At 42.5% G+C, this 144179-nt stretch overlaps 1 protein-coding gene across 2 annotated transcripts; it reads right to left on the reverse strand.

The window, feature by feature from the left end:
• Positions 1-62055: 62055 nt before the first annotated feature.
• Positions 62056-110575, reverse strand: epha4l (eph receptor A4, like). Of its 2 annotated transcripts, none has more exons than XM_028418872.1 (18): positions 110297-110575; positions 108526-108593; positions 105530-106193; positions 89397-89552; positions 82783-83118; positions 77639-77763; positions 77384-77543; positions 75817-75928; positions 73678-73733; positions 73087-73200; positions 72401-72586; positions 69046-69107; positions 68560-68769; positions 68331-68480; positions 67784-67980; positions 66211-66369; positions 64297-65496; positions 62056-62731 (listed from the first exon to the last, which is right to left on the reverse strand). In XM_028418872.1, exons 1-17 carry the CDS (start codon positions 110391-110393, stop codon positions 65382-65384), a joined length of 2967 nt encoding a protein of 988 aa, XP_028274673.1. In that variant the 5' UTR covers positions 110394-110575; the 3' UTR covers positions 62056-62731; positions 64297-65381. The 2 variants fall into 2 exon arrangements, with proteins under 2 accessions (XP_028274673.1, XP_028274672.1); XM_028418871.1 differs by having other exon boundaries at positions 73678-73736; positions 110297-110574.
• Between the last annotated feature and the right edge of the window lie 33604 nt (positions 110576-144179).

The following is a 144179-nucleotide window of genomic DNA, read 5'->3' on the forward strand; positions in this document are numbered from 1 at the left end:
CGCCTGATTGTTACTGTAAACCCAAATGAGTGGTGTTATTAATGCTATTGTGACTCAATATGAGAAATACTGGAACATCTAATCTCAAGTCATCCTATAAATGAGGGACAGAGAAAATAAGTTCCGTATTTTATTTTTTGCTTTGTTGCAATCGCTAAACAAATCCAGATTGCCTGTTAATACTCTGTGTGTGGTTTGTGTGAGAGGAGCGGCAGATAATGATTTTTTGTGAGTTTTTTTATTAGCATTTTTCTCCCTGTAATGTTCTATTTTCATTTATTTATTTCATTTTAAATTTAAATAAATGTAGCTGTCTTCCAAGTTTTTCTCAAAGGGACAATAAATACAGAATAACTGGAAGATGATGTGACTTTGGTAAAATGCAAACTCAACACAAAAAGGGGACAAACAGAGCCATAAACTGTTGATCATTTACTCCAAATACTTGGAGCTGCTCTCAATTCATAATCGAATCAACACAGAGCCATGCACATATGTAAACACACACATCTTGTCCAGATTAAGACAAAAACCCTTCATCACCAGTCACAGGAAGTGAGGTCAACAGACCGACAGTGTGTGTGTGTGTGTTTTGATGTGCCCCCCCTCCCTCGGTGTTCCCTTTCTCTGGGAGATTAGGTTTCAGCCATCACTGAGGCCTGCTAATTAATGTCACAACCTGCTACCCGTGTCAGCACCAATTTACTATACATACACACATTCTCCTATACCTTTGACTCACAATAACTGCACACGCACTTCCTCTCCTCACCTGTCACAATTAATGTCATACCTTTGCTTCGGTCTTTTTCTTCTCCTCCTCTCTGCGTGTCACTCTATCCTCACAGCTTCTCCAACATCTCACCGTCTCTCTCTCTCTCTCTCTCTTTCTTGCCAGACTTTTCCTCTGTCCTTTTTCACCTCGCTGTCACTACTAATTCTCCACCTCTTTCTTTCCCACCCTATAGCCCCGGTTCCTTCTCCCCTTATCTCACCTTGTCAGCGCCCCTTTCTTCCTTTACTCAGCACCGGTTCTCCTTTTTTTCCCCCCTTCTTCTTCACACGTCTGTCTTCATATCCAGCTGGAAGTAATAAACTCCGTCTCTCCCTTCTGTTCCTCTTTTCTTCATCGTCACATCTGTTTACTTACGTCGTGTCATCGCCAGCTCTCGTCAATCCACTCTTGAAAGGGACACGGTAGTGAAAAACTATATCTGGAACTTTAAAGTGTAACTCTACAGATTGTATTCATCAAGATTAACTTGTCAAATAGAGTACAGTTCAACTCCAACTCAGCCGAAAGAGAGATGAGAGAAGAACGATGAAGATGAGAGATGTTTGACTAATGGCAGCTGCTCTTTGTGTTATTGGCTTTATAATTATACCTCATTGAACCTAAAAATCACATCATCACATACGGTCAGGTTCAAAAGTTAGTACTGTCTCTTTCAAGTCTGTTTTATCTGTGAAAACACAACACAAAATCAGCAAATACAAGTTCAGATGAACAACATATAACTTATTTATAAGACAATAAGACATAAACAAACAAACAAACAAACATATGGGGAACACTAAGTACCCCCGTGATTCAAACTTGTAGATCAATCGGTAACATCTTAAAGTAATGGTTTTCTGCATTGTGCAGCCATTCTGATTTGCTGCTGTGCTTTGGATCACTGTCCTGTCGTGTGACCCACTTTAAACTAAGCCCCGAATCATCCGTCAGTCCTCCACCGCCATGCTTGACAGTGGGTATGATGTGTTTCTGCTGAAAAGCTGTGGTTGGTGGTGGGCATTAATTCACCTGTCCAGAGGACTTGTCCAGAAGTGCAGCATGTGTTAAAGTGGCAGAATGTGTGAAGGTCAGTCACTCAGACAGCACTTGGACTTTTTTCTTCCCAAGGATTAGCAACAAAATGTGTTTAGGTTTAAAAAAAAAATCCTCACTGTCACCTATAACATGATTTACCACCTGAACAGACAGAGTAACCTTCGACCACCTATAGTGGTGCATTTGTGTTGCTTCATTTTTGTTGGAGCTGGTGCTGAGAATTTTTAGAGCAGGTTTAATAATTGCGTCTGCGGACTGTCTGCTCCGAGGCTGGTATTTATTTTCTAACTTTCAGTTGAAATTTGATGGAAGTAACTAAAGCTCCAGGAGCCCTGGAGTTTGTTTGTTTGTTTTTCATATCTCACTCTGTGCCTTGGTTTGGTTGTTTTTCCTTTTATATGATTATTCTTTTTTTCATATGAAAACTTAATGGGTTAAAAGACCTCTAAATAAAAACAGCCTTCTGTCACATCACAAATGCATATTATAAATAATATGCATGTCTGATTATAAATCAGAAGTCAGTCATGATGAACTTTTCTCACTCAACCATATGACAACTTAATATTATAACAAGAAGAACAAAAATGTGTAAATACAATAGAAATAAATAATATTAATCATAACTTTTACTGTCAAAAATTAAAAAAATTAATTAATTTAAAATCACAAATATATGCAAACATACACAAAATATATATTTAATAAGAGTGATGCAATGCATTGTGATTTCTGACCTGACAAAGAAAAAGACTGGGAACCTTCGTGTAGGTGGTGTCAGCAACAGGATGCCTTCTATGTAGCGTTCCAGTGTGGTCATGTTCTGATGTGACCTCATGTTTAACCACATCATTCCCTCCTGTGAGCGATCAATAAGTCCTCATTTGTCCAGCCATATAGGACAGCCTGGCATATATATGTGTGTGAGTGTGCTAATGTGAGCCTTCGTCTGTGCGTGCAGTGTTTGCCCCCCATCATTAGCCCTAATGATTGACAATGTCCTCTTATTTCCACCCCCCCCCCCTCCCTTCACTCCTCCCCTTCCTTCCCTTATTGACCCTGCTGTCAGCAGCCTGTCACTGGGACTTCCTCATGTCATCAATAGCAAGGCTTTATCTAGATGGACAGTCACCTCCTTCTCATGTACCTTATGGCTTATCTGGGATACAGTATCTGGCAGAGAGGTTAGCTGAGTGTGTGTGTGTGTGTGTGTGTGTGTTCTTATATTTCGCTCTTTAAAAAGGTCAAAATGTCCTCACAAGTTACAATGGTGAGAAAAGACGCCTCAAAGGGTTAGAAAAAGCTTTTTCACAACTGGGAAGTAAATAATCTGCTTACCACGGTAGAATGTGTGCCAATATACAATTTAATTATTTATTTGATTTATCATATACTAAGCAGGTTTCCATTCATGACTCTCAAACCTTTTACCTTCATATTAAATGAATTTAGTTTAGAAGATTATGTACTAAATCAAGCCAAAAGTCCCGTTTTCCTTTACAGTACACTACACTACACTTAACCCTAAGTTGCTCCGAGTGGTCGCACCACTGGTGTGTGTGAATGTGTGTGTGAAAGGGGTAAATGTGAAGTAGTGTGAAGCATTTTTGGGTAGGTAGAAAAACGCTATGTAAGTGCAGACCATTTACACATACAATTTTTTACTATGGTGTTTTGGCCACCTTAATAATGATTTCATAAAAAAAAGGACAAGTTAGTCTTTATTACTGCGACCTTCATAAGACTCATTGGTCATTTCCTCGGGCAGACATTATTTAGCCCTTTTCTTCACATCCTGTTGGAGGTGTACGTACTGGGCCTGTAAGCATGCAGCTCTCACACTGTCAGACACACAATGAATGCAAAAGCACGTCTGATTGTGGAACAATGGCATGTCCTTTGAAATTGCAGTTGTCTGTGAGCAAGCATAAAGGCAGCAACGTGTGTGAAAGGGGCTCCTTTTTTCTGTTTGTTGTAATGTCTTCCTGCTACATGCCAGGAGACCATTTATCGAAATGAACGTCCTCCATGACACGTCTTGTTCACAAACTGTGCATAGTGGGCTGATCAAAACTCTCTCCTCTGTTGAATACTGTTGAACTTTATTTGTCACATACACAGTTGCAAGAAGTACAATGCTAAGTGAAATTTGCTTGTGTTGTATGTTCATCACAATGAGGTTGTATAACTAGTGGCATATCTGCATAACCATACAAAAGACTCACGTGTGCGCAGGTCAATGGTCATTTACTGTGTAGACCACTTTCTATCCATCTGTTTCTATTAAACCCAATGATCAGTGACCAAATGTCACTTAAATGTTATCTACTGATGGCACCATCATTATAAAGGCTAATTTAAATACATTAAGTATGGTGGAGTGGTAAGTGGATAGCTTCTATTCTCCCATAAAAAAACAAGGTACAGCATGTATGGCTAGCACTCATAAAGACCAAGGTAACTGAATGGAAAGGAAGTGAAATGGTTATAAATGAATAATATTTACAATATATAATAAAATGATTCTATCGAACCATAATATTCCTTATTGATAATAAGAGATAAAAGAAGCAAATGCACAAGATTTGCCACTTTCTGTTTTTAACTGTACAAAACCATATTCAGTCTACTATAATGGTTGCACTTGCTATTTAAAGTGAAGTGACAGTTTAATAGGGTGATTTTAGTTCATTTGGAATAAATTCGGAGGGAACTGTGTTGCTAGTCTGAGCAGCATGTCGAGAAACACCTACAGAAAAGTCAGGTTACATCATCAAAACATCTGAGCCTGTCTGTGCTGTCCACACTTTAATGACAACTTGTGACATGCAGCACAAAACACCACAGTCTGAATCAAAGGGAGGATTACAGAGCTATAGGGCACATTGCAGTAAATTCTCATTTAGTCCTCAAACACACAGTATTCCCAGTGTGTGTGTGTGTGGATGAGAGCGTCTGATGTCAGGAATGTCAGATTTTGAGGTTCTTTCCGACAGTTGTTCTAAATCTGGGTGTTTGACACCAGCTCTGAGACTCTGTACCGCTCCCCTCTTCCCTCCTTCTCTCCTCTCACATCTCTTTCATCCTGATTCTTACTTCAGTGGAAAAAAAGACAAAGAAACAAAGAAAGAATGCGAGATAGGTTAAGATGTATTACAGAGAGTGAAGGAGGAGGAAAGGAGAGATAGGGGAGAGTGACAGATGGGCCCAAAGAAGAGAAGGCTGTTGGGTTCAGCACTGCGGCAGAGCTGAGCATATGACAGCTTTACAGTGGGCTCTGTGTGTGTGTGTGTGTGTGTATATCCTGTTTCTCCTATGCAAGGGTACTGTGTGTACATGTGTGTCCTGGCTAAAACCTTTTTGTGTGTGTGTGTATGTGTGTGTCCATGCACGTGCTCATGTTCGTGCCTTGGCGTGGTGCCACTGTTTACCTAGGGCCTTTTTCTGTGTGCTCAGTGTAGCTGGAGGGACAGTTGCTCCACCTGTTATCCTTCCATTCTCCTCTCTTTTCTCCCCAGCGCCTGTCATCCATCTCTATATTGACTTAACCAGCGATAAATCAGGTCTGCTGTGTGTGTCTGTGTGTGTTGCATGTTTGCTTTAGCTGCAGCACATGTTGGCTTAGCTCTCAGGGATGATTTTTTTTTTTAAGCGATCTTATAAATGCACTGAAATTTGTTTACATGTGTCACTGCGTTCATTTGCTCATTGTCTCCACTCCTGCTGTGTAAAGGCTTCCAGAAATAGGCCAGACATTACACAGTGAAATACAACTGGGTGTGTGGATGCGGTTGACAGAGTTTGCGCTATTTTTCTTCTTTATGCTTCTTGCACTTTTTTTTTTTTTGCTCCAGATGAAACCTCACACTCTTCCCAGCGTGCGGTCATTCCAGCTCCGTCTGATCATCCTCCTCCTCCTCCTCCTCCCCCCCTGCCTTGCCAGTCGTAACTCCTGCACTTCCTGTTTCTCTGCTTTTTGGCTGTGATGTCTGGAGCTGAGGTTGAGAGGTCGCGAGGACCAGGTGTGCTGGAGTTGGCGTGGACTGGTCCGGCTGCTCTGCTACCTTTGTCTTTCTCTTGCTGTTAATCTGGCTCGGTGCGAGCACATTTTGTTCTATTGTTCTCTCCAATGAATCAGGTGTTATGCTAAGCTGCTTTGTCCCGCTGCCACGCTTTTTTGAAATGCTTTGCAGCAGGCTTTGTTGGCAATTAGCAGTGCTTTGTGAAATATAGACAACAGTAACTGTGCAGAAGTAGTTTCAGATATAAAGTGGATATCACTGTCTAGTAAGGTGCCCCCCCCTTTTTTAGCTCTGAAACATTTGATTAATACAGTAGTAGATATAATCCTCTAATGAGAACTGCTTCTTATTGCCAGGTTGTTAAAAAGAAATAGAATGTTGATGTAGAACTGATGTGATTTTGCGGGATTCAGTCTCTATACATAAGGTTAAAGGTCAAATGGTCCATCAGTACTAAATAAAACTAAGAAGAAGGTAATTCAAGCAAAAAAATATGTAGCACAGGCCCAGAAAACTGGGCTAAGGCAATGCAAACATTAATATTGTGAATAAATGAATGAATTAGCAACCAAGCTAACAGGCAAATCTACTGACTGTTTCTAATTAAAACACACATTAATGCAGGACAGAGATAGTAGGAAAAAAATACAGGAGCAAGTATCACTGTCTAGTAGGCTACTGATATGTTAGCAGTTAGCTTTTAGGAAAGGGAAACAGCACACCATAAACCTTCTTGATTTACATATTTAGTCGATGCATAGATTACACATATTACTAGAACAATTGTTTTTTTTTGTGTGTTTTTGTGTCATCATATTTGTGATAAAATGCCCAATGTATGCACAATGACAGAGCTAATGCAGCAGATCATCATAATGGTTGTTTGTTGGATGATTTTCTTTCATTGGTCTGAGGCTAGACCAGATGCTGCATTGGCTCAGTAGATCATCTATTAAGACATAAGTGGTACTACACAGGCTTAGCCGGTAGCTTTACTAGAGCTGCCATAGCTGTACTTTCTCTCATTTTTGTTTCATTTCAACTTTTTAATAAGAGAGCAAAGTTGGGTTCAGGATAGAAGTCCATCATCTGTGATCATTTACTCCATAAAAGAACAGTGATCACTTTAAGACTCCATTGTGGGATATATTATCCACTCCCATATGCATTCATTTCAGACTACAGACTACAGTCTTTTGTACCTGAACCATGCCATGTAAAGTTCCCTGACAGAGCCATGGGCTTGCTGTAACAGATGTCAGAAATGGTTTTTATTGCTGTAAAGTCAGAGCTGTGTATCTGCTTTGAGAGACGGAGGCCAGTGAAAAACGGTTGATGTGAGATCGTGACTGTCACACGTGATTGACTGGGAGTGAAGGGTGACGTTTACCTGGAAAAGCAGGTGCTCACACAGTAGGAGTTAGCTCAGATGCATGCAGGACACACACATGCATAAACACACACATCCTTCGCTTACAGCCTTGTTTCCAGGGCAATAATCTAAATGTCGACTATGAAAAAAAACAAAAGGCAGCCAGAGGGTCTCTGTGCTGTCTTTAAATTGCTGAGGTGGATCACAACAGGGCACAGGGTGTAATGAGAGGCCAGGCAGAAAGACCCAGTGCAGCTTGCTGGGAGTTTAACAAGGGATGTGGGAACAGCGGGGAAACATCGGATCAGTGTCAGATGGAAGTTGATTTAACATTGCATGTGGGCTGGAGACGTGTTGTTGATGTATGAAAGGTTTTACAGGGTTGAAGGAAGGTCAGGGACTCTGGTAGAGCAGGAGGAGGCGCGAGGAGGGGAGAAGAGGAGACGTAAACAAAAACAGAGCCAGAGATGGATGACATAAAGATGAGAGAGAACACAAAGACAGAAGAACAGGGGAGCTCTGTGAGACGTTCGGGAATGGAACGGGAACTCTGCATGTGTTAACTTGTGGCCTGTGACATACCATTTGTCATAAGTCAAGAATGACACAGTGGAAACCACAATGTGATCTCTGGGCTGTCATCCTGTCTCACTAAGCTCTGGTTTCAGTTTGTCTGGTTAGACTATGTGTGTGTGTGTATATGTATCTATGATAACATGTTTGAATGTCAGTGCAAACTGCTATGATAATTACAGTACAACATACAGTCTCTGTGTGTGTGTGTGTGTGTGAACCTAGCAGAGTTGTCCCAGAGCACGTGCTGAACAGTATGTAAATGCCAGGCCATGCTGAGCCTAAGGGCAAACCGGCCACAGAGGGAAAGGAGAGTTCAAAAATGACTTTCCCGCACGCTATTTCAGAACACACTCCCCTCTGCTGCTGCTGTCTAACTCTTTTAGGCACACACACACACACACACACACACACACTCACACACACACACACACACACACACACACACAGATACTTATCTGACATGTTTATGTGACAGAACTCTAATTAGGCCCAGTAGACCTCATTTTGAAGAGATGACCACACTGGACACCCAGTGATTAATTATTAAATACTAGTAATCCATCCATATTTAAGTAGCTTTTGTCCAATTACACAGCTGTAACATCTATCAGTGGCATCATTAGTTGCTGAATTCTGTTACATTTCTACTCCATCTACCACTGCTGTCTTGACTGACTCTCACAGTACACACACACACACACACACACACACAACATTCTTATGTGACAGATGTGCAATTATGCTGAAGATATAGATTTGAGCACAGTGGACACCTATTGATTGTCTTTGATTTACTATTTGAATGCCTGTAGCTTGATGTCTTTTGTGTTATTTTTGTCATTACAAAACACACAATCTCCAACAAATGCTCCACAGTGCAAGAGAGACTGTCTTCTTCTTCATGAAATTTGCTGACAGCAACAAACATTATCTACCCTTGCATATGTCCCAGGATTACAATAGGAATCATGACAATAGTAACCTATTCCTTGTCCTGGCACCCTTTGAAGGACCCTCTTTGAGAAGTGCTGAAACATGACATCTCATTCCTTCCTCGTCCCAGTATCAGCACCATCCTCTAACTCTGCAGTCTTCAGCTCCCCGCTCTCCTGTTCCACTTAACCTGTCTCAATTAATCCAGGAAGTCCCGCTGAGATAAAAGATCTGCCCCGTCTCGACAGCCAATTGTCACTCTCCTGACGAATCTACTCACCTGGTTGGCTAGATTGCAATCAGAGGGGGCTGATTGAAAGGCAAGGACACAAAAGGACAAAGACAAAATCACTTAGGCAGCCTATTAGGCCTGAAATGGGTTGCCATTTGCAACAATACAGTAGGCACTGATAATCTGCTGCTGATAAGGAAGAGGAGGAAAGTTTGCTGGCCTCAGGGGGGCATTCAAGAGGTGTGTGTCTGTCGCTTCATGGACAATATGCATCCAAATGGAAGCTATGGAGATTTAAATCTTTGTAACTACATACATTTTTGAATCACAGCTCAGTTTTTAGTAATATACCGGCAAGTTTATTATATATCATTTACTATAGGAGGAGAATAGTTTAGGTTAAAGTTAACAAAATTCCTATATTGTATGAATAATTAAATGTATTCTTTTAAATTCAGTAAAATATCATCTGTCTATAGTGTTATGGAATTATAGTTCAATTCCATTGTCTTTACATCTCTAACCCCCTGTTTCAGTATGGCACTTGGATTACTATAATACACTTCCCACCACCAGATTCCCATACAGCACAATACAGTAGCCCAAACCTCAGTAAGCTTAAAGCTTAAAAAAGCCTGAGTAGAAGCCCTATAGAGGATTATGGACCAGTCCAGAGATCCCCTATTTTAGAAGACGGGGCCGGGAATGTTCTACATCGCTAACACCCCAGTAATCCTGCACTGCACTGATGTACTGTATGTGAGCATATGTGTTTAAAGGGGAGGAGAGAGGGCATCAGAAGTCAGCTGGGGGTCAGCTGGAAACAGATGGATTGACTCCGGGATCATCGGGTCATTGTGAATATGTGTGTGTGTGTGTAAGAAGACACATCCGCATTATGATTTATTTTCCTAGCTGTGACAGTGAATTAAATTTTTAACACATGTGAGTTTTTTTCTCTGTGTGGATGTTGGATGGTGACAGGAGGAGGCAGCATGTGAAAAGAAGGCGTCCCTTTCATTACCAAATGTACAATAGCACAAGGCATTCGCATCTGCCGGCATTGATTTGTGTTTGTGGATATGGCTTTTGTGAGAGGTTAAATCCACTGCTGTCTAATGATGCTTTCATGTCTGTCTGTCTCCTCAGCACCCTCCCAGTCTCTGCCTTCATCCCTCTCTCCTCTAATAAAGAGAACGGGGCAATATGCATCAGACATCAAACGACATCAAAGCCCACATACTGTTTACCTCTGATGCTTTCTCTCCTTGCTTTTCTCTCTCTCGCTCTTCTTTTTAGTGTTTTTTTTTTTTTTTTTGCACACACATTACCTGTCTGCAGACAGCTTTTTGATGTGGAGCATCAGCAAACAGTGTGTGTTTGCGGCCATACACTAAGGCATTGTCCCTGTCTAATAGGCAAATCAGCCTGAGAGTCACCACTGCAAGTGGATTCTCTACACTTGTGTTGCACCTATGTAAGTGTGTCCTCGGTAATGTGATTATAGGAGTCTCAGCAGAGGCTCTGAAGAAGAGCACACAGCTGATCATATGTATATATTTTACAACATATGCCCATATTGAAGGACAGAATAGCTAAACTGCAACAAAGAGTGTGATTGGTTGAGCAGATCGTTGCCATGGCATTTCGGCCATGACACCAAATGTAGCATTTTGGTGTGAAGTGCGAAGCGTCATCAGTGACAGTGACTCATATTGCATGTGGAGTCTTATAGTTTGGGTAAAATGATGACAAGTAAAGTAAATAAAAAAGTAACACAGGACCTTTCAGGGAGCTCACGTCCGTGCTGTGTCATGCTGTGATGCATCCATGCGTCACAAAATAAAGACATCCAGCCTGACACTGACCAGAGAGAAATCTTTAAATTAGCCTTTGTGTTAAGACCTTAGGAAGAAACCTAGATATTGGAACTAGTTTTCCTATCCAGATAGGATTATCATGTCATCAGCTTTCATGACTCCACCACGCAGTGGCCATGCAGCGAGCACAGGACAAGCCACGTCCTTTTAAAAAGAATCCTTTAACATACCTTACAATCTGACCTAAGCGATCTGCAACAAGCTGTGCCACCATTACTGTGGCTACCATGGTGGTCAGTCCCATCTTAACCGGTAGCACCCACAGCTAAATAAACACTGCTCATTCTGCTGCTGCTGCTTTTAGCGTGCTAATATAAATGCTGCCAGTCTGCAGTGTTACCTCCAACAGTGACAGGGAACAGCTTTCTTACCCACATGTGTGTATCTGACATTAAAAGACAAAGACGTCTGATGGTGTTTGATCTGGTCTATCCTGCTCTCTCTCTCTCTCTCTCTTTCTGTGTGTGTATGTATGTGTATTTGACAGGCAGGATTATAACTTTATCACCTGTGACAAATCCACATTTCCACCCTCTGCCAATTTTGCTGCAGGACATTCTGAATATTTAATACGGCACACAGCCACACACTCACTGCATCAAGCTCAAACCGTGTCAGTCAAGCAAACAATTAAATGCTGCCTTCAGGTGCCCTTTGGAAACACCTGAATTAGAAGGTAAACACAGTTGAATAACACAAACACACCATCAGACTGTATTTTCTGCTCGTCAGCGAGTGTATTACTGTATGTGACCCATTCAGGAGATAGACTGGCATGAGAAACACTGGCAGAACTATTGTTGGTGATGTCGGAGATGAATGAAAGGGATTTTGTCACAGTAGGAAAAAGGGAAGTGGCACATCAGATGAAAGAGATGCAGGACAATAGCAGGAATTCCCAACAGAAGAAGTGAGAGGGAAACAATGGAATCTGCCAAAGATTCATTTGTTGACATATCTCCATCTGGGCCAACTAGCCTACCAGTGTCCGCCCACCGAGTTTTAATAGCAGAGGTGTGTGTGTGTGTGTTTGTGTGTGTGTGTGTGTGCTAGTATGGCTATCATTGTGAGAACTTTTGTAGTTTTAGACTCATATAGACTCTTTTACATGACTATTTGATGTTTAAGACATGGTTTTGGAGTAAAGCTTTGAATTAGGTTTGGGCTAGTGTTAGGGGGAGGGTTAAGATGAGGCACTTGGTGTGATGGGCTAGTCTAGTGTTATGGCAATCAATGTCCTCACAAACTTCACTATGAAAACATTAAACTGAACTTTGGGGTTTGTGCTTCACTTATTTAGTCACTATTTGGTTTAAACTTAACAAAAAATATCATGGTTTGAGTTTTTTATGTTTAACTTCCTATTGCTTTTTCAACAAGCTTCCCTTGGTTGCCATGTTGATGAGTCTCATCACAGAGATTTAGTTATGTAACATCATCATTATTTAACATTTTCCTGTTGTAATCAGGCCATCAGCTTGTTAGCCAAACAACGCATTGTTGTTTTGTGGTAAGCTAAGGAGCTACGATGCTGCTTCAATATTGAAGAAAAACAATGCTTCATTGTCCTGTTGTGGAGGTTAGTCTGGGGTCAACCAGTGAATAGAAAATTGTATGATGTCTGGTGGCTGGCTGATGAGTGATTTCTGAGGTGTGTGTGGGATCAAAGAGTGTCAAGGATGTTCGCAGGAGTTGAGCTTTGACAAAGGCGTGTGTGTGTGTGTGTGTATGATTTTGATGAAGTGAGTTGTCCTGCCCTCCTCCAAGGGCCTGTAACTCAGGGTTTCCATCAATCACTGCCTCCCCTTCTCCCTCTCGCTCCTTGAATTCTCTCTCACCACATTCCTCAGTCTGTGTTTGTGTGTGGAGTTGTCTCCTCCTCTCCATAAACTTCTTCTTGTCCATCCTCCCCTGTCTTCACCTTCCTTTTTATCTTTATTTTTTGTCTCTCCCATCACACTATACTTTGGCTCCAGGTGAGTCCCACAGTGGCTGTATAGTATGTTTAGTGTGCTGCCATAGCCATGATTTATGAGGGCTTTTACAGCCGGTATGTTTGCCTGAATCAAGAAGAAATCCCTCCTCCCAGCTCTTCATATCCTTTTTCTACAGACCCTGACTGTCATCTCCAATGATGATCTCCAATCTTTTTAAAGCACAGTCCTTGTAATACACATGCTCCTCCACCTGTGAGCCAAATATCTTACAAATTCATTTATGCAACTTATTTGGGACATTTGGGGGTTTGATAACTTTCACTTTCAATGTTATTATTTTTCTTCACCAGGGTGTCCACCTATGCACATATACAGTATGATACCTGAGTAATAGCCAGACACAGACCTGTTTTCTTATATGCAGCTGAGAGGATGGCTGCCTGTTCTTTGTTATGGCTCTATTGAAGCTGATACAGGGGGCCAATCAGGCATATATTTATACTTTTCTCAGATACTTTTTTGAAGTCAGTCATCCTCTTGTTTATCTTTGCATTTCAACCTCTGCTCGAACTGCGTACAAGCGCAAATTTTTGTCCGCCACACGTGGGAAAAAAACAAAAAATAAATTAGTTTTCCCTATAAACACACAGCATGAGCTAACTACTGAGCATTAAAAAAAAGTTGGCCTGCTGAGGTTCCCTTGCTAGCCTGGAAACAAAACGCCGGCAGGGGGAGTTTGAAAGAACCACAGTGTAACGTTAGAACCGGCGTCAGGCCTATAACTGTTTTTCATTTGCATCCCTGAGTGAAGTGGTGAGGCAAGGGAGCGGACGGAAGAAGGAAGGGGAAGGATGAGGAGTTGTTTTGAAGGATGTTGTTTGGAGGGAAAGAGATGTAAGGATAGGGAGATATCCTCCAGAGGGTTGTTTGTTAGCTTTGAGGCATCCTCAGCTCTTGAAGCGCTGACAGACATGTGCTTCATAGCACATTTAGCAATATGTTGATATATAAGTCCAGCAGTGCACACAGACTGCCAAACAGGTGGTGGAGCTGCTCGTGTGAAAAAAAACCTCTTATAAATATAAAGTTTCGAAACGGTGTCTGATTTGCATGTGCAAATGCGTGTTATGTCTGTGTGCATTCTGTCGATGAGTCCCCCCCCCCATGTGTTGTGAAATAGACCGTGAGGCTGCGGGCCTTCGTGTCCACATCCACATGCTGCTCATATCACGTTCTGATAGTTGTTTATATCCATTTGCTTGTAAGTCCTCTCCTGTTTCAGACTGGCAGCGCAGAAAAGACATGCTCGGGCAACAGAAACAAAAGACGTCACATCTGTTCTTAAACTGTTACTTAAACACATTTCGAATGCAGGACGGCTCTTTGAAACTGAGCCATTCTTTATGGCTTTCTTCCATAGTTGAAACAAACCGAAGTCCAACGACTTTTATTGTTGTTCACACTGATTATAAAACATCATTCCTGTGACTGAGGCAAATTTAGCGAAGCTGCAACTATTAATTATTTTCTAAACACTTCTTTCCCCCTGCTGATTATTTTTCAATACTTAACTAGACACAATTATGTCTATAAAAATGGCAATCACTTTCTCCCAGCATGTGGGTGATGGCTTTGTGTTGTTCTGTCTGACCAATATTCTAAACCCTGTCCAACGGTCAGGTTGCATGTCTATATGGTGCTAACACAAAGACTTCACACTCACATTATGTATATGTGAGTGTGAAGTCTTTGGGTCTCATTGGATATAAGTGTATACACTTATATCCAATGAGGAGTCACCTATTCACTTAACATACACTTGTCTTTGGTCTGTGTGAGGAAGCCAGCGCACACAAAAATTAATCAAGGTTATTTCATTTAATTTTTCATATAAACAGAAAGGAACCTAATTTATTTAATCCTTCTGCATTATAACGAGGGAGTCAAATCCTGTTCATTTTAAAGGGTGGATATAAATTTAAAATATTTTTTAAGCCTCAAAACATGCCGGCCTGTTTGAAATGCATGCTTACAAAAAATTAAAAACAAAAATGTAATTATATCCAGAAATTGTGCAAACAGGAAAATCATCACGTTTTCTGAACATATTCTTGAACATATCATGTCATATTCTTGTGCAGTGATGTACCTTCAAGCAGCAGTCATGTGATAAAACTTTAGTAGGCTGGTCTGCAGGATGTCTGTATGGAGAGGGGAGAAATGGTTAAATGGTTAAAATGTTTGGTAACACTTGAAAACACTTGGGAAATTACACATTCCAATTCATTTTTAAGGCTGTGATATCAAACAATGTCATAAACAAACAACTTTCTTTTATCTTGTATGAATCATCTCTTTCATTCTGTCTCTCTCTGCTTCTCATCATGATCATGCTGTTTCTATACCCCCCCCCCCCAAAAAAAAAAAAACAAAACAAAACAAAACAAAACAAAAAAGACAAAAGTTAAAATAAAAAAATAATATGACAAACCCTGATTTGACCTTTTAAGAATAAAAGCAGGGCAATCATAGTTATGGTGAATCGGTTCAGTTCAGATACTTGTGTTTCCACGTGAGGTCATGAACCTAAGGACTTTAAAAAGACTTTAAACACTGTGTGATTGTTAGCATGTGCTGTGTGTGTTTGTGGGATAGCAGGAGGGGGGTATGTGTACATGCATGAGTAGACTGGAGTGTGTGAACATTTGTGACCCCTCATGTGTGGTCAGTATCTGATTGACTTATATCACGGTTGGAATCTTTCTCTCCCACTTCACAGTGTCACCTGAGACGCCCAGTGCCCGCCCACTCGCCCCGAGGCATCAGGTGTATGAGGCCATTCATTACCTGCCAATCACTCGGTCAATAGCCGTCAATCACCTTTTTACTCCACCTACCATTTTCTACCTTCCTTTGCCTGTAAACAGCCCACCTTTGTTTCAGTTTTTTTTTCATGTCCTCTGATTACTGTTGTTTTTCAATTTCATGGCCATTTCTTCCCCATAATCAATTTGCACAACATGCCCATTACTTATTACTGTTTGCCTCAGTTGCAATCGTCCTGGAATTCAATAATCATTTTCTTCTTTTCTGCTTGGTAATTGAGGCAGTGGAGTGTGTGAGTGTGTTTTTCTTTTCAGTCTAGTCAACTCTATCTGTCTATGTCTGTGTCTCTATGCATTGTGTGGTGAAAACTGTTCAGAGCTGCAGCACTGGGAGCTGACAGAGCCACGCATTAATTCCACTTAAAAATACCACAAAGAGACACGCTGATAGGTGGAACAGAAGAAGGCCCCAACACAAGGGTACACAGTCTCCCTCTGCAGCATTTTAATTAAAAGCCAGAACTCCCAAATGTCGTGAAAATGACACACACGGGCAGCGCCGGTATTTATAATCCAATGAATTACATTTTCATGCTGAAAACACAACACTAATAAATCACACTTTTCACATTTAATGCAGGATCCGGTGACAAAATATGACAAAGTTTTATGCTGGGTTTTCATTTCCTAATGGTTCGGGCCTTGCCTCTCTCTCATTCATTCCTTTTTTTTTCCTTTCTTGTCAGCTTCCATCACTGTCCTCATCTATCCTGTTCTCCTTTCTCCTGTCTGCTCCCCCTGAATTTCCTGCCAGCATTACTTCTTCTTCTACCTTTCCCCCCACCTCTTCTTCTTTGTCCTCTGTTTTCTTCTTTCTTCCTCCTGCACTACCACACACTTCTCTTTCTCCCCCCTCATTGGGAATAGGAGGTAATTTGGTGCGATGTAGGTTAATGACAGTGGAGACTTGAGTCGGCCACAGTGGCCTGGTGTCTGGGAACAAGCCCGGAATCCAAGACTAGGACATCTGACATCCTCTTCCTCCTTTAGCGTATGCACTGATGAGCTCTGAGCAACCTGATGCTATCCTGTTTTAAGTTGGATGAACCTGAAACAAATGTGTGTCCTATTTTTTTTTTCAAATTGGAAAGACTGCAGATAATAAGGCTGCTTGAAGGTTGTGTGAGTTCACACCGCTCTCACTGCTGCTTGCTGCACACCTTATACTAAAACAGCACGCTCCGGATTCTGAAATATTCATGCGTTTTCTATAGGTGACTGCCTGCCCAGATCCCTCTCAGCAGGCTTGTCAAGACTGCCCGCCCCATCTGTCGGTACAGTATACAAGAGGACATTAATCAGACAGCTCTTGACCACAACGCACCCCAAACATCCCTCGGTTCTCACACAGTTGTTTGTCAATGTCCAGCCCCGCTCTGCAGAGGCCACACAAAACCCTCCTTTGTCTAATTGCCTCTTTAAGACGCCCCGGCGGTTAAAACTCGGTGGAGGAGGCAGCGGCTATGTCGTCTCCTGCTGAGCTGTGACAGGCTACTGTTTACCAAAACTCTCCCTCTGTTCTTCTCTTCTCCATCATCTTTGCTTTCTTTGCTTGTGATTCTCCCACACAAAGGAGAGGGGAGCCCAAAGGCAAACAGACGGCCAGGCGGGAGGACAGAGGGCCATTGATAAATTGTGGTATTGACAGGGAGGCTGAAATGGACGGGAAGAAAACAGGATGGAGAGAAAAGATAAGGATGAGGTGCATCAGTTCACTAAGTTGGGACTGTTGATGCAAAACTTTCAGACACATTTACATACAGAATAAGTTTCTGGGAAGTCAGGATCACTTTAGTAGCAACATTAGCCTTCAAAAAGCCAACCTAAATCTCCCAAGCTCCCTTTCTTCTGCAAGACATTAGCCTTGAAAAAGAACAAACATTCACTGAGGGTGGTTTTAGCGTGGAGGCTGGAAGCATGAGTTTGCATGAGAGACGGCTGAGTCGGTGCGGATGATAGTAAAAAACTGTATTTATACAGTCTTGATAAATGTGAGGTTAGCACCAATGTCCTGTCTGTTTGTCTGAATGCAGCCTCAGCAGGTGCTCAGACTGATAACAGCCCTGTTTTTAAAAGGGGCTGAATACAGATGTAGTCAGGTCGCACTGGGGATGCTGGGATAAAACAGGAAGGCTTAAAACAGACAGCACAATAGATGGGAGAGCAGTGCTTTATAATGAGACGTTTGATGAAGCAACGTGAATATGGGACTATATAATAGTAGGGGATTGTGGGTAAATTTGTGAGTGACAGCCATGTGTGACTTGTGCTTTGGTGAAGTTAAGCCCTGGAAAGTGGCTCATCACTTTATCCTTCAATGCAAAACTTGAGAGGTAAACAGTAGAAATACAGTGCTTAATTTGCAAAAAATGATGAATGCTTGATTAGCAACTGCAGCACTTTGTCAAGATGGGACAATGCACTGCAGCAGTATTTGAGACGAAGTGCCGTGCATTTGTCCGTCATCGCCTTTGTTGTCTGTGGGGGACTGTTTTCAGGCGGACACTAATGCTGGTGCATGTTTATGAAAGCCTGAATGGGGTGCAAACTTGTTTATCCATTTATCCAGTCAGGGGTCCTATGTTGACATGTCAGACTTGCCTGCTCTGATCCAGTACATATTAAAACTTCCAGTGTAATTCTGAAATATGGAATGTTTTTACTACAGTTTTTACAGTGAACAACACATGGTTACGTTTATGCTGAACAGAACATATGGACTTAAAGCACCACATATGACCGATTGTTATGTTTATGCAAATGTGCTGATCCTTTAAGATTAGGATTAATTACTTTATTAATCCCCGTAAGGGAAATTAAGTTGTAGTAGCATATCAAAGAACAGAAATAACAATATATACAAGAAAATCTTTACACATACACGCACCTAGCACAGCTCTGACAGTCACAGAGGAGTTATAGAGTCTGATGGCGGACGGCAGGAATGACTTCCTGTACCGTTCCTGAGAGCAGCGGGGCAGCAGGAGTCTGTTGCTGAAGCTGCTTCTCAGTCTGTCCACAGTGTTGTGGAGAGGGTGGGATGGATTGTTCATGATTGAAAGCAGTTTAGCCAGCACTCTTTCCTTTGCCACCTCCTCCAGGTTGGCGAGCTTAAAGCCAACAACAGACTTTTAAATGAATCTGAATATGTGGAGCATCCTGCTGCAGACATTGAAGGACCTGAGTCTCCTCAGGAAGTACAGTCTGCTCATGCCCTTCTTGTAGTCGGCATCAGTGTTTGTTGACCACTCGAATTTATTGTCTTTCCCACTGATAGACTTGTGAGGGTGGGGGCTAAGTAGAAATACCCCTGCACTGTACAGAAGTCTGCTCCTAAAACTAAAATATTATTGGCATATCTATCATATCATATATATCACATTCTGAATATTTGGAGAAAATGTGAATCTTGTAAACGTTGACTGAAACTGAAGCTGCAGCCAGACGTTCTCGCTGATCTAGCGGTGGTAATCTGCAGCCCATATCTGACTACCGTTTATTGCAGTTTGATCATTTTTCATTGAGAGCATATCTGCTACAGTATTTCCATGTTTTCGCCTGAGGCACATTTGAGGCTTATTATCTGTTCAGCAATTAGCAGGCAATCTGCTCATTATCAAGTCAATTATCCTGCACTAATAGCATGCTTAATCAATCTCATTTTATCAATTATTACCGTTTAAGGAGGTGAGTGCCGGATAATGACGCAGTAATTTGAAGTCAGAAAGAGTTGGAGAGATAAGAACTAAGTTGTTTAGACTTTGAAGACGGTGTGTGCGCGTGCTTCTCGTAAATGTGCACATTTGTGTGTGAAGTTGAGCGTGCGGAGATGAATGGGAGGCTGTGAAGCGGGGAAGCAGTGTGTGAGCTGTTCTGTGTGTTGTGTGCTTGTGGTGCCGGCAGCTGCTCTGAGTGCAACATTGTCCTCTGGAGATAAGAGGACGGGGCCACGGTCACAACTGTAAGACTTATCAAAAGGGACCACGCACCATTACACAGCTATCCTGACAGCCTAAAACCCCCCACAACACACACACACACACAAGCATATAGGCTCATGCACAACCCATATGGATGCATGCTTGAATAGATGTGAATACACAAAGACAAATTCTATATGGATGCTCGACCCACACACACACACACTCGGTAATGTTCCTTTCCACAGTCATTTCTAATCCTAAAAGTAATCTTGTGTGTTTCTGTCACACAAACACAACACTCACACATTGTTTCCTTGCCATTGCCCATGGATGCCCAGGCGGGATGCCCTGAAGGGGGCACAGAGGACAGGGTATCATTTTCAGAGAGGGGGGAACTCACTGGCCCGTGTAGCCCTCGCCCCACAGGGCAGAGTGTCTGTGTGTGTGTGTGTGTAATGATGAGGAGGAAAGGGTGGGGCTGGGGGGCATTAATTACCTGTGTGCTTCTCCTGCTGTGGGAGGCACAAAGGTTACCCCTGCCGAGGGGCTAATTATTAGGAAAAGAGCTTTTTAATTTACCGCTGTCTGCTGCCATTCCAGGGAGGAAGAGAAGCATGTCATTCAGCGCCGCTGCATGTGCACGTGTGTGTGCCGGAGCAGAGCGCTAACAGTACCACACAGGTGGCCCTCTGTGTGACCTTGTGACCTCTGAGGACATATGCGGTTTATCTGAAGCCTTATTGTTTCCCACAATGCCTGCACCTGTCATTCAGCTGAGGTATAGAGCGGACATGGATTGAGTCACAGTGGTCGGCTGTCAGGTCAAATGATGTAATATTTTGGAGGAAGGAAATGGTCGGAAAGGCATACAATGACCTCCTGTCATATTGAAAAAGGAGTGAAAGGCTAATTGCTGATTAGAAAACCCTTGTGCTATTATGTTAGCACAGCTGATCAGAGAAGCTATCAAACTGACCTGGGTGACCCTAAACTTTTGGACGGTAGTGTGTGTAAAACATGTTCTGACCATAGACTGTATATAAAGCTGGATGAACTTACTGTGATACATATGAATCATGAGCTGACATGAGTCAATCCCTCTAGAACTCCATGTCCAACTATACAACAAGAATGAACATATTTACAGCCTGGTACAAACAAAATGAATATGTCTCTTATTGTGACAGCATAACTACCTTCTATTAACTTCTATTATAAGCTATAGATGTGTAATAATGTATGTATACAAGTAAAAAGTGATGTAAATTAAAGTGATGAACACCAGTAGTGACTTAAAAGTCAAATATATAATTTGGTTCATCAAATTCCAAGACCTTTAAAAAATTATGTCTACATAGGTTGGACTAAACCCTCTGTAATTTGGTTTCCCTTAATTAAAATGAAATGAAACTTGGCAGGGGTAATGTACACAAGCTTAGCTACAGCTTGATATAACTGTGTGTCAATATGCACTCCACCTATTTGCCTCGTCTAGGAGTTTAGATGGACTTTGACGCTGTCAATATGGCGACGGTTGGAGCTACCCACTGGAACTAGCATGGTGATGAGTCCTGGAGCAGCAGCACTTTACATGCAACCACAGACTTGTAGAGTACTGTTGATGTCAACAGCTGATTGATCTTGACTAGCAGTGAAAACTGAGAAGTTCAGTATGACATTTTAGTTCAATAATGAATTAAATATACTATACTTAAATATACTGTCCTGAGTCATCCAAATAAGCATTGCTGTGGAGCTGAAGAAGGTAGACACACACACTCATACGCACTCACATTTCCTCTGACACCTAAACTCACCCTATCCCTCCCCAATCCTTCGCCGGTCTTTTAACATTCGCCACCGCAGCTGCACCGGCACAGCAGGAGGGAAGGAGGGGGGGTGGGCATCTGTGGATTTTCCAATCAAGCACCGGCTCTATGAGCTTCTCCTCTGTTCGAGATACTCTGTCAGGCTCTGCCTTCCTGCAGTCTAACAGATCCTGCTCCGTCTGCAAATGAGTCAATCCAACCGTTCGCCCTACACCCCCCCCCAACCCCTCAATGCACCACCCGGCCCGAAAACCAGCATGGGGTCCCAGTTTCCTGACACACAATGATCTCTCAATTTGAGGGGAAGTAATCCATTTAGCTTGTGCACGCGGCCTGCATTTTGTTGCTTTTTATCACGACGCCCTAGCCCAACCCCCTCCGTCGCCCCCCACTTCCCCCCTGCCTGCCCTCGTTCAGAGTGTCTCATGATGCTGCAGCCACGGGGTTTAAGAGGCGTCAGGGCTGAACTGATCAGCGCACGCCTGGTTTAGTCTTTTCAGGCTGGCTTGTGAATAAGCTAGGTCGATTTCTGTTACATGCTCCGACATCTGCTGGATTTGACTGTTATTCTTGGAACGTGTATAATCTGCTTCAAATATGATATTTAAATTAGGCATTGCATCTCCGCAGTACTCTCTCATAGCTCTTTGCATTCTACTTTAGTTGCTTCTGTTCTATGTCTGAAAGCCGAAGCACAAATAAACACTACAAAAATGATTCATATCACTCAGGTTCAGGTACAGAAAGTACTTGGTTAAAGTCAAGAAACGTTTCTTATGAGTATCAAGCAGAGTTTGACACTTGCATGGCTCTATTTGCACAACTGCATCCCCAATTGATTACCCATTGGGGACCATTTCCTTCTTATTTTACCCTGTGTTCACAGGGCCTGAGGCACATTCACTCTGTCTCTGACTTTGTCAAACACACATTGACATAACACCGTCTGTTAATAGTCCTTCCCTCTGTACCCATCACAGAATGTGTCAATTTAATGTGGTGTTGGATCAAGAGAGTCAGGCAGTGAGGAATGAGATGATTTGTGAAAGGGGAAAAATGTACTGTTGGATACATAGAGTGTATATAACTATGTACAGATGCTTCCTGTCATCATCCATAGCATTCTGAAAAGCTGTTTTGAGTGGAAGCCTTTGACCGTCGCCATGTTGGTGAAACTCCTGGTTAATCCAAACACATGCAAGGAGGTGTAGTGGGCAGTTGTAGAAGCAGGAAGCTTGCACGTAGTCACATCCCAAGTTATGTATGTATGTAAACTGTTTTTTGAACCAGGCTTTAAACATGTTTATTTCTGCTGTAAGCATAGCCAAGGGGATTGACTCACTTTTGGAGCCAGCCCCTAGAGGCTGCAGAGTGAACTGCAGGTTCTGATACCACCATTTCTCAGCCCTGGAGGTTGCCGCTTGGTTGGAATACCAGGGTGTCATTCTATGAACATGAACTGCATACACACAATTGTTGCTTGAAAATTCTGTGCTTGTCATAATCCTGTTGTGAACTGTACCTCCTATCTTTATACAGTATTTTCACTTTCTTCACCTTTGCATGAAAAAAAGCAGTAAGTACTTGCTCTGACTGCAGTGTAGTAAGTATTTCAGACGGGACCTCAGTGCCCAGCAGAACAGAAGTAATGTTTAATGTCGGGGAAGATAGCAACAGGAAAATCTGCTCTGAAATGAGAGTGACTGGCTGGCCCTGGCGAAACTAACCGGCTAAAGGTGTCAAGCTACGAGGTCACGACTCTCACACACACACACCCGTACAATAAAGCATACGCACACACACAATCCGAAGATGGGCCTCTGTTGCCATGGGAACAACCTGCCAAATCCTGTGAGTGAGACGTATTTAAATGGAAATCTATCTGCACCCCCCCCCTCCTCCTCCCCCTGCTCTCGCACAAATCCAGATTCATTTCAGCCACCCCCGTCAGCCTCTCCTCGCCCGCTTCTCCCTTGTCTCGCTTCGTTTGGCCACGGCTGGTCGCTCTGCATAGACAGCATAGCCCAGAGGTTTTTAAGCAGATTATCGAACTCACAGAGAAGCTAGTGGGGGGCTGGGGTGTGTGTGTGCGGAAAACTCGTAAACACAGAGGAAAGAAAAATCACAAAGACTTTTGGGGGAAAGGGAGTGTGAATGGGAGGTGGCAGAGCGATGATTTAATTCAAATTGTCATGTTCCTGCTTGAAAACGAAGACAAATTCTTTGGATTTAAAAAAAAAAGATACTGAGCATTTTGGGGAGGATGCAGGGGAAAAGTTAAGGCTCCTGGATTTGGCTAAGAATATGTGACAGAGGCTAAGTGAAAAATTAAAGCTGAGGTTTTTCTCTTTTCTTCAAAGGCAATGTGCCATGGAGATGCTGGGGCGGAGGAAACACAAATAAAGAAAGGTGGACAGGACAGCTCAGAGTAGGGCTTCAGAGGAGGATTCCCTCCATCAGAGTGAAGTCAAAACTTTGGGCTAGAAATAGTAATAACTTTATTAATGTTTTATTAATGTGTTCAATTCAATAAAAAAATAAAGTCCTGTTAACCATGACTTGACTGCAGGAGGAAAAGAACAGGTATTCAGCCACTGTTCATCAGAGGGGACTGTGTGGAGTAGAGACTTTTACTTTCAGAAAACTCACAGGAAGAAAACACCTTTCAAGAACTGCTAGTTACTGGTACGTTTTACTGCTGTGACATAGAGAGCATCCTAACACTCTGTATATGTGTGTGTGAATGCCACCTGCATAGTGGCAAAAACAAGGAAATTGCTCCAGAGTGTAATCAATTTTTGCCCAGAAGATCGTCCACTGCTATCTTCCGTCACTGAAAGAAGCGTGCTGCCTCTAAAAGGGCTGTGGCATTGTGAAGGACTCCTCTCACCCAGGTCACAGACCAGTTGGAGCTGTTGCCTTCAGGCAGACAATACAGGTCTTAATAATCCAATAATAATCCAAAGTGAGAAGCTGAGGTTTAACATTTAAGGCACATGCTGCATTTATGATGTTATGCTCTAATATCCTGTCTTTTAGGGTGTAGTTTTTAAGATCGCTGTTTCAGATATTATGTTGCAGTACGTTTCCACCTGGGGGCATGTAACTACTTACTTTTGCCTGACTAAACATCTGTGTTCATTTGTGTGTAAGTAGGTTTGCAGGCTAATGCCTCTGCTAGATATATGTCACTGAGAAGAAGAAGAATCCTACTGAGACTCTTTCTGGACTTTCTTGCTGATTCTTTTTCATCCCTCTCCTCCATGCTGACCATTCACCACATGAGCTCCCCGTCAGTGTGCTGAAGCCCTGACGTGCACTTCCATTTCTGAGGCGTCAGCTGCTGGCTCTCTGCATAGTGTAACCTCTAAACGCAGAGGTATAAATCCAGCTTTAGGAGTTAGGGTCAGAGAGTGGGAGACGTGGGTTAGTGGGTAGAGGTCAACGGAGCCCACTTCTCAAATTTGCCCTGAGGCCCCCCACCAGTGGGCTAATCCATCCCTGCACCTGGTCCAGGGATTTGAACCAATTATGTTCCAGTCCCCTGTCAAAACTCTCTACATATGTGCATGCTGCATGCGTGCTTATTCCTCCAGCATTAGCTCTGAGTAGACACTGATAACTTGGCCCATTAACGTTAGCCTCGACCTGCTCCTCAGGGAGTACACAGTATGTTGGATGATTCTTCTTGTTCTAGCAGCTCTGCCGCCCACAGCCTGGCTCTTTAATGTTTACCTATATATTTTACTCCGACGGAAGGAACAAATTAATCAGCAAGTGCTCTCTGTAGTGAAGTGCAAATGTGCTGTTTGTGACTAATGATAGTTTGAGGTTAATTTGTACACCTCCAAACGCGTCTCCTGTGGAATGTGAATGTGGGTGTGTATGTGTTGATGCGGGGGTGCATACACACACACTTGCTTATGTTACATTTACTGCACTCCCTTGGGCTAAGAAAGTGCTGTTACTATGGAGGCATTAATGAATCACTTAGCTAGCAGTTACAGCTGCTTTAGTCCATATAAATAGATACTCCAGCTTGTTTTACATTTTAATACACATCATTTACCCCCCATTTTTTTACCCTTGTGTAAAGCATTTAAGGGCCCTTATCCCCCAGTAGGCTATTAGGTAAAGTACTGACAATCAAGCATGATTTAGCTCTATGACTCAGCGTGTGTGTGTGTATAGTGTGTTTTAATGTAAGGAGAAACTAGATGAAAAGAGTAAATGCTTACATTATGTCTGTATAAAGCAACATGCGGTCATGCTTAAGTCAGTACCCACTGTTTTATTTGTGTGTGTGTGTGTGTGTGTAAAATCATAATGCAAATTATGATTTTATTAATTTTCTTATTTATTCAGCAAAAAGGAACTAAAAAGAAAACAAAACATGTTCAATAGTGAGTCCTCCTTTACAGCTTCCATAGTATTTAGTTTAGTGAGCTGCAGCAGGTGCTGCTGATCATCAGCAGGTGTTCAGACCTTTATTACCGCACCGCAGGGGAAATTCACAGTGTTACAGCAGCAACAGCACACGTAAGAAGAAGAAAAAAAATATAGAAAATAGATAAATAGAATGAACACAAGGTGAATGAATGCTTGATTAAATACCAGAATAATGTGACTTGAGTACTAAACTAGTAGCATAGGGACACAGTGAGTCTGACTAACTAACAGTTGTAAATGGGAAGTTATGGCCTACGTGCTTATTATTATTGGCTGAGCTAAGCTAAGTTACTGCTGGCTCTGGTCACTGGTATAAACTCTCAGATAACTGTTGGCAAAAAAATGAACAATTTACAGTAACTACTCCTCCAAAAACCACATTCTTATGCACAGTTTGTATTTTATTATGTGGGGCGGCATTGAGCATTAGATCACCTCTACTTTAAAGCGATGCGGTTTTTCATTAGAGACCAACACTAGATTTATGATAGCAGTTACCGGCACCCAGAGTGACACACCGCTGAGCTCATTATTTAGGCAAAACACCATTTAATAAGCATAAATCTGCATATTAATTAAACTTGCACGACCTCATTGTATGTCACTTTTTTCATTTGACTGGATGCAGTCAGCTGAATGACATTATGTGTGCCTCTCTAACCGGCATTGTAAACTGGTCATCATTATGTCATTCGATCTTGACAGTGTCAAAAGTCTGTAGGCGTTTTTATTGCAGCCTGGTGACGTATAGCACTACTGTAGCAAAAAGTCACGCTGAGTGCATCTGTTGCAGGGTTTAAGTGGATGAAGGGGCCCGCCAGTAAACATCTGAGCCGCTTATTTCCAAAAGGAATGACATTCAAGAAACGATACTTTACGAATGATTTGATTTTCTCCATGAACAATTCCAACAACTGCACAAACTAACCAGAAGAAAATAAAGCGGTCTCGCGGTTGTCTCGGTAACGTTTCCCACAGCTTTGTTGTCTTTCCAGACGTTTTCCCCCCCTAAAAATGATTTTCCCTTATTATAACGCACCCCTGGGTTCTGCTGCGGACTCAGTGTGCAAGATGTGTCCCATGCCAAACTCACTCACTCTCTACTGAGCATGTTAACGACCACCCCAGATGGACTGCAACACTTCCTCTGAGAGCAGCCTGCGACGACTCAAAGTGGGAGAGGAAGACAGGGAGACAAACAGAAAACAGGGAAAGTGGTACTTGCCAAAGGGGAGGAGGACAGATAGGGAAGAGTAGATGACTGGATAGTTTCCCATTTTACATCACAACTCTGCCACGGCTGTGTCCAAAAAAGTGCATTTTCTACCATTATTAGCTCAAAGTTGCTACAACCAGCAGAGGAAGCTATGTTAAAGTAGAAGCTGCTATATAGCAACTAGACTGTACTAGACTGATACTATAAAATTGTAATTTCTCTAAAATATGTATTTTTATCATTAGTTTCATTGTCTATTTTATTGAATTATCATCTGTTCTGATCTATGATTATAGTGTTAATGTTAAAAAATAAAATAAAAAAAACATGAGCTGTCACAATAAAACTTGATGACAAGGGTTCTGAACAGACAGAGCTTCTTGATCTTTTCACAAGACAATACAGCATGCGTATGTTGTGACTGATGGACAATACCTTCTGCAGTACCAGTTCACAACAACACAACTGGCACCTGCAAACAAGCAGTAGTTTAAACACTGACAAAAGTGTACAGCATTACCGGTGTTAATATTAAAATCAGCCATCTTGGACAATTGTCAGGATGTTAAAGGTAGGGTAGGAGATTTCATTCTGATGCACTTTTTGTTAAATTAGTGTAACTTCTCTTTACAATCCGATAGCAACCAATTTGTTCGGCAGTTTCGCATTAAAACGAAGAATATGAATCATCTGTGGAAGTTATAAAACGCTAAAAACATCAGCCAATCCTGCGAGGCGCCCCTGCATGTATAGTTGGCTGGTTGTCACTCTCTTCCTGCTCTGTGCGCACCAGAGAGGTACGTGCATGATGGCCGAAGTCACAGACTGGTTGGGAGGCGTGGCTTCGGGGTGAGCTCCGGGAGAAAGGAGCGTTTGTTTACTTTCAAAATCTGGCTGACTCTCACTGAGTTTTCAAAATCTCCTACCCCACCTTTAACAAGCTGCGTTCGCTTGACTCTTTAAGCATCTTTCCTGATAGCACAAGATCTGCATGCTTGGTGCAACATGTAGTGAAGATACAGTGTTGCTTAGTGCAAAAAATGCAATGCTACACTGGAACAAATTAGCCCCCTTATTCAATGGCAAATGTTACAAAGGCCTGCACAGATAAAATACATATAAGTTAGTATTTTTAAATGAATGAATTCTTCTTCTACTTTCAACCTGCAAACTTCAAAGCTTCAACATCAGTTTCAAATAGTCATGTCCGGGCACTAGATTTCTGCTGTATTCCTTCTGCTGAGGGGAAAAATCTAGCTGTAACCATCACACAATGAATCACGGAGGATCTACCTGTTGGATCCAGTAAAAGGAAGGTAGCATTTGTAGCATGTCTACATTGCTGAGATGCAGAGAGTCAAATGCAGGCACCAAATCAAGCAGTAAGCTGTATGATCTTGAGCATTAGCATTAAGTTTCCTTTGCAGAAATCTGAGTATAGTGCCAAAGTAAGTACAACCATTTTATAATTCATCTTCAGTACATAAAAATGTACTCGCACACTAAAAGTGTTCACACACCTTGTGCGTACATGTGTCCACACTCTTCCCTCCCTTGTAGATAGTAAAAGTCAGCAGTGCGGTACATGGACGTCACTGAACTATCATCACCTCACCTCCACTTCTGCACAGCTCCCCTGTTTGCAGCTGTCAGACCCAGAGGGAGACGCCAAACGTTGGCCATACTCACTCAGGAAACTCCCAGGTCTGAATCTTTCTGCCTGTGGGCCCTGCAGCCTTGTTCTCCTCTCTGATCTCTATGCCAGGATGCAGCTGGATGGATGTCAAAGTGGAGGAAGGCCAGTCTCCAACTCCCTGCTCTGCTCTCCTGTCTCAGGAACTTTCTGGATGGATATCATACCCCCCAAACAACTTCCTCCTCCTCATCTTCCCTTTCTCTACCTCCCTCACTCATATTTCACGTCACACGTGGGAAATCCCTCCACCTCTCCGAGCCCTCATCTGTATTGGACCTGCTCTCTCCTGTTAGCGTTGCGGTGTTTGTGGTCTGTTTTGTCTAAATCAATATGTGCAAAAATGGGCGCTAGATTGGATCATTTTGACATTTAGATCTGTGTACATTCATCTGCCCCCCCCCCCCCCTGGATGGCTCTCCAGAAGTTTAGACAGAGATGTGGTTTCATGTTTAGTTTGGATCCAGTCTGACAGAGATTTGCTGGGCTTCTGCTACATCTCACATTGTTGTAATGCAATGGGAGGTGAACCGCAAGGTCACTTTGTCAGCATATGTGTGTTGGTCTGTTTGTGTGTGTGTGTGTGTGTATTTCCAGTCTGCCTTTATTTTTATACATTCATGAGCGTGTTCACTTTGCTTTCTTACTTGGCTTACTCCACTTCGTCGCTGTGTGTTTGTTTGTGTGTTTGTGCGCTGCAGTGTTGGTGTGTGTGGTTAGTTGAGGTTGATGAGAAAACCAGTGTTTGGCAGGGTAGTCACTGTGGCTGCTGCTTTGTTTATACAAGTTTCAGGCTCAGTGTTTGTGTAAAACATACCGCCTTCCACTAGCCTTCCAATCGGCAACACACACACACACACACACGCATGCACACACACATTCTTCTCTCTCTCCTCATGATTCACTATTGTAAGAACATGCACTAGATGAGTCCGACTGGAGGAAGTAAAATAAATCAATCTTGAAAAACTGTTTTCGAGTTGCAGACCTTAGTCAGCATGAGTCACTCTGCTGATCAACACAAGCTTTACTGAAAGACTGAAAACAATTTCACATCTACTACAGCATACATTACATTTTGATGTAATGATCTTATTTAATAAGTAATGCTCAAGCTCAAGAAATCTGAGGCAACAGCAACAAAGACTCAACATTTCTGCCGAGTGGAACCAACCTGCCATGTGTCAACACTCGAGATGATGGAGGGGTAATCATGTGTGTTTCCTGGCATCCTTAATGCCCCTTGTAATACCAAGCATTCAGGGGTTTGAATATGCCACATCCTGCTGTCAGTGTGTATCCTGTGTCAATCCATCATAAATCCATCATGTCATAAAGTCACCAGATCTGAATCCAAATTGAGACACATTTACGATCTGACATGATAGATGATTGGCAGCATGAATGTGCAGAGAAATCTGATTTTGTGGAATCCATGACACCAGACAGCAAAGGGAGACCCTACCCACTACATTCTGCCTTTCTACCTAATCAGGGCCTGAGCACCGAGTGGTGTGAAGGACCTTCTGAACATGCATGAAAAGTTGCAAGCATTTGTGAGCGCACTCTTAAACCACAAGTATTAATGGTTATCAAAAGCACAGAGCTGTATTACATGCTCCACCTGTGAAGCCGCCACAAATTTGACCCTTCGGCAACGCCAAGGAACTTGATGTATTGTTGCCTGTATCTCCCTCATACTTCATCCTATGTGGATGAAACTTTACAGTCATGCTGAACAGCTGACTCTGCACAGATTGATATGCTAATATGATACAATCACTGTGCCACCTACTGGAAGGAGGACCTTTTGGTCTACTCCTCTGCCCTGCAGACCACAGCTCAAGACAGTAACAGGGGAGAGATGACATGAGACGCTAGGGGAGGCGACAGCTGCGACTCTCAGGGACGCGAGTAGGGCGAGGGCCCGCTCATCGCTTTTTGCAGCTTTAATTACTATTAAATCCATTATTGAATGGTAATGAATTTGATAGCTAAGAAATATTCACCCTGACCATCTCTTTATATTGTGTCTTTTATGTCCCTAACAATAAAAAAACTGGAGTTAAGGACACATTCTGTGAACATCTTATCTCAAGTTATCAACATGGCAACCCATCTTGCCAAATAGTGGTACTCTCTGTGAGAAAGTAAGGTCAGGTATAAGTTTTGATGACAGCTTGTAGAAAATGCTGACTGACAGATGTTTCATCCAATCATTAATAATTTCAGGCTTTCCAGTTCCACCAATCATAAGCTGCTCTCCTGCATTACAGATGTTGTGAGTTGCAGTTGGACTGCAGCATAGTTGCTGTCATATTTCTGATGACTGAACTTTTGCTCCTAACTGAAAACACTTGAGGTTCATTCCTGACAAATTTGGCATGAGCGCAGATTTTGTCCTGTGCCTGGATAATGTCAAGTTAAGCTGAATTATATTTTCACTTTTTGACTCCAACATAGTTAAAACTGGATTTTTTTCTTCGCTTTGCCAAAACACAGATCGCCCTCTGCGTCTTAATATTTACATGCTGAAGAGGTGCCAGTAAACACCGCGTCTTGATTGCTGCATGATCCTAACAATCCTCACACTGTCCGTCACCTGGCCAGATTCATATGACAAAGCTCATTCCCATTTACACGAAACCAAAAATGCATCACTGACCGCTTCAGCACTTTGGCGAATGTTGATGCATATCCGGCGTGTTTACATCTGGATTTAGTGTCATGTTTGTCTTTCAGTCCAGACGCTGTCCAAAACACAAAATAAACAGCTTTCCATTACATAGCAGTCAAAGTCTTATTCCACGCTGAAAGTGCTAAAAAGGAACATCTTTCCTTGGCAGCAGCCCCACTGATTTTTTCTGTTTTCCTTTTTGGCCATCCTAACTAATTTTGCAACACAGAGATACATGGTGTTAGTTTGGAATTCTTGCTGTGGACATTTGGAAGCACTGTTTGTGTTAGAAATAAATACATTTCACGTCTTTGTGTGTTTTTTGGAAAGCCAAAATATTTAGCTGCGGTCCTTAGTGTTATTCTGTCAAATAAGTGCTTATTTTGTTATTTATTGTTGCTATTTTGTGGTTGCTATGTGTGGTTTCTTCTGACATACTTTAACTTCAGTTGAATTTTAACCGCAGATGGGTATTTTTTTGTTTTACAGTAGTTTTACTGAAGTAAAGGATCTAAAAGTTTTCCTCCATCAATGTATAATTCACCCGGAAGCCAGAGAGGAACCTGCTGATGGGAGCTCAGCCTTCCACAGTTTAATGTCGTATGACAAAAAAACTGCCAAAAGCACACATTGTGTCTCTAATGAATGCAGAACAAATGAACTGATAATGCAGTTTCATAAATATTCCAAGACTGATAATGGGCAAAAGCATTATGTCTTCTTCAGCAGAGCCCCGGGTGCAGCCTGACAGTTAGCTGTTGAGTATACTTACTGTATGGAATCTATTAGGAATGCAACAGCAGCTCCGCATTGCAATCAGTGCATCACTGTTTGTATTTGTGCCGTTTTAGTGGTGCTTCTTTGTGTTCCACTAAGCATTTGATGCACTAATGTGAGTGCACAGTCAGTTCTAATATGCTGAAATTAACACTGGAGTCTGTCGTGTAACTAATGACATTAGCTGCTGTTTTGTTTTGCATTAGTCACTGGCACGGTGGCCGTTCTTAAATAATATTAGTCCAACCTGTGCGTTCCATGCTGTAGCAGTGTAATATCTGCTGTGACAAAGGCCTGTTGCGTTAATCTCCTCTCGCTGTCACTGTGAATTTGGCATAAATCAGAATAGTACGCTGTGGGATTAACATAAGGCTGCAGCAGGACACAGCCGTCTAAGATTACTGTAATAATGTTGCTATCTCAGAACTCATCTTTTATACACAAAGACACAAGAGTTTTATCAACAATGAAGGATCCTTGTTGGCTGAATGGATCATGATATGATAGGCTAAACAAATATCTATCTAAACATTTTACAGTCAGCAAAGGGTATTAAACATGAGTCCCAGTTTAACAGCAGGTCAGGCAGTGTACGTGCACTGCTTGATACTATAACAAAGCTGAAATATGAAACTGATGTGATTCATATCAGACATAGAGCTGCAAAAAACTGCCAATTGATTAATTTTGATAGAAATAACTGGCAAATAAGAATAACAAATTACTCATTAGAGCAATGTGTTTTCTCATATCTCTTTGTTGTATTGATTATGAGGCAACTGAGGTTTAAATGCAATGACAGGTTTGTTTACATTATAACAGCTGGATAATGGATTTCCTGTTTTTTTTCATTTACTGTGATTTAGTTGATTTAGATAGAGATATTTTCTTCTCAATAATCACACATATGCTACATGCTACAGTCAACATGGAAAAGGTGCAAGGTACTTGACTTAACGTTCCACCACTTGCCATGTGTTATAACTATGGGCTGCTGTAGCCCATCTGCTTCAAGGTTCAGAGATGAGCTCTTCTCTAGACCTGCAGTTTGTTTTTTTGAGTTCCTGTCTTTGTTCTATCAGCTCCAGTCTGACCATTCTCCGACCCTTTGGCATCAACAGAAAACTGCCACTCACTTGATATTTTCTCTTTTTCAGACTTCTTCTCTGTAAACCCTGCAGCTAGATAGAAAATCCATGAGCATCAGCAGTTTCTGAAACACTATGAACAACAATGCATCACCTTTTCTTTGCTTCTCTTATGCACAATTCACCCCCTCGTCTTATTGTTTACATAGTTTGGTGTTGTACTGCTGACCGAATGTTTAGTGAGAATTATTAAAACCGCACCTTCAAAAAAGGAGTGTACAACAAATGGTCACCACATTAGCAATGTGTAGCACCATGCAGTGCATTCAATATTTATTTAGTGGCACATTTTGATGTGCAACAGCATTGATGTAATATTGACTGGATGGGTGATTTTGCACTGAATTGCTGCAGTGTGATTGGTGGATTAGAACTTGCCAAAGACTGTATATATACAGACAAACTGTGACTTTCTGAAGAAATGTTTGGAGGCTCTAACTGTAGCCATGTTTTTTAGTGTCTTATTCCACCTAGCCTCCCAATACAAGTAAAAAGGAGTGGGGCTGAGGTTGGCTGGCAGTTACAGAAGCAGGAACTCATGGTCATGGAGTCAACACCTGCCTGTCACTCAAAGCTACCATGCCCATAATTATGTAAAGTCTTAATATGGCTGGAATTTGTCCTGTAAAACTTGACATTTTAACATGGATGTCTATGGGGATTGACACACGTTTGAATCCAGTGCTTCGAAAACTGCAGTTTCTGACACTTCAGTTGAATAGATAGACCTAATTAAAGTGACAGTGATTGTTTATATGTTGCACATGATGTGACACAAGCTCTACATCATAATGGTTAAATCTATGTATGATAAGTAACAACCCATAGTGGCTCCCTGTTTCAAAGGACAGGTAAAGTGAAGAACACAGACTGAATAGTCAGTGTAGGAGTTGTTATTACAGCTGGATATTGACAGAATGCACAGATTATCAGTCCGCCTCTGAATATAAAGCTTCTCTGACATAACTAATCCAATGGCATCCATCATGTTGGAAAATCCTTCTTCTGCTACCATAACTTTCTTAACTCACCTCTCCGAGTGCCAAAAACCTGCCTGAATGTCAAAATGGATGAAGGCAGCCATGAAACATGCTCCGAGTCTGAACAGGAGCTTTACACAAGTAAAGTTAAATGATTTTACCTCTTCATGATACTCAAATGCAGTAACAGCAGTGAGCTGCCTTAAATCTGGCCTGGCTACAGTCGCAGCAGCACGCCTTATTAAAACAAGCGGCTTCGCTTCACGAAGCAGCCGCGTGCTCAGCCGTGTAACGACTCTCAGCCTGGACACGGCGCTTCCTCCTCACCTACCCTGCCTGCACTGCTATCACACCTGTTTGTAATTGGCTCTGATTAGGGGAGTAATGTTTTGCACCTGTGCCCACCCCCCCCCGGACGCACTCAGTCATCCGGCCAATCAGGAGCAGAAGCTGTAAAAGTCAGCCTATGAGGGACGGGGGCTTGTAAAAGTCGATTAGACATGAAAGAGGAGTCGGGAGCGATGGCGGTCCTTCAGGGGAGGATTTTGGAGAACAGCGTGGATTTATTCCAGCGGTGAAAAAAAGATACACAAGATGGGGCAGATAAGTGTTTTGTCAGATGGATGTAGACGAGAACACGATACTGGGCTGATATAATATTTCATGTCTGAACGTTTATGTTTATTTCTATCTTCTCTCTGCACATAACTTATGGATTTGATAGATTCTTTATTTGGCGCATGTGTGTGTGTTTGCATGGAATTTGCACTTCAACACAACCATCACCCACACACACACACTGTCCGTCTCATCATTTGATAGAGATTAAATGATCCGAGTATGCAGAGTGTTCTGGCTCTCCTCTTTTCTCCCCTCCCCCCTCTCAGGACAGGTTCAGGGTGAGGGCAGCGCAAAAGAGGGAGAGGATGGAGAGATGGAGGATGTGAAGTATGGAAGGAGGTGCAGCAGCTGTCCGCTAATGAGGTGCTTGGCTCCCACTATAAACCACTACCGACAGATATAGCCAGAGGACGGCCATGCTCCGTGTGTGTGTATGTGTGTGTGCAAGATCTTTGCATCTGTGTGTGTGTAAGGAAATATGACAAATGGTACAGTAACAGTTTGGTCAGGTTTTATGATTTAAAGGCATGCTCATGTTGTCATCACAGCGTTTGCCAAATTCTGATCTACAGTACAGTTGCAAGGGAAAGTTTGCATGTTGACCTTGGAGACAGCAGTGTGACCACTCACCCCCCCCCCCCCCCTAACCCTAACCCTAACCCCCCCCCAGAACTTTCTACCATAGTTTACAGTATTCAGCAGAATTTTATATTTTTCAACTCAACTTCAAAACTTCAAAAGCATCTGCACAAAACAGATGAAAATCAAGAGCATATTTGGAGAATAAAAACAAATTCTTTATTTTATCTACAATTTAGTGCAAATTATGGGAAATCATAATTATGTGCGGTATACAGAAGAGTCAACACGTTAAAAGCCACAAACCAAACCAGCAGTATGTGCTGTAATTTGGGTCTCATGTTATAATATTCACATTAATGCAATCCTATTACTCTTCTATTGTTACCTTTAAAATTACAAGACATATTTCATCTTAAATTGACCATAGTAATCTGAACCAAGTCAATCAGATAGCTTTGGCTAATTTAAACCCCTAATCCAGTGCTGTGTCCCATTTCACTTGGATGACTTCCATTAGCTGTCTGACATGCATTACCACTACAGCACAGCACAACAGCAGTTTGCTGCTCATTGGTATTAAATTATAACAGACAGTGAAAAAATAGTCCCATCTACTTTCACTATGTAGCAAGCAAAGGACGAGTATCTAAAGTTTACATGTACAGCTATTATGAGCCACCCTGAAGGCTCATAGTGCAGCTACTGTCTGCTTGTGAATGCACTGATTTACTAATAATAGCATCCTGCTATCATCATACTCTATGATTGCTATGTTATTAGCCATGCCCCTTTCAGACCTCTCCTTTCAGTTTATATGCACTATAATCTCATTGCATTACTAATATTATTAGCCTTTTATTTTGTCACCTGTTTAAATATTCAAAGTAACCACTTATTCCGCAAATTAGTTTTGCTTGTTGAAAAATGAAAAAAAAAATTGTATTAAAAGCAACCATTACTTTACAACATGAAAAACCATGTAGTGACTTAATTGAAAACACAAGTTATGACACATAATAAACAAAGTCTGACATGAAACCAACACAATAAATGACTTCTAGTTATTATCGTGACCGTGTCCTTGTTTGTGGCCATGTCTCTTGAGATGGAAAAAAAGAAACATTTAATTTCAGTGCTAACTGATAGTTTTATGCGAACATAAACATGTTGTATTTATTTTCATGAACGTTGCCAGCTCAGCCACACATGCAATGAAATCTCTATTCAAAATTTCCTGGACAGTTGGATAGGAACAACATTGGCTAAGAGCTTGAGTATAAAGCAGAGGAGGGGTTTTTGATATCTTTATCTTACTAACAGTGAACAGATGCAGAGGCAGAGGGATAGAGGGCAGAGAGCAGAGGTTCTGATCTTACATTTGTAATTTCGCTTCTTATCAAATCTGGCAAAAGTGCAGCCCTATAATAGAATATGACTTGGAACAGAAACATTTGGACCACTTGAAGCGCGTTTGATGTGACTAGCCAGACGGCGGAATGACTTTCAAAGTGCACCCATAATTTGGAAGAAATGATAAGATTTGTTCTCCTTGTGTGTTCAACAATCAAATAGATTCATTTTCCCAGGCCTGCTCCTGATCAGAGGAGAAGGAGAGAAAAAAAAGAGACGTTAATAAGGAAGCACAAAATTTAATTTTGACTCTTTGCACAACCGATGCCTGTGAAAGAGAAAAGGTCATGTTTTCCAGACTTCTTTGCTATGAAGAAATACTTATTTTTGTAGATAAAATAAATAATAAGAAGATCATCTACTCCTGTGTAAATAAAGAGAAACATGGGAGCTGATTCTGCGTATTTCTCCTTCAGGGGGGATGGTGAAATAAAGAGAGAGAGAGAGGTAAAAGGAAAAAAGGGAGTCAGAAGGGTGTATCTTGCTGCATTGGAAATTTACGACGTGTGGTCCTGCGCTCTAAACGCAGATATTAAAATCATTACCGCTGCGTGTTAGCATAAGCTTTACTCGGCTAGAGGCAAAGGGCTGTGTTTTATGGCTCCTTTATTTACTAATCCGCAGCGGTTTCGATGAGGAACAGTTTCCCCTCCCAGCCTCCTGTTCTCACTGTGTTGCCTTTATCAAAGAAGGCCATTGTGTGCTTAATATTGAGTCTATAATCCAGTTATCAATCCTGGCACCAGGGGAAAAAAAACTACATAGTTAGCTCTGAAGGTCAACTCGCAGACCAATAGATTTAGAGACAATAAAGATAAAGACTGAGAGAAAGTCACAGACAGACAGTTTGTACAGTGCAGAAACACACCCCACACACACACTTATGTGTACGCACTCACACCCAGACACCTTGTCCTCAGTTTAACTGCCTTGTAAAAATTATAACCAAAATGAGTTTGGTGTGTGTGTTAGTGTGAGATGGCGGTCATTCCATATAAACTGCGGAACAGCCTCAGGGAGAGAGAGCGGCTCGGTGTATCTGGCATTCCACTGCAGGGTAAACACTAAGTCAATGCTATGTTTTATGTCAGGCCAGAGAAATTCATTATGTCTTATCACACATTCAGGTTTCAGGGTCAGTAGCAGAGTAAACCCACATGTGTACTCAGTGTTTATTATTGTGCACTTACATATTATTACACTCCTACGGTTTCATAACTCGCATACGGGGGCAAAGGGCCCGGGCTGAAATCCACTGTTTATGAAATGGGTTACTATGCAGGAGTATGCATGGAAAAGTCATTCTCAGCAAATAAACAGAAGGACAGGGAGAAGAGAAGAGAAGTAGGGGTTCAAATCTAAAGGATCTCTTTAACCAAAGTAGAAAGAAAAGCACATTTTGTCTTTCAACAAGTGGTATCATAACAATTTAGTATTTTTTTCCAGAAATACTGGACTCTGGCACAGTATTGTACAGGGACTAGCCGAGGCTTCTTAGAAAGCCTTGCTGAGTCTGCTCAACTAGCCCTCCAATTTTAACATTTGAAGACATCTGTGCCGTGCATGAAAAAAAAAATCACAGTGGTCAAGTATTTCCATGTAAAAACTACTTGGTAAGGTTTAGGCAAAGATTTAAAAAACTGCTTTTAATTTCTCAATACCGTACTCGACACTGTGAATGGTCTCCATCAGAGCTAAGGCCTAGAGGTAAGAGAGAAATAACACACTGCTTATGCCTGTATGTGTTTTTGTTGTGCTGATTAAACTATAGTAACAAAATCAACATTAAGTAAGAATTAATAAATAAATAAACATGGAAGGGAACAATGTGTCTCCAGTGAGGGATTCTGCTGTTTCATCCAACAACCCCATGCTCCCAGATCTGCTGACACTGTTCCCTCACAAGCAGGATGATTTTTTAAAAGGACTTTTACAACAACAAAAAAGTCTTCTTCTTACACTTGCCTTAGCTTGGCATTAATACCACCACCATAGCTGTGCCTCTCTTCAGATATGACAACATGGAAACCCAGAGTTTAAAAAGAAAGATAGACCTTATTGGGAGAGAAAGGGTCTGATCACACATGACTCTTTCCCATCTTAACACTCTTTAATTATTTATGCTAGGAATGTTTGCTGCCAGTGTTGTTCTGTAAAGGCACTTATGCCTGCTTAAGTCTAAATGGTGCACTAGTCATACCCTTAAGTTGGTTCACGTCAAATATAATGCTACACCCAGCTGATGCCATGCTCTGTCCTGATTTATTTCTTCACACTGGGCACTGCAGATGAACTTTAACGCAGAATATCTCACTAAACCCAAAAGCTTTACAATGAAATTTTCAGCACTTTGAGCACAGCGTGTGAAATTCTATCTATTGACTCTGGCTGCATTGTGTTGTGTGAGAAAAAAACACTAAACTAACTCATACACAGATTGGAAAGCAAGAAAGATTGTTTTGTAATTCGTCTACACACACTCTTCAGAGGATGGTGTTATAGATCTGATTTCAATTCGTTCCAGTACAGCTGCTTTTGTCTTTTTTCTGACCACAATTGTTAGATTTCGAAGTACCCAAGGCCATGCAAGCGTTACGTAAGGATTATACTGCATATTTAATGATCAAAGGATGCTGCAAGGTCCTTGACCGTTTGGCTTGGCTGAGATTTTCTCCATTGATGTAATGATTCATTTGAAGGCTAACGACGAGTGCTGCACGTTCTACACTGCCATATTTGTTTTGACCGACTGTTGCGTGCGCTAATTACTTCTCAAACAAAGACCTTCCCACTGTCACACAAACACGCTGCATTGATTCAAACCCCTGCATTACCTCACGTCTCCCTGCTCGCACGCCGCAGCTCTCTCTGTCTCAGATTCACACAGACACACAGCAGCAACTTTCTTGGCCTAGAAATGAGTTGGCTCCTCTGTGGATAAGAGGCTCCCTTGTGTACAGGATGGCTTTTCATCTGACTGTATAGCGGATACCCTTGGCCCAGTTCATCTGCAGCTCATCACATGCACGTCAAATGGCAGCCGTGTGTAGGGCTGTTTCACGTGCTGTTGAACATTAGTGGCTGCATCATTCACTTAGGGAGCAGGAAAACAACCCTGTGCATCAGACTGTGAAGTCACACCGTATTAGCACTGAATAAAAATGGTATGTGTAATCCACCAGGTGACTTCTTTGATGTAGTTGTTTGCTCCTAATTAGATATCATGTGTTTTAGTCTGCAGTGCATCGCTTACTGGAAGAGATGAGTGTTAGGGGAGGGGGAGTAAAGTTGGCAGAGATCTGAAGCTGTGAAGGAAGAAAGAGGAAAAAAAAAAAACGAAGGGAGTATTTGTGTCCAAGGCCGTATACGTGTGTACCAGCTCCTTGATGTGTGTAACTGTGTGTTCGGTTGTGCTGCATTCTGCGGTTTGCAGCTCCGGTGACTGATGTCCCGTCTTTCCTGTCTGCCTGGGCGGATTGATGTGCCCGACTGCACTGCACTCCAAGGCCAACCCTGCCGTCCTCCCACCACCACCACCACCACCCCATCCCTGGCTCAGCTCACATCAGTTCAGAACGACCCTCCCTGCCTGGTTCGGCTCTCCTCGTTCGAACCCAAACATGGTACGGATCGCCCCAACCCCTGCGGCTGAACGGGGGAGAGGCTGAACCTTGGGGGGGGGGCGTTGAGGCAGATATACAAGCTTTCACTGCCTTTCCATTAATCTGACTGTCCTCATGAAAAAGGTCTTTCTTTTACTGTGTTTTCCTTCTCTGTCATTCACTCTCCTCCTCCTCCACCTCCTCCTCCTCGTCTGTCTCCCTAATATTTTTTCGCATTCAAGGACGGAGCAGCAGTTTGTTGCTTTACGGTGGAGTGGAGCCAGGTTGAAATGAGGGTTTGTTCTACTTTGTGATGTGTGTGGAAAAAAAAGTGCACTTCAGGAGGTTGGGAGGTTGGGGCAGGGGTGTCACGGTGCTCGATGAGATAGATGATGAGAGAAGGATTGCCGTTGTGAGGTGATGACCTCAGTAGCGTGGAGATTTAGTGTATAAGGGTGATCCTTTGAGAAAAGGAGTGGTGTGTATTTCATGTGATTGGACAGCTCTCCAAACAGAGTGTATGTTGTGTATTAAAACGTGCACGGGCAGCCTCGTTTCAGCTCTACTGTTAAGTTGTTGATGTTTGTCAGCTCAGATATTTCATTCAAAATTGCGTTGGATATGATATAATTGTGATAACAAACACACATGCTACAGCAGCGGCAGCAAACACACACGTACCAGCACCACCACCCCTTCTAAATTCACCACACAGACAATCCTCCCTGACATCTCTGACATAGCACGGCTGTATAGCATTTTTATTTTTAATAACTAACTCAGGCCCCCTTTGCACTCCAGATCGTAAAAGGCGGGGTGGAAGGAATGAAAGGCGGGTGGCTGGTTTTACGGCGATGGGCGGGATGTAAATTCTGGGACGGCTGGGTTGTATAAGACCCCTGTGACTCTGTGGTACAACCCCTAACAAAAGATGTCTGCCTCGTTCAAAAGTCATGAAGGACCCCCTGTAGGGTACACCTTTGTTAAAGGGCAGATCCCACTTGTGGCACACAGGCATCTGCACTGGGTGTAAATATATATCCCAACCAATAAGAACAAAGGCAGAACTGTAAATCATCCTTATTCCTGCTTCAAGTACACCCTGTTTCTTTTCATCCCCACATTTCTCCCACTTCCTCTGCTAACTACCCGTGTTGGGTGACCATAAGTGCTGAGACTGTGCGGAGCGGAGCGGACTGACTGTATTTATGGCTCTTTCATAGGTTCGGCATGAATTATACATGAAGCTTCATTGTGGAGGAGCGCTGGATGTAAATCGATAGGTGTTCACTCGGACTGACACAAATGATATCTCCTCTCAGCAGCTCCCTCTCTCTCTCTCTCTCCCTGTCTGTGTCCTCGCTGTCATTTTACACCTCGTCCCAGGATAATAATGTTTACTGATGCGACATCACTCGCTTTTACAAAAACACATGTGAGCAAAACACAGGATTAGGGTAGCTTTGATGAATGTATTCATGTGTCGCTCGGAACGGATAAACAGATGAATAACTAAATTCTATTCATTGCCTGAAAGCAGAGGAAGCATTGAGTGGAGCTGTGGTTTCTTTCTCTCTTTCTTCCTATCTCTATGAAAGTATCTCCTTTGAAAGAGGAGAAAGTGATGTAATGGTATGTAATGACAGTATGATCTCTGGATTACAACAAAGGCTAAAAGGTGTTATTTAGACACTAATTACCATTATCACTTACATGATATCATTTCTAAATGTATTTTTTTTCCTCAAAGCAAATTATTTTTGATGGACCTTCTATCTGATCCACTGTCTTTTTTAATCACACACACACACACACCTTTACTGGTTCCTGTTGCCAATTCATGGCCTCTCTACACTGTGCGATTTTTATCAATCTCAAGTCCATTGCATGACATACTATGCAACGTGAATCTAATAAACTTTGGTACCACGTCAAGTTTGATGTGTGCAGATTGTACGATGACCATACACTGAATCGCAGGCAATCGCAGATTACGACGTGCGTCACAAATTCATAACATGAAACACATTTTACACTGTTGATGCTGCAAGGTACGTAGAATTCTGGCTGGAGAAGTACACACACGTGTTATTCATGGACTGAAATCAATCAATCAACCTCGTTTTAAGGCAGGCTGGTTAGGATAGTGTACAGCTGATGATAAGAACTATGTACAAACTGTGTTTAAGTACAGCACTCCTTGTACTTGGCTTGTTAGTTAGATGATGATTTCGTAATTTGCAGGTTTTGCAGGTATTTTGTCCATTTGCATGGTGCCATAAAAAGACTTTTTTTAGCTGTGTGGAACTCATCTGCTTCAAAATAGTGGCCACAGATGTAGTTGTCTGAGGTGAACAGGGCAGTCGGTGAACGAGTTCCCATCTGCATTCCTAATGGTAGCCATCGCCACTTTGTGGACTCTCAGGCTGTTCTGGAATTTTTAATCACCGCCTGAATTAATATAAAAGTTATGGACTCCAAACTTTCTGCATAATCTCTCAGAGAGATACACGTGCACGTAACATGGAGTGTATAAGACAGATCGATCAAAGCTCAAATGAATGAAAGTATCATTAATGTGAGAGCAGTGTTGCTTTGATCCTTCACCTCCTTCTTTGCCGAATAACCAAAAAACTTTATCATTACACTAATGCACCACTTAATGTGTTCATATTCTGAAAAAAGAGCATGTTTTAATCAGGACTTTTAAAAAAATAAAATAAATTTAAATGAATTTATTTAAATGTGTTTGCAGCAAAACGTTTTGATTCAGTTTTATACAGAGTAAGCAAATATTCTCTTGGCCCAATATTCAAAGTTTAACCCTCAGGCGTCACTTTAATTTACTACCCTTTTGTGTCATGGATAGGTCAAAGATTAGCCAAAATATTGAGTTTAATGCATTATTAGTTTTTGTGTAGCAGCAGTTTTAAAATTTACTACCCTTTTGTGTCATTAGGGGACAAAAAAGTCCCCTTCCAAAAAACTGCTATAAAAAATTAACAGATTAATGTTTTTTCTTACTTTTTTCTGCATAAATATGTTAAACAACTTCAGCCCTGCTCAAAACTACCAAACATTAAATCATTTTGAGGAATTTAACCCTTTAAATGCCAGTTTGATTACTTGATGTCACAGTAATTTTTTTATGAAGAAAACACAAAAAATGAGTTATTTTCCACAAAACAAAAGTTAGGTGGCTGAGGCATTATTTTTATATCTGTCATGGATAGGTCAAAGATTAGCCAAAATATTGAGTTTAATGCATTATTAGTTTTTGTGTAGCAGCAGTTTTAAAATTTACTACCCTTTTGTGTCATTAGGGGACAAAAAAGTCCACTTCCAAAAAACTGCTATAAAAAATTAACAGATTCATATTTTTTCTTACTTTTTTCTGCATAAATATGTTAAGCAACTTCAGCCCTGCTCAAAACTACCAAACATTAAATCATTTTGAGGAATTTAACCCTTTAAATGCCAGTTTGATTACTTGATGTCACAGTAATTCTTTTATGAAGAAAACTCAAAAAATGAGTTATTTTCCACAAAACAAAAGTTAGGTGGCTGAGGCATTATTTTTATATCTGTCATGGATAGGTCAAAGATTAGCCAAAATATTGAGTTTGATGCATTATTAGTTTTTGTGTAGCAGCAGTTTTAAAATTTACTACCCTTTTGTGTCATTAGGGGACAAAAAAGTCCACTTCCAAAAAACTGCTATAAAAAATTAACAGATTAATATTTTTTCTTACTTTTTTCTGCATAAATATGTTAAACAACTTCAGCCCTGCTCAAAACTACCAAACATTAAATCATTTTGAGGAATTTAACCCTTTAAATGCCAGTTTGATTACTTGATGTCACAGTATTTTTTTTATGAAGAAAACACAAAAAATGAGTTATTTTCCACAAAACAAAAGTTAGGTGGCTGAGGCATTATTTTTATATCTGTCATGGATAGGTCAAAGATTAGCCAAAATATTGAGTTTGATGCATTATTAGTTTTTGTGTAGCAGCAGTTTAAAATGGTATTTTCCACTTAGGGCCCATTAACTCCTATTATAATACTACATTTTTTAATATAACTATAACAACATATAACCATGCATTTCTTGATGTAAGGGTTTCATTTTTGAAAAAAATAGTTAAATTTGACATTTTCTACTGTTCACCACTAAAATCAGCCATTAACCCATTATATTCCTATGCATAAAATCCTTGTGTTTTGCGGATGTGTTTTGGATTGTGTTCAGTAGGCTGTTTTAAGTGTGTGTGCATGTGTTTGTACATGTGTGTATGTGTCCATGTGTGTGCATACGTGTGTGTGTGTGTGGTGTGTGTGTGTGTGTGTGTATGCATGCATCTGTGTGCTGTTTCATGTGTCTTTGCAGTAGTCATTGTTGGTGTTAAAACTTATGTATGTAATGTCTGATTAAGTTACTTCAGTATATACCATCCACAGACACCCTTAAAGTAAACAAAAACATGCCCCCTTCCATTTTTGAAAAAAATAGTTAAATTTGACATTTTCTACTGTTCAGCACTAAAATCAGCCATGAACCCATTATATTGCTATGCATGAAATCCTTGTGATTTCATCATTTTTTGTGGTTGTGTTATTGCGCTTAGTAGGCTGTTTTAAGTGTGTGTGCGTGCATGTGTGCATGCATGTGCATGTGTGTGTGTGTGCATGTGTGTGTGTTTGCCGTTTCATGTGTTTTTGTAGTATGTATGTTGACCTTGTAAAGCTTGTAATGTCTGATGAAGTTTCTGCAGTACACTGTCACAAACAGCCACAAATGCACTCTTTGAAGTACACAAAAACATGCCCCCCCACCTCTTCCTACTGCACTTCAAGGAGGTCAATGTGAAGAAAACACAAACAGCAGTTAGCCAGCAGCACCTGGCTGCAGTCCTGGCGTCCAGACTCCTCTTTTTCTGGATGTTTCACTTCCCTGAATCTCTCTAGCAGTTACAGGCAGCATCATTTCATCCTGAGCCTCTTCCACATAGAAACACCATCTTCATCTTGCTCCTTGGTTGTCACAGAAACAAAATTATGTTTTCTTCACCTTGACACATTGAAGGGGGCATGTTTTTGTTTACTTGAAAGAGTGTTTGTATGTCTGTAGATGGTAAATACTGAAGTAACTTCATCAGACATTACATACATAAGTTTTAACACCAACAATGACTACTGCAAAGATACATGAAACAGCACACAGATGCATGCACACACACACACACACACACACACACACACGTATGCACACACATGGACACATACACACGTGTACAAACACATGCACACACACTTAAAACAGCCTACTGAACACAATCCAAAACACATCCACAAAACACAAGGATTTTATGCATAGGAATATAATGGGTTAATGGCTGATTTTAGTGGTGAACAGTAGAAAATGTCAAATTTAACTATTTTTTTCAAAAATGAAACCCTTACATCAAGAAATGCATGGTTATATGTTGTTATAGTTATGATATTAAAAAATGTAGTATTATAATAGGAGTTAATGGGCCCTAAGTGGAAAATACCATTTTAAACTGCTGCTACACAAAAGCTAATAATGCATCAAACTCAATATTTTGGCTAATCTTTGACCTATCCATGACAGATATAAAAATAATGCCTCAGCCACCTAACTTTTGTTTTGTAGAAAATAACTCATTTTTTGTGTTTTCTTCATAAAAAAAATACTGTGACATCAAGTAATCAAACTGGCATTTAAAGGGTTAAATTCCTCAAAATGATTTAATGTTTGGTAGTTTTGAGCAGGGCTGAAGTTGTTTAACATATTTATGCAGAAAAAAGTAAGAAAAAATATGAATCTGTTAATTTTTTATAGCAGTTTTTTGGAAGGGGACTTTTTTGTCCCCTAATGACACAAAAGGGTAGTAAATTTTAAAACTGCTGCTACACAAAAACTAATAATGCATCAAACTCAATATTTTGGCTAATCTTTGACCTATCCATGACAGATATAAAAATAATGCCTCAGCCACCTAACTTTTGTTTTGTGGAAAATAACTCATTTTTTGTGTTTTCTTCATAAAAGAATTACTGTGACATCAAGTAATCAAACTGGCATTTAAAGGGTTAAATTCCTCAAAATGATTTAATATTTGGTAGTTTTGAGCAGGGCTGAAGTTGTTTAACATATTTATGCAGAAAAAAGTAAGAAAAAATATTAATCTGTTAATTTTTTATAGCAGTTTTTTGGAAGTGGACTTTTTTGTCCCCTAATGACACAAAAGGGTAGTAAATTTGTTTCACCATGTTCTGGTGATGTATTTGAAAAATTTAAATTGGAATTCTAAAATGTGTCTAGAGAGAGTCTTTGTTACAAAAAATTGTGCCATATGCACCAACACAGATAAAATGGTGGCCAGGTAAAGAGGCAAAAATTACCCAAATGGACAAAAAAGTCCCCAATGACGCACAAGGGTTAAAACTAAACTAAAAATCCTCCTTATTTGTGTTTTCCTCCTGGAATGTTATGAGCTCAGCCTCAGTAAGAGGAAACTTCATTTCCACTTCACTGCCATTAGCCTGCCGTCCCTGTTTTTGAGATCCAATCAGTGTTTATAAGTATTTGTTTCCAGCACACAAAGAGACTCTGTAAGAGCCCGCTGACACACCTGTTTTGGAGGTCAGAAAGGTCGTGACCTGCCAGCGAAGGGGCAGCGGAAGCGTGCATCCGTGAGTTTAGTTCCTCAAACCAACGCACAGCCCATGCAACCGCTGTTTACTTTTCAAGGGTTCGTTTTCTCCAGTATGACCGAGTCACATCTTATTTTTTACAAGTTTTATTTTCTGTGTAGTGCCGGTGGTTTGCTTTCTTTATTTTGCTTTCTTTTGGCGGCATTTTTTTTATGCCTCAGCTTCTGTCGTATTTCTGTTCTCTCTCTCTCTCACACACACACACACAGACACACACACACACTTTCAAACCCTCTTTGAGCGTTCTCACAGAGGCGAGTTGTCTTAATCCACCTGGCTTTGGCTCTCAACTTCCCAAATGCCGACATGAGAGCTGGTCATAACTCATCACACACACACTTTCACACACACACAGCAGCCGATACTCTGTAGCCTTTCTTTGGTGAGCCATCGGCGCCGTATTACATTAAAGGTCAGTTACTGAGTTTCCATTTTAGCTTCGGCTTCCGCCGGTAGCACGCTGTGAGCCAAATAAATTGGAGGATTGTCTGTCAGGCCGACTATTTGATTTTGTTAGATGGCTGGGAGGGTTTGGTTCTGAGGTAACCACCTCTCCTCTGCCCCCTCCATCCCACTGAGGTTACACTATAGTTCTTTTTGAGATATTTTACTTTCACATGACTTACCACTGCTACAGCTGTACTGTAGCACTTTCTACTGCAACAGATTTATTTGACAGCTTAAGTATTCAAGCAGAGCTGAAACAATGCATCGATTGGTTCTTTGACAAATAAAAATTACATTATATACACTTTGGTTTTTAACCAATGGATAAAGGATAAATGCAGTGTATTCCACCTCACAACTGTTATTTGAGGACTCCATTGTGTGTCTGATAAGTGGGTTGTGTGAAATGCTGGGTCGGTGTTAATTAGTTCCGCTTGTAGAACAAATATTCACAGGTAGGGTGCCACAAAATGAGAGGATGAAACAAGAAACTGGCTGACAACTTAAGACAGTTATGCATTTATTAGGGGGCTCTTTTTTCATTTTATTCCATCAGCAGACTGATCCATAATGACATTAACTTTCAGCTTCAGTCTCTTACAGTTTAAAATAAGCTCCACTAATGCAGCCAGTGCTGCTTGCACAAAGGATTTACATAGCCAGAAGGTCAATATTTCTGCAATTGATGTTTTTTAGTTAAGATACTTAACTTAACTTAAGTTTGTGAACAGCCCTTAAAATGATGCTCTGATTGGCTAAACCTAATATTGCAGTTGATAGAAGACCAAGCAATGGAATTTCCAAAAATGCAAAAATCTAACATGAGTGAAAAAATAATTGATGCCGACATAAATTGACCATTGGAGTCAATGGATATTGATTGAATTTTTGTGGCGATCTATAAATCACAACAGAAGACAGGGTTAGAGGGTGTCCTGTAAACACTCACTTCCTGTCAAAAATGACATAATAACCATTTATTTTAAAGATTTATTTTAAGTCTTTAAAGTAAAAGAAATGAATACTGGAAGAATGAGGAAAACAATGTGCAGTAGCTGCTCAGATTATGTGTGTATGTCTCTGGATTACAATAATATCCCAAAGCAGCTAAAACAAAGCGATCCTAACTGAGGCCTCACTGTAATTCATTTCATTGCACTGTATTTACTCAGAGATTTCAGCCATATAATTTGGTCTTGAGTTTTCTCTGTTGCCATGGAGAGCAATCAGCTGACATCCAAGCTAATGCAGATTTCAGAGGCTTTTTTGTCCACATTGACTTGAGGTGAAGAGGTTAAGCTATAGAAATAATGTAATGCTAAACATCACGCTTCCTATGATGAATATAAGGATGCCATATTGACCTCTTAGAAATTCTTTTCTCCAAACATTTATCTGATAAATAAATAACAGAATATCCGTCCACATGGTTCACCGTTAAGATACAGTATCAGCTCCTAAACCAAAAGGCTGTTTTGCCCCTCAGCTAAAACTGCTGAGAAAAAAAAACAGAGGTCTATTTTTAAGTGAACTGAATTCCACACAGTGAGCACACTTTTCTGCTTTTCTTTCTCCCTCTACTCAGTGTCGTTCCCAATGGATCCGTTAATCTCCTCTGTTTCAGGGACTGAGTTACCCCTGCAGACACTTTATTTAGACTACAGAGGGGGAGAGAGAATAAGCAGAGGCGTAGGTGAGGGAGGATGATCATCTGTGAGGGGAAACCACAAAGTATAAAATTCACCACACACACACACACATGAATCTGTGTATTACTGCATGAAAAATGTTACAAATTTCATCACTGTTAACTGAATGATTGTTTCAGGCTCATGAGACATAGATAGGTCTTGACCCACAGGGGAACCATGTAGTTCTTCAAATGTAGTGAAAACATGTACTTATAAACTGCAGAACAGTTTAACGAAACATCAGGTAGTTTTAGTGAGGCAGCAAAAATATCAAAACAGAGTATGTAAATTAGGCAGATGTGGTGTTAACCCAGCTCCAATTTTTTACTTGAGGGGGTTTGCCGCATGTTGGACCATTCTTATTTTGCATTACAGGTGACAGAACTACTTTGTTTTGAAAAAAATATTCAGAGGGTGCCACATAAATACTTGTACATTCATGCTGTTATCTGGTTGTATAACAGCTGTAGAAACAACCACAACCATTGATGTTGTACAGAATATTTAGGTGTGTGTGTGACCAAAATATTAATATGCACACACATGTAGTTTTATTTAACAGTTACACAGTGCCCTGTGATGGACTGGTGACCTGTCCAGGGTGTACCCCGCCTCTCACCCATAGATAGCTGGGATAGGATCCAGCCCCATGACGCTGCACTGCAGGACAAAGCAGCTTCAGATGATGGATGGATGGATGGATGGATGGATGTTACACAGCTCACACTTGTCAATTTAGCATTGCTACATTAGTCTGGAAAAGCAGCTTCATCAGTCCCGAGTCAGTTCAGTTCAGAACTGATGACGCTGCTTGGAGGAGCAGTGGAACGGCTTCAAGAAAATGCTACAATTCCAGACATTTTGGCTTTAAGCACGTTTTTAATACTGAGTTCTTAGCATCAAATCTTATGATTCATCCTTGAATGGAAGTTGACAGTTGTCCTAAATGCCTCTGGGCACAGCTGTGACGGCAGCATAACAATTTTTGATGAAACCATAAAGTATGAACTGTGTCTGAAAATTAAAATCTTTCAACGTGATCCCGTCTGCCAACTATCAGCACCAGTTGACCCAGACTGGAAGAGATCCCGTCTTACTCGGTTCAAACTTTCATCACACCCACATCATATATCATACACAGTATTCATAAGCAGTCATAAAGTGCAGTGGGCTGTATCACACCTATTGCAATAAATAGTAAAAACATCATCTAAAGTCTAGGGAAAACTTCCATCTTGGCGAAAATCATACTGCTGAAGTCGACAGTTCAAAGTTTCTGTTACACGAAACCAGAGTGGTGCCAGAAGAAAATCCTATCTCCAGTGAACGCAGCATAAATCCTGGTGTAAATAAGAATAGTTTCCCTGGCTCTGCTGTGATTAGTCTCTCTCATATTTCACCATTCTGCCCCAACCACAGTTCAAAAGGAGCCACTTAAATCACTTAAGTCATACCTCTCTGCCACAGATAATGTAGCATGTGGGTACATGTGCACGTTAGGACAGCACCTAAGTAAAGATCTTCCAGCCTGGAATGATGCTGTTTGTGCTCATTGCACCATCCTCAAGCTTTTCTCCTCCTCGTTTCACTGCCAGTCTTGCTTAATTGTGTTGTTTTAATAATTTTAGAAATACTCGAGAGACCAGGCACGGCTGCTGGACGAGGAGAAGAAAATTTAAGTTATTGGACCTCAGTGATTTGTTAAGAAAGGTTTCTTGACCCAGTTTAATTGCCAGTTAATAAGAGGAAAGACTTTGGTTTCCATGGTGATAATCTAGCTATAAATTCCCTAGATAGGCCCATTGACCTGCAGTAATGATGGTAAAGATACAGCAATTATAGTTATTAATAGGTACAGGACACAGAGTGGAGCTCATAATAAAGGTGAGCATCCTGGAATTGAAAGGTTAGTTCCTATTAGCGTCACTTGTGTCCTCATGTCTCCAGGTAAAGCTCTGTTGTTTTAGGACTTATCTCAGTGTCCATGCCATGTTGGCCCTTTATTGCTACTTAATAGACTGTGCAATCAGTGTCATGGGTTCAAATAGCGTTAGCAGGCTTACCGGTGAACCAAAGCATGAAGCGCTTCATTCAATTAGCCTGCCTGTAATCTTATTATGACAAAACCATCTCCATCAGGACAGGCTGTGTGGTCTCAACTCAAGTTTGTAGTCAAAGATATTCCCACACCATGATGAAATGTACTGCCACACTATGATGAGAAAGCTACACTGTACACATGTGCTGTGGAAATATACAAACACACACTCCTCCAATGTACACATCTTAACTACTCAAAAAGCTTGCCGTTTTAAACTTTCATACCCACAAGCACATTTTCTCACAAACACACTCCCGCATATATATTTTTACTGAGTCTCCTGGGCTGATTATATATGCATACACACACACACACACATGATGCAGCCGGCCAGCCCATCAGCCTCAGTTGTTTTTGGACTAAGGAGTCTAGTTAGCAAAGGCTAGTATTAATCATTTAGCCGGTGGAGAGCAGCTCGGTCGATGGGGTCGTATATGGGTGAAGAACCCAGGCCGGCCCCAGAATCCTTCACTCCGAGGGAGGGCTTTAGAAGCTGGACACAGAGGGGAGGGGGAGATATGGAGCTTGGAGGGTGAATAATGCCTTAAATAAAGATGTAAGGTGCGAGGCAGAATGAAGTAACTGTAAATACATATACAGGCATACCATCACTCTACTAGACTCACTTATTACACAGCTTTATTGAATACTCCATTTTCACTGTCCAAACAAAGCATGAGGAGCTGAAATACATCCTCCTGCTACACACATCACATGATATTACACTGTGTGATCTCGTTAGCTAGTTGTTGATTTTAAATCAGAACTTTTTTTGTATTATTTTTAATAATTTCTTAAACTCACTGAGGATCATTGTGGGGGCTGCAGCCAATCCCGGCATGCACCATTCAGCTTTGATTGGACCGTAATGTACCTTTAGGGTACTTAGAGAGAGTAGTTAATCTGACCTGCTTGTTTTGGGGTTGGGAAACCCAGGGAGAATCCACACAGCAGCAGGAACATGAAGAGGTACCCACGCGGTGAGTGCTCCATTAAAAGATTTGTTGTTAATGATTCAGCAAAGACATCTCCCTCCCTCAGGTAAACATTTTTGCTGAAAGGTCCATAAGCTGAACCTGACCGCCGTTTCACATAAGGCACCGAAAAAAAATCAATGGAATTGATTTAACATGGCCGCTAATTAATATGTGGAAAAGGAAAGTCAGGTTTAAGTAGTATACACACACACACACACACACATTGAGCACACAACGGCAATTTAAGCAGGCAGTCTAGGGGAATGGGATCACACTTCAATACAGCTGGATACTACACTTCCCATAATGCATTAGAATTGCATATTACATTTGAACGCTGATAAAGGAAAGTCGGCAATATTCATATTATTTATTTATTTATAGGGAACAAGTAAAATATAATCCATGTACTAACTGCTAGTTGGCCAGTACTTGATGGCTAATCACTCAATGATGAAGAAACCTTCATGAAAACAGCTTGTAAATAAATAGCTTATTAATAAACGCTTAACGGAGGACTACATAATTGATAATTATGAGTAATTAGAAGTGGGACTGAGATCCTGTATTAATGAATCATTAGGCAATGATTAGTAAAGATAATGAAGAACTACAGAGCATATCAGTGTGAAACATTATCATGTATCATATAGCTTACAACATGCTTCAAGAACAACAGCATCCTAAAAAAATAAGTCAGCTTCAAAAAAAGTATATGACACATTTCTAACGCTTTCTTTTTATGTAAGTAAAATATGATAAAACAGCATTATGTAAGGAGAACACAATCAAGTATACAGTGTACATAATAATAGTGCAGGAGACTAAACTATCCTACAGAGTGCTCCCTGATAGCAGGCAGTTATAAAATCCTAAAACCAGGTAGTTTCTAAACACTGGTAACCACAAAGGAGGAGAGGATGGTTAAAATATGTGTTTGTTTACTCATTCAAATTTCGGCTGCTTTCTGTATTGTTTGATGGGAGGAAAGTGAGTTGCAGTTGTAGCTGTGACAAAGTAAAAGCACAAGTAGAGAAAGAAGCATGATGTAGAATGGGTTGTATCTGGCCCATTGTGAGGTTGCTGTCAAATAAAATGACAACGGCTCTACATTGTGTGGCTCATAAACTGGGAGCATGTTTGTAAGATTTGTTGTGGCATTAAGTCCTTTGGTAGGACATATTCCTCACTGCTGATTACATTAATTCAGTAAATATGCCCAGTACAGCCTGTGATGACACTTCCTATGCTGGACTACCATTTTAATATAAACAGATGTCAACATAAACACTTATATTGTAATGTGTGAATTTATGATGAATGTATCAGGAATTCCTACTGTTCACATTACCTGAAACGTTAATGCATATTTACTATATATTAAATCATATGCATGCATTAACATAGGAATTAAGCATTGCAAGGATATGAACTGCATCATGGTAAGTGTTAATATATTACCAATATATTCTGCTCTATGACATATGAAAGCATTTCATCTCATATCACACAAAAACCTGAACAAAGGCAGACATGAAATGAGTCTCACATTCAACTAAGCTGTTACACACTGTATTTCTGTACTTATGATCTTATCACTGAATGCTGTGCCACAGCCCCCCACCCCCTGACACAAGTGCTATTTTAATTCCATTCTCCAACCTGCTGAAAAGCAGGGATTAAGACTGTACGGATCATGTGTGTATGTATATGTCCACATATTTTGTGTGTGTGTGCTGGCTTGCGTGTGTTGTAGCCCTTTGTAAGCAGTGATAGGAATCTTATTGCTGTCAGCAGTCCAAAGGCCAAAGCTGCACCGCTGAACAGAGAAAATCCCAGAGCCCGACTCTCGGCAGCATTACCCAGCTCTCTGTCTCTTTTAATCTACGCTCCTTTTTCTCACCACCAGGATCAAACCAGTAGATGATGGATGACTGTTGTGTCACAAGGTGCCTTTTCTTTCTTGCTTTCATTCTCTCTTTTAACTTTCCAGCTCCAAACTTTTTAAATAAAATAAGGTTAAAAATCAGGGTTTGGGGGCAATTGCGAGAGTTTGAGTTTGAATTGAATCACCTGGCCGTCTCCCAACTTCTCCTTTCATCAACAAGTTTCTTTTTGGCTTCTCTTTTCCAATTTTCTCCCTCTGTCTTTCAACACAGCTGTCTGTCCATCTCGGTCTATCAGTTATCAAGGGGATTTTGAACATTGCTTTCACTGTGATAACCAGGTTTCTGCTTGAGCTGATAGCCTGCTGGACCTTCATCAGGCTGTCTTCCAGACCCAGAGGGTGGAGGAGGAGGAGCAGGAGGAGGATAGAGGGAGGGGAGGGCATGGCAAAGCTGACTTGATTAACCTTTAGTTTGCTGGAAGTCAACTCCTTGTCACACACTTGTACCTGCACATTTCCACTGTCTAGCTTGTGTGTCGGTAGGGGTCAAAGACAAGAGTCTGGGTGCCTGGATGAAAGTGTTTCGCTTTTTGTGTGCAGGTTTAGCTCTGGTGTGCATTTGTGTGCGTTCTGTGAGGTCACAAGTCATCCTATCAGGTGGGGCCAGCAGTGCGGCCAGCAGATCTGGATAAGAGGCTCATTCACCAATTCAGTGGTCAAGTAGTGACCTCCCTTTCCCTTCATCTGGGAACAGGATACCCGCCGGCACCCTTTGGCCTGGAGGTGAGATTAGTCTGGTGGGGCTGATAAAACTCTGTGTTCTCCCAACAGACCAACAATCAGTCAGGATTATGCTGTTGGAGAGCAATGGTTTCCCACACAAAGCAGGTGGGGAGAGATGCAGAAGCTGCTTATTTAAAGGCTCTTCTTGTTTCTATAGTGTCTGTAGCCTCAAGGGAAAACATACACATTCAGGTGAGCAGTCGTCACTGTTAAAAACAACACATTCCCAAAATAAACAGGTGGAGTGGTCGTTGACTGGTCACATGCAGTTCTGTCTTTGCTGCAAATGTGTCTTTCACATTTGTCCTCAGTGGCGTAGGAAGCATTAAAAATGTGGGGGGGGGGCACCTTCTGTGGGTGGGTGGTGAAAAAAGTCTATTAGTATATTATGAAATATAATATAATAATATGAAGTAATTGCAATTTCCTGTGGATTTTAACAGGTTGGTAAACACCTATTTTACCTACAGAAGTAAACACTCAATGACTATTTCAGAGAATGATTGTTGTTTATTTTTACTTGCTTATAAAACTGCTTAATTCACAACAAACCTTGTGGATGTGTTTATAATAATGCACTGCCTTATCTGCTACATCGGTGTTTCCCTGTTAATGTAATGCACCACTGTGTCCTGATGGTCCATTACATTTATTTTATTCGTGCGGATAAGAATAGGAGCAGGTGGCTATGTGCACTGGCTAGGCGAGGCTGATGCTAGTAGGCTAACAGGAGCTAACCTGGCCTTATTACAATATGGGTTAATGCTGAAAACAACTCTAACTCTCAGTGTCTTTGTTAGGAATCTTCTCATGTCCATTGTGTGTGGGGAGGGAGCAGAAAAGGCAAACAAAATGTCGCCAGACTGATTTAACATCAACCTATCATCACCTGGGGCCATGTAACAAAACAGTAAGGCTTTAGCATGAGTTGGACTTTGTGGGATGACACTGACGTTACCTCCTCCAGCTTCGACCAGCACTGATGGTTCTCTTTGCAGCGTTTTACGCTCGCTCGAAGAAAGCCACTGGCTTTGTTAGGTCCGTTACTATAGTAACGGTATTGTAGCACTGTGGTAACCAGGAAAACGAGGAGTGTATTCAGCGGTGAGGTTATTCTCTTATAAACCAAGTGGAACGGACTTTTTCACGAGCAATCAAAACAGCGTCAGGTGGAGTTTCCTGCTCAGTAAATGTGGGGGGGGGGGGGTCCAAACGGGCCATTTTAAAATGTGGGGGGGACACGTCCCACTCTGATATATTGGTAGCTACGCCTATGGTTCTCCAAAATTTTGCACAGGCGGCATATTTGAAAACAGTCTTGCTTTATGAGGTGCTGAATGGTACGTTCATAAACAAAGGAAACCTCTCTGCCTAATTATACAGATCTCCCCCAAAACCCCTTTATCACCCTTCCTTGTCCTGCAGCACGACGGTCCTAGTTTGGAATCCCAGCCATTACAGAGCGAGACTAAGAGTCTGCAGCAGAGCAGAAAGTCGGCGAGACCATCCATAGTGATTTCAGATTTTGGCATTTGACAAAAGGTCAGGGGTTCTTGAATGCTTCTTTAGACGCCATTATCGACAACCAATTTCAGACTAAAATCCATCCAAGGGAAAATATGAAAAACACAAATGTCAGTGGTTAAGTCAAGAGGATTCATCCTGTGGAAAACTAGAATGTTTGAACAAAATTCATGGAAAATGCATCCCATAGTGTCCAATCATTTTAATCTGAAACTGAAAGTGCAGCTGCTGATGGCAGTAGTAAGGAATCATGAAAGTCCAAAGGGTCCATCAGCTGGGAAACTGGGAAAACAGCCAATCAATCAGTCAACCAATTGCTCATCTGGGGGCGGGCTGTATATGGTGACCTGCTGCTTGCCTTATTCAAACATATTTACAAAAATGCTGAGAACATCTTGGATTTTCAAGCTTAGATATGAAAACCAACACCATGTCCTTCACTAGCGTACCTGATCCATTGCATGTAGTTTTGGGTGTCTGTTGTTGATTCTAGTGTGGTTGTTGCTTAGTTTCTTTGTAGTATTTCTATCCAAATGTGTCCAGAAGCAGTTTATTCACAATCTATTGATGCTTCCCCCTGGAAATCCAAGTTGAACCCACAAAGACCAGACTGATTCTTTGTATAAGAAGCACACTCCAACACTCACTCCAGAATGTCATCAGGTGGTGAAGCTAATTAGACATCGCATCTTCTGGAGGCCATGAATGCCTGAAGAAAACTAAAATCCATCAAGTTGTTGAGATATTTCAGTTTGGATCAAAGACCATTACTGTAACTAAAAATGTAAAAAGAAAGCAAGAAGTTGTTAAATTATGTACAGTATAAATAGCAAAAAAATGTTAGGCTTCATTGTTGTTCCTGTGCTTTGTTGCCTTTGCACAAGAAGGCAGCAGTCTCCTCTCTTCACTGAAGCTTCTATGTACAGTCGACATCTGTTTGGTATATATTTTTTATTGTTTTCAAGCATCCTCCAGTGAATGTTCTCAGATCTGCTGCCAATTACTTGTAAAGTTCTCGACTCAGTGTTCTCAGCTTTTGTCACCCATCAATCCTCGCCCCCTTTATCTGACTGCTTTCTCCTCCTTTGTTGCGCCGACTCAGGACTCTGTTTCCCCATGTTTGTTTTGTTGTCTGATTCTCATTCGTCTCCCGTTCATTTCCATTACTCACAGGAGAAAAAAAAAAAGAAAAAAGTTGCCTTCAGGCCGTGTTGCGAACCAGCTGAAGGTGCCTCTGCTGCTAAGTGCTTTTTCATGTTGTCGGGTGTTTGTCTGCGATAGCTTGCGTCTGCTGCGTTTGGCGGCTACATGGACAGCATTTGACTGTGAACTGAGAGATTTCGAACACGGCTAAATTAAGACACAGTCTGTCTTGCTGCCAGAATTTGCTCCTGTTTTGTTCAGACATAGGCCTTTTTTTCCAACCATGCTACATATGTGTTGTCCATCAAAAGCCCTCAGAAGTAATACCTTGCAGAGCAGACACAAGGTCAGCTCTATGCTGGAAGCCTCTCGATCAATATGCTCAGACGTTTGAGAGGCTCTGCCCAGCCATTTTCCCACTGAAGCTTTCAGCTCATGTTCTTTTCTCCCCCTAGCTTTTCTCTCTTTTTTTCTTGTCAGATATTCCCCTGTACGTCATAACACCACTCAGTTTTCCTCTTAAACTGCCCTTCAATGAAACAAAAACGCCAACCGATCGCTTGGAAAGTTAAGAAAAGAAAACTCTTGACTCAAGATTGGTTGAAGCAGCTGGGGGATTAATGTTGAAGTGTTTGGATTATGGATTATAATATTGTTTGGATTTAAGAATGCACTTAAGGATGACAACACAAAGGACAGAGTAATAATGTCAGTGTGAGGGGTGGCGCCCCATTGTGAGTGGCTTAGAGGACGGGCCAGGAGAGGTTTTATCTGGCAAATCGGGAAATTGAATTATGAGGCAAAGTGACCCAATGAAAGGGGCTGCAGTGACAGTATGGAGCGGCCGGGGTTAATCCTGTTTGAGGAGCTGGCACTTCACCTAAAGGTTTCTTAATTAGATTGTTTGACAAAAACACACAGGCTCCCTGCAATTTGTGTTTATGTGTGTATCTAAAGTGGCTGGATTGTTATCTGTTGACTCATTGATTTGATTGAGGCGAGTATATCAGTTAAAAAGAGAGATAGAATTTTTCAGATTTTGGACAACCCAAAAAACATTATATGAGGTCAATATAGTCCATTCTAGAAACGACATCTGTGCATTATATGTGATTGTGTTGGGGGACTTGTTACCATGGTAGCTGAAAATTGCAACAGCATAAAGGACCATATTATGAATCCATGTGTGTTAACCCAAACTAACCTAACCTTGTTTTTAACACCTAACCTTAACCAAAAGTTGTCATGCCTAACCCTAGTTAAATTTAAGCAGCTCTGTTCAGGGAGGACCTCCAAAATGCCAAAATGTCTGATGGAAAGTCCACTGTAGGGTTAGTGCCACCATCCACATCTCTGAACTTTATGCACACTTATGTGTATATGAACAATGTCGCATCTCCCTCAATTCAGCCTGCACACAGAACTCCCTTGCTGGTGCATAAATTACAAGTTACTTTTTTCATCCATAGCTTCTTAGCTTAGCTTCTTAGCTACACAAACACTGGTAACATGACCCAAAACTCAACCTTTTTTAGTATAAAGGAATCATTGCTCTTAGTTTCTATGATTCTGTAGCATTGATTGGTAATAATTCTTATCAGCAGATTAGCACCTTAAATGTTACAATATATGTATATTATACAATATATAAGGTGAAATTCTTGTTGTACAGTTACACACAGTCTTCTAAAAAAAAGGTGACACATGGACACATGGAATCCTGGCCTATGTAAGCCCCAGTACAAATATTTATTGGAATACTTTGTAGATTTAAAGCTTCACATTGTTTGGTAGGTTAAAGTCAACAATGATCCAAATATTGGATGGTCTGATTTCCACCATCTGTGTTGTATTTCTGCACATAGAAAACAGACCACAGGCTGGGAGCACCTGGGAGACCATTTTCTTGGGCTTTCTCCCTGAGAAAGTGAGGTAAAATAAGACAGAGGTGTCTGGTTGTGTTCTGATTTTGTTACAATGGAGGCAGCATTCCAGCCCGATCATGGCCAATACCTGAACTTTGGAGTTAGCATTCGGTTAGCCAAGTCCAGCACACAGCCAGCTTGTCCCGCACTGCCAAACTCATTCTGTCTGGGTTTCTTCATTTCACTTCGTCTCTTTCTGTCCTACTTTGTGTAGCAGTTGTAGCTGCATTCATCACGTCCTTTAATTCCTCCCATTTGTCATCAACCTCTTTTTTGTATTTCAGCTGCATTGTTTCTTGGTGACATTCATGCTCCCCACCTACAGTAATCTTGATTGGTGATGATTCTCTTATCACACCATAATGAGGTTGACAGTTGTGGTTGAGAGTAAAATGTATTATTGTGTGGATTAGCCCACAATTTTCCTTAGATATTCATGGACCCTTGAGGATAATTTATAGTTGCAGACCTTCTAGACAAGAATGACCTCTTACATGTGCAGTATCATCCATGTGTGTGATTGGAGGCTTTAACATCCTTCTATTTCGTAAAGTTTCTCAGTCAAATCCTCTGCCAGGTTTTTAGCTTTGGGTAAATTTATCAATCACAGCCTCACTAATCTTCCTCCTTGTTCCCTTTTTATGCTTGCCAACAATCTGCGACGGCATACTTTCCCTTTGAGGCCGATAACCATCTCACACTGCAAACTTCAGAGCATTAATGTATGCACGCCTGGTGCTGGTGATGTCTCAGGAAATGTGTAAAGCTCAGCATTTACACAAGCTCCGTTTCTAAAACTGTCCTCGCCCCCCCACCCCCTCTTCCTCGTCCTCCACCTCCTCCTCTTCCTCCACCCCCTTATCAAAGACTCAGGACAATCAGCGGTTTATCGCCGCTGGAAATGAGTGCAGGAAGCAGATGTTGTGCTGATTAAACACACACACACACGTTCATGCACACACACGCCAAAACGCTCGTTCGCCGCCGCCTCAAGGCCTGATAGGAGCTGAAGGGCCAAGTTCTGGGAGTCATGATATCTGCCATGTGCTGCAGAGGGGACAAACTGCCAACACACCGCTTTATCATCATTCTGTGAGGGTGTGTTATCCGACCAACAAGGGAATCAAGGCCAAGAAAGCTACATCCTGCTACACTGGCCTCCTCTTTCTGTTACATAACCCCATCATTATAAGCAATCATACAATGCAGTAATCAATGCATGATAGCTAAGTAATCAGCTCTCCTCTACAGACATAATAACAGCAATAAGAGACGAGGATGCTGATGGCCCTTGCATATGCTTAGCGTGTGTGTGTGTGTGTGTGTGTGTGTTTGTGTGTGTGAATGACAGGCAAAGAGGTCGTCATATAGTTTCTACTTTAATAAGAATGCACTTTGGCACCCCCTTTTATTTTCTTCACTTTAGGCTATTATTTTACAAACTAGATATAAAAGGACATAAATAAATGACATAAGTTACATGTACCTAGAGCTCCTTGACCAAAACAAAACAAAAACCAGGCAAAAAAAAAAAAAAATCATCAATGATCATGTTCACAAAAAAATGTACAAAAGAATGATTGAGAGAATGTTAGATCTACATGGCTAGATCATATGGCATCGGAAGGCATACAATGACAAACATTAAATCTTGCGTTTTGTTATTTTTTTTGCTTTTTTTTTGTTGTTTCTTCAAATCATCTGACATTTAAGTAAAGGAAAAAAGTATTTTACAGTACATTCTGGTTTCCTTCTCCTTCCCAACATGTCTTGCATATTTCCAAACAGGTCCTTTTTTTATTCGATAAACCCTCAAAAAGAACAACGCGTTGCCAAAATAAGGAAAGAGCTGCAGAGCTGTATTAAGGACGGAGGTGTTTTTTTGTATTATATGAAGCGTCCATTACGAGTTCAAAAACATTCACATAAGTATAGTTTAAAAAGAAAAAGAAAGAAATATAGTCCATTGGGTTAAACCTGTAGCTGTATGATGTGCTCTGGAAAAAAATAAAAAAAGCAGTTTTCCCTTCTTTAGACACTCCATCACTTTTCTCATCCTTTTGTGTACAGGTGTGTCGTTTTTCAGTTCGGAAGTTTAACCAAAGTCTTGTCATGAGCTTCAAACTCAAATATTGATGTGTTGTGAGACTTTTACAGTCTCGCTGCGTCCCTGTGCGTCCATTTGCAAGCCGTCGTATCTGCCAAAGCAGAGATGGGTTGCGTTCCAGAAAGCTGTTTTAATAAATGCTGAGTAGAGTTTGCACAACATGAGCAACACACCTTATACTGTTTTCTTTTTATAGTTTTTTTTTTTTTTTTTTAGACGACACAAAAAGCAAAACAGGAAGAAAAAAGGCCAGGGTTTTTCTCTGTATATCAAAAACTATACAACTCTGTTCTCTCCCCTTATCCTCCACAGTGGCATGAAAACAGACACAATTACTGATAGTACTTCAAGGACATTGTCACTCATAGAGCTACACACACGTGCACACACACATTCGCACACTCTCAAATCAAACCCTTGTTATTTTACATGCAAACAAAAACAATAAAAAAAACTCACAAAATAAAATGAAACTTTCAGAAAAAAGTACATTATCGGCTGGAGCAGGGCTTCTGGATTATATTACATTCTTCTTATTGTCTCTTTTTATGCTGTTGAATCATTCATAGTTAATCCAGCATATCTGCCGGACGGCCACAAGCGCAGGGTGCCTAATAGTCTGTCAACTTTGTTGTGACGTCCCAGACGCTTGGGGATGGATTTGTCGTTTCTGTGTCTGAAGGACACCCCACAGGAGAGGAGTGGTTAGAGCAGGAGCAGAAGAAGGAGGAGGAGGAGGAGGAGGAAGACAAAGAGGAAGAGTGGGAAGAATTCTGTTCGTGGCGAGTGAGGCCCGGGGTTCCTGTTGATGATGGACAGCAGCAACTGGAGAGAAAAAAAAAAGAAAGAAAGAAAGTGGGGGCTGCATCAGTCACGGTGGTTTTGAATATAAACAATTCCTGCTTGGCATTCACTTCTGACCCAACAAGCTTGACGGAACATTCGACTCATCTGCTAAACAAAACCCAGAGCCAGAGCGTCCAGAGCCGGCCTGCGGGGGGAAAAAACACGGACGGCACGGCACCAGCGTATCGGCTTTTCGTGTGCCACATGCTGCTGTGTGTACACGATACACGAAACATGCCCTTGACTTGTTGGCACACATCAAGGAAGTGCAATCGACATTTAATGAGCATGTGTGTTTGATGACTGCTCTGTGTACAGCCCCAGGCCACGGCACCGGAACTCATTTTTAAATCAATCTGTCGTAAAGACGTTAATGTTCCGCAGGCGGGAATATTGATTAATTATAGTTTGCTAAGTGTCAACATTTATCATAAAGTTTCATGTTTACAAAATATGTAGCACATTTTACACTATAAAAAATGTATTTGTCTTCTTTCTTTGAATGTTTTAGGTCAGAATTCAGAACACAGAATTATTTTTCTAGGGTAAAAAATTAGTTTTGAAAAGTGAACTATATATTAAAAGTTACCATTTAGTAGCCAATACACAGAAAAGGATTAGGATTTTTTTACAGTGTCCTGTTTAATGTCTTTAATGTCTTTTTCTTTTTAAATGTTACAATTTAAATATATTTTATAGTGCCTTGTAGAGGTTTATACATGTTGGTCAGAATACTTAAAATGCACTTACTACTATAGTTTTTGTTTTTACATTGACAATAATCTTCTCTAATAATCTTCTCTGGACAAATGATTATTTGATGCATGGTCACTTTTCTTAACTCTTAAGGATCAGTTTTGTTGACATGGATTTATTAAAAATATGAATCATGATGAGAATAATCACTAGCTTCAGCCCTGTTAAACAACTCAGCACACTAGAGCCTCCAAATTGTCCATAAAATTAAATAAGCATTTTATAATGTTACGGCTCCCATTGAGAAATCATATGAAACTGTATTAGTTTAATAGTAGCCAATTAACTGGTAACAAAGTGTTTTAATTAATGCTGTTAATGCTAGATTGAACTTTATGTAAGGGGCAACTTGCAGAGTCAGCAAAACCATGGCCATCTGTTAATAGGTGTGCATAAATTATGATGTTAAACTTAGAAAATTGAAAAAAAAAAGTGTGGCTCCTAGTAAGTGTCTCCAAGCTCTACTGGACTCTGTTTGTTTGACTTTGAGTCAGCCGCTGATGAATTCTTCTCATTAATATGCCAGAGGCATCGGGCCCGCAGCAGACTGATCACAGGGCGGTGCCTATTGATCTGCTCTGGCTGCCTGAGATGGCGTAACCTGCGTGTTAATTAACACAGTTTGTGGAGCTGATGGGCCTGTGATAGGGGGGTCTAATGACTTTTCTATGTATTCTGTTTATATACATGCTTGAAATTAGACACACACACTACAATAGTTAAGGGAGCCTTAATTGGATTTACAGAATAATGACAAAAGAAGTTACAAAATGAGTATTGATCCTCACCTTGATGATGGCTTGAACAGTCCTCTGTGTATTTTCTTGTTTTGCCGATGATTGCGGCTCTTCATGCCATAAATTCCTTCATCTTTGCGTCCAAAACTAATTCCGCTGGTCCTAACGGGTGTCCATCAGAGGTGGTTGAGGAAGAGTTAAGTTGGTCCTGCAGTGATGGGGACAGGGTTGGTAGCTTTGATTCCAAAGGGGGAGATGAATGGAAGAATCCAAAATTGTGTATTTATCGAAGGTGTAGGTGGGCATTTGTGGGAAGACAGGGGAGTGGGAAGGCTCCTCTGGAAGATCAAACACATTCTCAGCAAACGTCCTGAGGGCAACAAAATACAGCGTCCTGGGAGACAAACAAGGCCAGAACAGAGCAAAAACACAAAAAAGCTCCATAAAAATAAGCCTTCCCTGCAATGCCGTCTCCATCTCCCCTCACCCTACCCAGAATTCAACCCTCAACCTCTCAGAGTATCATTGTTTATATCTGATGGTTAGGATCCTCCATCTTGTCTGGGAGATATCAAACAGATCCAGCTGAGAGAGAGAGAGAACAATGGTGGCCGGGGCAGCCTGTGAGTCCCACAGAAACAATTCATGTACAATAAACACAGTCACAGGAAATGAAAAAAATCTGCTCCACGAATTATTCCAGAAAGAAAGTTCCAGAAACAACACTCTGCTCAAAAGGAGGAAGAAAGGTACGATTCCCTCCCTTCTGTTGCTTTTCCTTCCAGAACCATTAAAGGCACTCCAGATTGGCCTCTCGGAAGCACTTTTCCAGCCGTCCCTCCATCTATCCATCCAAAAATGCTGCAGACAGAAGTGTCCCATTCTCCAAAACAACAAAAAGGGCAAGGTAAAGGTCTGATTTTTGAAAAAAAAAGTGCCATTTTCACCACTTTTTTTCTTCTTCATCGACGTCGTCTTTTCTTTTAGATCCAATTTAAAGTGCACGGATGAGGTAAACTATTTCTTCATAGTTTATTTGTCTCTTTTTTTAATATTTAATCTTTTTTGTTATTTATGTATTTTTTCATAAGAAACCAAGTCGCTCTGCTTCCTTTTTTCCCCGCCGTTGGAAACTCTCAGACGGGAACCATTCTGCCTTGCATCTGTTGCATTTGGGAGAGCATTCCCTGGACGCTGGTCAGGATCTTGTTCTGGTGTGCTGCTGAGGAGATGCCTATGCGGGCCATGTCCCTGAAAAAAAAGGGAAAGAGGGGAAAGGAGACATTTTTAGGATGGAGGACAACAATAACAAACACATGAAGGCCTGATCCACATGATGAATTTTACAGCCTTCACTGGAAACTATCCTGACAGTTTAACTGCTGTATGAGGAATATTACCCGCCAACACAGCAATCCGAATTCTGTAATCTTAACACTCGAAAGATGAAAGGAGTTACAGGCAAGTGACTGGAACACATTTCGCATGTGCATTCTTCGCAAAAGATGTTGCGACAAATATTGATTTATGCTAAATACAAGGCCAGAGCTGGCAGGTTAGCTAAACTCAGCTAAACATCTGGGAAGAAACGGCTACAGTAGCTGTGCTAATTTCAGATTAGCTAATCCTAGTACGATGATTTATGCATTTATGTTTGTGTATGAATTAATCGTTAATCCTCCTTTTTTATACAAAATTTGGGATGTTAATGGGCAAATATGTAGGCTAGCTGCTTTCCCCTATTTCTATCCTGTAAACTATGCTAATCTAAGCTAATTGGCTGCTTTAGATCTACTGTACAGATGTGAAAGGGATTAATCATCCCGCATTTCAACTCAATTTCATTCAAATTTTTTTGAAGCCATGTTTAATAATCAATTTAATAAATGGAATCGAGTAATATGTATTGTTATAATGAAGTTGTCGTTTGTAGAATAATCATGCTAGCTTCTCCTTCATACTCACTCCTGTGTCATGTGGACCACAGCCTCTGGAGTGGTGTAGCCAGCAGCGGTGAAGTTGTCGCTGTATCTTTCCATGCCAATGGCCTGCAGCCAGTCCTCCACTGTGCCCACAGCCGAGGACGCCTCGGGGCTCCCTGGCTCCAGCAGGGTGGTGTTGGGCCTGAAGTTGGCGGGAGAAAGAAATGGAGAATAGAGATCATGAAATGTATACTCTTTGGTCTCACAGACTTTGTCTCAGTTTGATTGTATGCAAATCCTAACCAAAATGAGTGTAAATAGATGATAAAGTGGGATCGACCTGGAGCATAATGATGTGCATTCTGCAAAGCAGCATTATGGGAAATAACTCCGTATAACATGGTTTCAAAAAGGCATGACAATTACACCTTGGATGATGACAGTGGTTGTAAAAAGCACCATTTCTCTTTAGCCTCTCCTCTTGATTTAATCAGCACATCTCAGGTTCATTGCTGTGTCCCTGTTTTGTAGGGCCTACCAGAAACGGAGCCAAATCAAACACAGTTCCTCATCGGTGTGACCGACACAGTGTGTTAATCCTTATTTTACAGAAAGCACACATGGGTGAATTTTACAGCATGGTGGAGTCCCGCTTCACATTCAGATATTCACCTCCTTTTTTTTAATACTCCTTTCCTTTTCTGTTGTGCTGTCGCCCATGAAACGTTTACACAGGGCCGGTGAGTCGGCGGCAGTCTCGTCCTGCTCTGGTGACTTTCTCGTGCTTTCACACCCTCAGTCTATCTTTCTCATTCTAAGAAGGATGAAGAGCTGAACTCCTGGCTCGTTATTAAGCCATCTGTGTACATTATGCACAGGGATAACTTTTCGCACATAGGCATATAGGGCAGTTCTGTTCATTTCTCCACAAGGACTCCCCTCTCACTCTCGCCATGTGAGTGTGTGTTTGTGTGTGACAGGCTCGCATGTGCTCACACACTCGTTAAAGTCAAACAGACTCCTGCCGGACTGTGTGCAGTCTGTAAACACACATAGGTCATTCTTAACACGTTTAGCCGCTCTAAAGTAATGGTGTCGGAGTTGTAGGGTCATGTTTGTTTTTAACTCGGCGTTAAATCGTAATTCCCCCCTCTGTTACAGCGGCCACATTCCTGAGTGGACACTGGCCATTAAAGTTAGTTTGCAGAGAAATACATTACGCAGGGTGCTGAGGAGTGCCACACACTGCTGGTAGATAATGTGTAATAGGGAATGTAAATACAGCAGAAAGCCTTTTAATCACAATGGACTTATTTTTTTAGCTTAATATGCAAATAAGTAAATCTAAAATACCACTAATGCAAAGATAAAACTTAAATGTCTTCAAAAATGACAATAATCATCAAATTAACATGAGCTGGAATAGTAGTTTTTTGTTAATCCAGTATGCCTACTTTCCATTAAGTTACATATAATCCTCATTTTTTTGTCTTCTGGGACTATAGATGGATGCATATGTAGGCATAATATTGGGGATTGGTGTCGACATCATAGTTGCTGGACAACCCCTCTACCACCTGTGTTGCAGCATACATGTGTGAGTCCTGCCCTCTTACCTGACAGTGGTCTCTCCCCCAGTCCTCTTCAGTGTGTTAGGGTTGCGGATCAGCTTGTCCAGCATGTTGACGATCTGTCCAAACTTCGGTCGGTCGGCTCTCTCTCTCTGCCAGCAGTCCAGCATGAGCTGGTGGAGTGCCACAGGGCAGTCCATGGGCGGGGGCAGCCGGTAGCCCTCATCAATAGCCTTGATCACCTAGAGAGTGAAGATTACGGCTGCTGTAAATCACCTTGTTTCTGAGTTTGAGCTTATACACGTGACTTAATTTGCAATTATCTAATTTTAGGCACCTACGCAAGATATTTGGTTACTCATACATTAAATTCGTTGTCATTATTAGAGGAAGTGCAAATGTGTACTCAGTGTGTAATGAGGACAGGGAATATGCTGCTGCTGTTTTATCACCTCTGCGGGTAATTTGATTATAACTAAGCTAAATGATGAAGCATTCTTTTAAAACTGTTTGACAGTGCACTGCTTTAATATCACACCTTAATTTAGGTAGCATTCATGATTTGCATATGATTACATTTGCTAACACTTACGTCTTGGTTACTCATGTCCCAGTATGGACGCTCGCCATATGACATCACTTCCCACATTACGATGCCGTAGCTCCACACATCGCTGGCTGAGGTGAACTTCCTGTAGGCGATGGCCTCTGGGGCCGTCCAGCGGATGGGGATCTTCCCTCCCTGTAATTGAAATTCGGGTTGATTAATAAAACCTGACAAGCAAGGTGACAGACCAACTCACATACACACACACACTCACCCTGGTGGTGTACGCAGCCTCAGGGTCGTCCTCCAGGACTCTGGACATGCCGAAGTCAGACACTTTGCACACCAGGTTGCTGTTGACCAGGATGTTGCGAGCGGCCAGGTCGCGGTGGACGTAGCTCATGTCTGACAGGTACTTCATGCCTGACGCGATGCCACGCAGGATGCCGACCAGCTGGATGACGGTGAAGCGGCCGTCGTTCTTCTTCAAATGGAAAAAAAAGTTGTTATTTGGGATTCTAAGGATAACGTTTCTAAAGCCTGAGCTGCAGTGAACCTGAGAAAACACCAAGGTGAAACCTCCTTGTTGGAAAAACAGTGAGTCGATCAAGGAGGGGATCAAGATTAGGGGCGAATGTTTGTGAACCGACGCTTGTAATTTCAGCGGATGACATTACACAGATAAGATGGGGATCAGCGTCCTACGGTTGTGTCGCACACAGAAACACACAACATGCACAGACAGAAACGCATGACTGACCCTCAGGAATGCATCCAGCGATCCGTTTTCCATGTACTCCGTGATAATCATCACTGGCTTACCTAGAAAGAAAGAGAGAAAGAGAGTGAGAGAATGAAAGGCAGATGATTATGGAGGTAAACGATGCACATCACAGCTCCACGCAGCAGGGGAGGGTTCTCCAGGGATATCCGTGTATGTGTGTGTTAGGCCATCCATCTCTGTCCTGAAGTGATTTAATTAGCTCAGTGTTACGGTTGCCCTGACGTCTCCCTTCTTCTTTCCCTGCACATGCACAGGCATCACTGAAACAACACACCACTATGCACACACACACACACACCAGCTTGTGTTTATGCAAATATGAAGTGACATTATCCAAAGTCTGCATTATCCAAAGTCTCATCACCCAGAATCCCTCTGACTCGCTATTTATGTCATTCACTGTCCCTTTGCCCTCTTTCTCCTCGGCCAACTTTTCACGAATCTGTCACTCTCCTGCTAGCTCCTCTCTGTTGCTCATACTCTCTCGCTCTCTTTCTCACCCACTCCCTCCCCGAGCCCTGCCACTCCTCTCTGGCCTTTGTCACCCCGTCCCTCTGCCTTCCCTTCTCTGTCTCTCTCTTGGGGGAGCGTCTGTGTCTTTATCTGAGCTGGGACAGGCGGCAGGGAGGGTGGACGTTCCCTGGTGGTTCTCTGTCTGTCTTTGTCTCTAAGGATGAAGTGGGCATGAGGAGAGGAGAAGAGAAGAGAGGAAAGAGAGAGAGAGAGAGAGAGAGAGAGGAACAGAGGAATCGAAGGGCGGCATGCTTGTTTTTGTCCCAAAACGTCTGCAAGCTGGTGTCTAACCAGCCATAGCAACAACACATGCCCGAAAAATGCTGCCACAGATTCCTCCTAGGACACTTCTTTGTGTTCTATTTCAAGTGGCACAGTTAAGGTGGACTTATTGCTTTGAGGAGAAGTGCTGACTTAAACCTGCTGCCGTGAAGAGAGGCAGTGTGAGATCTCTCATGTAAGCAGCCGGAGAGCCAGTTGAGCAGTTGGCAGCTGAGGTCTAGAAGGTGAAGTTCCTCAACTCTACTCCGCAGCAGGCCCCCTCGCCATGCCAAGAGGCCGTCAGTCACAGCCTCACCCGCCGTGTGATTGGCACTCCATTAATTACAGGGCGCTCCGGCGATGCCCCAAAAAAGAGGAAGTGGAGCTAAAGTTGGGGGAGATTTAGGAGGGGGCACTCTTTGTCAGCCATCTTTGTTCCCTTTGTTGCGCGCCTCTGCCCCGGGGCCGTTGGTGATTGACAGCTTTGCAATCAAGTCTGAGGAGCGTCTGACCTGCGACCTTAAACTCTCGCCTTCCCAGCCCCGCCCTCTTCCTTCCAGCCCATTTGCATGCTAATTCCTTGTTTACTGAATACGCCCTGCCGCCTTTGGCAATGAACTCTGGGCAAGGGCCCCATCAGTGGGGCCGATTATCACCTGCCAACAAAACAGGGGAGATGGGGAAAAAACGCAACAGGGGGACAATATTGGGGAGCATTGGGCAAATGTCCCCCGGAGGCCCTGGCGTTTGCAGCAAATAATGATCCAGCTTTTAAAAGCAGATCTTTTTTAAATTAGCACGCTCTTACTTTATGTAAATCAGCCGTTAAACATATCACGTCTGATTTCAGGCTCTAATGGAGGCTGGATTTTAATTACACACTAACATGATAGAAACGTTAAGCGTATACAGGCTTCAAGACGGTGGACCCGAGCCAGCAGTCTTCAGCAAGAGATTTTTGCACATTTATGTATTTTAGTGCCTATTTGGAGTTCCTCCATAATTAATAAGGCTTAATTGGCTCTGTTGGACATGCCAGCAAACTGAGGCCAGATTGAGAATTCCTTTTAACTTGATTGTAATGGAGAGAGGAGTGCAATTCAAATAATGGATTTTTAATAGATTCCACTGACACACTCAAGTGTGAAGGACTAATTTGCCCAAAACCTTGTGTCAAGCTCTCAAAAATAAGAGTGGAAGGAGGTGGAGTGGGAGTTATCAGATGCCCTTCTTGCTTCGGCTCGGCATCTTTCTCTTCTTCATGTCGGCTCCTGTCACCACGGCGTAGCTCATCTGCTGCTCCTTCATCTCTCTCCTTCTGTCCCGCTCTGTCTCTTTCTCTTTCAGCCTCCGGTTCAGTAGCTCTACCACCCTCTGCTTTTTCCTCTCTGTTGTTCTCTGTCTTTCTTCGTATCCATCAGCTCCCCCCCTCCCTCACCCCTGTCTCTTCCTCTCCGCATCTCTATTTGCACCTTTCTCTTGGCTGTTGCTCGTCTCTGATTTCTCTTACTTCTTCCTGTCCATCTGTCCGCCTTTTTTCCTTGTCTCCCTCGCTCTATCTCTGTGAGGTCTGAGAGGTCATTCTCCCTCGGTGAGAGGTGTGATAGGTGATAAGCAATTCTGCCTGTGCTGCTGTTCACTTTCGGCTCTGGCTAGGCTAAGTGTAGGCTAAGTGTGTGTGTATGTGTGTGTGAGGGCGGTGTGTACAACAGTGAGAAAGAGTCGGTGTTATCTCCCACAAGATAGGGCCAGGCTGTTGTGTCATGACACATTAAGGCACTTCATCCATCTAACTCGAGCAGAGGCTGGCCATCAGCTACGGTAACACTCACGCACACATGCATGCAATCAAAGGTACGCAGAAGCCGGCATCTGCTGACAAGATATTTGCACACACACGCACACACACATACCTATAGCCTAACAAAAAACATGGGGAGAAGGTGTAAACGCAGACAGAGGAGAGAGAGCGCCAAGGGCAGAGACAGGGAGATTTGGCCGGTGTTTTGTGGCCATGCAGCAGCAGATAGAGCAGGGATAGGGTATCACTCCCTAACCCCAAACACATTTACAGCTGACACCATGATTAATGAGGCTGGTGCTGTGCTACAGGGCCTGTTCCTAGACCCATTAGACCCCCTCCCCCTTGCCCCTACCTCCCAACTGCCCAGCTACCTCCACCACTGCCTCCCTTTCCCACTTACACCAGACCCCTTCCATCTGGACAGGATCCACCTGGGGATACCCTGGATGGCACGTCCGGACGACACACATTAGACGCATTAATACACACATGCACCTTCGGTTGGTAAAGATTGGTTTCTCCCTACGCTAACCTTTTTCCAAAGTCATCCAAAACCACAGATGTAGTTTGTAATGATTTATTGTTAAGGCAGACAGCAGAAATGAATGCCCTTTTCTCTGTTATTAGAATATAAATGTGTGTGTAAATGGAGTTTGTGAGTGTCATTCCAATTTCCCGTAGCAATTTCACGTCACAATAATATTACCCTAATCTGATAAACATTTCTCTAACAAAATCGCATGCTTGACTTACATTTGGTGACCACACCCTCCAGGTGGATGATGTTGGGGTGGTCGAACTGGCCCATGATGCTGGCTTCGGAGAGGAAGTCCCTCCTCTGCTTGTCCGTGTAGCCGGCTTTTAGCGTCTTGATTGCGACGCAGATCTCCCTCTTGCCGGGCATCTTCAGACGGCCGCTGCACACCTCGCCAAACTCCCCTAAAAAAAAAAAAAGACAGAGTGTTGAAAATGATGATACATAAGCATGGCTGACTATAAATCTAATCAAAACCTGTGTGCACCGGTGTGTGTGTAGGATAGAAGGGCTCTACTTTAAACATTGATCAGGGTCTCTAATCTCTTACCCCCCCTCCCTCATCTACTGAAGCAGAGAGAGAGAGAGAGGGGGAAATGGATATTGATTGGTTCTCTTTATTATTTTGTCATTGGATGACTTTTCTCTGGCCACAGGAATAGCATGGACAACATATTTAGCCTCTCCTGGTTTTTTTTTTACTTGTTGACCTCTCTGAATGTTATTGTGCAGGAGAACAAAAGGGTTTTGTTCATAAGGAGTGCACACGACAGCAGGCACAAACACTAAAAAATCATGCTGACAGCAGAGAATTTGCATAAAATAGACACCAAGTATTCCATTAGATAGATGTTTTTGTCTAAATCTGCTTCATCTCGCATTAAAGACAAACAATCTTCCTCACCGATGCCGATAACTTTCTCAATCTTGATACAAGAGGCGTCGATCTCCTTGGCGAACTCGCGGACGGCTTGGTTTGGGTCCTCATAGGTAAAGGGGTCAACATATATCCTCACTCCTAAGGAAAGAAGTTTGTAAAAAAAAAAAAAGGAAGGAAGGAAGCAAAAAAACAAAGAAGAGTTAAAAAAATGAAGGTTAATTCATTCCAGCTACTACTCTCCATGTGTTCTTTATTTCCATCATGCTGCAGGCTACTCCGTCTTCCTCTGTGGATCCTCTCCTCCTCCTCCTCCTGCTGCTTTCTTTCTCCATACTTCACCCTGACTCCATTGCTTTTCAAGTCACTGTGGCTGACTCCAATGAAGATGGAGCTCATTAACTTGAAATTTTTGCGGCACACACATAACAATGCTGATGACTTGATAATGAGGTGTTTGGGGCATGTTGGGATGCAAGTACATTAACTTCTAAATAGTTTGTGTTTCTCTCCCCATTTTATGGCCCTCATTTGTGGTTTCAAGTGCATGCACACCTGACAGCGCTAATGTTTTTCAATATCGGAGTGTGTAGGTGGAGCGTTAAGTAAATGAGGTACCTTGGTGTAAGTGCTTCTCTTCGTCGGAGTCCTGCTTGGCCTTGCTGTACTTACTCCTTCTGGGGGCAAAGAAAAGCAGGACGGTCAGTCACAGTTAAGATTTTCAAGTGTCTGATATCAGGGAGGTAAAGCATTAAATCCAGTACACTAATGGAGCACAAGTATCAGTTAATAATCATTAATTAAAATAAAACCGAGACTCTCACATTCATTCATTAAAATTAAGTGAAGAGGCCACACAATCACTGATTACTGATGAGACACTGATAAGTCTGGATGATTTTGAAAGATTTTCTACCATGTTTTGATGTACTTAGCTGTTATGCGTACACACTGTCTTAGCAACAGTGTCCAAGTTACAAAAAAATAAAAGGGAGGGGTAGGTGATGGCAGTAATACAACAGCAGGAGACCGGGACTCTGTCAAACCACTAATGTGCTTTTGAATACTAGCCTACTACTAAAATATCAGGGTAAAACATGTTACAAACTTCTTCCATCTGCAACAAACAACTGGTAACAACTTCATTTTCTGTGTTGCTATGGCAAATGTGAAAGATATTTGCACCAAATCTAAAATTTGATCAGTACTGTCATTTACCTGGTGAGGATGCCAGACAAATGTCTTTAAAATACAGACAAGTCTATGACAAGGTCAGCCTAGCTTAGCATAGCTTAGCATAAAAGCTGGAAATAAGGGAAAAGGTTAAAAACTGAAATAATTTCAACCACCTGTTGAAATCACCAGTTAGATTCACTTGTGAATTTAGGTTATTATATTTAAATGAAAAAAATCCCTTGCTGAACCAGCTATGGCTACAATGACCTTCATCATCATTCAATACAAAATCATATGAAGTGTGTTTTCCTTTAAATGTACTTTGCTGGTAATGGGTTTAACTTATTTATTTCAAAGTAAAGTATCTTCTTATGTTGAAGGTTTCTGAAGGGCACTGATCATACGACAACAACATGGAGTAGAAACGTCAGGCGGGTACAAAAGCTCTAAATCAATCCCAGAAAAGATGCACTTAAATCCCCCTCTGAATCCTTCAGACAGCCTGACACCTGTGCTTATATTGATGTGTTAGGTCAGTGGTGGAAATGACCAGATGTGTGAGACATTGTCCTCCTCTGTGGTTGTGTAATGATGGTAAACGGCGACGTGATTACAATCCCTCCCCACAATCACAGGAAGGCCGCGGCAGCACAATGACAGTGGCCGTCACATGCATATAAAAAAGGCTGGAGACAACCACCTGCTTGGCTGGATAGAGGCAATCACATGGAAACAAGAGGACACACACACAATCAACAGTCCCTTTCACTTCACATCATTGTCAACAACACACATACAATGAAGAGCTAGGAACCAACACACAAGCCATTAACAGTCCCTTCCCCCACTGCCACCAACCATGCAACTTTTTTTTTTACATAAGGATGTGTCTCTCTCACACACACACACACACACAGGAGAGTGTGGTTAACACCCTGAGGTGAGGCAGCCCCATCTGCATGTAATCCCATCTGTGTGACGGTGCTTTGTCCTGCTTGCTGGTTAACACCCTGAGATTGGGTCACTGCAAATCCACCTGATGCCTCTCTGTCTCACTCTCTCTATTCTATCTCCTACTTTTCATTGCTCGCTTATCTCATTGTCCACCCTCCCATCGCTCTCCCGTTTTTTTTTGGTTCTCTCTCTCTCTCTCTCTCTCTCTCTTTCCCATTCGCTTCACGGTGGTCAGCAAGGCGCAGCAGGGGAAAATAACTAGGAGCCAGGATTACAGCTGAGAGATAGAGGGAGAAGGGAGGTGGGGGGTGGGGATGTATGAGAGGACGGGGATGGATGCAGAGGACGGGGAGCGAGAGGTCGCTGATTGCATCTCTTCAGCTGTCTGAGCTGTCAATCACGTCTCCGGTGTGGCGAGTCATCACTCATCCGACGTGAGTGAGCTACACTAGCTGTCTGGCTGTGTGGCTGTGTGTGTGTGTGTGTGTGTGTATTTTTGAGTGACTTCTATCTCCTGACAGCTACTTTTCCTGGCACTAAGCAAGACATCCCTCATCTGGGAGGGAAGAGTGAGAGACAGAAAGCAGAAGGGACAGAGGCGTGGAGGGAGGGAGGGATGATGCTCACCTTCGACTGATGACGAAAGCACTGATGAGGATGATGAGGAGAACCACGCTCCCTACCACAGACACTAGCAACACCGTGGAGTTGGCCCCGTCACCGATAATGGGTGCTGGGACTGTGAAGGGAAAAAAAAGAAAAAGGAATAAGAAAGGGAGGAAGACAAAGTCAATATCATTACGCCTGATCGAGTCACCGCACTTCAAAGAGCCAGTGTACATACTGCGTTTGTCAAGCTAACTCATCTCCCTCTTGTCCTCTATCCACGCATGTACTGTTTGTTCCCTCTCCCTCCATTGTACAATTCTGCCCATAAAGTCTGCTGTTTGGCATGCTCCACTGACAGACAATGATGACCCATTAGGATGTGTGCTTGACCGTGTCATTATCATGCGCTGCCATCTCTATCTGCATGACAAAGGGGACACCTGTGCTTACAGTTCCTGCTGTAACCCCTGTGTCGTAACAAACAGCAAATATCATGTGGAGTTCACATCCACTTATACCTGAATTTAAAAAAAAGGACTTTAGGGAAGAATTGGTTTGATCTAGATACACTCTGTACACTGAAATATGACAACCTGGTAGTTTAAATGATTATTTTAAAAATGAATATATAATAATAATATTATATTAAATACTTATAGCACATAGAAATTAAGTAAAAAAATAAAAATATTAAATTAATTTGTGTTTTTTGTTGTTTTTTGTTTTTTACTTGTTGACTTTTTGACTTCTAATGTAATGCCTGGTAAAGCCACAATATGTATTAATTAAAAAAATCTTTTAAAATAAGACAATAACATAGAAATTAAATACATTCAGGTTTCAAAATAAAAGGGGAACAAAGAGTGTTTGCCCCCATTTATCCCCCCTTCCCGTAGCTTTAGGGTCATATTCTTCCTCTGTGTCTGTAAATGCACTGGTTATAACAGCAAGTCCAGAGACTTGTGTTTTTTGTGGCAGCACAATTCCATCAAATGAAAAATCTTTGGGATCTCTGCTCGGCTTAAAACAAAACAAAGTCTACATAACATTGTCATGACTTTCCTGCTGGCAGGTCAGAGGGGTTTGAGAGGCTAATTTGAAATTGAGATCAGAGTCTCCCCACACAGGCTCTGCTGTTATCATAGAGTTCACAGAGCTGCTTTAAACTCTGGAAACAGTGAACACTTGTTTTTTTTAGATTAATATTGATCAAACTTAAGTGTACTGACGAGAAACTAAATTCAGCAGCTTCCAACTCAAAATGCCAGAAATGGTATCATTCCTCAAAAAGCCATATAGTCTGAACCTTACCTGGCACATCTACTAAGACTCAAACTCATATACTTGAATAATGGAAGCTACTCCAGTTGCCAGTCAGGTCCTGGAGCACAATATCAATTTATCTTTTATAGATGACAGCTTATTTTGATTAATGACTCCACAATGAAAGAGACAAACTCGTAAAAGGTGCTATCATGGCAGGATTTTTCAGAAACAGGCGTGACAGAGCTGGCATCCAGCCTCTTTGGCTCTGCATGGCGCTGATATCATCAAGAAGAGCCTGAGCAGAGGTGATTGAACTCACCGGAGTTGGTCATGAACTCAAATGGGCCGCTGAAATCTCCATAGCCAGCCGCCGTGCGAGCACGCACGTGGAAAACGTAGGACGTGAGCGGGGTGAGGCCCTTGATGTCGGTGTTCCTCGAGGAGGTTTTTATGATGCGGTAGCTTCTTTCGTTCTGATCCTGAGGACAACAGACAAAAGAGACACGGATTACTTAAAGGCCTTTTCGCAAATTAGTTCTTCAACAAAAACTACATCTCCCACGACAACCCTCACCTTCTCGTAGTACTTGACTTCATACTCCAGGATGACCCCGTTGGCTCTGTCCGGTGGCTGCCAGGCCAGTGAAATGGTGTGTCTTGTGATATCCTTGGCCTGGATGGACGACACTGGAGAGGGAGCTGGTGAGATAAGAAGAGAAGAAAACAGTTTAGCCTGCTGCTTCCTCCATACTGTTTTCAGCCTTGGAGACACGGAGTCTGTTTTTGAAGCTGCTCTTCTAAAACCCCCAGACTCTCTGCTCCTTGTTGAGAAAGTCAAACAGCAGGCCAGGCCACAAGGCAATCACTTCCACTTGTATTTGAACTTGGCTTACATTCCAAATTGGAAACTTTGCGGCCACACAGATGAATTGCTTAAGCGTTTGTGATCATAGCAGGCGTCCATAAAACACTTCATTTTGTGTAGATTATCGGGTCACCCTGGGAAACTGCTACAAAGTCCATGGCAAAAGCACTAAATAAGCTCAACACCTTATGCCATTTTCTTTTTTTTTGTCAACAGGAGAGCAAATCAATTGGATTTCATTAAAGCTCCTGCGCGCGATCTTATCTCGAGTCCTTTCTGCTGCAGCTGATAATGAGGCCATATTTCAAGCAGCCGTGCTATCTCCGCTCAGACGCCTTTAACATGTGAAGGTTAAAGCACAGATAATGGCTTACGCCGGTTCCCCTCCCACAAGCTCGCTGCACAAATCAAACCTCTATCTTCAGGGACTGTGACAACACTTAAAATTGGGTCACACACACACACACACACACACAATCTCTGCTTTACAAAGAGAAATCCATAGGCGTTACACAGATAGTGATGTAAACAGAGAGGCGCTCATGTACAGCCTTGAGTTTTCACCAGGCGGGGAGATGTGAGACAAGCGCAGTCAACAAAAACAGTACATTCAAGCCCAGAGACAAACACATGTAGGACACCCGGGCACACATATCTACTATACTGACCCCCAGGTAGCCTTCATTTATGACATCTGCTCTAAGAAGTGAATCTTTGACCCCTGCTCCTCAGTGATTATACTGTAACCTTACTCGTTCCAGACCATCTGCCTTTTAAAAAATTACAGTTGGATGATTAATGAGGGGTCCGCGGTCCACCTATTATGATTGGATTATCTATGACATTATATACATTCTCATCACTTTAACGGAGGGCTCCAGGGAGCCTAGCCTCCAAGCTAAAGCTAACAAAACCCTGCTTTTAGCTGGGGATTGAGTTCAAACAGGCATGGAATTCAAGCACCAGCCATGGATTGAGTTTCAGCTGAGTTAGGAGGGGGCAGAGTGTGACGGCTGGGCGGAGTGGGAGGGGGGGTTGAGATGGAGATGGAGAAGGATGGGATTGCAGACATCTCTTGGTAAATAGATTAACCTAAGGTTGTGTCATCCTGTTGGCCTAATGTGTTACGTCTCTGTTGAACAATTAGACAGCAGCCATTTGTATCCCTCTGATCAATCTTAGCCAAGGCAGCGAGAGCCAATTTGAAGGCCCTCCTGGGGCCGACCGAGGACGATCCGACTCCAAGAGAGAAAAACCCCTGAGGGGGTCATGGGGCCTTCATTCCCCCAAAGGGTAATCCTCACATCCATCTTTTCCTCCAAAGATGACAGATATGGCATTTTAATCGTGTTCTCGCTTATTTTATTTTCCCCTCGACTGATGTAAGAATAAAGATGAGTGATTCTCCGAGAGGTGCCGTCTCTGGGTTCATTACATGACAGAGCAACCAAGCCACAAAACAAGTCATCAATCAAGGTCAAGTTTTATACCTTGTTAAATATAAATTCAGTCAGACGACTAAAAAGCAAACTGATACGGAGACAAATTTAAAATATTGTCACACCATGTGTGCATCCGCTGATGCAAGGCTAAACATGAGATCCCTAACGGAGAGATGTTTTACCTGAGGCTGCAATTTGGACAGACCACGCTAGACTTGCTGGCACCTCTGTGGATGAATTTAAATATGTGGGGCAGATCTGTAATTTCTTACTGCCTCCTGAATGTGTGGGCTTTAAAAAAAAAACGCAGGTGGAATAATAAGTGTTAGACGCAATGAATATTCAGATCTCATTTCAGAATCCAAAAAAAAAAAAAAAAAAACTCACAGCCTGAGACACACATACAACACACACAGCAACACAAAGGACCTCATTACACAAACAGAAAGATAGAAAGGCACATAGGAACACACCTAGTCCCATTATCTCACACAGACAGCGAAAAACTCAATCACACCACCCATGCATACATTATAATGAGTAAAAACTTGGCAGAGGCAGGGAGAATTCAAGGTTTTTTTTTTTTTTGGTTTGAAAAATCACCTTCCCGGTGGAGTTTGTGCAACGAGTTTGTCTTCCCAAGCATCACAAAGTATTCGTGCTGTGAGGAGCATCTGTGTTTGGCGCGAGATTTGCACGAGTATGTGGTCGATTACAGTTTGACATTAAAAGAAAAGAGAGAGAGAGAGAGAGAGACAGGGACGGGGGCTGTGGTGCACATGTGGTTGCCAGATTGGAGCCTGGTTGCCAGATTTGAGTCATTCAATTTCACTGCCGCCAAGGAAAAATAGCCGAGGTGGGAGCCGTTTTTCAGGGTGTCGAGAAAATGGCTCCTGCTTACAAGATCCCCACCTCCTCCTCTTCCTTCTCCTCCTTCTCCTCCTCCTCTTCTTTTCCCTATAGAGGCTGCTTCCACCTCCCCGAACACATTTCCACATGTACATTGGTCCGGTTTGCCAGAGAAATGGAAACACACACATGCATATGTGTAGTGACAGACGTGCCCACACATACAACCTCTCATGAACTAATTCACTTTTAGTTACCTAAGCCTGCCAAGTATTTTGTATCAAGACATAAACACCTCTCTCTCTGACACTTTTTTCTCTTTCACACACACACACACACACACACACTAAGTGCTTGATCCCATAAAGGGGGAGAAAACATCCATTTACAGCCAGGGGTCAGTTCAAAGCTTGGACATCCACCCCCCCCTCTCCTCCGTTTCCCCATGCAGTCCGGGTGAAAGGGTTACACCCCGGCTGATTTACGACGGTGGAATTGTGCATGGCGACACATGGAATCTGACCTCCTCATACACACACATGAAGCGCGCACCCAGTCACAGATGTGTACACATGCAATCAACATGTCTTCATTTTTTCAAGTCCGCGAACATTTATTTTCCCCATCTTCCATTTTCCTCTTACGCAAAAACACGCGAGCGCTCCTCCTTTCCAACCTGCCCACCTCAATTCTTCCCTCACTAGCCGAAATTTGAACTTTTATGGGAAGGATGTCTTTTCCACAGTGCTTATAAATCCTAATAAATCTATCATAATAAATGCGTAATCCATGTTGTCTGGATGAGGGGAGGCGATATAGAGAGAGGGACAGCCACAGATGACTGGCTGGATTACCAGCGGCTGAAACCAGAGCTTCCAAAGCCCCTACTGAGCATTAGCAGGAAGAAATCCAATCAGTCTGGAGCTATTCTCTTTAACACGCACGCACACACACACACATCATGAGAGATGTACTGAGACACACAGAGGACATTGTTTGAGAGACAAATGTAGATCATCCCCATTAAACAGTCTGTGTAACACATTTTCTTAATTTTAGCCACGCATGCAGTCAGGCCTGCACATTTGAAAACACACACACACTAATGGAGCTTCCAGCTGCAGCTTCATATAACTAATCCTAAGGAACAGTTGTGAAACATGCACCAGCGATGAGCCAAAGGCAACATCATCTGTATCTTACAACTTCAAGTCAGCAGATTAGCCCCAAGCAACCTCAGGGGGACATCGCAGCATGAGCCCGTGTGTCTACTCTGTCTTACATGTGTGCACTTTGAAGGTTCTGTGCAAAACCGTGCATCAGTATGACCGTACTGACAAGCGATTACGAGCCCTGAGCCTTGACTCCAGAGTGTGCTCCATTGCAGCTCCCACACCACATGCCTGTCTGGCAGAGATTCGCAGCTCTCCCACAGGCAACGCATCCATTCATACTGACCACGGCTGATAAATCAAGCCACTGTGTCCTTAAATTGCCAGTCCAAGCCCCATTCAAGATATTCACTTTTCCCATGGAAGGAAATTAGTGATAAAAAAGAAAACACAAAAAGGCACTTAGCTTGCCACCCAAGAGCTGGGCAGTAAAAGAAGACCAAGGTAATGATCGGCTATAATCGGAGCAGAGAAGGGAGGGACGAAACAGAAAGGACCGGGGTCGTAAAATCCATTTGCACAACAACCGGTTACAAAATGGCTAAATGACAAAACAACGGGAGGCTTTGAACGCACCCCATGTGCAGGAGGCTCTGAAGCTCTGATAGAGAGGCTATATTCATGGGTGCTCCAGGAGAATAATTACATGCACACACACACACACACACACACAATCTTGCATTGCAGCGTTTGTAATGAAGCCTCCACAGATCAATACAACTCATCTAATTCATTAGCTCTGGAGCTAAATATAGCACATTGCTCCTATCTTCAGCTTAGGCTTCTCATGCCTAATTATGCAAAACTCCAGTGAAATATTGCAGAAAATCATTTCCCACTGCAGAACCCATCCTCCTCCTCAGTAATCACCCAGCCTTCACCCAAATTATTCACAACTTTAATAAACATGTTTTGACATGCAGATTGCCCCCCAAAAATGTATTTGAGGCGTTCAAGAACCTGCGCATCAAACATGAGGAAGCGCACTCAAATACCAACGCACTAACAGGCAAGTCGAGAGCGGAGTTAGATTTTTGTGATCTGTGAGAAAGTTTCCCCAAGGAGATTCCCCAGAGTGGAGTTACATAAGCGAACATGAGGAGATTTTCTAATATATGGAAATAAGTGATTAAACTCCCGTTTCCAAGGGGAAGAAAGAAGTTTAATCCATGGTAAAGTCGAGTCAAATTATTTCTGACTCGCTGTAGTTACTTTGTTTCCTTCTTAGTTTCATATGCTGTGTATGCATTGAAAATATGTCAATGGATTCTTATAATTAACCCCTACAAGCCAATCAGGAATCATGTAGTTTGCCCATTGAAACCCTGCACACTCCTTCCCATCCAATCAAAATCCCCCATTCACTCAAATCAGCTGTGGTTCTTCTTACCAGCCTGATTGGTGGTGACGGTCACCGACACAGCCTGCTCCGGGCCAGGACTCTGAGGGGACACTCCGTTCACCGCCCACACCTCGAAGGTGTAGTTTGTGTGTGCCTGCAGCTCATTGATGGACACCCTGGTTCCCTTCAGGCTCAGCTGCTGGGGGCTGAAGTGTATGCCGTTGCCGCAGGCTTGACAGCGTCGACCATCGGGCCCACAGCGCTTACAAACCACGTTGTATGTCAGATCCTGGCGCCCACCAGAACTCCGGGGTGGGCTCCACTCTAGGTTTACAGAAGTCTCGTTCACATTGGAGATGAGATGGAGCGGAGCTGTTGGAGGGCCTGTAGAGACAGAGATGATGTTGTTAGCAGGGGTGTTTAAAATGAACAGCAATGTTCCACATGCTAATCAGGTTGAGAGTTACAATAAAACCCACTTGTGGTTAAGGTTTGAAAGTGGACCAGACAGAGACCGCTGCTGTGTTATGGTGGACACTTTAAAAAGCTGAGCATCCGGTGGCTGTGGTGATTGATTCTTTCTTTATATATGTACAAAGATGTAAACATATAATTGACTGGGCTGGCCCTTTATTGGGAGCTGAGGCTTCTTGAATTCCCTTTTAATGTTCTGTCCATTACAGCACAGGAGGATCTGGTTTCACCTCAGTTAATTCAGTATGTTAACCGAAATCCAATAGGCCAGCAGAGCTCTTTCAGATTCATGTGTCGGATCAGCTGGAAGGTGGCGGAGTGCCCGATCCTGCTGCTAACAGTGGGGCTTAATGGCACCCATTTCAAACCTTTAGACAAAAGTTTGCTTTGGACAGAGTTATAAAGTTCCTGCTTTGATGTCTGGCTGGTTTTATATGTGAGCAGCTCTGCAGATACGTGACACAAACTCCCTGCTGCATCAATCCCAATTTACATGTCAGCTCTGTTGTAATTAATGTGTTTTTTTGCCTTGCTTTCAAACATAAGCGGCGGTAATTGACTTAACTCTCCCTTTCTCTCTCCCTTTCTCTCTCTCTCTCTCTCTCTGTTTTCCCCGTCTCACCCGAGCTCTCTCTCTGACTAATGAAGCGCACGCGAGCGAGCTGGGGGGATCGATGCAGGGTGAAATATGAAAGCCGGTTCGTCCACAGACGAATCATTTCACAACGGAAATTAATTATCAGTGTTATTTTTGGAGGAGCAGAGTGGCAATGAGTGATTTCACAGAGACACAGAGAGCAGCAGAGGGGACAGTGTGTAGGAGTGTGTGTGCACCCTTTTGTGGGCCATATTAATGGAGAAGAGGAAGTAAAAATCCTAACCGTGACGCATGCACCTTTACGATGCTGTATGGACTGGACTCATGTTAGTCTGGCAGATAGTAGTGGTGAATAAAAGGGAAGCAGAGGCTGATGGGAATGAAACAGAGACGGACAGATGGAGAAGACAAACACCGTCTGTTCATCCAGAAAGGAGAAAACCACTGATTTAGTATGGAAGGTCTGTATGGATGGATGGATGAAGGAAGGGAGAGGCTTTGAGATAAAATTAGGTAAAGTAGACATGTTTAATATTAGAATCACTCAGCTTCCTCTTTCCAACTGCAAAATCTATTAATAAAACCCCATTAAAAATGAAGATAAAACACTCCCGCTCCCCGTCTCCTGCTTTCACCCTCAATTCCTCCCGTGCTCTTTCACCTCATTTCCCTCGTCTGCTCTGCAGACAATGGGAAAAAGTTACAGATGGGCTTTCTAAATTAAGGTGCCCACACAAACTGTCATAATGGCAGTGTCTTATTTCAGTTAGTGCTCTGGGTTTAACTACCTCCCCTTTTTTCCCCTTACACTAATGGTGTCTGAGATACAAGGCTGTTATCAGGTCTGCAGGCATCATAAACCTTGGAGGACAAAGGTGACAGGCTTTAGCAATAGAGGATTTTGAGTTAAAGCAAATATTTTAAGTAAATATAGATGCTATATTCATATTAAAATGCTGATTATAAAGCTGCAGACAGCCAATAAAATGGCTTATATCTTGCCAGGAAAGCATACATACCTTGGCTTAGCATTAGCTCTATTAGCTTAGCATGAAGACAGATATCACAAAACTTTACACTGCTTTGTGCTAATCAAATAGGATATCATGCGTTAATCATATAGCCACGATCATTGTTTCCCACTACTGTCAACCTTTATGCTAAGCTAAGCTAATTGTGTCTTAGCTTCAGCTTGCCAGTGATCTTAGACACACAGGGGCATGAGTGGTGTCATTCTTCTCTGTATTATCATCAAAAAGATATAAATGTGTGCCACAGGTTTGTGTGTGTGTGTGTGTGCAATCACCTCACAACCATTATTTTGTTTTTTGTTGCTACGATGTGGTAACACGGCTGTATAACTTTATGGCTGTATAAAGTCTTAAACACATTCCACCACATCAGTATTCCTGCCTGCATTCCGCACACACACACTACCTTTGGCTGTACCTGTCGCTCTCCCAGAATGCACCACTGGGAGCAGGGGAGTGTGGGAGAGCCGTCGGCTGTGACTGACACACGGTAATTAATCCTGGGAGAGAGAACGGCGGGGGGAGACGGGTGCGCGACGCTTGCACAACCTTCATACAACGTTAGCTCAACATGGCCTTAAAATTCATGCTCCTTATGGAAGGGATCCACGGGGAGACTGAGAAAGTTTCGCCTAAATAAAGTTGGTGATTTCTGTTCCCCTCCTCTTTCTTTCCGTTCGTTTATGGCCTCGCAATTTGCTCCCAGCCTTATTTCTTCCTTTCCCGTAGCTCGTTTTGCTTCCTTTTCTTTTAATCTGTCTTTCTCATTTTTACTCCACTCCCATTCTCCACCTTTTCCCTCTGTAAAGCACCCACCCTCTCCCTCCATTTCTCCATCTTTCACCCTTCATTCTTTCTTTCTGTCTGTCTCATTCTATCAGTAATTGTTAGCTGAGTGTTGCACAGGGCTGAGTTAGAGAGCCGGCTAAATTGGCCAGAGCACCGACCTTGCTATTACTATCCGGCTGGGATTCATTCAATGCCCCCCTCGAGTCCTCCCTGCTCTCCGTTCATTCCTCACCCTGTCCCTCCCTCTTCCTCCACAAAACCACCGCTAAGAAAACTGGGGAAAAATCTGAGAAACACATCAAGGGCCGACAGAAACCCCCAAAATGGAGAACACTCCCTACTTATAACCTGAACACAGTGGAGAGACCAGCTCCCACGGGTGTCTGTCCCTGGTCCTCATTACTGCCCTGCAGCATGTGTGTGTGTGTGTGTATCATCACAAGTACTGCATAGTTTTGCCTTTCTTTTATTAATGTATCCTGGCCTGTATTTCTGTTTAGGGTGATGTTACTTTAATGTATGCAAAGAAATATTCTTTCCTAAATAAATAAATAAATAAATAAATTGTTTATATTTTGTTTATATCCTAAAAAGCATGTCTAGACTTAGCATTAGGTTTAGCTTAGCATAGGGACACACATCACTACACTTAAAATTGGTATGTGTTAAACAAATATATAAAAGATATAGCCATGATAACTTGCTTTCATAACTTATGTTAAGCTAAATATTATATGTAGATTAAAACTACAAATTGAAAAAAACATCTAGAAAATAAATAATAGATAAAATTGAACCCACAAAACAGCAAAAAAAGCTGTAAGAAAGTAAGAAAAAAAGAACATTTCCAAAATCTACTTTCTTCAGGCAGGATCCAAAAAGAGGGATTAAAACGCCCAGATTTACTTGTGTGCTAAGCGAGCGTTTAGCCCAGATGTGGCATACTTTAACAGATCAAACGACCAGCGAGCACAGATCGGCTGCTGACAGCCAGGATACAGCAGTAACATTGTTTCACACAAACACTCCCATAATGATGGAATTACTCAACATCCAGTTTTAATCATCATCTTGCATCGCTAGACTACGAGCTAAGAGAGGAGAAAAGCGTTTTCAATTATCTTAACACACACACACACACACACATACAGACGTGTTCCCCAATTACCAGAGATGCTGGCTCTTTCCAAGCCTGACCTTCAGCGAGGCAAACTGGGACATGAGTTTTTTTTTTTTTTTTCGTAATTCATCAGCTGTGTCTGTGACTCTGAGTGGATTTATCAAGAAAAGGAGAGTGGAAACAAAATGAAGAGGAATGCGTGAGTGACAGTTGTAATTACAGAGCTCTAACATGTGGGTGAGAAGTAAAAAAAAAAATGGAAGGGAAGGAAAACAGCAGTCGACAGACAGGGTGAGAGTTCAAAGATCAAATGTTGGCCGGCTGACGAGGCGGGGCAAAGGTGAACCAGTCGGGCTAATGTTCAGTTTCTAACCGCAGAGTCAGGAATGTAGCAGCAGAGATGGCAGAGCGGAGTCCTATAAAATCAGCCGGGTAATGAGGTTGGACAGCTGTTGCTCGCAGCAGCCGTGGTGAGATGCCTTAGTGACTAACAAGACAATGGAGACGACCTCCCAGCTCACCCAATAAAGGAATGGTGGTAGTGACCTAACGGGGGCAGCCATATTTCCTGTTTATTCAATACAAACAGTAGGTGGAGATTCAAATAAAAAGTGCTACATGGAAGGTTAAAAATCAGGGTTTGCTGCTGATGCTTTGAAGTGATTGTTTTTCTTAAGGGAGTCAGAATCAGTGGCTGGATTGCATTTCTTTTCTTCTGCTCTTCCTCTTTCATTTCTATTACAGGAAGCTGAACACCCAGGAGCTGCTAGTTTGCTGAAAAGTGCAAGTGGAAGCACTTATTGTGTGTGTTGAAATATATATATATGTAAAAATATTGTGTAAACTGATAAATAATATTAATAAATGTATCAGTGTTGTGCAACAACCCATAGTTTAGTAATGTAATCTGATTACTTTGTCAGCAACATAGTAATCTAAGGCATTACAGTGATTATGTTATAATAATTTAAGTAACAACACAATACTGTGTTGCACTGTGGTGCAGAGAGAATCTTGTCTTATCCTTGAGGTCTTAGGTTGATGACATCACATGTGCGACTGGTTAGCTACTAACAAAGACAAAGCGATCTCACAAGCAGAAGAGACGTTCATTATTTTGAGTTTGTCAAATATGAGGCAACTTTTTTAACTAGAAAAAACATCTGAAATTATCTTTCAACAAGTACATGAAATATTCATGTTAGGTTATGTGAAGAAAGCAGTACTTAGTGTGTATTTTAGAGTAACTTGCCCAGCAGCTGCTACTGTTTGTCAATAGATCTATTTGCCATTTTAAAAAAAAAAGCTGTAAAGGAGATTATGTAAGCAAATTCTCACATTTGGAAAAGGTGTAATCATGCAATGTTTGGCATTTTAAACTCATTGAAGTGATGTAATACAGTTAAAACAGCTGCCAATTAACATTGTGTGCCTTCTATTATGTCCTTACAGACTTTTTCTTTAGACTAAACACCCTTTTTGTTGTTTTCTATGTCAAGTCCCATCAAAGCCGTTCTAACTTTCTCTTTCTTTTTTAATTCAATGACAGTCAGCCCAGCTCTCAGCAGCATCCAGCTCTGTAGATGTAGCCAAAACAGAACAATCCTAGACGTTGGAGACGCTCCACAATAGCTGATTGTTTATGATCTCGCATAGATACCGTGCTTACAGGGGAATAATTAGTTAAGTGTAAGGCGGGGGGAGGTGGGGTGAGTCTGATTCAGTGAAGTGTTCTGCTGAGCGATGAATCCACAGGAACTCGGGACTTGAACGTGGAGCCAGCTATGAGCTAAGCAACATAACAGATGTTTTGCTTGTTAAAATGGCTTTATGACACACACTCACTCAAACACAAACGTCTGTCATTTGAAAAGCATGATTCTTGTTATTTTCCGGGGAAATGAGTGCGTAGGGATTTGTGTGTTATGTGTGGTTTTTCTGGTTTTTTTGTACGTCCCTACCATGAAGTCCCATTTCTGTGACTAAGAAAGAGAACTACAGTAAACTAAAAAAAAATGGAAGGGGTATCATTAGGCAGCAGGATTATTGTTGGAATATCACGTGGTGAGTCAATTGGAAGAATCAGATTCACCAGTGGTTGAGTCATGCAGACGGCTGGAGGAAAGTGAAGACGCACCGAGGCGTATAACACATCAACACTTTCCTCCAGCTTGATGCATCTCTGTATTTAGCTCTTTTTTTCTCCTTGGCACCTCAACATCTCATCCACCCCCCCCCCCCCCCCACCCCCCGCCCCCACCCTTGTTTTTTCCACCTCTCCACCTCAAACAAACATTGTATCTTTGTATGTTTTGTCTTTCTCTCTTTGTTCTGCTGATTTACCATCTCTCTCCATGTGGAATGCAGGATCTGAGATGCGGTTTATACTCTAATTAGTTCCGTGTCACTGTGACTGATCACTAAGTACCACCTAGAATCAAAAGACACCTATTAAACCAGCAGCCGCCTACTTTATGTTTGCGCCCAGTGATTGCCTCTGTGTGTGAAAGGGAGTAATTCAGGCTGACACTGGATGAGAGAATGAGAGAGTGTTTGATTACTTAGCAAGAAATCTTCCTGTTTAAAAATCCCTTCCTGGCTTTCTATTGATATAACTGTATTGCTTATAGCTACATGTGGTTGTACTTACGGGTGCAGGGCATGGATGCAGGGTCCGTTTCGGAGCGGAAGTATCCTTTGTCGCAGGCGCAGGAGGTGGAACCCTCCCTGACGGAGTAGCTGTGGAGCGGACACTTGGAGCAGGCGCCATCAGTGGCCAGGGCGCGGTAGTATCCGATCTTACAGGCTGAAAGATAAAAGAGAAAGGTGTGATGGTTAGAACATCATCCGAGTATGAAGTCCTTTTATATTGAGGAGAACATTTTTTGAGTTTTAAGCTGCATGTTAAAGCAAGTTTTTGGTCAGATTTGGAGACCAACCAATAGACAGACCAGGTGAGAAAAAAGATTCTGCTTTCAAAGGATTTGACCAAATATAAAATATATATTTCAAATGGAAGTGATGAATGCTGTGATTGATTATCTTCCCTCCAGTTAGCGACAGCAGTGCGTTGCTGAGACGCTTTCGTGTCTCTCCGTTTCACCTTTCTCACGGATCCATTATCAAAAACAACACAACAGGATTAAAGCGTGCTATTTCCTCTGACAAAAAAAAAAAAAAAACACAGAAGATCAAATAACTACCTCTTCTCTGTCTCTCTCTCTCTCTCTGGCAAATTTAAAGCTACGCTCCACTGGCAGGATTCTGGCTCTGCACTGAAACCAGAGCCATTGGCATTTCAGACCATTTAACAAACAAATGCCACCACACTTGGCACACTAGGAGCTCTGTCACTCTCACAAGGCTGTTTTCACTCTGTGTCTGTCACACAAAAATACACACACCTCTGTCTGAAATGGTAACCTTAGTGACACTTTTCCTACTTTTGGCGACAGTGCTCACAGTTTTTTTTTATTTTGGTGACTGACAGTTTGATTGGGGGGCTCGTCTTTCAAGGAGTTTCTCCTCCGTCTATCCGTTTCTATAATGGACGGGGAAGCCTAGCGGGGTTATATTTCAGCCCCTGAGCGCTGAACCAGAGGAGGAGGACAAAAGAACAATTCTCAGAGAGGTGCGGCGCAGACAGTCGCAACACCGATTGGACCAAATAACCTGTCAGTCAGCGAAGTGTGTTTGGCATTGAGCGGTGTTGAACGGTATGGAGGCCGGAGGGTCTGTGATATGGGTTTTATGAGAGTGTGCGTCTGTGTTGTTATGATGAAGACAGACGGGTAAATTCATACCCAATATAAGTCAGATAATTACACACTTATAGTCTGGAGCAGTAAAGTAATCCCTCTTTTTGCACACACACATACTCCAGATCTGGGTTCATGGATTTCATCACCACAGTCATAAATACATCAGGGAATCCTACATACTGTCGCATAAACAAACTCCCACATGTGTTCACCACACCAGAAATCAAATCAGTGCCTGTCCACGTACACCGCAGCGAAAAAAACCCAACAGTCCGACCAAAACACACATTCCACAGACCAGCCAATGTGCTCACACATACAAACAGAGGAGGAAATCCACAAACCCCTCTAAAATACTGGGAAATCCCTGTCTTGGAGGCGTAATAAAGTCAAGCTCTTTGCCCCGCAGCCTCTCCTCTGCAGAAGCTGGATTAGCGTAGCGTGGCGTTTAACCGAGCCGGGCTAGCCGCTACCTGCTGAGCCTATTCTTCACCCACTCCCACTCGCTCAATCAAGGCTAAATCCCCGCCGCTTCACTCGCTAACGCTAAGCTAAGGGCCTCATTGATTGTAGCCTGCGGGGGTGCGCGAAGCCTCCGTTTCTTTTCTTCACAGTTGCAAAAGAAGAGAGGAGGGGGAGATTAGTCAGGAGGAGCTTTGTGTTATCTCTCTATCTTTCAACGCCCAGTGGAAACAGAGGGACGCTGGGAATTGTGGGTATTGTTCAAGAGGTTGTGACCGCTTCAGGTGACACAACACAAAGTTTATGTCAGGGTTTGTGCATGTTCGCTGACCAGGAAAGTGTGTGGAGTTTAGACCGGGGTCAATCGGCTGTTAGAAGAGATGCCCCCCATGCTAAAAGCTGGAGGGAGAGTTAATTGAGTCCCATGCTTCACAGCCTTTGGGCCTGAGCCTCTTTAAAAGTCTTAGGACACCGTCCACCTCAAACTGTGCATGGTTGATGAGTTTTTCGCCCTTCGCTTATTAAGATGTCCCAAAGTAACCCCACAGTTCTCCCATAATTCTTTGCAAATCTTTGTTTGTTATAAACGTTGCTCTGGCATCTTCATCTGCGGTTTTAAGCTTTTGTGTTTGAAAATGTTGATGTCAACATCAGAAGCGGTTGTTTATAGCAGCGACTGCCCCGCAGAAAGGAACGGCGGAGGGAAAAGTGAGGTCGATATCCCAGTAAATCTGGCGAATTTGCTTCCTATTAGGAGTGTGTCTGCATGTGTGTGTGTGAGAGAGAGAGAGCGAGCGAGAAGAGACCACAGTAGTGGGTGGTCCAAGAGACCGTGGCTTCTGAGAGGAATCTCCCTTAAGACTCGCTGGATTTATCACTGCCCGGGCCAACCGTGGCAAACCTACACGTAGACCCAAATACAGACACACTTGAGCACATGTGTATTTAGTTTTTTTATGGGATCTGAGCAGACAAGCCCTCATCATATCCTCTTGTACAGCTCTCAAAAGTCTAACCCAATTTTTCCACACTTTCTTTTTTTCTACCGTCTCCGTTTTAGCCCTTGCCGTTTAAACTCTCCTTTATTATTTTTTCTAACTCTCTTTCTGCCCTCTATCTCTCTCCTCTTAGGGTTTCTCTCGGCAGGCCTCCTTTCAGACAGAGAGGGGTTTGTCAGGTGCCAAATCCCTGAGCTGAGAGATCAAAGGCAGACAAAGGGACTGGTGACTTACTGTTCTATTCTGGAAAGGCAAGAAAATGGAATCCCTCATAGACCGGGACATCGCATTCTTCCTCTTTTTTCCCTCAGTAGCTCACTCACTCATTCAATCCTCCTCTTTGGCTTTAGTCCCCCCCCCCCTTTTGTTAGTCCTTCCCCCTGCCCCGTCCCCTGTTGTCTCTGAGCTAAACCACATTTAGAGTGCCGGAGCTGAGGGAGGAGTTGTTGGGAGTTAATGAGTAGTTTTGTCCGTGCGGTGGGGATTCTGCAGGCTGAGGGGAGGGAGGGGAGGTGGGGGGTAAGACGGGTTCAAGACACAACCATCAGTGCAGCCATCTATAAAAAAACAAAACATAAGTGCGCAAAAGCTAATGATACAATGATAGCTACCCACACATGAGACAGCTACAGCCCGGATACATTTTCCTCTGAGTGGCAACAACCCACACACCAGGCTTTTGAACAGGCATAGATGCTCCCTTCATTGCCGCTAAATAAAACCACATCTACCCACACACCCACCTACTGCAGCCCACCTTGTGTGACCCGCATGCAAAGCCTGATAGGCAAGCTATTCTGCAGCCTACACAACAAAGTATCCAATACACAGGGGGACTGAAAGCATGAGAGCAAACTTGCACCACAATAGCCATCCAAAAAAACCCCGGGAATGTAACACCCAGCACACGGCGCACAATAACTAGGCCTGCCCAAGCAGAACAATTGCCTCTCTTGTAATCAAAAAAAAAAGAGAGAGAATTAAGTTCAAACTACTGCATTTTCCCTCCTTTCAAGGCTGCACTTTATCTTCTTTGGGTGATGAAAACTCGGTCACTCTTTTTAAGTCATAACAGACAGTGAGCGCTCTTCAGAAGAGCAGTCAGAGACGTCCTCACAAAGCAACTCTTTCAAACAAAAAAAGAAGAGAGAAGCGATCGGCTTTCAGGACCTGAGGGCAAGGAGAGTCTCTCCTTCTCCTGCACCTTGAGGAGCCAACGATCTCTATTCAACCTGCCATATCCTTTTGCCTTTGTGTGTCTTCTATCTTCTTTTCTTTTTACTCCCTGTGGAAGGCAGTTTGTTGCTTAGGTGAGCTGCCTGCTAGAAAGGATTACTGTTCCAATAGTGCTTTGTTTACACTCCAGCTGCTGTCAGAAACTGGATAATATTTATGATCTATGCCTGTGCAGATAAAATCATAGATAATAGGAGAGCATCCACATCAATACACCTGAGCCAAACAGGGATAACTAGCTGGTGACCGTTAGCATCTGTCACAGGAACAGCAGGAGAGTGGAGCAGGTTAACTCATTAATTCCGTCACCGAGCGTTATTAATTACCTCCGATGCACAGACACACGGCCGGCGAAACCCATCACCATGATGGATGAGGGACACACGGCCACCGAAACTGATCACCGTGATTGATGACGCACACTCGACACACATCTTGACCTTGACCTCACCGGGCGACAAAGGTCCCCCATGCTACTTATACCGTCCTTTAAAAATGCAAAACCTAACTGGCTACATCTGGGTTGACATCCTTAATGAAGGCTTCAAACTAAAGCCAAAAAAGGGCTAACAACGTTAATAACACACCGCTGACAATCACAGCGGCTTTGCTAATGGCGGCCAGTGCCAGCAGGGGGGTGGGGGGTTGGGGGGGGTTGCGAGAGTTGCCAGTAGTTTGTCTGTCAAATGGCGAATGATTTATAACTGTATTTTCAGCAGCGCCCATCCATCACCCAGGAGCCACCCAAGATGCCCTAATTAAAATGTCTGCACCTAACAAAGAGCACCAAGACAATGAACAGGGCCAGCAGAAAAACACACTGTAAAAATGAAAATTACAACAAAATTGGACACAGAGAACAAAGGAGCTTATACTCGGTGACATTTTGAGGCCATCAAAATACAACACTGTCACCTCTTGCTGATTTTGCGACCTTTTATTCAAATTCAACACCAGCACTACCACAGAATGTATAATTTGCAACAAGTCAGACCTGAAATTTTGCAGTCCTTTGACAGGGTCATTTTTGCATGTTAGCAGTTTTTTTGTCATTATGCAAGACTAACACACCACATCCTGCCTCATTTTTTATGCTAAGAGCGGTACCACCTATATTGTTACTGTGTGGACCACAAAAAATTGAAATATTGTTCAGAAGGCTTCCTGCAGACCGAGGACTCAGCGTTCCTATTGACACGTAGGCCTCAACTCCCCTGCCCCCCACACCCCACCTCAGTTCCTCCAGCCTGGCCTTAAGAAGGAATATTGGTACAATGGTTATATCTCAAAAATCTAAAGTATTCCACCCAAGCACTTATGAATGTACAGGGCCACTCCTTTAAAAAAAGGGGACCCTGAAGGTGAATTTGAGGAAATGAATGAAACCCTAAAGAAAGTGTGCACAAAATGGAAAGGTGGCGGAGCAGAGAGATGGACGGAGCAGCGAGAGGTGCAGGCAAACACATCCATCTTTGTTTGCTGCAACGCTGTTTGTCTTGGTTTCGTTGGGTAGGAGCCACTCAGATTCCACTTTTTTTTTTTGCACCCATGCCAGGTCCATGAAGGGTGCCACCACCCAAAGCTGGGCGTACTGCCAATTGACTGAGGACCTTTTGTGACCTAAGATTCACACAGCAGCAGCAGCAGGTGGGTAATGGACCTTAATTCAATGCAAACAAGACAGAGATACATACACAAACAGAGGCTTGCAAACCTCTGCACACCTGCACACTCTCAGGTATGAACACAAAGACCTTCAAAGGCCCCTCACAGGACTGCACAGATTCAAACCACCATGCATGCATGCAAATACACACAAACACACACACATCCACCGAACAGGCTGTGTGTGAGCACAAGGGGACAGCAGCGCAGCAGGGATGATGGGAGGTAAACAAATTCTGTCATGGCATTGTCTTGGTCCAATTTCCTCAAGGTCTCCAGGGGCCCTGGAGCCTCACGTTGGACGTGTGTGTCTACATGTGTGTGTATTTAGTATGCTTTCCTGACATTGTTTACAATGAAAAGAACTGCATTTCAATTCAATTATGAAAAAAAAACAGGCAGATACACTGAAGGAGGAGAGGAGGGGGTGTATGCTAATGTTGTGCGAGGGTGACGATAACATGGGCACACACAACGACTGCTAAACAATCGGGAGAGCTAAACTATTCTACCGGCGGCAAGTGAAGGAGAATGGGGCAGGAAAAGGGAGGATGTGTGAGGAGAACACACACTAAGAATAGGTGAAGAGGAAGAGGAAGCGATAGGGATGCGGTCTCAATGGGGCGTTCATAGCCGACTCTGTAAACAAGTGTAAACCACGTGTCGCGCTGTAGCACAAATACATAACAAATCACTGTAAAAGCCCACAATGCAACACCCTCAATGCACAGATTTGTTCACACATTTATTAATTTTTGCACAATATAGTGTGCCACATCCATTCTATAGCTGTGCAATAAATCCACTTCGCTTAATAAAGAAATAGCACATAGACTGTATATGTATACTTATTCACAATCAAGTCACTTTGTTCATTGTGTCGCTTTAAGTGGCTCATAATTCCACCCGCTCTGACCTGCTTTCCACAGGTGTGTAACCTCCATAGGAACTCTAACATTGTTGCAGTGTGATGTCATCACCACAGGGATATTCTGCAGGGATAAACCTTTGCCTTCCTAATATGCGGCTCCGTATCCAGATACAGATGGAAATAAAGTTGCTCCAAATGTTTAAATCATGTGATTTTTAAAGGAACTGATGGTTGATCTACTGCTAACTAAACAAAAATTGTTGCCCACAACATCTGTGGCCACTCGGATGATCACAACTGTTTTGATAATTACAATTTCACCAAAAAAAAACTTAAAACGAGTTAAAAGTGAGTCTTCTACAACCCTGTAAATCAGAATACCTACCTCACACTTACTGTATGTCAAATGTAAGCTCACACACATCTGTCAACACTTAAGTGTGCAAAAACACACATGCAAAACTTTAATTGCCTAGTTGTCTGCAGTTTTGGGGGCAAGTTTAACATCAACATCAAGAAGTAGCATGGTGTGTTATGACGGGGGGGTTGGAAAGGGTCGACTTACGGGTGAAAAAGGAAGGTATATTTAGGTTGTTTGTTTAGGTAATCTACTTGTAGCTCCCAGACGACAGCCTGTCTGGGGCCTCAAAACACCTTCCATTGTGCATGTGTGTGCGTGTGAGGGTGTGTGTCCCTGAGAATGCTGCAGTACCATTGTGTTTCTGCGCCGTGGGCACGTTTACATGCAGTTATGAGTGTGTGTGAGTCTGTGTGTGTGCGTGTGTATTCAGGGTACATTAAAAACTTTCCTGGGTCACTAGCTCTTCAACAGCTCATGTCAGCCCAGTGACGGTCTGCTGGTCTCCACAGTGGCTGTCACTGCTTTAACCTCTGACCTCCCCTGGTGTGTCACTCAGGCCCTGCAGACCACTCTCCCCCCTAACCCTCTCTCTCTCTCTCACTCTGTTTCAAATCACGATCGAGGTCATTGCTGGTGTGGAAATGATATCCACCCACCCCCACAACTGTGTTCATGTGGTATAGCTTGGCATAATGTGCCTGTGTGTGTGTGCATTCCTGAGCTAGCAGCGTACATGTGTGCACACAAACATTGCCACTGGGTGTGTGCGTTGCTCTCCCTAACCCCAGGCTAGTTGAACCTGGCCTTGCAGGGTGCGTAACAGGAGCCTGGGGTTAATGGTTGCTGCTTAGACAGGGTTACTCTTGCTAATGTGTTTTAACCTTTAGCTTTGATGTGAGGACAGACACACAGGCACAGCGATGATGTAGGACAGCCAAACAAAGGGCTGTGAGGTTAAAATGCACAGCAAGCTTTGAAGTGAGTGTGTGGGCTCCACTGGGAGGGAGCCAGAAGAGAGAGTGTGTGTGTGTTTTTGCCTTCTTTCACTCCAAGTATGTCTACAGCTCTTCCTACACTGTCTGCTATCGCCACCTTATCTTTAAGATTTCTTGTAAGGTGATGCTTCATTCTTGGCAGCATTGTTGGTAATTTGAGCAGCACCAGAGCAGCCAAAAATCTGTCAATAACTTCCTTTAATCTCTTGCTGTTATTATGTCTCAACACAGGAAACCAAACCAGATCTTTTGTTGCAGTCTGTTTAAAGTGTTACTAGTCAGGTGACACAGCTCTGCAACACGCACAGGTGTATATTGGCTGTAATATCAACCGCAGCTGCCGGAGGTCGTGACATGACCACGCCAGGCTTGTTCAAAGAGCGATCACCGTCTGTACCCATAACCCCCCACTTCACCTTTCACATCCCCAGCAGTTTATCAGGGCCACTCGACAGGAATCAATTCATCTCCCGCTTTCCTTTGCTCTCACAGACACACACAGCTGCTGTCACACACACACGCACGCACACTTGTTTCATTTCAATCATTTCTTTTTTCTCTCAGTCTCGACAATATCTGTCTTTTTCTGTTTTCCTTCCTGATCTCTCATACCTCCGTGGTGTGAGTCTTCAAGGAATGGTCTCTATTTTTACTTCCCCTTTCGGCTGTATTTGACAACTGGCTGTGGATCAGGAAAGGATCAAGCCTGCCTCTGGTTGGACATCCACAGATTCGGATCCCCCAAAATTACATTTCAGCTCTCCTGTAGAGAGGTTGTACCTCAGAGGCAGATGTGTTTGATACACATGTTGCATTTCGGGTGTGTATACACATCGTAGTGGGAGGAGAGCCACTGATCTGACAGTTCTGGGCTGAGTTCTGGTAGTATGCATATGATTTATATCCTGACACTTACTGGGCCGTATTAGCATGGCCAGCACCGACAAACTTTATCGTGATAACTTCCAGGTCTGTGCAAAGAAGCAAACACAAGTGCCAAAAACTGCAGCTCCTCTGAATGACCCTTGAGGTTCACATTAAAAAGTAAATCACACCTCATAGACCTCCATGGTAAAGTGTCCAGACCTGTGGGTTCGTCCATCTTTGTTTTCAGTCTATAGCAGTGATTCATGTTTCCGAGTGTTGACTAAACTAGGAGAGTTTTCTATCCACTTTAAACCTTTGTAGTGCTTCAATCAAACACCCAGGATTCTTCCTCCCACTTCATCAACACCTGTTGCCTAAAAAATGCTGCATTGTATTAACCTGCATGTGGTTTTAGATTCAAATCACACATTCAAAGTGTGTGTGTGTGTTTTTCTAGGGAAAATGAACCAGTGTGCCATTTCCTCCACCAGCATGATTAGAAAAGGGGGATCTCAGCTCATTAAAATGGGCACTGTGTCTGGTCTCAGGGCCCATCAGATTACACAGCGGCCCTTTATTGCAAGGCTTTTTGTCATAACCCCTAACTGATTGCTACGGAGCAGCCTTTGATTTGGCCACTGAACCCTGCGCCTGGAGAGAAAAAGGATGACGAGGGAAAAGGAGAAAAGACCACCTACTATTGGCCCTGTAGGATGAGAGGGGAGCTTAAGATAGAAATCAGCAGGAGAAAGAGAAAGGGAGAGATAAAACATTTTCAAGGTGTTTGCAATCAGCCTCCTATTGTCAGATAGTGAGAGGAGAGCTGGCGTCCATCTGAGGAGCTGCTGGGCTGCTTTGTCTCTCCAGGCTCAGATCGCGCAACGCGATTGGAACGTTATAGAAGTTTATGATACAGCGAGTGATATGCCTGCTGAGACAGATGCACAGACTAAATATAAGACAGAGAATGGTTCACACTCTCTGTCTTTCTATGCGCACACTCACAGTGGTCGCGATCAGTAACATATTGCCCCAGATCAAAGGGATTTCCGTGCAATGGTGAACCGACGGATGAAGTGCAGAAAAAGCACGGCTGCCAGACTGGAACTAAATCTCTTTCCACTTCACTTCCCCTCGTGTTTTTTGTCTCTTATTCTCTCCCTCTTCCTCCCTCCTTGCCTCTCCTCATCTCCTCTTCACTCTTCTTGGCGAGAGAGGTCTGTTCTGCCTCTTTTTCAGCACAAAGAAGGTGGCAGGGGCCCTCTTTCTCTTTCATAACATCTCTCCCTCTCTTTCTCCCTCTCCAAAACAGTCCACCCATGCCCACTTGATCGCTGTCCACCTCTTCCCTCTCTATCCGTCTTTCTCTGCCTATACATCCGTCCATCTCTCTTTACAAACCCTACCTCTTCTCTGCGGCTGTCTGCCAGCTCAGGGAGAAAACCGAAGGTTTGGAGGAAGGAAAAATTTAAAGTGAGCGAAGTAAGAAAGAAAAGGGCAAGAGAGCAAGAGGGAGAGTGTGCAGGAGTGCAGGAGAAAATGGAGGGAGAAGAGGGGAAACAGCCGGAGGAATGGGGGAACAGCAGGGATGGATAGAGGGAGGGGGTGAAAGGACTGCAGGGTTGTGTTGGTAGAGAGCTGGGGTATTGATTCAGGGCCTTTTGACATGCTAATTTGCTTGCTGACTGCTTTAATCGCTCCCTCTTCCCATCGCGGGCTTCAAAGAGAGGATGCTTTTCAAAAAGATGAGGGCAGAGGAGAGGAGAGGAGAGGAGAGGAGAGGAGAGGAGAGGAGAGGAGAGGAGAGGAGAGGAGAGGAGAGGAGAGGAGAGGAGAGGAGAGGAGCAAAGTGTTATCATCCAAAATGAACACTTGCTATGCTTACTGGATTTTGCCTTTTTACTGAGTAATTAAATTACCTCAGAATGGAAATTTAAAACAAAAACCTAAAGCCAACTTTTAATCTTAATCAGCTCCTAAAAACCAAATTAGGATCCTTTTACACATTCGCTATATAAATTAAATTGAAATTGAAATGATACCTGTTGCTATTTAATTCAATTCAAAGTAATTCATCTTCTACAGCCATCATAGCACAAACAATCCCAATCTCATCATCAAGTTTGTTGTTGTGCTTTTTCTATCCATTCTACACCCAGTGAACACTCATGACACACAGGCAGCATTAGTGTGCACTCCTGTGTATAGGTAGCCGTCAGGATTCAAGTCATATGAAAGGAGCATGATACAGGAAAGCACGCTCAGTTAGGAAGTGTATCTGTCATCCATTCTAATTAAAATGTTACCTTCACTGGCACAGCAACAGTTACTTGTTAGCATAGATCTAGCTTCATTCTACTGACAGATTCTCACTAATTAGTCAGGAGACTAAGTCCATATTATCGAGAAGCTGTTTTGTAGTCTTCTGATCTTGCTTTAATAACTTATTTCCTTTAAAACCAACTGGTGCAAGTATCACTCGTTTTTTTTCACTTGTACTTTGACAAGCTTTCAACAATGAGTTTTAGTTCCGTGAAACAAGACAGCTGAAAGATTCTGAAAGGAAGCTTGATGTTTATAGGCAAAAATGAGGGTTAGGAATCTCAGTGTGAGATAAATGAGTTAAAGATGGATATTCGTGGCGGTGTAGCCGGCGCTGTGGGAGCACTACGGCTATCAGCCCGGGTCACGCTCCATCACTGGTGGCTTCCTGCCCTAAATAGGGCACGGTGAAGAGAAATAGAGAGGGGTGATGAGTGTCGAGAACTGCAAAAGGGAACAAACACCGAGGCAGGACGGCAGCCCAAGCAGGAAAAACATTTCAGCACCTCAGCTAATGACGGCTGAATTACCACCAGCAGCCCTTCCTCAACCCCCCCACCCCCCACCCCCTATCTATTTAGTCAAGAGAAGGTTTGTGTGTGTTAAGAGGACTTTTTTTCAACATTCGAGGAGCTCAAGAAGAAAAGGATATTAAAAAAATGCTTTAAGTAATTATTCCAGCAGGAAGGAGAGGGTGGTGGAGGATCGCTCATGAGACATTTTGTCCTCTCGTTCTGTATCTGTTGTTCTTTCCTGCTCTCTGTCGGTAATAGATTCCTCGTCTCTATTCAGCAGCACAAAATGAGCCTCTCTGGTGGCAGGGAGAGTGATGAGTACATTCACCTCCATTCTGCTGCTCTGCTCAGCTCTGAGTATGTGTCTGTGTGCCGAAGCATACTAAAGATGGTGTGTTTGTGGGTACGTGTGTGTGTGTGTACATCTGCTACTTCTCTCTTACTTAATGTGTCATTTTTTTACATGCGCCTACTTTATTCACTTGTATAAGCAGCAGCATATATGGAAGCGAGTACATACACATGTTTATAACAAATGTTTATTATTGAGGGTTGTGTGCGCTCTCACACGTGTATTTGTGGGAAGAATGACGGGCGATGATGTTTAGTGTGCTGCTTCTCGTCGCCTCCCTCCCAACACTGAAGGTAATCTCATTATTCAGCCCACTTCCTGCTGCTGCCACCAGAGACAGGCTGACAAACACTAACCACCTCGACGGCCGGCGGGGGGAGAGGGAGGGGGAAAAAACGAAGAGGAGGAGGAGAGAAAAAAAACTGAGTGTGAATGGGTGAAAATTGCTAACAGAAACTCAGCAGTGAAAATGGATGGATATAAAAGGAGAGAGACACATGAAAAGAGAGAAACGCTCATAAAGAGCCACTGAAGTGAGAGGAAATTTCAAGAGACAGAAGACATGGGACAGACATAAAAGAGGCAAACCAGCCTGAAGATGCAAATGGTTCATTTGCGTATATGCAGAAGAGAGGAAGGAGGTGGAGGAGGAGGAGGAGGAGGGAAACGAGGGACCGAGTCTGTGTGTATTTAAAGCCATCGGGGACCGGCGGGCTAAATAGAATTACGTGGTGAATTTAGAATGATGCTCCCAAGCGCATATTTAACACTGTCAACAGAGGGAGAGAGAGAGAGAGAATGGGAGACCTAGATACACACACACACAAAATGAATGAAGCACGGGAGAGAAACTTCATCCCTAAAACCTCTTAATCCATTACCAATGAGAGTTTCCAGCTCAGCAAAGACTGCTGGGAATATAGTGAGGGAGGGGGGAGCCAGGGGGCCCTCAGGTGAGGAAACTCTCTGATCGCATGCTGACATCAAAATCAGGCACTGAGCCATGCAGTAAATGATTCATCCATTCATCAAATAAATAAATAATGTAAAAAAAATGTAAAGATTTTAAAATTGATGATTTAGTTTTCTGAGAAGGTGATATTAAGGTCTGCTTATAGTCGTCTGTCACCTTGTGAGATCTTGCCACAATTTGGGGGAAGAAATAGTGAGTCCTTAAGACAACAATAATTGCATGTTAGTGTAATAGGTTTGGATAATGAATAAAGAGGGGCATTATGCCAATAAAGGTCCTCACAAGTACAGGATGACAAACAGGTTAGGATTCAGGGATGGGTTCACAGCTCAACCATGAGCAAGCAGTCTGCAGTGTCTGTCACCTTCACACCTCAACTGTGCCATATCCTTAGCAAACACACACACACAAGCAACTTCAAATCTGCTGATTTAAACACACATCATTGCTCTGCAGAGGTAAAACTGCTGCCAGAGCACACACAACAAACGTTTCTCTCACCCCCTGAAAAAAAACTGTTAAGGCAATTATTATTTCCACATAATCACATACATAGTTCTCACTAATGTCTCTCTCCCACCACCTCATCAACAGTAGGGATCCCCTCACCAGATGAGGAGCGGAGGATGCCCTGACCCCCACACCCTCCCCACAGAGCATGAGTGGGGGAGCTGGTTAACAAGGAAAAGGATCCCAAATACAAACAGACAGCGTCCCCCTCTCCTTGGATCAGGGGGGCCCCTTGGCCCTCAGTGCCCCTCTTGCCTTGGCTCTGGGAGTACACCCTATCCACTCCGGGTCCACCTTGAGGACAGACACCCCCCCCCACCTCCTCCCAAGCCTCAGCTGTCAAAACCCTGATGTCTTAATTAATCCTGGATCCACGACCCTGTCAGACAGAGCAGGGAGATGGATGCAGAAGGGGATGACCCCTCACCTCTGCCAGGGGTGGAGAATAAAACGCTTACGTACCCTGTCAGCTCCCCACCTAAACCCCAAAATTATCACCAGCCTCAGCCCGGCTCTGCTGCTGCCCCAAACAATGATGGAGGAGGGCCCATTCATCCTGGTCTGGGAACCAGGGGCCAAGGTGCCCTTGTAACCCCACACGTACACAAGACAAGCAAAGACACACAAGCATGCGGACCCACATACACACACACACATTCACACAACGTGGCTGTGTGCACCATAGAAAACCTTTTAAACAGGAAGGTTTAAACTCAATCGTGCCTCTACAGTGAGCACAGTCCCTCAAACGTTTTCATGTGTGAAACAATACAAACACCTAAACATACAACTCTCACTTGATACACACCCTCCCCCAAAACACACTATTGTCCAAGCCCCATGGTCAACATGGCCATAAAAGAGTGGAGTCCCTCTCCCATGGAGCCTGTCACTTAGAGGAATATTAACCAGCCCATCAGTGTACTTGAAGACCAACAGTGGTCAGCACCTTTAAACCCTCCAGTCACTGGGGCTGACCCACACTGACGCCTTATGCTCAACACAAGCCATGATATCCAGCTGTGTTGAAATATAAAAAATAAAACATGTATTTGAAGCTATAAGTGCAGAGTGTGGTCATGTTGGCACTGTAAACTTAAACAAACTCAAGCAGATGCAGCAATATGTGAACTAAATGGATATATTGGCTTGAGCAATAGTGCCACTGCCAGACTGGCAAACACTAAAAGACTGCATTAGTCATATAAAATCAAGGACTCCAAATCCTTTATTGCTGCCTTTAGTGGGTCACAGCTATCTCAACAGGAATTAAAGAGGGAGAGGTAAAAAGTCTATTTCAATCATACAAGCAAATGGAAGTTATGATATACAATGTGAGATCAGGGTTGCCACTCTGATTTGAAACATGAGAGGTCTTTATGGTAAATTGCATGCAGAAAGCCAGAGAGTATTTACTTGACTGCACTCTTTCTTCTAACCTCAACCCTCCATCTCACTCTCTGTTTCTTTTGAAGCCGACCCTGGGGACAGAAACCTGGCTGGAGCCATCTGAAGCCAGCGACAGAGGATAAGATGGGCAACATTCCAGGAGCATTCTTAAAGCTCATATACTGCTTATTTTGGACAAATACACACAGATGTACACACAAACCCATCTGTGACTACTTGAACCCCTTTGCCTTCACTACCCCCAAGAAGCCAGTGGTAACCCCCTCTCACACACACACACACAGCCTTAAATCACCATCCTGTTTGTCATGCAATTAGTCCTCTGAGATAAAGGCTTCCTCGTAAATTAGGAGAGGTGTAGCAGCCCGTCCCCCTGTTAATCACCCGTGCCCAGCCTCTGACCCCCTCGCTTGCTGCTGCGGCCCTCACGCTTTTTTTTTGTGCGTGTGATGGTGGTGGGTGGCGGGTAGGGTTTACACCAATAAACCATCATGGCAGAATTGGCATCCGCTCATCTGGCCAGCTTACAACTGCGCCTCAGCTTGGCAAAAGGGCTGAATGTGATCCACAAAACAGCTGCTGGCTACTACTTGATGCTATTAACAATACAGGGCTGTACACTATAAGCTACAATCTACTGGGTGTAGTAAAACAAGTGAGTTAAATTAGAGCACAGACTATCATAATCCTTGGATCTGGATAAATCAGAAATTCTGGAGCAGCTCTTGACAGGGTTTTAATGGGTATTCATGGGAAATGTTTATATGTATTGACATGCTAAAGGCTCCTGATGTAGTAGGGATCCTGCACTGACCTTAAAACCTCATCAGAGTCCCTGGTATCGAATCACATCAAAGCTGAGACTGGAATAATCGTCCACATAGGGCTATTCCCCCCTACCAAATAACGCTATTTCAACCCCATCTCCCAGCTGTGTGTTTTCACTCTTCTCATACCTGCTTGGAATTATAAACTCTTTCTCTCTCCTTCTCCTCCTCTAAAGCTGTCTATCTCTTTCCCCCAGCTTCAGGCTCCATCGGGAATAACAGAAAGAGCAGGTTGGGGTGAAAGACACAGCGGCAGTGCGAACCAGTTGGAGCTCTACCCCTCGTCTCCCAGTGTCACCAATTCCCCTGGGATGCATCCCATCACACAACACCTCCCTGTGGGCCTGCTAATTACTCCATTTACAGTCATCATTGCTTCTATCACCCAACCAACACTGGAAAGAAAACTGCAGAGTATGGGAGAGCGAGGAGATAAAAACATCCAACAGAGTGCAAGGTGGGGGAATTAAGGGAGGGAGGAGAGGGAAGGACAAAGAGAACAAAACACGAGGGATAAAGACAAAGAAACAGAGACAGAGGAGAGGGGGAAATTACACAGGCAGGGTACTGAAAAGGTGGGGAGGATTTGAAGGGTGAGAGTGCGGTCTAAACTGAAATGGGGCCAAAAAACAGCCAGAGACAAATGTCACTTCTTTACCTTGGCATTCTGCATTGCGCTCCTCATATCCAGGGTTGCACAGGCAGTTCCCAATGGGCACAAGCCACTCTCCGTCAGCCCCACAGTACATCTTTGGAACCTCCTTTTCCTCTGAATTATCCACGCACGAGCCACGAACTTCCACAAGTGACGAAGTATCGGCCCCAGTGATGGTATCGGGAAACTGGGCCAAGTTACGAACGGCTAAAGGACATTTCTTGTAGAAGACCCTGACGGAAACAAGTGCAATGCATGCTCCAACATCCTGGAAGGCCAAATAGAAACCCTTCCTGGTCAGGGCGCCCACATCCCGGACCTCCGTGTTCAGCTTCATGATACGGTCGCCGATGTCCACCTGAGTGAAGCTCTCATCGGCGGCGATGGTATCAATTTTGCCGAACTGGTTCTCACGGATGTAACGCTCTTTGTCGTTGTTGGACTCGTAGTAGTAAAGATTGAAGGTTTCCTTGCAGGTTCCCATGACCCCCGGGAGGCTGTTGCAATCCCGAAGGGTGAATTTGATCTCAATGTAGACACGCTGGGCACCTCCGCGGGGGATCCAGTCAGTGCGGAGCCAGTTGTTCTGACTGGGCTCCATGACGTTACACACCTGGTACGTCCGGATGGGGATGTTCTTTTCATCCATAATGCTTACTTCCTCCCACTGGGGATAGAACATATTAAAAATGTTACAAGGATACTCTTAAACTTCATTAAACTCTTAGTCTGCTCACTCAATTACTTTTCAAACCCTAGCTACAGAAACAGTACTAAAAACCCATAAAAGCATTGCAGCAGATTTTTTTAAAGGTTAAGAACATCTGAAAAATATCAAAAATAAATGCTCTCCCTAATTCAAATGGGCTGTGCAAGTATTACACATGACTGGGAGCCAGTTTATGCACGAAGAAGAAGAGATACTGCACAAGAGCATTTTATTAGTAGAGTCAATATTTGAGCCTCAGCAGAGCAATTAATTGACAGCTAAAGTTAATGCATATTTTATGAATGACAACTAATAGACTTGTTAGGTCCTAACATAGAATCATAAAGAAATTAATATTCATTGCTTCTCCTGAACTATGAGGAAGAAACCCTGTAATTAGTTTTCAATTACTTTTTTGGAGAGTGGTGTACAAAATCCTTTCCACACAGGTGAAAAGAATGCAAACACACCGGGTTATGTGGATTCAGAAGGTCTCCATATGCATGCTAATGACCTAATGTGTGCCTGCTTTACATCTGCATACATGATGGGGACCGGGGCACACATGACTTTGGCTTTAACTCATGCAAAAAGAGAGGGAGGCGCTGACGTGGGGCGCATGGATTACATTATCAGCGCGGCCTGGCTTATTTTTGCCGAGAGGGAATGTTTGTTTTACTTATGATAAAGTTTCCCCCTCTCCACAGAGCACTGTTGAGCAAATACGAGCCTGTCTTGAGAGGCTCAAAGCGTTGTGCTCCCTTAAGGTTTTTCACTGTGTGTTTTAAATAGAGTCTTTGACTGAGCTGGCCTGTAAACACGAGCAGACATGCCTCTGGCTCCTTAAGCTTCAAGCGTTCAGAAAACTGTACAAAAAACAAACCAAAAATCATAATGGGACAGGGGAAGATATGGGTTATACTGGCAGATATGACTTGATGGCTTATCATAAACAATCTGGATTAAATCCTTATTTCCCAGGGGTTGAATGGGATAATACCTAACATAGCTGTGACTGCATGATTTGAGAAAATGTCTATCATCCCCTGCTGTTCCATTCCACTTTGCTGTCTTCCTTTAGCCCCCCTTTTGTTGTGGAAATCAAGCAGCGCTGAGATAAGGCTGCACCTTTCCCCAGATAGCAGGGAAAGAGGGAGAGTAAGGCCAATTGGTCATAATGAGAGGGTGAATGAAGGCTTGCCGGTGCTGCTGGGACCCTGTCAATCACTTGTTTGTGATAAAATGGCTGAGGGGAGGACCGAGCAGCACTGACCGAGTTCATTTAGAAAGGCTGGCGGGCAGAGCCTGCAACAGCTGCACAAGGTGAAATTCAGTTCCCCTGGGTGAGTGTGCATTAGCTGACATGATTGTAGCTAATTTGTATCCATTTTCATAAAAAGGCTCACTTGTGCTTGTCATCACATTTGTGCAAAGAGAACTAATACATCTGATCTGTTTAATGTGAAGAATTATTCAGTAATGCACGCGTGTATAATTCTGTATCATCACATTCAGGCTTGGTTAGAAAGCATGGCATGTGCTTTACCTTTTCCCTGATGCCTGTGGCCACAGTGGGCCCTCATTCTTCCTCTTATCAGAGCCACTGTAGATACCCCAATTAGACTCAGGGATCACGCATTTGGACGACCCTATTCCCTGTCGCTTTATAGCTGGACGTCCTGCGGCAAGAGCTGAACCCCACTGCACTTTCCCCCCTTATTCATCCATTCCAGAGGACCCTCTCTCAGCTGCCAAGTTCCCCCCTCTCTCTTTCTCCCTCTCTCTCGGACTCAATGGTGGAAAGGGATATAAAGTTTCTCCACAAAGGCCGATTCAATCCACCGTCTATTCAGGAAACCTGACGCCCGCTGCAGTATCGGCCCCTGCATCTGACCATTACAGAGTGGTTAGAGGGAAGGTGGGGGTGAGGAGAAAGAGGAGCATGGGTTTGAGGGGGAGTTGGTGGGCTAGCTATGGGCTGTTCTCAAAAGTGGATTGAGATTTTGGGCATTCCAACAGGTCTACATACACAACAAAATTCAGATTTTAGTGCACTATAAAAGATATTATCTCACCCTGAGCCTAATATCCTGAGGGTGCAGAGACAATAAATCAACAACAAAGATATTCCCATAAAGGGCTCACCAGGACAGAATCTTATCAAAGAGGGCTGTGTATCTATTTGGCGGAGTAATCCAGAACTCCTGCCAATAATGAATATTATCTCTCTATTTATGCTCAATAGGGAACCATGCGTCCGAACAAGGGGACACTTCTTTGCAGTACATACCCCTCCTTCTGTCGGGTTGGCGACCCATCCCAGCTCTCCCTGTACAGCTCTGGAGTCCAATAACGTGACTGGAAAACAAGAATGAGGAGAAGTGAGCGTACAGTCTCAGACCGTCCATACAACATCAGCACTGGCATATAATCCAATTAGGGCCTAACACTCAGAGGGAAGAAAAATGGCTTCCTATTTTTTTTTAATGAATAGAAATAACTGTTAAAGCGATTTGTCAACTAGGAAAAATATCCTCCACATCAGCGCAGGGAGAATACACACTGCAGGCCTGTGAGTTTACATACGTGTTTTTGTCCTGCCTAATCCCCCTGCTGTGCTTTACGGCCGTCGCTGTGATTGATTTTCGTTAAGAAAATGATTTTCTACACATGACAAACGCGTTTCGCCAGTGTCTCTAAATTAATGCTTTTTCTCCCGTTTGCTCTCTATCGGCTTTATTTGATTGGAGCAGAGCGCGTAAACTTGATCGTTGGATAACAAAAGCGTTTAAAATCCCCTGACAGTCTGACATAACGTTTGTTTTTCGAGAAAAAAAATAAATCATAACACGTACAAGAGGAATTAGAAAAAAAAATGTTCAACCGAGAAAACACGGAGTAGACACATCAATATTTATGATTATGGTTTTGAATTGCAAAATACTTAATCAACTTCTCAGTGTGTCATTGATTTAATAACTAAATCAATAATGCCCACATGTAAGTCAGTAGAAGGAATTATAATGCACAATGGAGGCTTTTAAAATGTAAAACAGCCTATTTGTTTCATATAAGACTTGTTGTGTCAAACAGCTTCGCTCTGCCGAGCAGTAGAAAACAGCCTTCTGCAGGGGACAGGCGCGCACCTAATGTGGTTGTTTTGCAGAAAAAAGAACCCCAATAAATGTATTAGTGTTTCCAACAGAAAGTAAAATTTGGTCCAAAATTTTCCAAACTGGATACGCCACTCTCAGGGACCCCAACTAGCCAATTCAGTTCCCGAGAGGATCCGAGCTCTTGTTTTGTAAGCTTGAGGACGCACCACGCTCCATTTAGGCGTCTTTAAATTCGCCACTGGCTCGCTGTGCACTGAATACATCGCATTTTCTACCAATGCATACAGCTAAAAACCTTCTGTTAGTTGATGGAAAGTGGTGTCTGATTGTGCGTGTACAGTGCGCCAAGCGCCTTAATTCAACTTTAAAATCTGGTTTTCAATTCGGATTTAATCATCTTCCACCAAAACGCAGTGTGACATCAAGAGCGTTCGCTATGTGAACAATTCTGGAATTGATGGATTAAAGAGCAGTTTGGTCAGTCGGACGTGTGCCTGATTTGCGAGTCAGGCTCCCACTGACTCGTACAGCCAGCCAGCCAGCCTCCAAGACACGGTCCGACTGTGTTCATGTTACAGAAGATTCATTTGTATTTTGAACAGAGATCGGCTTGACCTTCGCTCTTTCTTAGCGAACAACATATATCTGGGCTACAAGTATTCGTGCTCCAACACTTTTCGTGCTGCTGACATGATCCAAACCCGAGTCGAGACCAAAACAGCCGATGCGCATTTGGACAGTCACTTCTTATTCCAGTTTCGTTCGCGTAAAAACCCCGCAAAGTCGCTGCGTAAAGGTGACCGTCGGTGCTTCCCTTCATTTAACTCATCGCGGATCCACGCACTCGCGACTATAGGGGCCACTGAGCGAGGTTCCGCGGCGCAGCACGGAGCGGGGATGAAGTCAGTGAGGTCCGCAGCAGTTATTTTCTCCCACCAGCCTTACCTTCATTTGGAGGGTATATCCGTGCCGACGAAACAAATGTAGAAATTCCAGAAATAAGAAAGGTGGCCGTGAACAAAATCCCTGCCATGAGTGCCATTTGTGTCGTTGTTCCGTTTTTCTCTCCTCTTTTTCTTTCGTTGCTCTTCTCCCAGGTCCTGCTCTCTCTCTCTCACACACACACTCGCTCACTCACTCCCTCTCTCTCGCTCCTCTCTCTCTCTTTCCCAGTGGAATATTGGTTTGAAGCGGACAGTGGGAGAGAAACGCACCGAGCGCTCCACAGCACAGGAGGCGGGTCTACTCTGTGCGCTCTGACGCGGACCCCGTCAATCCATATAGGAAACGTAATGGGCTAGCGGGGGTGTCAAATAATCATTATCCCCCCCTCCACAGCCCAAAAAACCCCCACTCTCTCGTTTACCAATGGACACCAGAGTCAGACGCACGGTCAGGTGGCCATTATTGGAGGTGGCATTTCTCCAGGACAGGTACAAAGGCTATGTAAAACTCACCAGGACTCAGTGAGTCACCTACTGTCAGAACAAGAATTATCTGCGGGGAGATTAAAAAAAAAACTGTCACAAGAATGATTATCTGCGGGGAGATAAAACCTGTTTGTCACCAGTGAAAACGAACAGAAAGTGAGCGAAGTGGCAAACAGAGAGTTTCATCAGGGCAATGACAGCATCCTCAGACCTAAATAAACAACAGAAGCTGTTCCTGAACTATTCTGTGTATAAGTGAAATACAGTGCGTCAGTTTTTGTCCTCTGTGCTCCTCAGCAGTCACACTGTGCTGATCCTGCATGTAGTCTGGCTCCAGTCAAGCGCAGCGCTGCTCAGAGGTGAGCCGCGTCGGACCAAGGTCGCCACCTAGCGGAGATACCGACGCCTGTTCTTCATCTAAAATTGGATTAAAGAACAAGCTCAGAGCGTGACCTCCCCTAACATTACATGATATTGCACTTTGTGAAATTGACAATGCCCGTTTTGGGATCGGTGGCAAGCTTGTATTGGATTATTGTCACTTGCTATTATTCTAATATTACCGATGCTTTATGGGCATTTATGATGAAACGTGCACACAGGTCCATCTGTCAGAGTAAAGGCAGACCTGGTGTTGTGTGGTGCTGGCAAAAAGGGGGAATGATGTGCAGGGAATTGATGCAGCTTTTCCTCCAAAGAAAGGCACCATTCTTTTAAAAAAAATCCAGCTGTGCCCAGGTCTTAGGTTTTAGCCTCTCACTCTTTCATGTCCTCCTACACAGGTCTTCTATTGCTCCCATGAGATGTGCCCTGCCCATCACTGTGGCTGATGTGGAACCTTTCAATGATCTGCAGAGGAGATTGTCACTGTGTGGGCAGGTTAGGGTGGTTCTGCATAGCTGCACAGTGCAGCCAGTGACCACAGGCAGGTCTCAACAACATTATCTTTTTATAATTGTGTCTGCTTTAGAGTGGGATTTTTAGATTACAGTGATTCACGTTGAAAAGCTGTGACATTGGGTGACTCATTGTATTCATATCAGCTCCTCATTCCTTCTGAGCATGGAAAGTCAAAACAAAAGGATCAGCAAAGTTGTGTGATGCCTTCAACATTTAAATGAGTGCATGCATTTTCAATCCATGCAGCTTCATTTGGATTCATTTGAAATCCCAATTTTTGACAGCGAGCCAGTGAGGGTAGAAGTTTTCCTCACACTCAGCAGGTGTCTGAATACATTTCTCTCATGTCATTACAGAGGCATACATGTATGAATGTGTCTTTGTGTGAAAATATTGTCCGTAGCCTCTAGCATCCACTTCTGGCAGTTTCCACAAGCGCTTCACTTCCCAAGCTGTCACACCAAACCCAGGCTTCCAAAGACTTGGCTACGATATATTTATTTCTGCCCATACAGGGAAACATCTAGGGTAGATCTCACTGCAAATAGATCTGCCTTTGTCTCAAATGCTTTCAACAGACATAGCATGGTTTTGTTGTCTGCTCATAGATGCCACTGAGAAAAAAGTGTAGTGTTTTAATGTGTGACTGCTCTGAGAGGGCACCTCTGGAGTCCCGAGCTTGGACTGCCTAAAGAATGAGGCTGAGAAAAAGATGGCGGTCTGGGTTTATGTTGGTCTCCTGGGATGTGATACCATGGCTTTATGGGGTTTATGGGCTTCCCTGTAAAAGCATAATGTCCAGTGTAATGAAGCAGACAAAGCATCTGGTGATCTACCAAAAATGGACCCAAACCTACCCCCCAAACACTGATTGTTCCAAACTACATCCACAGATGAAAAGACACCTTCCCCCTTTTTTTCCCCTGATGACAAGTGGGTGGACCTGAAGGGGGCATGCTTGATCTTTTTTTTTTAATTTATTTTTGTATTTTTTAAACAATGGTGGCGGGGTTTTAGCCGATGATGACTGACCGCGATGGTGGTCGGGACAGGGTGGTAGTGGGCGGGTGTTGTCTCTTGTCTCCTTTCATTTGAGTTGCAGTGTTTTTGATTGATTACACTCTCATCGTTTCCTTTATATTCCTGTCAAACCAGCCGCTTTTTTTTTTCAGGGGGGGGAAAAAATGGTGAAGCAACCCCCACCCTCCCGCCAATCCCCTCCCTCTACCAGCCCACTCCGCTTTCTCCAGATGGCATCTGCTGCCCACACATCTGCATTGTGTGCCAATCATGCACACCGACTCCAAATCCCTTGCTTGAACACACACACAAGCTCATTTTCTCTCTTGTATTATAAACTGATTTGCTTATATAACCTTATAGTAATATGTGTCCAACTTGAACAAAGACCAGACACTGAAATAAGACTCAGTTTATGATATACAGTTTGTACTCCTACAAATGCAAACCAAATATCTATAGATAGATCAGATAGATAGAAGGGTTATATAGATACATACAACTGTGTGGGATAATGTCATTTCATCCAATCACCATTACGGCATTAATTAGCCAATATAAACTATATTATCATCCTGTAACAGTTGCTATCAGTTGCTATATCATCCCTGGAAGCAGCATGCATGATCAATATGCATCATTTATGGTTTGGATTATACCCTTTCCTCAGTGTGAACAAGCTATTTTATCACTCATCACAATGGTTTATAAAGAACCTTCTGCCTAAGGAGTAGCTGCCCCTGACCCAAGCGAGCTTACTTCACTGCAGCATGCAAAAAGATAAAACTCCAGCATATTAAGTACTGTAAACATCATCATCAACTTAACAGCACATGCACTGCAGATGTTAAGATTAAGAAACCCTTTATTTGTCCCACAATGGGGAAATGTTCACAGCAAAATGTTTTCAGGGACTGTAAAATGTAAGTTATAGTTAGCAAAAGGCTACCATAATAATAAATGTGTCCAGATTGTGAATTTCCATCACCACTGATGATTTAGACTTTAACTTCAAAAGTCACAAGGTCCAGAGAGACATTTGTGTCATTGTTGTAAGTGCAGCATGTTTTTGTATCAGTTTGTGACTGAATGCCGTGCATTAAGTTGTCAAAGTTGATGAAGCCACTTTCTTAAATAGCTGATGTTTGTGCATTTGCATACATTTTTTGCATGTTGTAGTGCATAAGATCTCTAAGCCACCATACTACTGGACTTATTTATGCTTCTTTTTGATCATTATATGGTCTCATATTCACATTGCTTTATGTGCATAAGAAAATATTAGTATTTTGTATCAAAGCTGACACAAAATTCGAAAGTGTACTGATATTCTACTGTGCCTGGTGACTGGGTCTTTGTTTGTGAACTGCACTAAATACCATAGTAGACTTTTTACTGGACTGAGACTCATTGTGCTCAGTATTGGCAGTGTTTATTGGGAATGCTGAATACCTTTTTAAAAACACAAATAATCAGCTACCAGCCTTCAGAAACTCCAAACACCAGCGACTTTGCTTCATTGTCTCCCCTCCCCCCTGGCATCTTCTCCCACCTCCCTAACTACAGTTTGAGCCATTGTTCCAACTAAAAGTCCTTCCTGCTGGCTTATGACCCCCAGGCTAGAGTCCCTGCCCACCGCCCTCGGATACCCAGCTTCATGTGGTTTTCCTCGGGCCTGCAGTCAGGATGACAGTCCCTGGAGGTCAGAGTGAGTGGGAGTTAGAGGAGACCAGAAGAGAAAAGGGAAGAGGGGATCAAAGGAGCTGCAGGAGAGCAGCTCTGAACCAGAATGTCAGAGATGAGATAAAATTCACTGGACTGGAAAAATTGCTCACCCTGACACATTGACACACACATGCACAATATAAACACACTTGTTTTGTGATTCTCCAACATGATAGGGCTGCTTTTTTTTAGCCTGTGATCATCTAAATGTCCTACGGCAGTTACATAAACCTTTCATTAATTTTGGCAATTTAAAAGCATGTCTGATCATGTGAATCACTGATGGTCCATTTTGAAGCATTAAATCTGCAGCAAGCGTTTGTGTCTTACATTGAAGGTTCTTCTTCAGTCCTGTGAGACAAAGTGTTCTCAGCACCCAGCATATATTTTTTCTCAACTCTTTCTGTCAGGTGTTTGTTCTTTATCTCTGCACAGCCTTTGCGAAACATAATGTCTGTGTTTATCTTCCAAACTGCTGCCTGACCAGTCACTTTCTGCTGCTATGTGCTTTTATATTTCAATGTAAGACATTTGGAAGACGCCGTTGTTCACAGCAATTTACAAATCTGCCCGGCATTTCGGCTTAAAGAACACTTTCAGTTTAACAGAAGGTAGACATGTGGTGGCAATCAGATGTACGGCTCTCTTTGTGTCTGTTTTTTTTCCCATTTGCAGTGCTGCCTGTCTCAAGACTCTTCCTGTACAAAATCTGAAGAGTGATCAGCATTTGTTTAAGCCTGTACTTTACAAAACAAAACGAAAAAATCATCAATCATTCAAAATTTAAATAAATAAACTGTTGCAATCAGTTTTCATCAAATTTGTTATCTGGGCATTGTCTTTAGCTAAGCTATTTATGGTTTTATATAATGAAACCGTCATGTCATCATTATAGGACACTGTTTATTTTTGATGAAAAAAAAGTAGATCTAAGTAAAATGTGTTCTGTTTCTGCACTTAACCAAGTACTTTTGAAGCCTAAACCGATTGAACAATGAGTGAACTGACTGTCACTAAAGGTGGATGTCATGACAGCTCCCTCAAAGTTAATCCAAAACATCTGGATTATTCCTGTGGTGGATTCTTTATAAATCCTTAACCTTATGTCCTCCATGTTTATGGATGTGTCACAGACCCAACTGAAAAGGAAAAGCTTCAGATATTGTTTGTGGCCTGTTAGTTAATTTTTATGAGACACTCTTTCCAAGATGGTGTAGCTTTCAAACATGGCAGCATCCATGAGTGAGATATTTTGGACTTGTTTATCATACAACAGGCAGAGGCGGAGCCAAGTTGTCCATTAATTTAACCAAATGTGGATAAAGTGGAAGAGTGTTTGTGTGTGTATCTGGGGTGTGTGGACCACCATATCAACAGGCAAGACTTAAACTGTTGAAAACATATGTTTTTGCTGCAGGGTTGGGCATATTGCCTTGGGAGTCTTCGGGGCTTGACTTGCTTGGGGGCCAACCTCAAGTGGCCTTTAGGTGAACTGTATAGTTTTAGGGGACTTGCACAACAAATCCCAGACTTGAAAGTGGACAGTCAGAGTATTGGAACCTATAGAAAAAGTATGGGGGTCTATATATAAAAAAATAATCATTCTCATTCTCTTTAACTGCCTCTAAATCCTCCACAAGCCATCCACCATGCAGCATCCATCCTCATGCTCCACACCAGGTCGCTGGCTGTTCTCTGACCTATTCGTACCCCTGCCACCCAGCTCCTTTACCCCCTGACAGTGTGTCAATCAATAAGCATCACCGCGGGTCCAGCAGTCGAGCCCAGCAGGCGCAAGCTCTCTCTGTGGATGCGGAAAAGCAGCCGAGCGGCAAGAGATCCTTTGTGTCGTTTCAGATTTACCTGAGGGTTTTTCAAAGCGGCCCGTTGTTGTTGTCTACCCTGTTGTTTACCACCCTTCATGTTCCAGTCCTGGGCTGTTGTTGTGGGAAATGCCACTGGTTTGAGACTTGACAGCAGGAGGCCTGTGCTCACACAGAGCGTCTCTCTAATGCCACGCTGTAATATAACTTCTCTGATCAAGACATATCGAGGTTACATGCTTTTCTCTGGAAAGTCAGACAGGAATAAATAGAAAGTGTAACAGAAATGTGCATTTTATGGAAACCTTTATGTCTGAGGCTGTGACTAAGGTGTGTGATTTACAAGTTGCTGTGTTTTGTTTTATGGGCGTAGAGGTAGCAAACGTCGCTTCGAAGTCACAAATTATTCTTTGTAACCCCATGAAAAGCCACTTATCCTACTGTTTCGTTGTAGAGGCGTGATTTTTGGTTGTTAGGCGGCTGGGTAACGATCCAGCAAACAGTCATCTGGGTCCCAGATTAGGCCAGCACCGTCAAACACACTTAGATGTTTGTGGCGGCGCAGTCACTCAATGCTTAAAGCATCAATACAAGCTACAAATCAACTCCAACTGTAGGCAGATTTAGATTTTTTATGTGAAGGATTACATGCAAAATACACTTGGCAGCTGCATAAGGGCATAAGCACTTCCAGGGGAAAAGATTTAAGGTGTCGATACATTTTTTTTATGGCGTTGGTTCAGAGAAAGATAAGAGGAGGAGATATAGAGGGCCTCCATGAACACAGGGACCTTATGCACACATTTCAGTCATATTGCATTAATAGAAGCCATGTAAAAGCCTCTCCGAGTCAGTTGTAGAGTTTCCACTCAGAGCGCAGATGTAGACATGAGCGTCACAGCAACACATGAACTGACACTTGGCCGAACTATCGAAGCTGGCGGTGTGATTTGGTGATGGAGTTTGTCTTCCAACTGATGTCATCTATTAGTGAGAACCAAGAGCAGGGACAGAAGGCAGTGGGAGTTCATAAGCACACAATGAGCATTTGGCCTTTCAGCTGTTACCCCCAGACAAACTCTTACTAATGAAAGGTGCTATGTGGAGAACTTGCGTTGCCTTAGTGTAATTATTGTAAACAAATCAGTCCTTGGTCAGATAGAAGCCTTTATCACATGCCAGTGGTATTAAAGTGGTTTAATAAAATCGGGAGCACATTTTCCAGCAGTTACCAGTCACAGGGATTGTTGCTAACCAAAGAGAAGTTTCAGTACAGCCCTCTCAGTCCTGTTTTCAGGCATAAAATGACAAACCCAGCTCCAACATGTAACATGAAATGCTATAGCAAAAAGGGAGCTTCTACATGATTTACACATGCTATATGGTGACACATGCTGCACTGTCTTTAATTGGCTGAAATCATAAATCTGCATATTCATTACACAGATTGATGCCACTGATGGACACAAATAGTAAATCAGTGAATTAACAGAACAGACACATGAGGAAGCTCAGCTCAGAGTCAGTGATGAACCTTTGGTGATGTCCAAGTTTCTATTTGTTGTAAGTTTCTTGTTATAATTTAAGAAAAGGTTACAGTTGTGACATTTGTCTAGTTGTTTCTCTTAGTAGTTATGATGTGTGCGTGTTGATATGTAGCTGTGTTTGTGTCTTAAACTTGTGTTAAAGCAAGCCTCTTTCACACTGCACAAAAAACCCACTAACAACTGGCTTGTGTTCCACAGTGGGAGAGGATAGATTTAGCATTCACTGGTGGGTGTAATGACTTTGCGCTGTCATGGGTGTTTTATTGGGTCCAGCTTCAATGTGCAGTGATGTAATCATAAACTTAGTGTGGACATTCACCCCTGTCAGTAAATCTCAGCCACAGATTCCATCTGTGTATTTTAAAGCAGCCCTCAAACATCATTCATTCAGTGTTGACTGAAGTAAAATATCAAACCCCCATAACATATTCACTGACCTCCATGCTGTAAGTCTACCCTAGATTCTTCTTCCAGATGCTTCTGTTATTGATAATGCCTTTAAAATAAACTGGTTTTCTCAGCTTAGAATCCCACCCTCACCGTCAGATGTAACCTTTCTTGTTATTTTTATCATTTGGGTCTGGAGATTATGATGTCATCTCATCCTTTTTTTAAAAAAACAAATAGTAAATTTTTTCTTTACACTAAATCTAACTGCATTTAAAAATGAAAGATATCCACAGGTGAAAATAAAACAGCTTGCAGCGTCAGGGGGCTTGAACCTCAGACTCCAGACTCCGGGCAATATTAGTAAGAACATTAGTAACCTTGGCTGTATACGGCAGATGTTTGTTTGTGAGGATGTGTTTGCTACGTAACACAACCACAGGAAGTCACACAGATATATTTCCTTAAAATTCACCCACTTTTAGGCTGGATGGTACATTTGGTGCATTGTTATATATGCAGGTTTAACTTAAATGTGCCCATTAAAATAAAGAAATATATCATCCAATAAAAACACGCTCTACACTCATTTTTGTTTCAACCTACTCCCTCAGTCTATCAGAAGAGCTCCCATTACACTCCCAGCTTTTGATATTTTTAAGGCTGTACCGAGTTGTCTGCAATCTAACATCATTACTCTCTTTTATACCTCCAGATATCACCTTGAAGATATCTGTAAAAATCACAAAGAAGGAGACAATCTAATCTTGTACAGAGAGAGAGAGAGAGAGATGCCGAAATAAAATATTTTGTTCAGACCATCCAGTCTTCTCCTCTTCCTCTTACTACTGGAGAGGGCGAGCTGTGTTTGCACCATGGGTGTTGATGGAGGAGGTGGGTAAGGTAGGGTTGAGCATGGTAATCACCTAAAGGTGGGCTGGTTGCTATGGCGTCTCGCCGCTGCACAGTGACAGCAGCAAGAGCTTATTGAGTTGCACAGAGGAGGGGAGAGCTGTCGAGCTGTCGAGTGCACCGAGGATTACACACAAAAATGTACACACACAAACACAATTTGACTTACTATACCTGTGAAGACCTTCCATTATGTCTCTTAATCCTCAGATATGACTTTAAATTAAGCCTAAATTTAATCTCAGCTCTATTCTGAGTTAAAACAGTAGGACAGAAAACATGTTATAGTATGAAAGAGGTACAAAAACACATGTATGCACACACACTTATGGCAATGAAGACGCACAAAACACACATAACACACCCTAAGACAAACTCATTCAAAACACCCGGACATCCAGAGCAACTGACAGCTGCCCACATATGTGCTTGAAATAAGCACACACACACACACACATACAAGCGAGGCAGTCACACCAACCGTCTAAAACACACAGCAGCACACTTGCAGCATGGGGCATATGTGCTGATAACAAACTGCATCCGTCTAACACCAAATATCAAGCCAGGGAGCTAACACAGGCAGCCTGCTGTCTCCCAGCAGACCCAAACTAATGCAAACAGTCATCCACACATGTGCTGCAAATAAAAAGAGAAGAAGAAGTAGAGGTTTATCCTGTCAGAAGCCAAACACATACACACACACACACACACACCCCTAACGAATTCACCAGTCTTGCTTTGATTCATATTCAGATCGTGGCTTCATTCTCACACACACACACACACAGAGTCACACTTAAGCACACACACAGGTAGCACCTCAGTGCCAAAATAGCAATTATCCATCCTGTGCTGTGAGATAGGAGCTGCTGGCCCCCGAAGCAGCCGCCTGTTATTACTTATGTAAATATCGCATGGCAGTGTCTCTATCCAATTTGAAAAAGAATGACACTGCGTGTGTGTGCACAGAGGAGGTTTATCTGCATGGGGGTAAGAGTAGAGTTTGTTCGTTCGTGTGTGTGTGTATGCTCAGTCATGAAGCCAGGAGTTATATACTTCAAGTTGTTTCAGTTTATGAGAAATGGGAGAAGAGATCTATACATTTAGAATGGAGATGGTCAGTGCCACTCAGAAAATAAGGCATTCTGGGAAAGTGCTTCTCACACCTAATACACGCAGTTAAGGAACCTGAGGATGTCATACATACAGACACACAACACAAGATATATAATGAGAAGGTCTCCACTAACAACACAAAGTGTAAATATCTGATCCATATTTTCCATATGTATGTACAGTATTTATATAAATGTAACAACATAGCATCGTGTTTTTCAGTTCTATTATTTATTCATTTATTTATTTTACAGATGGAATCCTCAGCAATATTAATACAGATCACATAAAAACAGCCATTCACCATGAGAAAATAGTTAAATGAAGGATGTCTTTTTCTAACTGCTTTTTTTCTATCTGACAAAACCTTATGAACTGCAGCCTTGTGGCTGATTTACCAGTGCTGACCTTATTTTGAATAGAATATTGTTTTGCAATTCTTCATTGAAAAAAAAATCTGAATCTCTGAGACATTGCCTCTAAATTGAATGATGCTTGGCACACTGTTTGGAAAAAAGACACAAAAAAAACTTTTTTTTCCAGGTAGCATTAACAAAAGCACACAGTGTAATCAGATTTCCAGCACCTTCCAATAATAAAAAGTAAACAGCAGCCGGCTGATCATTGACAGGCTCCTGTTTGCCTCAGCCGTGACCTGGAGACCTCCCATTAGACCACGGTCCCTGTAACCATAATCACAATGCAAACACACTTTTACCATCACACCTCAGCTCCAAACCCACAAATCTCTTGTTTTTCCTGTGATTAAATGAGCCATTTTATTTATCAAGTTTATTTGCCATAAACTTCATATAATAGTAAGATAACCTTGAAAACACTGCAGGTAAACAGGCATAAATAGGTCAATAGCAATAGCAAAAGATGTTTTCAGTCAAGTCCAAAGTTATGTCAGTATGCACCCTTAGTGACTCCATAATTACATTTTTAATAAAATAGATAATAAGTAGCCTACGTTTGATTTCACTGCAGAGTTGCCTATTTTCTGAAACGTCCCCTTTCATGCATAGCACATGTTTTTTTACACTGTGACTAGGTTGAAGTTATGTTTATATTCCTCACATTTCAATATAGACCTTAGTGATATTTGGCACCTATTATAGTCAGTGTGAAAGAAAAGCAGACCAATTTCCAGCCACAGTGGCTGTCCACACGAATGTCCTGTGTCATCATCGTGTGTGTGCATATCCATCAATGTGACTGCAATAACGCTGACTCTGTTTTGTGTTGATACGATGCTCCTAGTTGTGGCTTTGACTGGAGTTGTTTGTTCAAATGTGCAACGGATACATTCAATTGCTGTCAGATTAACAGAAATGTGTACAGGTATGAAAGGTGCTCTATTATTAGCACACCTGTGTGTGTGTGTAGCCTGCAGCACAGTGCTGCGAGGTGCAACAGTGAGTAAGCCCTGCACTAAGCCACTTCAGCAACACTGAATCCACTTAGAGCTAAAAGCAGGTGGGCTTCCATCCATCCCACCACTATATGTACGGATATACCTTTGGAGTGGAGTCCCCTTTGAACTCTCCCTCCCCCTTGCAACCTAACCTCTGCAATAAAACTCCCAGTCCTCCTCTCCAGTTCCCCCCTCAAAGGTTGCAGGTAAATGGGGTAATCTCCTTGGCCCATCGCCCCCTCTCTCTGGATAGATGAAACTCAACCCCCTCCTCCCTCCCCTCCATCATAGCATTTAGACCCCAATCCTGCCCGCTACCAACAAGGCCCACCTATTTCTCTCTCACCCTCTCTCTCTCCCTCTCTCTCCCTCTCCTCCTATCTAATCACAGTCCATTAGCCGCCCCATTAAAATTCTTTTGTCCAATTTGGGAGGAATGCTACCCTCGTGGAAAAACAGAATGAAGCCACAATAGGGCCTTTTCAAATCGCGCTCGACTTTTATTACTGAGAGTCACTGAGGAGTGCCACCCACCTCCAAGCACCGCTGTGTCTTCCAGTCCACTCCTGTTTGCTGTGTGTGCGTGTGTGTGTGTGTGTGCCTGTAATATGTAATATATTGTAACAACCCTACAGTCAGAGAGAACAGAGTTACCTTTGCACAGCTCTGTTGATCCATTTATCCAGCAAGACGGTATAACTTTAGATCATGAAAAGACACTCGTTTTCTATGCACTGTATAGAATTATCTGATTAATATAATCAATTATACTGTGTATCATCTCTGATCATCACTTTTTGTGTAATAAAGGTGAAAGGGTCAAAGGTCAGTGGGTGTTTTTCAGGAACCATGAAACAGCTCTGGTGATGCTGTAGAGCTTAAAACAACAGGTTGACTGTAGCTCTAGCAATTTTTATCATCATAATGTGAAAAGTCCTGGATATTAGAATAAAGTGGAGCAACAACCACTAGACCAAAACCAGGCCCAGGCCAGTGCCACTTTTGTCAGAGCACCAGCAGGGACAGGATGTGATTTATAGACTAGAATGACATGCAAAGTGATAAACACTGCTTTGACATGCTGAAGGCTTCCTGTTTATTCCACCTTCACACAAAATATAAACGAAAGCTTAATGCAGTGCTGTGCATCACAGACGTGGCTCATGTCAGTTGTTTCCTATGAAGCACTCTGCTGTGCCAGGTCACCCTTTCACACAGGGGTCGATTTAGCACAAATTTTCTTTGTAGTATGTCATGCCTTCTTTGTAAGCATGACATACCTCCATACAGCTGACTCTTGCTGTTAGTCTATGTATACATAGTGAATAAAATCTATGCAGTATTGAAAGCATAGATTTGAAGTGGATAATCAGCTCCATGGATTAGCCCCATTGTCGAATATATCATCTGGCTATTTAAGTCAATATTCTAGCCATTTTCCAATATCAATATCAGGTCTCTGATGCTGGCTCACAGTGGCAACAATATGCAATGCAATTATGCCTTTGTTCCCTTTACACAGAGCAGCAAGGCACATTACACGCTGCGACACACAGGCCCTGTGAATGGGCCTTAAAGCTTTATCATGGATGAATGTACACAGTACTTAGATTTTTCGAACTTTTATTCCAACATTATACTTAATTGCAGATGCGGACACTATACGTAGATGCAGATAGACGCATCATCATATGGTCACTCCTTAAAAGCAGCATCTATTTTATACTGTGGGTAGTGATCACACAGACTAATTGTTGGGCTGCTAGATGACTATTCAAAACCATGCAAACACTCTCTGTTGGCAGGATTTTGGATTTTATTTTATACAAACAACCCAAGAGTAAACTCACACAACTACGATCTGCTTATTTAGCCACTATGTTTCGGACACACCTGCCAATCCATACTTGGATCAAAATCTTGCAAGAATCTAGCTGCTGGTAACCCAGCAGACTGATGTGAACACAGAGGAATGACTGACAGCAATCTAATGACAACAGAGAGACAGAACACAGAAGAGTGATCAGTCAACTTTGGAGACGGCCAGATTCTTTTTTTTTTCGACTTCTGAGAGGTTGTAATGTTTTAAGCAGACTCCTCTCTGCATTTTTGTGACAGGACCAACATCAAAAAGCATGTTGCAAAAAAAAAAAAAGAAAGAAAAAAGAAAATCATCTCACCCTGTAACAAGTAGCTGTTTGAAATGCCAGCCTTATTTCATGCTCAGTTATGCCATCAAACACCGCACTGAATTGATGTTATGGTTTAGTGAGCGTCTTGTCTTACTGCTGCAGCATCTACACTGTGACATCTTACAGTGCGTCTCCGTGCTTCTAGTTATAAGCATGTAGCTGTGTTCAGTAGTTGTGTGTGTTTGTGTGTGTTTTTCTAGCTGGCCGAATCAGTACTAGTGGGACTGAGATTAACCCGGCAGAACGTGGGAACCCCTTAAAAGCGGTATGAGTGTGGGATCCAAAAAAGTGCACGCTGACGCTTGACTGGCACACACACACACACACACTCAGGCTTATCTGTCAGCATTCTGGGACACAGACTGCAGACGACAGGCAGGTATGACAGGCTAAGACATGCAGATAACAGATAGGACTGGCTGTTTGACAGATGGTATATGTGTATGTTTGACAGACGGAGCGGATAGAGGAAGAATTTTACCAATCTATACAGGGGGGAATATAGAAAGGCAGGCAGTACACATTGATATGTGTTTGCCTGGTATTATAGCTCAAGGGGGGGTCAGCTTCCATTACACCTTCCACACATTGATTACTAAAATGAGGCCAGGCCTTGTAGAGGGGACTTTCCATCATGGTGTGTGTGTGTGTGTGTGTGTGTGTATTCGTGTGTATCATGTCTGCTCTGAATGGTGTCTGTTATTTTACTAATGCTTGATGCTTTAGGTGTTTTGCTGGTTGTCCATTAACAACACTTGCAAACAGATTATAACAAGTACTTATTAAGTGGGATGGGAAAATAGCCTGTATGCATGTGAAAGCATAGTGCTACACAAGCCCTCTGTGAATGTGAGTGGGTGGGAAAGGTGAAAAAATCAGGGGAAAGTCTCAGCATTTATGTGTGTGTGTGTGTGTGTGTGTGTGTGTGTGTCCTCTGTACTGTAAGCCTAGATGTAATCCAGAGCAGGAAGCAGTACAGGGGCGTTACAGTAGGTGTTAAAGCTCCACTGCTTCCCTGAAACACTGCTGTTGACTGTTTCACTCAGTGCTTGCTAATATGGAGCCCCTATTGGGTTTCAGCGCCTCGGCCCACAGAGCACCTCCGACCGTCATCATCGCTGCAGAAAGCAACCAAGCGTACACTCAAGGTCGCTCCGTGCTCAGCTAATAGATGTTCATTTATAAAAATGGGAGACCGAGTGCAGCAATGCAGGAAGGGCTAAATAAATAGAGCAATGTTTCTGCAAAGCGGCAGAATTGTCAAAGAAATAATGTTATTAAAACCAAAGTTAAGACACAGGCACTGCTTGACGTAGCATGTGTGCTAATTCTAATATAATACTCCGCTGACTTGAATTATTACAATATAAATGCTCACGCAGCAGATGTCTGGAGCCTGCTTCGGAGATCAGAGTGTAAGCTCCATATGGTGATGTCTTCTGATAACATTCATCCAAGAAGTTTTTACATGACATGTTATTTCCCCACTCTGAAACCAGTACTGCTGAATCAGTCTAAAAGAACACCATGATATACATCACAACATGTCAAGAACTTCCTGTGAAAAAAAATCTCAGAGATGCTCATTTGCTTCCTGCAGCAGTGACCACGACACAGGAACACAGCTGTCTCTTCAAAGAACAAGACACGTCAACACTACTTCCATAGCGGGCCTGTCAGACACTGTCTGGCCCATTGGACAACTACCTGTCAACAAGATCTCAGTGTTTTATCACCCTGTCCTCCCTTTCCCAGACCACACACCCCCTCTTCATTTGCAGATAATGACAGCAGGGCAGTGTATTCATGTAGCAGAGCGTAGGTGAGAGTGAGCCTGTTGGTCCGTCCTGCTACTTTTCACTCTCTTTGACTTTTCATGTTATACAGGCAGTGTTATCTGTGCCTTTGTCTTCCTGAGCGATACACTTGGGCTCTCGTTAGCATCTCCCGGGGTTGACTAATGGAAGGATGTTTACTGAGGGAAATCAGACATGAGAGCAGCTCCTCTCAGCTTTATTGTACTAAATTTGACATTTATATTTTTCACCAAATTACCTTCAGAAATTTTGTGTTGAAAGGTACCTGCCCTCTTAATGCTAAAAATATATCATTGTTGTCATTATTAGTCATATTGACTTCATATCTTCGAAGATATTTTCTCTGTGCACCAAACAAATGTGAAGAATTTTGATTGGTTTAGCAACAAAACTCATAAGACTATACTTTGCTGTTGGCCCAGTTAAGCTGCAGTTGCTCAAGTGGCCACTTGGTGCTAGCTCCAAGCTCTACAATAAAATGCCCTGGCACTTAAAGTATACAATTAAGTGCCAAAAAAAGAACACTCCACTCATGCACCACCTCCCTGCCCATAATAGGATATAACCAAAGCTTAGATGGACTTGGTCGCTGCCATTAGGGTGATGGGTGCCTCCTAAAGCAGAAACAGAAATATGCATATATTCTACAACTTGGTTATTTAAAAAAAAAATTATACCATTAACAAAATACCATTAACATTGCATCACTTCTCATTTTAAGAAATATGAAGAAGTTTCTTATAGGTTTTGTGATTCTGATTTCTTACTTGTACCTGGCACATTTTACCCATGTTGAGCCTCTTGTCTGCAGATTCAACTCAATTTTATACTAAGCCTAATTAGCAAATCCTAGCATGCTAATACACTAAGCTGAAATGGTAATGAGGGCAAACATGCACTTTGTAAACACCAACCATTGTCATTGCGAGCATGTTCACATTCAGACTATTAGCACTTAGCTGGCTGAGAGAGGTCCTGCAGGGGGGAAAGCTTCACTCACATTCGTTTGAATGGAGTCTATCGGCATTCTAGGAGCACCTAAGGAGAGCACTGGCAAAATGATTCAGGGTCACCCGGCACGAGCTGCACACCTGCTCATCTGCTCTGATTTGCATGTTTTTTTTTTTTGTCTGTTTGTAAGATTGTGTCTCTTCTGGTTTTAAGTCACCTGGAATGTAAATATATTTTATGACATAATGCCTTTACATGCTGCTTGTTTTACTCTTTTAGGATTTTATCTTTTTTATGCTTTCTCCTATTTAAATCGTTAAACAAATGAGACTCACTGCTTGACTACAATGCAAATTCCACAATACTCATTGGTAACCTACATTCGATTTGAACACAAGAGTAAAGGGATATGATTAAGTCTCTTTGATTTCCCTTGAAAGGCATTATTAGAACTTGTTAAAACCACCTAAAGAGAACTAAAAGTACAGCTGAGTTGATCCTGGTCAGACTGCCGGTATCTGTCACTGGAGTGTTTATTGGAGTGTTGGAGGGTGGGGGGTGGATTTAGACAGAAGCTCCTAGAGATCAGTGAGGACTAACGGCTTGATAACGAGTGAGGCATTGGAGCCGGTGTGAAAGCAGAGGTAGGGGGGCATTGAGTTGCTCGGGACCCAGCTGACGAGAGAATTTGCTGGTGTTAAGCTGGCCTGCTGTGAGCCTGGTACTGCCTGCTTCTGAGAGGGTCCACCTGTAGACAATAGTAAAGACAGAATCAGCATTCCCTGTTTAGAATTCCACTAACTGATTGTTACAGCCGACCAATGGGTTGTATGAGGAATGTATTTGTCCTCTTTTACAGACAATACAGCCATCTCTTCGCTGCTGCAGTGACCCACTTTACCCAGAGGGATCATTAAAGTTTTACCTCATCTTAACTGTTAGAAGGAAAAAAAAGTTGCTTTGAAAGCATAATATATCGCTCATTAATTTTCAAAGGAAATACATGTGATTACACTATCTTTTTTTTCAGTGGAGAATAGTGTATGAAAGCAGTTTTCCTTCTCAGTCATGTGCAGCCAATGAGATGTGTGCTGGTCCTTTATGTTTCCACTATGAAAATATTAAGCAGCATGACATCATAGACATTTGTCTTTACTTTGGAATGAGTCGAGACATATGGGGAAAATACATGAAGCAGCTTAACAGCTTGACTTTTAAAATCTACTCGAGCCCTGCAGTAAAAATATCCTTCTTTGAAAGTCCTGCAAATGACCTGCTTTCTTCAGTGTGTTAGAATCGTTGTGTTTGGTCTTTTTTCACTCTGCTTCCTTTTTTCTATTTATTCAAGTCAGAGCCAAGCATTTGAAAATCCTCACTTTGGTGTCAATACAACACATGCAGGCAGGCTTGGAGATGGTGGGATGGATGGGGTGGAATGCACACACACACACACGCACAGAGGCGCCTGTAAATCTCTGCCACTTGCTATCATCATTTGACCCGAGTAAACAGCGCATGCAAATGCTGCAGATATACATGAAACATGAGCATCCTCTGTTTGGTCTGTGCTTGTGTGTGACACACTGCTTTGAATATGCACTCAAACAAAGACAAAACAAAAATGTAGCTTATTGTGCACTTTTTTTTCACATTGACAGCCTTGCTGGTACTGTTTCCCATCAGCTCTTACAGGAAGTCTGACCAGATTTTTCCCTTCATTACACTATTAATTAAATTAAAGTCCTAGTGCTTTTGGCTCGTATTTAACTACAATAAAAAGAAAGTTTCATTCTCTACTTTAAAAGCAGCAGCTGAGAAAGCAAATCTCATCTCATAGCACATTTTAGAGCTGGTGCTGTTATAGTCATATCAAACAACCTACATCCTTAAAGGGACAGTCACCCTAAATGCAGATATATATTTCTGTGAATTAATCATCTACATTTATATAAACACAGGGCACATGTACACTGTATTGTCTTTGAATAATGTACTTTCAATATAAGTGTCAGCTGTTTAAATGCCAGGTTAAAACAAAGACCACCTGGGCCATATTGGACACGCTTGGCTTAGATTGTTGTGGTGAAAGCTGCAGAATTTCTGCTTGCGCTGCCCAAAACTCACGTTGGAACCATTTTTTAAGGATTAGAGTTAGCTTTCATTCAACGTCTGTCATCATGGGTGAACCTTTTTTTTGAGGTACTCACAGAAAAATAACATTATAACACCTACGAACAGCTAAGAAAGATCCATCAGCCTTCGAAGATGTGATTGAAAGCTCAGAACATCATCTTAAACAGACCTTGAAGTTAGGTTGTTTTGTAAGGTTTTTGCATTTTTCCACAATGACCTGTAGTACAAATCTTTTAAATAAATAGCCCCTTAAAATGAGCTGGCATTAAGATTATTTTCCTAATGCAGCATCGAGAAAAGTTCAATTTCCTTACATTTATCGTTTCAGCCCAGCACTGGAAGTGTTTACGGTAAAAAGGTATGAGGCTACACACACATAGCACCATATGAGGCATGAACCAGGGCCTCAGGCAGCGGATTTTCAAATCAGCCTTTGTTATTGCAAGAGGCCAGGAAGGAGAGCAGATGCTTCGCTCATTCAATCATGCATGTCATGGCCTGGACCGCTGTGTGGCTGCTGAAGCTCAACCTCCCTATTGCCACCGCTCTGTAGCTCGGTCTGCTTGTGTGTTGGTCTTGGTGTGTGTTGCAGAAAAAGACACATCTGGTATCAGGTGCTAATCTAAGCCAGGTGGTGGAAGACCCCATCACTGTTGTCATGAATGTGACAACAAACTGCCAGCAACCTCACACCCAACACTGACCCCACAACGAGGAGGAAATGTGTGTGTTGATCTTTCCTCCTGGGTGTGTGTGTGGGTAGATGGGTTCAGAGAAAAGGCAGCTTTATTACACCACCTGATTCTGTCTGTGTTTGAAAGAGACCGAAGGCTAATACAAAAAAAGAGTATTTGTTTTGATTATTCCTGTGATTGTGTGGATGTATTATAATGTGTGTGTGTGTGTCCTTGTTTTCTCTATCCACAGAAGCCCACCAGTAACTTGGAACATTGGGGTGATCTGGGTCCTGGTGGAGTGTCAGCGAGTGTCAGAGGGCTGTTTACCTACCATGACGGATGGGAGTGGGGTCACCAGAGAGGCAAGCATTTCATCAACTGCCACCTTTGACCAGCACAGCTCACACACACACACACACACACACACACACTTCCTCTGTGTCTTTTTCTGCTCAGGTTGTATGAGACTCAGTCAACATAATGCATTTCTTGTTCCTTCTCAGTCGTTTATTGGTTTTTGGTGTTAACTCTTAATGCATATTGTTCTCATGACTCATCTTAACTATTTTGTTGCCATTTTTGCAACAAAGGGTAGTACAGTATTTTCTTCTGTAAGGATTATTATAATCATTATGTGAGCCAAAAACTTGCAAACCATTGAACCCTTTCATTCAGTGATGGCCCTTCTGACCAGCCGTGGCTATCACTGGCACAACACCGCTTGTTTGTATGTAAGACATGAAAAAAAAACATGTGTGGATTGGATTTCAACACATAATGTTTTGATGACAATTTGCTTATTAGTCTGTCTTCCAGTAGCTTTTATGGCACATTTTCCTCATATATATATCACATAAACATGGGCCCTAGAATCAAAGCTAGCGGTCGAATATTTTTACTTTAGGTTGGGTTTAATAAGAGTTTTGTGGGTTACTGCCATAAAAATTACACCAAAAACATACAAATTGTAACTGAAACTGGAAAACCCTTGAATTGAATTATTCCAAATGTAATATCATAATTGCACCATGTTTATCACACGAGAATCTCAATGTTAATGTTTTAAGAATAAGCTGATTTGAACATGCGTGACATATGTTGAAAGTGATGAAGAGTGATGCTCAGGATGCGCTTTCCCTTTGACAGCGGTACAGCTGTGTTATGATTTGGCAGTTGAGCAATCATTTGCATCAGTATCACCAGAGATTTGACTGGCATTGCTCACTGAACAAACACATATTTACATACACACAGTAAATTATAATAAAAATTAAAAAAAAGGTTTCAGTCCAAATGAAAACACCAGGAGGTTTTTCTCTCTGCTCAGCTGAACGTTAGCACTCATACAGTCACACTAATTTGGTGCCATCCTCTCCTGTTCAGGATCCCAGCTGGGTCCGGAGGGCTTAATGCCGAGGGGTGAAAGGCTCTTTGGGCATCTGGCCTCTGAGAGACAATAGAGCAATTAAAGGGATCTCAAAGGTGGAAGGACCCTAAACCCTGTCAGCTGCAGACACACTCACACACACATTTACACACAGACACCTACCACAGGGTTAGCTTTGGTTTTAGTGGCTGGTAAGTTTACACAGACAAAGATCTCCACTAAGCCACATTAAAAATACTAAAATGGAACAGCTGATGGAAATAACACATTTTCTCTTCTAGGCTGCTATAAAAATATAATATGTAGGAACAATTCTGGTGATGTATGGAAAGTCTATATCCAGACAGGAAGGAGAGAACGGAAGAGAGGGAACTTTCACATATAACCTCAGGCTCGGTGCCATTAAAGAAACATTTTGGAGCTAATTAGGTATATGTCTCCACGGGTTGTCTATGTAATACATTAAACCTATAACCACCCCAGTAACCACTTAAAGAAGCAGCCTCCACTACTTATTCTGATTATTTGAAACAGTCAAATAAGGTCTTTATTCCAAGATGTTTTCTTTTCTGATATCGTCCCCTGTTTTGCAACACAGAAGGAAAATGATTCATAACTTTCTGCCCCCGGTGATTTGTTTATCAGTTAGGAAGTAGTGAATGAATGAAGGAGCAGGCACAGTAATAATGTTACGTTACATAAGTCAGCTGCCTTCTTCCTGTTGGCAGAGACAGTTTCTTTATCTGTGAAGAAAGCAGTTTCAATTCCTGCACTGTCACACTCACTCACACACACACACACACACACACACACACAGAGCTTCCTCTGCACCGGCGTCAGTATCCAAGAAAAACTAAACGGTCCACTGTGAAACTCCCGGCAGCGCACAGTGACTCGGTTTAAGTTGGCATGGTGGGCAGAAAAAAGCACAAATACTCCACGACTCTCCGTCTGCAACATCCTGACTGTGGCACAGGGCTGCTGCCATGGCTGCAGGCCAGTCATCTGAACAATGTCCCATTCCATGCAGCTGTTAACATGATTAAGATTGTTGTGTGTGATTTTTGCAGATACTGTTAGTATGTGTGTGGTTTCATTTGACTTATTTTAGGGATACACAATCCTAATCTAAATTACAAATCTAGTCATAGAGCTGACATAATAGGCTGCATAGGAGGTGGAGGTGTGGATGCTGGATTGGTGAAGGAAAAGTTTGTCGCTACCATGGTAACACCTACTGTTCTAACCTATGTCTGACATCTCTCACCACCAGAACTGATGAAGCCACTTGTTGGAGTGGGGATCTTCAGAAATCTCTGCAATGAGTCCCGTTGCCTTTAAACTCTTATTAGCAGAGCATCCAACACAAAAATTGTTCAGTTCTTCTTCAAAAATTAAACACTACATATTTTTTCTGCTCTTTAAATGTCAGTGTTTGGTTGACCCAACCATGCACCCCAACCTCCTCCATCTACAGATTGCTTCCTTCTCCGAAAAAGTGCCATAATGGCCATGACCACCAGAGGGCTTTTCTCACATATGAGAAAGCTTCCTAGAAGAATAAAAGTAATAATATAAGTTGAAAGATCACAAAATGGTTTGTCCAATACTTGCTTACAGTGAAGCACTGTGCAGTAATATGCAAGAACTGTAAGAACTGTATTAAAGGTTTTCAGTGTACACCAGTCTAGAGGCTGATTCTGTAACCCTGTATTAGCAGTGCAGCTGATGTTTGGCATCTATCATTCGCAGCATGCACTTAAGCCTGCACAGAGGAAGCTTGGAGAGCGATGATAACAAAACTCCCCCGTCAGAGGACTAAAATCAGAGCCTACAGGTGATTTAAATTCAAAGTGAGGAGCGGCAGTGATGATTGCTAATATGATTGCAGCGAAGAAGAAGCAGCAATGAGGGAGTAATAAGTGAGCTGCTACAGAATCAGCATCTCAGAAAGATGCTTATTGCAAAGAGTGTGTTGGAGAATGTCACCTTACTCATTCCAGGGTTATTCGAGGTCTAGAGAGGTCACACTAGTCTGACCAGAACCCAAAACCAACAGTCTGTGTTTGCATTATCTGATGGTCAGAGGCCCTTATTTCCCAGAGAAAGCTCATACATCCTTCCTGAGAGCCCAGCTGGTCTGACTGTTGACCCCAAATCACCTAAACTTCACATACAGTGCAGGGAGAAAGGAAGGAAGAAAGAAAGAAAAAAAGATTATGAACTAATCTTCAGCAATTCTCTAATGTGTTCATTATAAAAAAATCCTCCCTTCATCCCAGGCAGGACTGTCAAATCTCCCATCTGCTAATAAGAGCTTTGGCTCTGATGGCCAAACAGAGATGACAGCCTCTTTGTGTCTCTAAACTGCCTCCCAAACAAATCCAACCAACTCTCCATGAAATCTATTCACTGAGCCATTAACATAATTGTGTCGTATGACATGTATGAAATCAACAACAATGCGGCGCTGCCTTAGCCTATTTAGAAAGTGATGGACTAACAAACGGATTGGGAGACGGGAATGGGAGGAAAAGGAAGACAGCTGAGATGACAGTGGTTTGTGTGAAGTAAAGACAGGTGGGATTATACAAAGATAAAGGAAGGTTCTTTGATCAAGACAGCAATGCAAAGGATAATTTCTTTTAACAATTCAACAAAGACACATAAACTGAGTCTAAAAAAAAAAAAAAAAAAAAAAATAGTCTGGATCCTGCCGAAAGGTATCAACGCTTCAACACACCCATTTCCTCCTGTGATTTCTCAACTACCTGCTCTGGCTTAACATTACACAGACTTAGTAGTGAGCTAGCAGGATAAAGTCAGTTTCATGTCCAGTCTGACTGATTCAGACATTTGCATTCTCACATAAAACTCCTCTGGGTGATGTCTGGAAACGTTCAAAGCTGCAGCACATATGTGAAACAGGCTAATGTGTAGCTATGTGGACAGCTGCTTACAACTACTTTATTATACCCACACACACATAAAGATGAAGCTAACACACTAATGCTTCTCATAGGATTGGCATTGTAGTGTTAGCCCATCTGCACTAATATTATTATAAGCGGAGAGCAGCTTATGAGAATGCATTTGTGATGTATTTGTGATAAAGAGATCACCAGCACTTGGAAACCAAGTTATTCTTTAAAGTTGGACGTGTATACATTTTATTGCAGTGTATCCAACAGTAGTGAGGAGCCCCCAGTGCAACATGTTTTTATCCAAGATTGCTTCACGGCATTGTCCAGTACCGTATTTTCTGGACTATAAGTTGCACTTTTTTTATCCTTTGGCTGGGTATGTGACTTATACTCAGGTGCGACTTATATGTGAAAAAATATACAATTAGTTATCCTTGTGTCCTGAGGTCCCATTATAAATATAATGGTAGCTGTCCGTCTCCTGGCGGTTCTCTTCCACCTCCAGCTTGTCCACATTTTGCATTCCGAGCACAGGTGACACACACATTAATGGATCGTGTGCTTGCAGCTGAGCCTCAGTCGATAGGTCACTAATTCCAGACAGCTATAGTGCACAGTAGTCTGCCTTTTACTCATTTACAGGATATTTATAGGAATTTTTGTGCGGTGAAGCTAATCATTTCTCCGCGTAAGAACTTGTTGAAATGCGTGCGTCTGACTCTCAATGTCCTGCAGCCGCACCACTTAAGTTAAGAGGAATTCAAGAGGCAACGTTACGCTAAAAACGTTGTGATTTACGCTGGCCCGCTGGTGCGACTAATACTCCGGTGCGACTTATCTAAGGTTTTTTTCTTCTTCATTACGCATTTTTTGGCTGTTGCGACGTATACTCTGGTGCGACCTATAGTCCGGAAAATACGGTACACGTCGATGGATATTTGTTAGCATCAAAACCAGACACCAGCACCGAGACATAGGCAGCAAATGTTATTTTGGAGGGGGCACAGTGCCAGTTGATACCCAAGCTTTAACCTACAGCTAACCAAGTAGATTTTGTATTTAATTAGATAAAATAGCATAAAGAAAATGGTGGGACAAAGCATTATATATAGATAAACTGCTAGCATATTTAAAAAGATGAAAAAAAAACAGCAACATTAATATGAAACGAGAGGATGTTGTAGGACTGTCGGAGAAATCAGTCAGTGAGACATTATGTTTGTGGTTTCTCTACCAGTTCTCTGACAAGACATGAAGTACAAAGGATAGTTATCTAAAAATAGGCAGTGGGATTAAAAACCTAGGTCACATGACAAACAGCCAGTCGTATTTGTGTCAGCATGTTGCCTCGCGCTCGCAATCACGTACATTCTCAAACTCATGAGCATGCTCAGTACATAAATCTAAAAAGTGCAAAAATAAGAGAAGCAGCCAAACAAACAGCCGAGCCGCCAAACACAGCCTCTCTAAAATGACACAAGGTCAAACCCTCCGGAGCAGCATCTCATGTCCTTGTCACGTCTCCGTCACGGGTCAGAGCTCTGACAGCAGCACCACGGTGTTGCACCTCTGTTAATGATAACCCAACTCTCTCCCAGGGTTAAAGTCATTTACTAGGCCTTTTCTCCTGCCTCATTTCTCAGTAACAAAACACAGCCGCCATCCCTCACTGGCACATAACCCAGAGTAACAGAGACAGGTCATATTTATCACACTAAGCCAATGGTAAATGACTCAGGCCAGAACATATATATACAGTACATGTGCTCTTTTCCCGCAGATAATCAGTGCAGAAATAACACTTGTAACATGTAAAGCAGGGACTGGTTGACATGGTGTGCAGCCTTTCTCTAATACTATTGCAAGCCAATTGAAAGCTGCTATTTAAGTTTAAATGAGACATTTAGGAACATTGTTCAGTTGCTGCCTTAGTATCTGTGTGTTCAGAGGAGCAGGTTTGTGTTTAGTCTGGCTGGACAAAGGCTGGAAGAAGGGGGGAAATGATCCTAGCTCTGTCAAGTGAGACAACTCCATGACATAACATTAATAATGGCTCCGCTCCAAATCAATGTGTCCTTTATCCATTCCACACAATACTGGCACTGGAATGCCTACACTGAGTTTGACCAATATGCTTGAGTCTTTATGCCATGTTAGGCTAAAGGCTGCACCATAAGTAAGTGTTTGTACTACTGAGTGTAGCTTTGATGCTAATATCTCCAAGAAAATATTTCCATCAGCCTTACTTTGTGTTTAGTGTTAATTTGAAATTGTTAACGTGCTAATATTTTGAGCTAACTTTATACACAGCTGTTTTCAATACCACAGTTATTTTTGAAGAACAAACTATGATCACTATTGATCACACTTTATTAAATACAACAACAGGATGATATCCTGCGTGTTAAGTAAATCAACCTAATACCACAGTTTATTACCATGTATTTGTCACCATTAATGAAGGTAATGAAAGTTATGTGAGTTAATGTGCTATAATAGCTGCCAAACTGAGGCAGAGGGAGTATTTTAATAACATATTTTCACCCAGGAAAGAATGGATTTGTATCCAAGTCAAATCTTAGACTTCATTTTGTCCATAACTTTAAATGAAACAACTAAGTTCTATTAAAAGCTCATGGTTTGACTTAAAGTCATTGTTATCCTTCGGAATGGATGGGCCTAAAATATCAGGTACTAAACATTTTCATCATTTATTTACCATTTCTTTTCCCCAGAATAAAATATATATAAATAATTTTGACTTATCTGATTTATGAAAAAAATATGAATTTATATTTGTACAATCAACAGCTTAATCTCTTGTTCCTATCAATCTACATCCATCCCTAATCGACCGCAGATATGATATCTCTAAAAGCTGATCTGTTAGGCCTACAGTGGCCTCAGCTCAACACACACATATTGCACTGTATCCACAAGAGCTGTCACTCTCTTCCCATGAGGCCGTGTTACAGTCCTATATGTCAGTGTTAACTGTAGCCATATGGCACTTTTTAGAGACTGGCTGTGGGTGTCAGTCCCAAATCAGCCGTTGGGGACGGGGCCCACAGGACACTGACAGATGACAATTACACGCCATTAAAAAGCCATTGACACAGGCAGAGAGAGAGAGAGAGGTAACAGAATGAATCTTTAATTTTCTTGGAAAATATGTGGAGAAATATGTGCATTGTGCTTGTTACAATAGCCACAAAATGTGAGTGCACAAAAAAATGAGAGTTCCTCATTAATTCTTTAGTACGTGTTGAGAGAAAGTGTACATCTGTGTATTGACACTTCCAGCCTTAGGACATCAGAGACACAAAAGCAGAAACGTCTTTTCTTGTCACAAGCCAAGCTATCCTTATTGACATCTCCCGCATCTTCCTCCTTACCATCACCCCTCTCTCTACCCACCCCATCCTGAGCTGCATCTCCCAGCCTTATTTAACATCAGAAAGGACACGGCGTCTTCAGTGCGTACCTTTAAATCTCGCGAGTCCCTCTCAGTCACTTACCAAACACTTAATCACGTTTTGGGATGTCGACCCTCTCCACCCATATTACTAATCCTCCCCAAGCCACATAGCTTTTGTCTCTGGCTAAGACTGAGACTTAAAGGGGCTTAGAGTCATCCAGAGAGGCAGGAGCCTGGTCTCTGTAAGGAGCACAAATTTCAGAGTTCCCAATTACTGCTACACTATTTACCAGAGCATAGAATAGGCATTATTTAGAAAGATATCTAGCAGTGTGTGTGTGTGTGTGTACTGAACATAAATATTCACCTATTAGTACAAGCCTTTAAACACAGCATGTGTGTGTAAGAGCAGTGTTAGCACCCAACATCATGCAGAAGGTAATCAGTCTTAATTGGTTTGGTCTGATTATTATTTATTATTATTTCCACTAAAGCCTTTATTCAGCAAGCCTCTGGATACACACTCAGGAAACAGCTCCTAATTACTAATGGATGATGATTAAACACCAGGGTCAGCAAGGGTGTGTGTGTGAGTGTGTGTGAAGGAAAAAAAGAAACAAAGAAAGAGAGAAGAAAGTGTCTCTCTTCCCATTTATCAACCAGTTTCTGTGAAATTACAGACTGTGTTCCATGTTCTTATGTTCTTAAAAAAAAAAGTCAGTAGGTCTGAACAAACCAGATCTGAGATCTGCTGTGTTCCTGTGACGCCTCCTGACCCAATTTGGATTTGTGACTATAAAATTGTAAGTTTCCGTCTTGAGTCGTTTGTTTTGTGAAACCAGGAAATATCTTTTTGATGAATAAAACAATGAAATGTTCAAGAAACCCTTTGACTTTGAAATCTGGCTTCTTAGATGTTGTAAGTTAAAACATTAATGATACTCAATGGGGGAAGCTGGCATGCTGCAAAAAAAGAAATCAAAAGAAAAATCACAAAATAATACATTCAGAAATACACACATCGTGTATAGTATACTGTATAAACACTGAATCCAAATGCCAAAGTTTATAGTTGGCTCAAAAATACTGCAAACCAATATAATATATTTGTTATGACCTTTATTTGTTATGTGGCAGAACATGTGAGCCACCTAATCCCCATGACAGACCAATTATCATCTCGATTTGTAGTTTAAATACATTATATATCACATGTTTTAACAAATGTCTTTACTCAAAGCACAAACTGTTTTGGATGAGGTTAGGTGTAGAAATGCTCCACAGTAAAACACTATACTGACAGTTAATTCTTCTCCACTCCTTTATCTTCATCCAACCAAATCTCAACCCTCATATGGGGGGGGGTGCTGTTTCAGATACACCCACATGTGGTTTAGAGACACCCTGCTGCTCTGCCATTAAACACCCACCACATACACTCACACACACTTTTAGCCCTAATAAAGGAGGTTCCAGGCAGTTGGGTGGACAAGGTCTGCTGGGGTGCAATACTGTGGGAGGAAGGGGGCTGCTGATTGAGGATGTGTGTGGGTGTATGGTCCCACCCCAGACCCCCCTGCAGCTACACACACACACACATGCTTGTGTCCTGCCCTAAAGGTGTCCTTACATCCCTTGGAAGATGGGTGTTAAACTGCTCATTGATTTGTTCTTACTTCTCCTTCAATGCACATCTTCATTTAGCTGCCCTCTGTATATGTGTGTGTGTGTGCATTCCTTGCATTGAAAGAGATAAGACTGGCCTCCAGACATTCCTGATGCCCCCCTGCTTTGCTCTTCTTTAACCCAACTTTAAATCCATCCATCCCTTTATTTCTGCCTCACATTCAGCCTTCTCTCCAGCCCCCAACACACAGTGTTGACATCATAGTTTTTAGCTCTTTTTTGTTGTCTCCCACTTTGTTTTTTCATCAATTTACACCAGATTACAGTCGCCTTGATCCTTTGGCTGTGGATAAACACCATTTATCAAGCCAGGCTGATGTTTGCACCTCTAATTCAAACAGGAAAGTCAGACTCAGGCTGAAAAATGGCATTCCTTATGAGCGGAGGTGGAGCGTGTGTGTGTGTGTGAGAGAGTGTGTGTGTGTGTGTTGGAGGACATGTTTTGGTTGTTATGTCACAATCCCATCAACCTTCCAGTTTCTCCCAATCTGACCTGTGACTTAAAAACACTCACGCTGAGGAAGTCTCTAAAACATGTGAGTGTTCACACACATAAACACACACATTCTACACATGCAGACACTTGTGAATTGATCCAGTCCTGCACATATCTATGCCCACAGTGTCCAGGTGCAGAGTCTCCCACTGATAAAGGCCTGGCAGGTCAGAAGGAGCCTGATAGACCTGCTGGCTCGGACTAATGGATGTGTGTGTTAACACGGGAAGTAACACGGCTGTACATCTAAACATTTACACTTGTGACAGCAGAGGAGAGATTGATCAGCGCTGTCCTGTCTGCACAGCACGGTTCTTATCACTGAGAGGTAATTAGAGGTTGGCATGTCAAATGTGAAAGGTTACTGAAATGCTTCACATCAGTAAGATAAATTATTTCCAATCCATTAAACAGCATTAACAGAGTTACATCAACATATTGGAAAGGAAACATAAACTGACATCATCTTTTAATTCATTACAATTAATTCATTACAATTTCCATTTTTAAAGTAGCTGTAGGGAGAAAACATCTAACTACTGGCAATCAATCTGCTTCATGCTTTCTGGAATCTAACAATGTCAGTGAAAAAACTCAATTCACATTTAGTAAACTAATTTGCAATTCCAGATACACACAGTTACAATTATAAATGCTGCCCAACATATGACACTATGCTGTCCGTTGATCGTATCCATAGACAATCCAATCGTGGAAGCGATACAGCTGCCAAATCGAGGGAAAGAAGGTAGCTGGGGATAGTGGAGACCATGCAACATGGCAGACTTTCACTCAGGAGTCCGAGGTCTGAGTCCCATTGACACTATGAGCTGTTTTGTTTTCACTTGGTGTTAAGTTTTATTTTTGCTTGTGGTTAAATTGAATTTTATCCATGGTTGGATTTGGCTTAAAAAATTGCGTAAGGTTAAGCTTAAAAAAACAGGTTAGGGGGTTAGGTAAAGATCTTAAAACACACTAATTCATAACTTTATACACATTTTACAAGGAAAAATATCTCCATTGCACAGTCGCCATATGTATAGGGATGAGACCCCACCCACATAAACATGTAGAAATACAGCTGGAGAAACATGCACACATGTTATGTTTAAGGACTTAATAAATATTGATCTCATGTTATTTTTTTTTTATTCTGGTGAGGACGGGCTGAATTATATAAATGCAATCCAAAGTGAGGTTTCCAATATAAAGCTAGTTGGTAGCTAGCAGGGTGGGATTGTATGATTGGATGTGTGTTTAACAAACACAGTCAAAGATCAGTTTCATTCTTGTGACACCAACTCCTCCTTCTGATGTAACAACACTAAGAAGGGTGTCTGTGGAACACTAAGGGTGTCGGTGCTTCTTGTAGCTGCTATGACATCCAAAGTGATCCAAGGATTAACCAAATCCTGCACATATGTTCCACTACAAAGGGAAATATCTCACATTACTAAAGATTAAGATGCTGCAAATGTGGTCTCATTAAGTCTTCATCAAGGCTCCTCATTTGTGTGTAAATCTGTGTTTTGGCACACAAAACTGGAAAATGATGCAAAGTAACTGTTTACATTTCATTGCAAGAATATTTAGCTTGTTGCTTAACTCAAGTATGTGTCTCAGCTGTGGCTAATTACAAATAATGATGTTTGCAAGTGGGTGGCAACAAGGTTAGCATTGCACCACTTTTAGCAACAAGGTTCCTGGTTCGGTTTCTGGTGCCTGGACCTAGGGTGTACCCCACACACCTTGCTGGTAGATAGCTGAGATAGGATCCTGCCCCCAGTGACCCTGTACTACAGGACAAAGCAGGTTCACAAGATGGCTCTGATGGATGTTTGCAATCCAACGCAATTGTTTCGCTCATGCAATAAAAATGTAGGTGTTTGGTGCTTTATTGTTGACTCCTTATTTACAGCAGACACATTTTCAGTGCTGTGTGTCTTGTGATATTCTATATGATACATTCAATACAGTACACTTTGAGATAAGATTAACCGGATATATCCGGATTGATTTCAATCCACCTTTCAGAGGTGGATCTAGCCTGATTGGCTTAAATCTGGCTAAAGTCAGTGAGCAGCAGTCAGAAAGTTTTACTTTCAAATAAGCCTGAGTATAGGTCCTGTGTCCTATAAGGGATGGATTACACAGACCTTTTCCTTTTCAAACACAGTTGACCCAATGACAATCAGTGTTTTCTAAACCTGTGGGGTTACTAGGTCGTATCTGTGTCTGTGAGCGGTCATACATTGTTTTGACACTGGCATTCATATCGGCAGTTTGGTAACGCTGTTCCATTAAGGTATCAGCTGACAGCACTGAGGGGTCAGGGGTCACCCGGTGCAGAAAGGGGATACCTGGGTCAGTTTAGGTAAAAAGGTGAGAGGTGGCTGATATGGTTTTTGTGAGAGGTGGGTCCGCTGTCCTTAGTTCAATTCATTTTCCCACAGCTTTATGAAGTGCATTTGTCTCAGTGTTGTGGTGTGGAAGGAGAAATGTCAGCCCTCTTTCTCACCAGACCTCATTTCCTGAATTACCGCTGAGCTGCACCTACTTTCCCAGTTGGTGTGGGAGAGAGAAACAGGCAGAGCTGACAATGTGTGTTGGTGCTTTTTCCAGTCAGTGTTCCAGTTGTTTTTCAGCTTTGAGTCTGCACAAAATAATGAAAACATTTTCTTACCACAAGCCACTAAGCATGCCACAGTTTAACAAGGTTTAACCCGAAGCACAAACTGACAAAAAGAGGCCGAGGCAGGCTCAGGAGACTGTAACCGTGCCTCCAGTCACTGTAGATTTTTGCTCTAAGCCCATCCCCTGCCAAGCTGCACCTGTGATTCTGCGGCTGTTGGCCGATGAGCTGACTGATAAGTACATCTTTTCTGCATCTTATCCCTCCTCGCTTAGATAGACCAACTGTGTACTGCTGTGCCTTCAGGCTCTAAATCCCTGGTTCTGTCACCCTTTCACCTCTGCCTCCCACGGGACCCCGGGTCCGCTCTAACCAACTGGACAGCCTGAGCCCGAGACTCCGCTCTGATCGTCAATAATTAGGGAGGCCTCTTCATTATCAGCCATTGATTATGTGCGAGTCATCATCTGAGCCTAGAGCCAACTCTTGTTCTGCTTGCGTTAGCCCATTGCCTTGGATTGAATGATAAATTACAGATCAATAGAAACAGTTTGATGAATCCCCAATCGGGGCAGCACAGAATGCAGATTTTATTTCCTAATTCTCCTTGATGCAGTGGTAAATCTAACTTTTTATAGACTTGCATGTTTTTTTTTTCCTTCAGTCTTGGCAAGAGTGGGTATGAACTGCTGTTAAAAAGGGAAAGCTGTAAAACACTGCTTGAGTTGCTATGCTGATAAATAAATAATTAGTAAAGCACAGTAAGGGAGGAAATGGCTGTAATATTTATGATGCTGGTAAAAACGTGTGAAATATCACCATGATGACATGTGAGCAGCCTGTTCATTTGCTTAAGTGATCAGCTGAAGATGAAATAGTGCGGCCGGCTGGGGACAGGGGCGGGAGCACAGGCAACCACACCTCCCGCTGGTCTACCGTTCCCGTAGTTGATTAAGGTGCCCCCCCTCTATCATTCTCTATTACATGAGCTCATGAACTATAGGGCCAATTAGAAAGATTAAAATCATAAAAGCACCCACAACCATCCTTCTTCGTAAAGTTTAAGCAAAATTATATTGACTGTGGTCCCATTAAAGCATGATAACATTGAGCTTCCTGATCCTTGGTTCAGGTGGTTTTGCTGCTTCCTCCACGCCCTCTCCTCCTCAAGGAGAGCCTAGCCTCAAGCATGTAAATGTAATTATCCAAATGACTAAACTAACCTTTAACATTGGCATAATCATGTTCCGGGTGTCCCATTTGTACAATTTGTTTCTGGTAATTGCATATTTAAATTCTGCTTGCCCTTGGATGCAGACTGCCACAGTCAGAGGTGTTTAGTGCAAGCGTCTGAGAAGGAAAATGCTAAAAGCTTCATCCAAACCATCCCTCCCAGCAGGCACACATGTAAACACACTCCACCCAATCCTTTCTCCTGTGGGTACGCTCCAAAGAGAATAATTTCAATCTTTTATTCATGCTGTTTAATGTAACCCTTTAATCTGGGTGGGAGCCCAGGGGGCCTCTAATCCAGGAGTGCCAGCCACCCGGTGTGTGTGCTGTATACCACTCCGAGTACATGAGCCCCTATTGTGGTCCCAATCAATCACACACTCATTACACTGCACTATAAATGCCAAGGCATGCCAGCAGTCATGCCCAAAGGCCCCCAGTCGGCAGCTCTTTCTGATCATGTGTCTGCCAGGCCCACCAGTATGTGGGCACGGCTGCCAACTCGCCAACCTGGCTATACTGCTGTGTCAATATGTCCAGAGCCTGCCAATGCTGTATTGTTTTGACGCATGGGTGTTGTCTGACGCTGTCACACAACAGTGCTCTCAGGCTATAAGAGCCCACCGGGAACACCAGTGGCTGTTCCAACCACTCGTGATTATTTATTCCTTTTTTCCTGCCAGCAAGCCGCTTGTGTGACAGGGAAAAAAAATGGGATATTGTCAGATTTGCATGATTGGTGTTTTTATTGACAAAGGTTTGTTTCTGTAATTTAAAGGTAAAAAACAGGTTCTAACAGCAGGGTTCAGATGCAAAGACTGTTCAATTTTCACAGCTGTGATTTTCAAAGAAGCATCTGTTTCACAGGCAAACTTAAAAAACACTGAAAGGTAATTTGCTGTCTTGTTGTTTTCAGAATGGCAAGAAAGTGCTAGGTAACCTTCCTCCCTCTCAGCTAGCAACAACCTGCATGCTGCCCAGAGGCAAGAGGCTGTTGGTCAA

The sequence above is a fragment of the Parambassis ranga genome, chromosome 13 (assembly GCF_900634625.1).
Source record: "Parambassis ranga chromosome 13, fParRan2.1, whole genome shotgun sequence".
NCBI classification, from domain to species: Eukaryota; Metazoa; Chordata; class Actinopteri; family Ambassidae; genus Parambassis; species Parambassis ranga.

Coding starts and splice junctions, on each gene's coding strand:
- epha4l (XM_028418871.1), bottom strand. CDS start 110,393: ATGGCACTCATGGCAGGGATTTTGTTCACGGCCACCTTTCTTATTTCT. Junction 66,370..67,783: donor GGGGGAGAGACCACTGTCAG/GTAAGAGGGCAG, acceptor CGCCAACTTCAG/GCCCAACACCACCCTGCTGG. Junction 65,497..66,210: donor GTGGTCCACATGACACAGGA/GTGAGTATGAAG, acceptor CTTTTTTTTCAG/GGACATGGCCCGCATAGGCA.